The sequence below is a fragment of the Herpailurus yagouaroundi genome, unplaced genomic scaffold, assembly GCF_014898765.1.
Source record: "Herpailurus yagouaroundi ecotype Mexico unplaced genomic scaffold, PumYag 197, whole genome shotgun sequence".
Taxonomy (NCBI): domain Eukaryota; kingdom Metazoa; phylum Chordata; class Mammalia; order Carnivora; family Felidae; genus Herpailurus; species Herpailurus yagouaroundi.
The window spans coordinates 14934999-15079177 of record NW_024412428.1 but is presented as its reverse complement, the minus strand read 5'-3'; the positions used below and the strand labels follow the sequence as shown (position 1 = coordinate 15079177).

At 39.0% G+C, this 144179-nt stretch overlaps 2 protein-coding genes across 7 annotated transcripts in view; one reads left to right on the top strand and one right to left on the bottom strand.

Moving 5' to 3' along the window:
- Positions 1–27277, top strand: part of SMAD9 (SMAD family member 9) — a 74287-nt gene extending 47010 nt beyond the window's left edge. For 4 of the 6 annotated variants that reach the window (XM_040448229.1, XM_040448227.1, XM_040448228.1 and 1 more), the window contains 5 exons: positions 6541–6798; positions 10629–10739; positions 12245–12466; positions 19242–19498; positions 25124–27277. In XM_040448229.1, the coding sequence (XP_040304163.1) occupies positions 6541–6798; positions 10629–10739; positions 12245–12466; positions 19242–19498; positions 25124–25267 (992 nt within the window). In that variant the 3' untranslated portion in view covers positions 25268–27277. The remainder of the gene's footprint in view (positions 1–6540; positions 6799–10628; positions 10740–12244; positions 12467–19241; positions 19499–25123) is intronic. The other 2 variants (XR_005782364.1, XM_040448230.1) reach the window with 2 other exon arrangements.
- Positions 27278–39438: 12161 nt separating this feature from the next.
- Positions 39439–117846, bottom strand: RFXAP (regulatory factor X associated protein). Its single transcript, XM_040447942.1, has 6 exons — positions 117730–117846; positions 88622–88736; positions 48496–48725; positions 47721–48449; positions 43183–43290; positions 39439–40921 (listed from the first exon to the last, which is right to left on the bottom strand). The coding sequence occupies exons 1-6, from the start codon at positions 117844–117846 to the stop codon at positions 40811–40813; spliced, it is 1410 nt and encodes a 469-aa protein (XP_040303876.1). The 3' UTR covers positions 39439–40810.
- Between the last annotated feature and the right edge of the window lie 26333 nt (positions 117847–144179).

Sequence of the window (144179 nt, the reverse complement as noted above, 5' to 3'; positions counted from 1 at the left end):
TGGGGCACCCTGGTGTCTCAGTCAGTTAAGTGTCTGACTCTTGATTTTGGCTCAGGTCACAATTTCACAGTTCGTAAGATCGAGCCCCAAGTCAGGCTGTGCATTGGCAGTGTGGAGCCTGCTAGGGAATCTTTCTCTCTCTTTCTCTGCTTCACCTCTGTTCACTCACTCTCTCTCTCTCAAAATAAATAAACTTAAAAAAAAAAAAAAGGAACATCCTCCTTTCTATTCTCTCTCCCTCAATGAAACCGAACTAAACTAAAGGAGGTTTTTGCTGCCACTTTCCCCAAGCTCAGGTGCATGGAAGTATCTCATATCTGGGTCTGAAAACAGCCAGTGGAAGAATTGCTAGAAATCCTTTTAGGACTGAAAGCAACAGGGGCTGGGAAAGATTCGCAGTTGTTCTTAAATATGGCTTCAATACTGTTCTAAAACTCTTCATGTACCCATATGTGTGTGTGGGGGGGTACATATATTTCACCCCCTTTATGAAGTCTGATGTTTGCCCTTGTCCTTCACACTGGCTGTAGCAGTTTGACTACACTTCTCTTTGGATAGAGTGTTCCTTTGGCTATAGGGCTGCAGTTTTCATAGGAGCTTCCTCTCCCTGACTGGCCACCTGTCTCATTCCGGGAGACCAGAGGGCTGGCACATGAGCTCTGCCAAGTGGCCCATGTTCATTAAAAGATGGGTGTGTCTAGGGGGCACCTGGGTGGCTAGTCGGTTGAGTGTCCAACTTAAGCTCAGGTTGTGATCTCACGGTTCGTGAGTTCAAGCCCCAAGTTGGGCTCTCTGCTGTCAACATGGAGCCTGGAGCCTGCTTCACATCCCCTGTCCCTTTTTCTCTGCCTCTCGTCCCCTGTTGGTACTCTCTCTGTCTGTCTCTCTCTTTCAAAAATACATAAACAAAAAAAGAAAAAAGAGAGAGAGAGGTGGTTGTGTCTAAGTAGGCCTGGCGTTAACCTTACAGCAGTACTAGGAAGTGCCCAGCCTACAGTGGTTTGAGTTAGGCCACCTTTCAGGCTCCAAAATCTTGCCATCGTGTTGTATAACTATAGTCAGGGAAGTCACTGCCTGCGTGTGGATGCTTCTCACAGTTTCCTCATCCTGGGATTGAGTGAGTCTCTGTAGAAGACTGTTGAGAAAGCCCTGGAGAATCTGACATGTTTTCACTAGATCATATAAGTCTTAGCTTTCTTCCCTTCTTTCCTTCCTCTCTCTCTGGGCTCTTTCTGTATACCAAAAAAAAAAAAAAAAAAAAAAAAAGTCATTCAGGTCCAAGTTTATGACAATGACTTGATTCTTTTTTGCTTGTTTGTTTCAAAGATATGAGTTACAGTAAGCACTCAAAGTATACCTGATGAAAAAAATGTTCATTAAGAAATCATTTCTCTCTTCCTGAGTAATGGAGTTGTAAAATGTACATTGCAAGAAGTTATCTGGCTCATTGTCTCTGGTTTTCCTTTTGAATACTAGAAAACCTAAGTTTAAAGCCTTATTTGGTGTTTTAGTTTATGTAAGGTTCTTTTAGAAATATTAATGCAAGGGGCGCGTGGGTGGCTTCGTAGGCTTGGTCAGTTAAGCATCGGACTTCAGCTCAGGTCATAATCTCATGGTGCTTGAGTTCAAGCCCCGTATAGGGCTTTCTGCTGACAGCTTGGAGCCTGGAGCCTGCTTTGGATTCTGTGTCTCCCTCTCTCCGTGCCTCTCCCCTGATCATGCTCTGTTTCTCTCAGTCTTTCAAAACTAAACACTAAAAAAAAAAAATGTTAAATGTAAATATTTTTACATATGGCAGGTAGATTTCATATTATTATATTTTAGGTTTGACTTCCCAAAATGAAAGATGGGTAGATATAATATTAATTTTAAGGTAATATTTAAGCTACACAGGATTTTTTATTCCTAACTATGATGTTTTTTATTAGAAAAAGCAGATTTTACATCTAGCTTTCTGGTCGTGTTTAAAGTAAATATTTTGAGAACAGTGAGGATGCTAATGTTAAGCAAGTTTATTGGGTTCCTAATTATCATAAAGCTTAACTTTTTCATTTGAAATCTCATTTTCTTGACTCCCTCATTTTAGGAACATTGAGGGCTACACTCAGATTTTCTTTTTACTCACACAACCACTTAAATCATCTATTTAAATGCTTTTCAAACTACCTGTAGTGAAGGACCAGTTTTTAATTTTTAAATTTCCAACCCTTCAAATATCAATACTTCTGTAATACAAATGAATTGCCAGGCAAATGAACATTTAAGAAGACTTACCAAATGTGAGCTCAGTTTTGTTTTTGTTTTTGTTTTACTCTTCATTTCAACAGATATAAAATTGCTCTGTCAAATTGCTGTTCAAATTTTAAACCTTAACTCTCAGTTTCAATACTGCACCTTCATCGACTGGTACCCAGCAGTTAGTACGAGTGTCATTAGTACTCAAACCTCACTTTGCATGGCTGGAGTTTAGTAGAAGCCATGCGAAAAGTGTTTTTGCAGCATGTGGTGATTTTACTCCTTGCGACTGGAACTTATTTCAGGAGTACAATTTCTTCTTGACTGAAAGTACCCATATATCAAAACCACATGACTCTTGAAAAAGATACAAAAGCTTTTCTCAGCTCTGCTTTGTACATAACCCATATACACAGTAACTCCTGCCACTTTTGCCCCCTTGTAATGCTTAGTTGTTAAGACTTAGTTGTTAAGACAGTGTGGTATTTGGGGGTGCATCAGTGGCTCGGTTAAGCGTCAGACTTTGGTTCAGGTCATGATCTCACGGTTCTTGAGTTCAAGCCCTTTGTGGTGCTCTGTGCTGACAGCTCAGAACCTGGAGCCTGCTTCAAATCCTGTGTCTCCCTCTCTCTCTGCCCATCCTCTGCTCACATTCTGTCGCTGTCTGTCTCTTAAAAAAAATAAAAATAAAAAAATAAGACAGTGTGGTATTTAAAAGATGGCATAAAATTGAACCACTGTGTCATATTTGTAAGCAGCAGTTGTGATCTAGAAATAGAATTTAGTAATTAGGAATAACTATTACTATGGGTTGAATGTTTATGTACCCCTCCCCGCCAATTCACATGTTGAAAATCTAATGCCTAAGGTGATGATATCAGGAGATGGGAGCTTTAGGAGATGATTTGGTCACGAAGAAAGACCCTTATGAATGGGATTAGTGCTCTTCTAAAGGAGGCCTCAGAGAAATCCCTTATACCTTTCCACCTTATGAGGACCCAGATGATCAGAATATGTAGCTTGGGAGATAACTTTCCCCAGAATCTGACCATGCTACACCCTGATCTTGGACTTCCCAGCCTCTAGGACTGTGAAGAATAAATTTTTATTGTTTATAAGCTACCCAGTTTATGGTATTTCTGTTATAACAGTCCAAATGGACTAAGACAGCTATGTTTTGAGTGAAAGTGTTTAAAAATATGATCAGTGTAAATCTAAGGTAAACTAGCCAGTCAAACTGAATAACACCAGAATGATACCATCGGCTTTCTTTACAAAAGTTTTCATCCAGGTGGTGAAAACACATTATCAAGGCATTTGTCTCAGTAAAGGAGGACGGACCCCCCCCCCTTTTTTTTTCTTTTGGTGCTTCTGATCTGTGGCCTACGAAGAAATTGAATTCTGTGTATTCAGGGGGTATGAGTCCACTCAAAAAAGAAAAGTGAGTGTTTATTTGAACCTTGTTATCATTGTGATGAAGAAACGTCATCGCAAAAGAAGCCATATACCATTTACTCTGTCAGGCCCTCACTTTCAGACAACTCATGGAGAAAGTCATCTTTCTCCTGCGTATTCATGGAACACATAAAAGGAAGTTTAATGGCTTATCATCCAGTTCATTTTTTGAATAATGATGCCATTGGGTGCCCTATAATGTCATAAAACAGTATATGCACATATTGGCTTTTAAAGGGGGAAGAAATAATGTGTTTCTCTGCACCCTCGACTGTTGTGGTTTAGTTTAAGACTTTTCATTTACCTCTTAGGGTTTATTTTCTACATGTAGAACGAAAAAGTGTTGCTTGTTAAGAAAGACATAGATGTTTTATGGTGGATAAGTGGTAGGCTTTGTGATTGATGTTATTTTATTGCTATTGTTGTTGTTTGTTTATTCTGAAACATTTACCCTTTAAAAAATTGTTTTAGGGGCGCCTGGGTGGCTTGGTCGGTTAAGCGTCCGACTTCTGCTCAGGTCATGATCTCGCGGTCCGTGAGTTCGAGCCCCGCGTCAGGCTCTGGGCTGATGGCTCAGAGCCTGGAGCCTGTTTCCGATTCTGTGTCTCCCTCTCTCTCTGCCCCTCCCCCGTTCATGCTCTGTCTCTCTCTGTCCCAAAAAATAAATAAACGTTGGAAAAAAAAAAAAATTAAAAAAAAAAATGAATAAACGTTAAAAAAAATTTTTTTTAAATTGTTTTAATGTTTATTTTTTATTAAAAATTTTTTTAATGTTATTATTTATTTTTGAGACAGAGAGAGACAGAGCATGAACAGCAGAGGGGCAGAGAGAGGGAGAGACACAGAATCTGAAGCAGGCTCCAGGCTCTGAGCTGTCAGCACAGAGCCCGACGCAGGGCTCGAACTCACGGAGTGTGAGATCATGACCTAAGCTGAAGTCGGATGCTTAACCGATTGAGCCACCCAGCACCCCTGTTTATTTAGTTTTTAGAGAGAGCACAAGTGAGGGGAGGGCAGAGGGAGAGGGAGACACAGAACCTGAAGCAGGCTCCAGGGTTTGAGCCGTGAGCAAAGAGTCCGACACAGGGCTCAAACCCACAAACTGTGAGATCATGACCTGAGCCAAAGTTGGAAGGAAGCTTAACCAACTGAGCTACCCACGCGCCCCCAGAATATTTACTTGTTTATGAAAGTTTTTATCAATATTTGCGTATGGTAACAAATCAATAGTGTGATTAAAAACAAGAGCTGCCACATCCATCTCCAGAAACAACTTCTTTTAATCGTTATTGGTTAGTTCTTTTGCTAGTTCCTTCCATTATTACCAAAAATTATGGAGATAACTCTAGATAATATACACCTAGACAATGTTTACACATTGATTCCTAAAAATTATGGAGGTAACTCTATATGATATGCTTATAAATCTATTTCTGAATTTATCACCTTTAGATGATTTCATTGACTAATACAAAAGATGAGGATTTAGCTAATTTATATTAACTTCTCTCTTTTTTTCTTCTTTTTGAATCTTTGATATCTACATTTTAGTTTATGATTTATGTTATTTTTTGGCTACTGTATTGGTTTCCGTCGTGGGATCTTGTGTTAAGAATTATTTTCCCTTAGAAGACCCTTGGTCCATTGCTTTCTAGTGTCCAGCATTGGTGATGGGAAACCAATAGTCAGTTCAGTTCTCATGTCTTCATAGGTGGCTTTGAGGTGATCCTCTAGGAACCCTTAGAATATTCCATTTGCCCTTCGATGTTTGAAATTCAAGGTGGTATGACCAAGTCTGGATCTCTTTTCGTTAACTGGGTTGTGTATTCCATGGCTCTTTTCAATGTGATGACATAGATTCTTCTTTAGCTCTGGGAGATTTTCTTCTGTTATTTCTTTGATAACTTCCTCCCTCTGTTTTTTCTGCTTCTCTTTCTGGAACTTATGTTGGTCAGAGGCTGTACTCAACACCATTTACTGACAACTGCCAGGTGTTGTGACACTGCAGAAATCAATAGGAACTAGGAAAGCCTGGATAATGTTTGCCTTTGAGAACTGCATCCATTCTAGAATCAGGATCAAAAATACTTTTGTTTTTCAAGTATGGAATTCAGAAGAAACACACATGGGGCTTTATTTATAAGTTCTCTTATTTCTGCTTATCTCTTACTTCTATAACTCTCTGTTTATCTTTTACTTAATGATTTTTGGTTACCTTTAAATCTTTCTGGTAAAGACAAGTAGAATTTTTTTTTTCTTTTCTTTTCTTTTTTTTTTTTTTTTTTTTACTTTAGCAGTACCACTGAGCCTAAAATTTAGGCTGGCCATCTGAATAATTCAACATGGTATCTGAGGGAAAAAAAATTCTGAGGATCACTTAGAAACCAATTTTGCCTTAAAAAAATAACCACTTTATGGGCAAAATTAAAGGAAGACATAAGCAATTAGATCTGCAGATGGCCACATAATAGGGCAGCTCTGGTAATTTCTGTGGTAGGACTGAATAGACAGTCTCTTTAGAGTGCTGACATCAGAACGATTCTCCTCTAAACTGTTTTTTTGTTTGTTGTTGTTTTTTACTGTGATACTCTGTTTAATACTCAGTTTGCAATAAGAGCGTTTAAGCGTTAAACTTTGGTGTTCAGCTTGTTTCACAAGCTCACTTTCTGGGAAAAGATGGGACCTTAACTGACAGGTCTACAGCAAGCACAAAGAATGGTGGATGGATAGTTCCCAGAAAACAGAGTTGTCTCAGCAAAAATGGACAGACACAAACAGCAAGCGTCCACCGGGTTTTGTGCCGCGGAGCCAACGTTCGAGTCTAACCCGCTGGTTCCTTTCTCATCCTAGTGCTGCCTCCGGTGCTCGTGCCAAGACATAGTGAATACAACCCCCAGCTCAGCCTCCTGGCCAAGTTCCGCAGTGCCTCCCTCCACAGCGAGCCTCTCATGCCACACAATGCCACCTATCCCGACTCCTTCCAGCAGCCTCCGTGCCCTGCGTTCCCTCCCTCGCCTGGGCATGTGTTCTCACAGTCCCCGTGCACCGCCGGCTACCCTCACTCCCCAGGAAGCCCCTCCGAGCCAGAGAGCCCCTATCAACACTCAGGTCAGTAAAAGCTGCAGTTGGTCGGGGCGCCTGGGTAGCTCAGTCGGTTGAGCGTCTGACTTCAGCTCAGGGTTACGATCTCGCGGTCCGTGGGTTCGGGCCCTGCGTCGGGCTCCGGGCTGATGGCTCGGAACCTGGAGCCTGCTTCGGATTCTGCGTCTTCCTCTCTCTCTGCCCCTCCCCCGTTGATGCTCTGTCTCTCTCTGTCTCAAAGATGAATAAATGTTAAAAAAAATTTTTTTTAAAAATTAAAAAAAAAGCTGCAGTCGGTCTCCATAGAGCCTGACCCAACACAGTTATTCACGGTGGGGCCGTCATCATCATAATCACTGGCTACTGATGTTCATATGGAGCTTTACAGTTTGTGTGGCAATCTCCTGTGGGCCACTAGACCCTGCCCCTTCTAAGATCAGGGCCATTTGGGAGCATTTGTTCTGGAGCTACAACATCTCTTTGCTCTGATTTCTGGTTCTAATCCTCTGGGAACGCTCAGAAACGAAATGGCCTTTTTTTTAAAGGTCGCACAATTGACATAATAAAATACTTCGCTGACTGAAGCAGGAAGACTTGGCCTGAGGGCAAGAAACGTGAGGGGTCCACGCTTGGCCTTTTCTTTGCATAACTTCACCGGGGCAGTGTCAGGCCTCACCTCACTAGCGTGTCCTCCCTTTGTGTTGTGTGAAGCCAGCACAGCATCTTGAAGACAGACTTACTCAGTAAACATTTGCTGAACTGAAGAAGCCTACGTAAGGGAGAGGGAGTGTGCATGCCCTGGGCAAAAGAGAGAATCAAGCACGTTGTCATAATTGCACATGCTACCATGGCTATAAAGTGGGTCTAAGTTAGATTAATGATGAAGAGGTTTACATGCACCTCATGAGTGTGAGGTAGATCATATCCCGAGGAACAAGTTCCTAAAGGCATGAATAGATTCATTTGGTGCTAGATGTTATGATCTGCCTCATTCATTTGTTCATATATTCATTTATTTAAGAGAGATTTATTGAACTTTTATTACATAAAGCATTGCTTAGGGAGCCGAAAGGAGAATTAAAAGATCGGTAAAAATTGTCCCTATCCTCACAGAACTTATAAAATGTGGGAAGACAGGAAAGGAGTTGCCCTTCCTTTCTGAGTTATTCAGTTCTTCCTTTTGCCCCCTCAACAATACAGCTACTATTTTCATATATGTTTACTATTTCATTTAACACACTACATTGTATAATTCCTTCTGGGTCTATTTCCCCCATGACTGCCAGTCATCTTCTCTTTTATATGTGTAGCACAGGCGCTAAAACACAGTAGTCGCTCATTCGTTGGTTACAGAGTAAATGGACCACCACACAGGCATTTGGAACACAGGGCTGGTGCTCAGGGTTATAGATATAGATGTTATTGAGTCAGTAAGTAATTACTGAGTGCCTAAAAAGTGCCAGGCCCTGTGCTACTGCTACAGGTACGATGATGATTGATTATGACTGTAGTCTCTGATTTTTAAGAGGTAATGGCTGTTGAGAACAATCATGGTCTCAGTAATGCCTGGGCGAGTAACTATAAGGACTTGAACTAAGGGAGGTATATGGGGATGGAAAGAAGACAATGAATTTGAGGAGGTGGACTCAGTAGGGCTTGATGTGGAGTGAGACCCTGGGAGGAAGCTCAGGGGTCATCCACACAGACTGGAAGGAGATGGCTGCTGTCTTACAAGAGGCTGGATTCACAGAGAAAGAGACACAACAGGAAGAGAAGTCATTTGAGGACAGAGCCATGGTTAAGAGAAAGGAGGATAATTATGTCACCAACACGTATTTACATAAAATGTATCTGCACTGTAAAGCTTGCCTGCACTGACGTTGTCTTCCTGAATTGGTGGGACTAGCAGGTTGATATTTTCCTTCTTCCTACCCATGAAAGATGGACCTCAGCACCTTTGCAGAAGCTGCTTAGTTTTTAGGGAAGGAATGGCTCTTTTCATTTCGGAGAAAACAATTCTTTTCTGAATGATTAACAGCAAAATGCAACCTGAATACAGATCCACAGATAAGTGAGACTAAAAGGAAATCTTGAAATTCACTGGTTCAGCCCCTTAATTTTTTTTATACCAGCTTTATGGAGATATAGTTCATACATCGTAGAGTTCACACACTTAAAATGTGGCACTTAATGGTTTTTCATATCTTAATTTTTTAAAGCTGTGGTAAAATACATATCACATAAAATTTGCCATTTTAACCATTTTTAAGTGTGCGATATTGTGGCATTAAGTACATTCATAGTTGTGTGCTACCATTACCAGTGTCTATTTCCGTAATTTTTTCATCGACCTGACAGGAAATTTGTATCCATTAAGCAGTAGCTCCCGATTCTCTCCCTCTTCCTTCCTCCAGCCCCTGGTAACTTTCAACCCACTTCTTATCTTGATGAATTGGCTTATTCTAGGTACCTCACGGAAGTGGAATCATATGCTATCTGCCTTTTTTGTGTCTGCCTTATTTCAGTTAGCATAGTGTTTTCATAGTTTAGGTTGTATCCTGTGTCAGTTACTTCATTTTTGTGACAGCAGTATTCCATTGAATGGATATACCACATTAAAAAAAAATCCATTTGTTGGTTGATGGATGTTTGGGTTATTTCCACCTTTTGGCTAGTGTTAGTGCTGTTGTATACACTGGCATGCAAGCATCTGCTTGAGTCCCTGCTTTCAGCTCCTTTGGGCATATGCCTAGGAGTGGATATGGTGATAGGGTAACTATGTTCAACCTGTATTTATAGATAGACCCAGTCAAGGACCTACAAAAGGGCCACCTTGCTTTATGACTTTTCCTATAAACAGGGTCAGCGTTTATTTTCTCACAAGGAAATGATTTATCCACGGTTGGACAATGTGGCATGCACTGGGAACTGCCATCAGTGCCTGTAAACATACATGTCTTCATCTAGCCATTGACCTGCAGACTCAGAATTTCTGAGGAATCTGCATCTTTAACTAGAGTTTCACTGGCAATTTTATGCACACTTTAAGCGTGGGAACTACTGGAATGGACAAAATTCAATTCAACAAAGGCAGACTGAGTCAACTTTTCATGCCACTGCACTCCATCCACCCCTAACAAAACAAGACTATTCTGAACTGACACTAGGAATGTATACAGGAGGAATCAGTTATTCTGATGTTCTCACTGAAAGGTTCTTCCTCTGCTGCAGGAGTTTTTATTGTGTTGTGAATTAATTTCTGATAAGATATTATCTACTGAATGCACACCCATTTGCCTAACCCTGATCACTGTCCAATTATAGAACTGATATTTGGGGAGAAGAGCTCCTCTCAGCATGCCTTGGGGCACAGGTTATAATCAGGTTTCAACTGTTCTGCATTTGGGGGAGCAGATTTGGAACTATCTCAGAGAGAGACCATCTCTGTGGCCATTGTACAATCCATGGCAACAGAGGAATTGAAAATTAAGCTCACTTCAAAGAAGGTTTAGCTTTCTGCTTTGAAAGTCAGACAGCGGACTCTTCTGCCATTGCAAAAGCTAGGAGAATAGCTCCTAGCTTTGAAAATCTTATCCTACATTCGTCGGAACTTATAACTCATAGATAGCTCCTAAGTGAGAGGGAAAACTAATCAGCCGTTTTGTGAGGATGTCTGGACAACCGATTTCTTCTATGTGACACTCACAATGTCCTGCAGAATAGCCTTATTATATTACTGCCCGTCTTTAGCAATAACGCTATCCACCAAGCCCTGGAGTTTCACAGCAAGAAAGGTTGGATCTGTCTTTGTGCAGTTTATCAGTTTGACATTCCTCTGTTTTACTGCTTTCTTTTAGCTGACACACCACCCCCGCCTTATCATGCCACAGAAGCCCCAGGGACCCAGAATGGCCGACCTGTAGATGCCACAGCTGATAGTCATTTAGTGCTGTCAGTGCCTAATGGAGGTAAATTTGTAGATGAACAGCTAAATGTAGCTGTTTTCCAAGAGCATTTCCTATTACCCCACAACAAAACAAATCCAAAAACAAAATGAAATGTGCTAGCCTGCTATTTCACATGTGTTTTAAGGGGCAGAAACCATGGCTGTGCATTTTAACTTTGGCATTCCTCAATACCATAGAGTGAATGTTTGTTTATCAGCCCGGTTACTAGAGTAAGTTAATTTTTTATTTTAACCTAACATTTAGATGTTTGTAGTTCTGGATGTTGAGTACAGGAAGTGGTATTTAAGTTAGCAATTTTGCTCCAGTTGTGTTTATACTATAGTTTTGTCATGGGGTCTTTGATTTGGCTTAGAGGGGTGCCCTTACAAATATATGTAAATATGTAAATAGGGTTTTTGCAGGATTTTATCTGTTTCCTATAATGAGCTGGATAAACGTTGCTCAATTTTCACTTTCACATAAACCACATGGCGATCTTCTGTAAATGCAGGTTTTTATTCTGTAAATCCGGGGTGGCATCCAAGAACCGGCATTCCTAGCAAGCTCCCAGGCAATGCACAAGCTGTAGTTCCAGGAACCACACTGGGTGGAGAGGGTGTAAGGGAGCTTAGTGTTTAAAGTCGGCCAGGGTGAAGTCTTCTATAAGTAAAGGCCCTTTTGTAAATCAGATAATAACCCCCTAATGTATGTTTCAAAAATTTATGTTTTAGTGCATATAGGAACACACTGTAGATATAAGACTAACTAGGATATTCAAAGAGAAGAGAGCTAATATAATCACTAAAAAAGGTGGAGAAAGTGGCAAAGAATTAGCACTCTGAACTGTGGTTGGTTACTGGCAACTTAATTAGCTTTGAAAAGTTTGGCATAACATTCTTGGATTTCCTAATGAAACATACAGCTGTCTTTAAAATAGTTTATGCCATAAATAACTAAATACTCCATATGTACACATCAGAGAATGTGAGTCTATATAAGAAGTTTTTTTTTTTCTTTCTTCAGTAATTTAAATTCCTATCTGGAGTTTTGATTCAGCTTTTATTATATCCAAATTATTATTTTTCATTTTTAGTTTGTTAGGAAATGATACTCTTGTCACAGGGACTCAGTTTGGTACAGTGACAGTAATATGCTATCATTCACACATAAAGAGGAGGTGACCTGCCACCATCCTTGGAGCTGTCTCCTTTAGGGGCGATGGAATTGACATAGATCTGTTCATATTGTTGTTTGTCAGGCCCCCTCAATACTTATAAATATGATTACAAATGCTCTAACCATGGGAGAGTCACAAGGACTGTGGCCTCTGTGCCACATGTGTTAACTAGATGAGCTAACTACAATAGCTTCTGTCAAGTGACAGGTTTGTAAAGATCACAAAGAGCATCCTTGTCTCGCAGCCGCCTTTCTGGTTGACAGCATTAATGTAAGTTTCCAGGTGGAATCGTGAGATGGGAAGCCAGGCATGACAGTGGTGATGTGCTCTCTCGTTCTTTTTCTTGCAGACTTTCGACCAGTTTGCTACGAGGAACCACAGCACTGGTGCTCTGTTGCGTACTATGAACTGAACAACCGAGTTGGGGAGACGTTCCAGGCCTCCTCCCGAAGCGTGCTTATAGATGGATTCACAGACCCTTCAAATAACAGGAACAGATTCTGTCTTGGACTTCTTTCTAACGTAAACAGAAACTCAACAATAGAAAACACCAGGAGACACATAGGAAAGGGTAAAAGCAAATATGTAATTCCTATATTCTTCTGAGCTAAAACATGGGACAGGAACAAGCCACATACTGGCCACATAACCTAGCAGGTTGGTCCTAGGCTGTTGAGCTGGGAGAAAACAGCTAGGCTTTCAGGGTCTTAGTCTCTCTACATCTAGGGTCAGCACAGCATCTTTTGGAGAGTGGCATAGGTTAAATATTATGAAGACAAACAAGATGGTAAATATGAAGGCAGGATGAAATTATTGAAGGGAAGTATCATGAATTATTTTCAAATTGCCTAAAGATGCAAAATAAGAGGAATTCTGGCTTGGTGAGTTTATATATCAGGTAAAGTGACCTTTGGAGACTTAGAAGCGAGGTAGTGAAAATCACGACCTGTTTATGTTCGGGAACCTTTGGCAGCAATTGGTGGTCTCCTGTGGCCAGGCATTGTTATGAAGCAGATGGGCACAGGCTTCACTGGGGTCTGGCCAGTGGTGCTTTGAAGCCTGTCTCATAACCATGATCCACGGTAGCAAATCCTACCCGAGTGTGAGGCCTGGTTGCAGATCTTTAAATCATTTTCTTTATATTAGAATAGTTGGTAGCGTTTAATACCTGGTTGTCCACTGTCATGTTGGACTACTGTGGATTCACAGGCATACAGAACCTTTAGAGTCATTTTATCTTTTCTCTCTCCCTCCAGCCCTTAGACCACTTCAGCAAGGTAGCCACAAACCTTTTCTTTCAGATTTCCAGAGAAGATTGATTATTGTACTCGATGATCATTCTAAATATTCTTTATAACATACCCCCTAAATTTCTTCTGTCATAGGAAACCTACACGCCGTTGATTAGAAACAGGTTGAATTTATTCATTGATGTTGACTCTCATGGTGATATTTATGTTTGTTTATATCCTGTATTTTTCCATAGTGGCTTTGAGGTGGCATAAGGGAAAACTTCGCAGTGAAATGATAAATGAAAAATAGAAAATCAGAAACTGGGGGCTGAGGGTGGCAGGAAAGGAGAATATAGCTAAAGGTGACCACTGTAATTGTGATTAAAATTTTGCTCTAGGTTTCCTAACAGGGAGGTCAAAACAAGGAAACACAACTGTACTGTAATTTTTATCGTAAAGGAGGAAGCATAGCCATTCTTTCCCTTTGACTAAATTCTTAAATTTGTCGGGTACTGCGGTTTTACTTTCAAATGATTTTTATAAGAATCTCCAAGTGAAATCGAGAGGCAGAACATTAAAACATTGTGGAGCTGTGTGCTGAGGGGCTTTGCACATTGGTCTGTGTATTAGACTTCAGACTTATGCTGCTGCCACTTGATCCAAAGATAGACTTCAGATATTAAAGGAGTGTTGTATACCTTCTGGGAGCCCTTCCGAAAGTAGCTTGCTTAAGGTGCTGTTGCTGCAGACATGGAGGGTTGAGGTTCTGCATTATTGCCTGAGAGCTAATCCCCAGGTTAAGAAGCCATAGGAAAAAGAGCTAGGATGGATGGATGGCCTTTTACGGAAGCCAGAGAGTCTGTCTAAGTGCTGATTGGCTGGAAGGGCTAGGATGGATGGCCTTTTATGGAAGCCATAAAGTCTGTGTAAGTGCTGATTGGATGGAAGGGCACTCCACCCTCATGTGGTCTCCAATCAGAGTCAGAGTCTTCTCAGAAAGCTGTTTGGAAGTGCTTTAATGTGGAAAAAAACCCCACCTTTTTTTAGAGGAGTTAATAAGTCATATCATAAAGTATGGCACACACACAAAGTTGTCTTAGAATTTAGAAAAAAATTTTTTTAACATCTATTTATTTTTGAGAAAGAGAGAGAGAACCAGAGCGTGATTCAGGGAGGGGCTGAGAGGGAGACACAGAATCTGAAGCAGGCTGCAGGCTCCAGGCTCTGAGCTGTCAGCACAGAGCCTGACACGGGACTCAAGCCCACGAGCTATGAGATCATGACCCGAGCCAAAGTCGGACGCTTAACTGACTGAGCCACCCAGGTGCCCCAGAGTATTTTTAAAGGAAGAGCTATCAGTCTTCTATGAGGTCAAGGGACTGTTTCTCAGGTGCTCCCTTGGATTATTTGTTTCTAAGCAGCAGACTTCCTAGAGCACCAGCCCGAATAAATTTGGAGCAAAAGCCCACCTAGATTAGTGAATAAGTTAACTTTTTCTATGGAGTTAATTAATAGAGACACTTAGATTTCAGAGATAAGCATTCATCTTACAAATATTTGTTGAGCATCTGTTCTTAGCCAGATTATTCCATCATTAGGGATGTAACAGTTGTAAACAAAACAAAAACACAAAATCCTGCTTTCATGGGTTACCTATTATAACTAAGGAAAGACAGAGAAGAAATAATGGTATGTTTAATGATTAGAGAAAAACACAGGAGGGGAAGAAAATGGGGAGGGCATGTTTTAATGCAGAGTGGGGTAGCCAGGGAAGACTTTCCTAACAAGGTCACATTTGAACAGAAAGGGAAAGAGGGAATTAGCTACACGGAGGGGGAACTTTCGAAGCAGAGGGAACAGCAGGGGCAAAGGCCCTGAAGCCTACCTGGTATATTGTAAGGAACATCAGGGAAGCCACGGTGAGTGGGCCAAGATGAGTAGTAAGGGAATGGGGAAATCTTTGAAGAGGAGGAGGGGAAAGGACCAGGTCGCGGTGACCTTGAGGCCATTTTAAGTGCTTTAGCTTTGACTCTGCATAAAATAATAAGATAGATTTAAGTCGAGATCTGAATTTTCACCTGATCCCCTGGCTATTATAATAAAATTAAACTGTTAGTAGGGGAAGGGTGAAAGGTTTAAAGAACACACGTGAAAGAGAAGCCTGAAAGGTATATAGCAACTGTTAGCTTTGATTGTAGCTGAGTTTTAGTCTCTGCATCTCTGTGTTTTCTAAATTTTCTCTAGTGGGCTTTCCTGATCGTGGAAGGATGTGGCGGGAAGGGGGTGTGGGGGGAGGTGGGATGTGGCATGTAAGGGCACACCAGGATTGCTGCAGTAGTGTGGCCCAGCCCGGCAGAGTGGCTGAGTGTGAGTACTGACGTGGGCCATTCAGTGTCGGCCAAACAGGTGTGATGAACCTGTTTGTTCATCATATCGTCCAAAGAGACTTCCAGTCTTCAAATACGGATTTGGGGGACTGACGTCGCTACCAGCCCAGAGATGGCTTTGTGTGAATTAGAAGCCCCTTTCTCAAGAGAAGCTACTGCCATCTTCTGGAGTAGCTTTATCATGATTACCTAGATCTTAAAAGGCTATGAGGCACACCCTGGATTGTGGAGTGCACAGCTGCAGGCACAGTCCAATGGAGGGCCTATCCTCTGAACCAAAGCCCTAGCGTGGATCTGGAAATCTGTGTTCTTATATTATTATTTTCCGATCATACATTAAAACATTTTGTTTTATTTTGGAAAATTCCAAACATCTACAAAAGTGGACAGATCGTGTAGTGAATATTCATAGCACCATCTCTAGCTTCAATAATGATTCGCATTCTGTGCATTTTTTCTTCTATCCCTCCATGATAGTTTTGCAAGAGTATTCAAAAAAATTTTTAGTATTTATTCATTTTTGAGAAAGCATGAGCAGGGGGCGGGGTGCAGAGAGAGAGGGACAGAGGATCCAAAGAGGGCTCTGTGCTGACGACAGCAAGCCTGATGCAGGGCTCAGACTCAGGAACTGTGAGATCATGACCTGAGCCAAAGTCAGACACTCAATCTCCTGAACCACCCAGGCACCCCTTGCAAGAGTATTTTAAAATAAATCTCAGATTTCATATCCTTTCTCCACAGATTTGAGTATATATATGCATATATATGCATATATATAGATACATATATATGCATATATATATGTACGTATATACATATGTGTATGTATATACATATGTGTGTATACATGTGTATATGTATATACATATGTGTGTATACATGTGTATATGTATATACATATGTGTGTATACATGTGTGTATATACATATATATCTATATAAGGGGTTTCTAAAAGTACCATTATTACACCCAGAAATATGCACTTTCTTAAAGCTCCAGATGATTCTGATATTCAGCTAGGTTGCTAAAATGGTGTGCAGACGAGAGGGTAACAAAAGCAAGGGGATGATCAATTACAAAACCAAGGGAACCTTCTCACCAACCTACGCACCTTCCTCTCAGTCTTACCTGTTATTTCCCTGTCATTCAAGACTATGGAAGAAGACCAAAAGGGAACACTCTTGCAGTCTGACTTAGCAGACCCAAATCAAACCCAAGGTGTCTCTCTCTGGTCCTAAGTAACCACAACACAGGACTCCACACTCCCTCATCTCCTAAAATGTGGGCGGCAGTCACACAGAAGTGGAAAACTCAGATAAAGAGAGATGCAGCCCAAGAGAAAATGCTGGAAGAGCTTGCCTGGGGAGCACATTGCCTGGGTCCTCTTTGTCATCTCAGGATGCATTTTCTTTGGGCATTTATCCTTTTTGCTCGCTGTTCTCTGTGGAGATTTTGAATCTAATACATGTGGTTTAAAGCCCCTGTTTTGGCCTATCAGGTGGATGCAAATAAAATGACTTGCCTACTTGACTTTCCCTTGGATGCCCCTCTGTAACCAAAACCCAGCCTCCTTCACACTGGCATTGAAATCCACCCTTGCCTGCTGCTCAGAGCTGACTCAAGCCTCCACGTGCTAATTCCCTGGGCTCTGGCCCCTTTTTGCTCAGGATGCTAAACTACCACCTGCCTGCCCAGGCTCTTCTCTGCTTTCCTTACTCTGGCAACTGTGCTGTGGTTGCAGGTAATACTTTAACAGGATTGAAAATCATCCCCTAAATAAAGACCAGAGTCAGATAACAAAAAGTCCGATCTATTTTACTTAGTAGGTTCTGGGAAGATTATAAATTTGAAGGTCATTCAATTCAAATACATACTAAATACTTAGCAGTCTCCGCTGGCTCTTTCCCCACTGGTTCACCCTCTTCTGAGAAAACCACAACCACTCCAGAGGTAGGCCTTCCCCCCAGGGAGCTCACAGGGGCTGGTAAAGGAAGTCTGCTTGTATTTGCCCCTGCCTCACCCCCATGTCCATGCAGCCAGGTAACTGTGTCCCAGCCAGTTGGGACCTTCCTGCCTACTGTTCACGGCCTGGGCCATTGGTGCCAGATCCCAGGCTGTTCAGGGACTGTGAGAAGAGACATGAGAAAGAAAAGGGAGTGAGATCTGAGAAAAAAGGAGAGGGGCCAGCCCGAGATGGAGAGAAGGAGAACCCTGGCCTCAACATCAAATACTTTAGCTTTATGACTCCACATCCGTGTCTCCAGTGCTATAGCTGGAATGCGTAGTACTGAAACACATTCTTTTCTAAAATTGTATTAAGGGAAAGGAGATGGGAAAAGGAAACAGTAAATATGATGGAAGGCAGTCACAGCTAATGCACGGTCACCTCAAGTGCTGCTTAGAACCTGACAGGCACTGAGCAGCTCGCTGCCTCCGTGATGTTTCCTCGGTGCACAGCTGTGCAGACCCCCCCAGGGGTCTCTAGATTATATCATTTAAAAATCTGTATTTGCAGTTTGAAGAGATCCAAAGTATATCACTCTAGGTGTATTCTGGACCGTTTATATGAACACCTTGTGACTGCACAGCGATTGTGTTTACAATTACATTGACACCTAATGCTGGAGAATTGTGTTTCTGCTGAAAGGCTGGAAAAACCATTCTGGTATTTAACATTCACTATACTTGAACTTCTTCATTTCATCTAACCCCAGTCGCTTGCTATATATGCATTTATGTTAAGTCTTTAACCCAGATACTTGGAGGGAAAGAATCAGCTCAGCTTTAATTTGGAATAAAAATTAGCCTGGGAAGCACCAATCTCAGGATGCTGTCTTGCTTTGTTAAGTACAAGAACGTGAAGGAAAAAAAAAAAAGTACAAGAGTGTGAGATAGAGTAGCATAAGCTGCATTTTTATTGTGAGTCTTTATATCTGAAAAAGGTGGCAAGGATTTCCTTGTTCCCAAGTACAATATAGGCATTATTTCTGTGATCTATAATAGTAGGTGAAAAATTAAAAAAAATTAATATTTATTTTTATTTTTGAGAGAGAAAGAGAGAGCAGGGAGAAGGGCAGAGAGAGAGGGAGACACAGAATCTGAAGCAGATTCTAGGCTCTGAGCTGTCAGCACAGAGCCCAACGCGGGGCTTGAACTGACAAACCTGAGGCAAAGTCGGATGTTCAACCGACTGAGCCACCCAGCACCCTGAGAGCTTACTTTTAGAGTGAATAATGGGGCGCCTGGGTGTAAGCGTTCAACTTGGGCTCAGGTCATGATCTCACAGTTTGTGGTTTTGAGCCCCACCTCGGCCTCTGTGCTGACAGCTTAGAGCCTGGATCCTACTTCAGTTTCTGTGTCTCCCTCTGTCTCTGCCCCTCCCCTGCTCGTGCTCTGTCTCTCTCTCTCCCAAAAATGAGTAAACATTAAAAAATAAATAAAAAATAATAGAGTGGATAAGCATGAGCACGAGATCGAGAGTGACAGACGGAGGAGTACAGGAGAGTCTCCACAATCATTGTAAACATGGGTTGCCATCCACTTTTAAATGGACTTGTGGGAAAAAAAGCCACAAGCATGGAGGTCACGCTTCATACTGTGGTTGTGGTGATATTAAAATTAATTTCGCAACAGACCATCACACACCTTGACGTTGCAATGAGAAGGGGATGGTGTTAATCCTAAACTACTGGTACTGCTGCTTGAGGACGCCATTTTTACCTTGTAGGCGTGCATTTATACTATGTTGGGGGAGAGGTGTATGCCGAGTGTGTGAGTGACAGCAGCATCTTCGTGCAGAGCCGGAACTGCAACTATCAGCATGGCTTCCACCCGGCCACCGTCTGCAAGATCCCCAGTGGCTGCAGTCTCAAGATCTTCAACAACCAGCTCTTTGCTCAGCTGCTGGCTCAGTCAGTTCACCACGGATTTGAAGTCGTCTATGAGTTAACCAAGATGTGCACTATCCGGATGAGCTTTGTTAAGGTAAGGAGCGCTTGCTTTCACGTGTTAAGGTAGAAAGTGAAAAACTAAATAAAACAAGCCAAAATGCATTCTTTGGGTGATGTGGGTAGCTCTCCAGCCAGTTCAAGTAGACAACAGGGTTTTTTGGGGCGTTTTTTGGAACTCTGTTCAGTTGTTTTTAGGAAGAGATCCTCTATGAGTGTCAACTCTCTTGTTTAGCAGCTTCAAGAAAATTCTTAAACATGTTAGTTTTGGGGGCGCCTGGGTGTCTCAGTTGGTTGAGCGTCCCACTTTGGCTCAGGGCATGATCTCATCGTTCGTGGGTTTGAGCCCCGCGTCGGGCTCTGTGCTGACAGCTCAGGGCCTGGAGCCTGCTTTGGATTCTGTGTCTCCCTCTCTATCTCTGTCCCTACCCTGCTTGTGCTCTCTGTCTCTCAAAAAGTAAAAAAAAGTAAATAAATAAACATTTAAAAAATGATAGTTTTGAAAGAAGGACAAGTTAAGGTAGTTATCTGATTTTTTTTTCATCTCTCAAATTGCTGCGCACTATTGTCTCTCAATAAATGTTGAATTTATCTGAATTAAGTAAACTAACTCTTAGGCCAACAGGGGAGATAATATTTATAACTAAGCTACAAAATAGGCAGTACTGGTTCTAATACAAGCTAGTGTACAATAAGTTGCTATTATAAAAGCATAAACAAATTGGGATAGAAATATTATGGCGGGAATGATTAACTCAGAGATAAGTAGATGTTCTGTGTATGAGTATTCGTTGAATGTTTCTTGAATTAGGTCTTACTCATGTTGTTGTGAAGGTTGGAGAACTGAGGAAGTTACTTCGTGGGAAGGAAACACAGCTGGGTTTGCACCCTGATGCCAAACACTCCAGTGTCACCACCTGCTGTTTAATCTTGTGCAGAGTACTGGTGAATAATTCTAATATTTCAAAATATGAGTGTGTTTATCACACTAACTGGGTATATGTGACATAGTTTTCACATTGTTGCATACCCATCCAAGAAATCAGTATGGTTTTTTTCCAGGCTTTTTGGTGTGTTTTTTAAATGTTTATTTATTTTGAGAGAGAGGGAGGGGCAGGAAGAGAGGGAGAGAGAGAATCCCAAGCAGGATCCTCACTGTCAGAGGAGAGCCCGACTCGGTGCTTGAACCCACAAACTGTGAGATCATGACCTGAGCCGAAATCAAGAGTGGGACACTTGACCTACTGGGCCACCCAGGTGTCCCATTTCAGGTGTTTTCAAAGTAAGATTTGTTAATCCTTTAAAATTACCAGGAAAAATAGTTGTCCTATTTTTCTATAAATCTATTTTTATTGTATTTGTAATTTTAGTAATTATTTTAAAAAACAACAATCAAGAATATAGTTTGCAATGGAAAAAATGGATTTTTGAAATTATTTCTTTCATGATGACAAAGCAGTTTTATTCAAATTTACTGTTAAGTTTTAAAAGCATTTTTATACTGTAAAACAATTAGCAAATACCTGGAAATCTTTTCAGACGTTCTGATGCTTTAGAGCCAGCAGAGGGCATTAAATCGCCATGAACGTACAGTCCATTTTACTCTTAGTTGTTTTTTCCGGGTCCATGTTTTTAAAATTAGGATGAAATGCCAGTACATCAGAGGTAATTATTTCACTGTAGTATAGGTTTGCATAGAAATCTGATTGTCCTAAGATCAGCTAGATGTATCTCATAAAGCTATACAATTCACAGCAAACAGTTAAGTAATATTGCAAATATAACAACAGATGACTAGGTTAAAAGAAATTTAAATGTGTAAGGAAAAAATGTGTAAGTATGTGAGGTGATGGATGTTAACTAAGTTTGTTGTGGTGATCATCTCGCAATATATGCATATATCCAATCATCATGTTGTACAACTAAAACTAACACAGTGTATATCAATTGTATGTCAACAAAACTGTGGGGGGCAGATAATACAAATAAAAATAATGTAAAATACTTTGTTAGTAATTACATATTGATTATGTATTAATATGATAATATCAGATATATTGTGTTGAATAAAACACATTATTAAAATTTAAAAAATATAAGAAATTAAAGAGGACTGAACACTGGTAGCTACCAATGAGGGGTGACGGGCTAGATCATCTTTAGCTCTGATTTTTACTGATTCTAAGACTCATCCAGTCAGTCAGTGAGATATTATTGAGCTCCTACCTTGTGCTGCAGCAGGCACTATTCTAGGCATTGGGATACATCAGTGATTACTCAAAATCTCTGTCCTCATGGAATCAACATTCCAGTAGGGAGAGACAGGCAATAAACAACAGCTATAATAAAGAACTTGAATGGAAAGAGAAACATAGAGCAGGGTATGGAGAATTGGGAGTACTGGAGTACGGGGAGTTTGCAAATTTTGAAAAGGTGGGCAGAGTGGACCTCATTGGGGACTTAAAGGATGTAAAGGAGTTAAATCATGAGGGTATCTGGAGGGGATGCAGTAGACGCAGAGGGAAGGGCAAACCCTACAGCAAGAGCATGCCCTGACATTTGTAGGAACAAGGAGGCCAGGGTGCCTAGAGTGTGAGTGGGGAGCTGGGGGGTGAGATCAGAGCAGTGATAGGGAACCGGATCAGTGCTTTGGAAGCCACTGTAAGGATTTCACCTTTTACTCTAACAAGATCGGGAGCCCCTGAAGGGATTCGAGCAGAGGATTTCGTGATCTGACTTACATATTTAAAGGATCACTATAGTTGCCATGTGAATTGCAAATATCGTGTAAGCAAGAATGGAAGCAGAGAGACCAGCTAAGAGGCCATTGCACTGTTCAGTTGAGAGATGACCATCGCTCCCACTAGGAGTGTCATGGAAGAAGTTGTAAGAAGGGGAAGGATTCTGAGTTATGCAGGTGACTCTGTGTGAGTTTTGAGAAAGGAAGAGTTAGAAAGATGATCCCTCCACCCGGGACGGAGAAGATTTAGATACAAGATTAAGAGTTCAGTTTTAGTGAGAGAAACTTTGCACTGACACACATCCCGGTGGAAGTGCTGAACAGACAGTTAGAGGTATGAGTCAGGATTTAGGGAGAGAGGGCTGGGCTGCAGTGTCAATGTAGGAATTGTCAGCATATGCACGGTATCTGTCCATGAGCCCGAGTGGAATTGCCAGTTGTTTGAGTTTAGCCGAGAAGATCAGGGGTCCTAAGACAGGGCCCTGGGACACTTCCACCTTCAAAGAGGAAGAACCAGCAAAGAAAACTGAGAAAGATTAACCAATATAGAAGTAAAACCAAGAAAGTAAGGTGCTCTTTAAACCAAAAGAAGAAAGTATATTGAGGAGGAGAGAGGACAAACCAAATCACATGCTGCCCAAGTGACATGAAGACTGAGAGCTGGTCATTAATTTTAGCATGTAAAGGGTTTTTTTAATCTTTTTTTTTCATGTTTATTAATTTATTTTGAGAGAGAGAAAAAGAGTGAGCTGGGGAGGGGCAGAGAGGCTCCAAGCTGTCAGCACAGAGCCTGATGCAGGGCTTGATCCCACGACTGTGAGATCATGACCTGAGCCACAATCAAGAGTCAGACGCTTAACTGACTGAGCCAACCAGGTGCCCCATCTTTTTTTTTAATCTTAACAGGAACAGTTTTGTTGAAGGCTGGGGTTGAAGTGCTGATCAGAATGGAAGGAGAGGAATTGATACAGCCAGTTTGGACAGCTAGAAAGGGGGTCAAAGGTATAGGGCAGTAAGTGGTGGGAGTGGTTAGGGCCAAGAGAAGTATGTTGAAGACGGGCGATATTTCATCATATTCCTATGTTGATAGGAATGATCCAGCAGAAAACAAAATATAATACGAGAGAATGGGGAGATTTCCTGGAATGATGTCTTTGGGAAGGCATTTGAGTCTTCTGCACAACTGGATGGACTGGCTTATTTGGAAACACAGATAATCTGTGGTGAGAGGTAGAAAGGCTGAGTATGTTCGTGCAAGTGCTGTGGAAACCCTTCTGATTGCTTCATTCTGGTTAAAATAAGAAAGAAGATAGTCATTCTCAAGTAGACGGGGGAGTAGGTATTAGAGGTTGTAGGGAAAAGGACAAGAGTGAGCAGTCATTTGGGGTGTGGGAGGTAGTGGGAGAGCACAGGGACTGGGGGAGTGTCATTTGATTGCCAGGTGGCATCACAGGGGCACTTGAGGCTTGTGGTCTCGAATGTAAAGTGTGATCAGGCAGCATGGTTGTGTTGAAATCCAAGTTTTTTTTAACCTACAGATAATCACTGTTCCCAATAAGAGTAATTTGTGATCTCTCTTCATTTTTAAAAAAATAACTTTTTACTAGTATATAACATCTAGAGAAAAAATACACAAATTTATTTTTTCTTTATTTTTACTATCTTTCCTATGAATGGTAATAAGTGGGAAATTGCCAAAAAGTGAGCCAAAAAAGAGAGAGAGGAGAAACAGGCTTTTTAACCAACCCTTGAATCATCAAGAACACCCTCAGTTCTCTCTTCACAGTTTTCAGATCCAGTCAGTGGTCTGCAGTGAGCATCTGCTTTGTGCAAAACACTGTGTTCAGCAGTAAGGGGTGGAACATAAGGTCAGGCTCCTTCCCTTGTGGAAGAGAAAATGATTTGCTGGTGCTTCTGACGTGACTAGAGACCAGACCATCTCTAGGTCTGTGTATTTAGTTGTGAGCCTAGAGGCGATCTTTGATTTGGACTCATCTTAGGGTGTCTGGTTGATGCAGAAGTTGTTCTGTACTTACAGAAAGGTCGAGTGCACATTCTCTCAGGTGTCAGGAGCGGCTCTGGTGTGTGGGCTCTGCGTGCACTGAGGCCTGTCTGTCTCACACCTCTGCAGGCTGACCATAAAGTCTGGCACCGTTACTCTTGGCTCTTTTTTTTTTTTTTAATATAATTTATTGTCAAGTTGGCTAACATACAGTGTATAAAATGTGCTCTTGGCTTGGGGAATAGATTCCTGTGATTCATCACTTCCATGCAGCATCCAGTGCTCATCCCAGCAGGTGCCCTCCTCAATGCCCATCACCCATTTTCCCCTCTCCACAGCAAGCACCCCACAGTTTGTTCTCTGTATTTAACTGTCTCTTATGGTTTGTGTCCCTCACTCTCTGTAACTATTTTTTCCCCTTCCCTTCCCCCATGGTCTTCTGTTAAGTTTCTCAAGTTTCATATATGAGTGAAAACATACGATATGAAAACATATGTCTTTGTCTGACTGACTTATTTCACTTAGCATAATACCCTCCAGTTCCATCCACATTGCTGCAAATGGCAGGATTTCATTCTTTCTCATTGTCAAATAGTATTCCATTGTATATATAAACCACATCTTCTTTACCCATTCTTCAGTCGATGGATATTTGGGCTCTTTCCATAATTTGGCTATTGTTGAAAGTGCTGCTAAAACACTGGGGGTACAAGTGCCCCTATGAATCAGCACTCCTGTATCCTTTGGATAAATTCCTAGTAGTGCTATTGCTGGGTCATAGGGTAGATCTATTTTTAATTTTTTGAGGAACCTCCACACTGTTTTCCAGAGCGGCTGCACCAGTTTGCATTCCCACCAACAGTACATGAGGGTTCCCATTTCTCCACATCCTCACTCTTGGCTCTCTTCTTGCTTTACAGGGCTGGGGAGCTGAGTATCATCGCCAAGATGTCACGAGCACCCCCTGCTGGATTGAGATTCATCTTCATGGACCACTGCAGTGGTTGGACAAAGTTCTGACTCAGATGGGCTCTCCACATAACCCCATCTCTTCGGTGTCTTAACAGTCAGTCATGACTTCGTCGACATTTCTAGAGCATAGATGCTATTGCAGGCAGTGGCTTACATCATTTCAGATTTGCAACTAACTCAAGTTTCCAAGTACATATGTAAATACATATAATATATACTATTCATATTTTTTATCACCAATTGTTTTGTGCTTTCTAGTTAAACCTGATGCCAGTACAACATGATTAGAAAAGCAGGGTTTTCGTGCCTGTGCTATAATAATAGGAAGCAGCTTCTTTTGTGGGCTGGGCGGTAACAAATGAAGGCAATTGTCTCAATAGTATTTGAAAAGTGCTGGCAGAATAAAAGGCAGCTTTAGTCAGCCGTGTCATTATAAGGCATGTTGGGTGGCCTACCAGAAAAATATCAAAACTGTTTATATATTAAGAGTCAGGGTACTAGCAGCACTAAAGAAATAACACTTTCAGACAAAAGAAAGCAGTCAAACCCGTATAATTTAAACAATCTCACTTTTAGTGTTATCGGCAAGGAAAAAAAAAAAAAAAAACAGACCAAGCTGTAAATCAGTTATGTAAGATAAATCACATAAATTATTTTATCTCTCAAGTTGAAATACCTATAGCTGGATGATTGTGCTGATATTAATGGTACATTTGAAACAAATTTAAACTGTGATTGGAAAAGAAACTGTGAAGCTGGGAGCCACATTGCCTCATAATCTACCACTGAAAAAAATCCAGAATGAGTCTAATGCATGGAAAGGTTAATATGAAAATAGCAAGAATTGAGCATTATTCCCAAACTGCAAAACAAGACCAGAACTTAGTCCAAGAATCAGCCAGGGAGGCACTTGCTCTCCATGTAGGGAATCGGGTCCCTGAATTTTCCTGGTTTCTCAAGTCAGGCAGCCTGGCCGCCTTTGGAGTCCACACAGTGAGCTAGAGGACCATGTGTGCAAATCCTGAGTGGAGAAGAAGCAGTAAAATAAGAGGATCGGACAAAAGCATCCTCTGTTTACTTATACCTTCTCATATTCCCATTAAAAGGCTCATGGCGAGGGCAGTCCTTTTGCCGCATTTTCCCTACACATTGGCAGATACTATTTACAGATGACTAAAACAGTGGTGAAGCCTTTGAGAAAATCTGGACACATTGCTGGGATGAAGTTTATGAGTTATTTAACTTAGTGTCTCAATCTGCTGGTCACATCTGGTAGCCTCTTATAAAGCTGAAACCTCATACCTGGAAATAACTTCACAAATAGAATGATAACTTCATAATCCTTATAATCTCTGGGGAACAGCGGTACCGAAGAGTGGGACACTTAAAATATATATATGGTATTAAAAGCCCATTCTTAGTTACTCTTGGATGGTAAAGAGAGGAAAATTCCCCACATTTCTAGGTACTTTCATATATATATATATATATATATATATATATATATATATATATATATACAATTCCCACCCACTAAACACTGCACTGCTTCGAAAAATATTTCACACCCTCTTAAAAATGTATAATTTAAGAAGGTAATTATGCTTGTAACAGACGGTACTTCAGTAATCCAAGAGGCTTCTTCATTTATACATTCTATCTCAAGTCTTTTTAGCATTAGCACACAGTAGTTGCTTATCATTAAATTGTATTCAAGGTAGAAATGATCCTGTGAAAAAGATACGAGTGAGTTCCTACTGTCACCTCTTGTAAGCACTAGTGTTATCTAATAGAAACTTTCATATATGCAACAGAAAATAGTACATTCTACGTTAAAATTAGGTGGTCCATTTAGTGTTTAGAAAACCCTGTAGTTCATTGGTTCATCACCTATGTATTGTGCACCTGTATGTGCTGGGTACAGTGTTAGGTACTGTGGAATCCAGTGTAAACCAGAGACAGCCCCAGACTCTGGAGCTGAGAGTCTATTAGGAAACCTGTGTAGACATCTTCATGTATTTTCACTTTTAAAACAAAACAAAACCTGCGATCGTTTTTTTTTTCCTTTTTGCTTAAAAAAAATACGACTGATGATTTCTTAATTATCTCTATTTTGAAACTTACTTTCCTTCTCTTCTGGGCAATCAGGTAAGGGGTGAAGTCTTCCTGGGATGTATGCTACTTTTCTTCAGTGCTTCGAAGTTGTTTGTTTTCTCTTACTTCCCTATTTTCCAGTTTTCCCCCATTTCTTTCCTCAGAAGAGGCATTAATATGGTGAGTCTTCCTCATATGAGTACTGTGAGATTTTGGTACACATGGATTTTGCTCCAGACATTTAACATAACTTTGGTACATATGAGATTTTGGTACACATGGATTTTGCTCCAGACATTTAACATAACTTTCTTGATCTCTTCACAAGTGCTCAAACTCATCCTCTGGTAACCTTATACCTTTGCAGAATTAATCATAACCAGTTGCTTATAAGTTACATTTAAAAAAAATAAACAAACCTGGATTTTCATGCAGCTTTGGGAAACCAGGATGAAATACTCCACAGAGCCTGTGTTATTCCTTTGAAGAAAACACTTGATTAAAGTGGTACATTTGCATCATCACCAGTCATGTCTCACCAAAAGCCCATATTAGGATGCAAGTGAAATGCAGAAGAGTTAACCCTTCAGTCACTCTGACAGTCACATTCTCATTGGCCTTTTAATGTTTCTGTTGGCAACAGTTAGCCAAAGTTGTAATGCATCGTTTGCTTTCAGACTTCCACGTTTGCTATTTAGCATTTGTCCCTTGAGATGGACAATCCAGAAAAAACTTAAGAGCATTCTTTCAGAGGATAACTTGTAAAGTGGACATGCTAAGCCATTTTAAGACGTAGCAATGCCAAACATATTTAAGGTTGCCATGGACAAGGGTCGTGCAATAGAGAACAACAACGATGTGGCCTGTTCTTAAGACCCAGAACATTTGTTGTGTTGTTCAAGCCCATTGTTTCTGGGGTTTTTTTTTTCCTGTTAAAAAATTGAGATGTGAGAAGTTTGTTTTAGTTAGATGATATTTTACTATATGCCAGTGCTTTGGAAGTATAAAGATAACCACTTTTCAACATATTTACCTTTTTTTTTTTTTTAACACTCTGTGTAAATCAGGAAAAGTTGAACAACAACCTAGCACTGGCACTCAGAATCCCCTTTTCTTTGTCTTCTAAGGGATTAGGAGCAACAACAAAAGTTTCTTATAAATATCACCTGCTAGACTTTAAGCACCTGCTTAACTTTGAATGTGTCCCTGATACTTGGCATATATATTCAACAACTAAAGAAAAAAATAATATGCATTCCAAATTTGTCTTCCCCGTTATGATTTAGCAGTTGAACTGTATGACAAGACTAGGGGATCCTGGCATAATCTATATTAAGTTCAAATTAATGTAACACAAACCAACAAAGAAAGGAACTATTTCTATTTAAGTAATGCTTTTGATCATAATATCTAGGCTCCAGTTATCCTTCAAATGCACACTTATACTGTTACCTGATTGTTTATAATAAACACTACTGTACCTATATGTTTTTGGCTCGTTTTTCCCTACAAACATCACAAAAGGGTCACTGTGTGTGGATCCGTAAGATGATCTTAAGCCATCTTATTTTGAAAATGAGATGTTTTTAAAATACAACATGCTATAAGAGAAATTAGGTAATGGTTTTGAATTAAATATCTTCGGATAACTGGCATGAAATATAGAATCTTGAAGATACTTTGTAGTAACTTCAGAGAAGATATACATAATTGCTTTTTTTCTGGATCGTGGCAAATATTAAGTGATATTACGGTATATAGGAAATAACTTTATTATTGTAAACATCTGTTCATTGATCAAGAAGGTGCTAAAGATGGCTAGTGAGGAAAAACTAAGATAAAATCCAGGAGGAAATTCTCAACTCCCTCCATTTCCTTCTAGTCTTAAAATGGAAGGGCGGGGTGGTGGTGGGGGGGGCAGGGAAATATATAAATCTCTCAAGAAATTTCGCTTAGCCTTCTTATATCCTTGATCAAGGTTTTTTCCTTATTTTTTTAAGAAATGCCCTACTTATTCAAAAAGAGGTATTTGTGGACTTCCAAACTATAAACAGATGAAAGACAGACTATTCTGGGGATTATGAGACCTCCAGTTTAAGCTGTGAGTTTATGGAGGACAGTGATTGTATCATGTCTGCTTTTGCATCCTCATGGTTCTCGACCCTGTTCCTGTATCAGATATTTGGTATTGACATTTCAAACACTAACTAGTACAGATTTTTTTAAATATACCATGGCATAGACCTATCATACTGTCTGTAAACGTTAGCCTGTCTTAGAGGGGTGATATTTTCATCATCTGAGAAACCTCTGCATATTTATTTACCAGATCATTCTTATGTGTCAGCCACTGTAGATGCAACGACAAACAGCACAGTTTCTGCCTTTAAAGGAATTTACCAGTTTGTGGAGGAAGATGAACAAGTACACCAAATGAGGTCAGTGCACTATCAGTTGTGACAGGCTTCTGAGGAACCAAGCAATGACATCTCCATCAGGCCCTAGGTGGGTACCTGGGAAGGCTTCTGGGCCAATCCAACTTGACTTCCTTCCCATCAGTTCCCTTAGTAAGTCATCCAAGACCTTCCCAAGCCAGGTTGGATGTCTCTTCTCTGTGCCACCATCATAGTTGTGTTCACCAGTGGTCAGTTATTAATTCCTGCACCACACTGTTTACTTGGCCAACTTTCTGCTGGACTGGGAGCTCTTTAAGGGCAAGGATTGTATCTCTTCACGTTCATCATTATCTAGCTGTTGTTTAGAAAGGCCTTTCAAGTTTACATTGTAAAGGCAAAAATGTTTCCAGTTCTTTTTATTTGATTTTATTTTTTAATATTTATTTTTGAGAGCGAGAGAGCAAGTGAGCACAAGATGGGGAGGGGCAGAGAGAAAGAGAGACACAGAGGATCTGAAACGGGCTCTGTGTTGACATCTGCGAGCCCGACACAGGGCTTGAACTCATGAACTGCAAGATCATGACCTGAGCTGAAGTCGGATGCTTCACCCACTGAGCCACCCAGGCACCCCTCCAGTTCTTCCTTTTAAAAATCAGCAAGTATTTCATTTCTCCTCTTTGAAATAATTGCAAGCCTCCAATTGCATGTCCAGTGACCACATTGCCAGCTGGTGGGCATGCGAGGAGGCTCACGATTTGGTTTGGAAATAGATATTCAGCCACACTGCAGTAGCAAAGAAAGGTAGTTTTGACAGTTAAACAGTTATAATTGTTTTTATCCCAAGCATTTATTTTTAAGATGTGAATTTCAGTAAAATTTCAGTAAAGATTAGAAAGAAGCACAAGGAATTCTGATATTGCAGCCAAGAGTTGCAACTGCTTAACTCTGCCATTGGAGGGCAAAGGCAGCTATAATATTATGTCAATGATGAGCATGGCTGGGCTCCAATAAAATTTTATGGACACTGAAATTTGAATTTCAGTACTTCCACATGTCATGAAACTTTTTCCTTTTGATCTTTCAACTATTTAAAAATGTGAAAACTACTCTTTGCCTGCTGCGGTACAAAAACAGGCTGTGGGTTGGTTTTGGCTCAGGGCAGGATGTCAGTTTGCTCAGTGCTCCTTGGATTGTGAGACCACGCTGAGTGTTGCAGTCACAGCCTTGCTGCCATCTGAATGCAGTCCCATGAGATACCCCAGACCCGACCAGCAGAACCCCTCAGCTGAGCTCAGCCAACCCACCACATGCGAGCAATGACAACAAAAAGGTGGTTAATTTAAGCCATTATGCGTTGGGGGTGGTATGTTGGATAACTGAAGCAGTGGTCATGACCATCATTCTTAGGTTCGCAATGTTGATGAAACTTTGTCTTGGATTCATCAGGAGGCTTCAGGTGAAAGCGGCTTCTTCTCACAAAGTGCAGGCATGCCTGTTTGAAAGCACCTGTAATTTATTACTGAGTAGTTGCTACTTTGGTTCTGATCAGTATCCTGGCTCGAGTTGCTTTGACAGTAAATCAGCTGTTCAAAGAGATCTCTGTTCAAAGTCCTCGCTTCTCTCCTAGACTACGTGGGAAGACTTGCTGTTTTGGTTGCTAGAAGTAGAACAATCAATTCCTGCCTCCAATTATTAATAGCAGAGGTGAGCTATGACATTTCCCTGCAAGGGTACAGTGTAGACAGGCAGGGCTGGCTTCTGAGGACACTGCTGTTCCTGCTGCTGCTGCGATGGCATAGTCACTGTGCTGATCCCAGCATCTGACCTTCACTTTGCATCGAGAAGAGTTCAGGTAGGGCCTGGTGCTTGCTGGTCAGAAGGCACCTGCCTTCCTCTCCACAGTGAGCACCTGAGTGTTTGCTCCTTGTGTGTCAGTTCTAAGTTCTCATACTCGTTCAGAATGGGCGATGCCTGGCCTGGGGCAGGGGCTGTAGTCATCTTCCAGTTGCAAACAAAGCCGGAAGTGTTCAAGAAATGAGATACTGGATGGACTTTATGCCCTATTTACAGGTAGCAAGTATCTGGGACTAATGAGCCAAGGGAAATTTTGATTGTTGCCGGCACAAAAGAGGTAAACGAGAAATGGAAGAGACCTAGGAAACGTAGCAAAATATCATTTCGATGTAAGGATGAGAAAACGGTACCTCAATATGAATGGAATGCTTGGCTTTTCTCATTCAGGCACACAGTTGGATACAAGGGCCCAAGCATTAGCACAAAAGGCAGAGTGTCCATGCCATGAAGTCTCTTTTAGAAAGAAAAGGCCAGCTTTGCAAGTGTAGTCCAGGAGCCTGGAAACAAAGGTCTCTGAGCACTGCCCTACTAGAAGCAAACTTAAGTTTTCACAGTGGCAGACAACTTTTGGTCATCTTAGAAAGATACTGATTTCTCAAGACTCAGGTTCCCTCACTTTCTGAAGGAAATAATGCTGTCACAGTTATACTCACAATCCCCCCTCAGATGATTTTTTTTTAATGTTTATTATGAAAGGGGGGGTCAGAGAGAGGGAGAGAGAGAATCCCAAGCAGGTTCCACGCTGTCAGTGCAGAGCCTGATGCGGGCTCAATCCCACAAACTGTGAGATCATGACCTGAGCCAAAATCAAGAGTCTGAGCCACCCAGGTGCCCCAACCACCTCAGATGATTCTAATCAACATCATGGGAAAGTTCAGGTATGTATGTGTATTTTTATATAATTATAATAAGTAGTAATACATTTTTGTGCAAATGTTTAATATCAATGTAATATTATTAATGTACCCTGTTTGTTATTAGATTTTCAAAGGCAACTGATATAAAATCTTTTTAGTGTTGACTTTGGTCTCCAACTTGAGGACAGTAAATGATATAAGGTGCAATTGTAAGAGAGGAAAACAGAAAATCTCACTAGTCATAACTTCTTTTGTGGTTTTTCAACCAGAAAAGGTTGCATGTGATTCTGTATCATTAGGGTAAACTTACGAAGAGGAAGGATTTATTTGCTGCAGTATATGATAACAAAAACTGTTCGTCTCTAGTGCTTACAAATGGTTATGTGGAGGGGAAGTAATATATGTGAGGATAATAGAGGAAAGGAGCCTGTGTCCTGAATAGGAGATGAGATCAACTCATCTAATTACAAACAGTTCAAATACCTTCACTGAAATAGTTTTTAAAAAACATTTGTTAACTTTCAACTCAACGAAAGCAATATTTTAATCAGACTTTTTTTCTGTAATGAGGCAGTTCAGCCCATTAAAATAAATTGCTGTCTGAACACAGGCAAATGTATGTGTCATTCAGCAGCGTCTGTTGTCATGCTAATATTCATTTTCAAAGCTAAAGAAAATGAGAAGTTGAAGGAGTCACAATGATAAAAAAGAATACTAAATTGTCCGTGTCAATTAGTTACACAAAATAAATTAGGACTATTTGACAAAACTTGTATTAATTATGTTTTCTAATTCTAGGAAAAGAAATAGGATATTATAAATCAACAGTCATTTTAAAGATCCCAAATTGGATCTTTTAAACCAACATTAGAAACCCAAAAGCCAGGGGCGCCTGGGTGGCGCAGTCGGTTGAGCGTCCGACTTCAGCCAGGTCACGATCTCGCGGTCCGTGAGTTCGAGCCCCACGTCGGGCTCTGGGCTGATGGCTCAGAGCCTGGAGCCTGTTTCCGATTCTGTGTCTCCCTCTCTCTCTACCCCTCCCCCGTTCATGCTCTGTCTCTTTCTGTCCCAAAAATAAAATAAAAACGTGGAAAAAAAAAATTAAAAAAAAAAAAAAAAAAAAAAAAAAAAGAAACCCAAAAGCCACGGAAGAAATGTCAGATCTGTTGAAATATACAAAAATGGAAAGTTTGTGTGGCAAAAATTACCATTAAAGGAATAAATAGGCATATTTTAGTTTTGCAAAAAAAAAAAAAAAAAAAGAATAAAAATGACAGGGTTAATTTTTATAATATTCACCAGACTTTTTACACATTGAATAGAAAAAGGAAGCCTAATGAAAAAACAGACAAAGGACATCACTAGGCAATTCATGGAGAAGCAAGTCTAAATAACCAGCAAGCATATATGAAAAGGTACTCAAATTTTCTACTATTCAGGGAAATGCTAGTACATGTAACAATTACCAGTACATATCTTTTCAGAAAGAGTTAAAAAAGAATAATAATTCCTGCTGGCAAATACAAGAAAAGAAATTCTCCTTTATTTCTGGTAGACATTTGCAGTTAGTAGAGTGTTTTTTTTGGGGGGGGGGTGGAATATAATAATATCTAGAGAAAACATATCTATATATTTCCCTCCATCCAATAATCCCATTTATGAGAATCTATTCCAAGGCCATTGAACCACCGGTACATACCAGTATGTAAGGATACATGCCAGGGATGCAACATTGTCCATAAGGATAGGAAACTGGACACCAGGTGAATGCCATCAGCAGTGGAATGATAGAATGTGATGATACATTGCTGTCATGAGATGCCCTGCAGCTATCTAAAGCAATGAATCAGAGCTATAGAAGTGACTCGGGGGACTTCTATCTACATGGTTCTAGAGCATAAAAAAGTAATATATGATGTGAATTATATGCCTACATTTTTATGTAACTGATGGTTGCTATAGGTGTACATATGTGTGTTTAAAATTTATAAAACAGAAAAAAATAAAGACCACATGCTAGGTTGTTGACTTAGTTTATGTGGAAGTTGGGCAGTGCATGGAAGACTGAGGGTGGGGAACCAAAAAATGGAACAAGAGAGAAAACCTAAGCCCCAAATCCTCAGTATACATAATATGATTACATTGATGTATTTATATAAAATTATGTATGTGTGTGCATACAGAAATGTAAAAATTAGCATGTATTGAAGTGCCTATCTTGTTTGAAACCGACATTTAAAAGTGTTAGCTTCTACTTCAGCAACAACATGCTACTGTGGACAGAGCATCATTTTTGGAGACAAGATTTAAGTTCACATCTTGGCTCTGCGTCCAACAGTTGGACTTGTTTTATAAGTCACTTCTCTTGAGTTTCTTTCCTTATCCAAAAACAGAGACAATACTTGCCATGTTCTGAGGTTCCAATGAATTAACACATGGAAGTACTTTTTAAAAGTAATATAATTAGGGTGTAAATAATTTTTTTAAGCTTCTAAAACTCAAGGGGTTACTGTACAAAGGCTCTATTTATTTATGATAGCACATCCATTGTCAAATGTAAAGTCTGTGTTCCAACAGCACTGGCCTCACCATGATTACGTACGTGGCTCACACTACTTACAATAGCGTGCAGTAAGTAACTTGGAATCAGAAGGCCTGGATTTAAATCCTGCTAGTTGTGCAATCTTGAGCAAGGGACAACCTCTGCAAGCTTGCTTCCTCATCTATAAAATAACCATTGTGAGGGGTGCCTGGGTGGCCTAGTCGGTTGAGTGTGGGACTTCGGCTCGGGTCATGATCTCGCGGTTTGTGGGTTTCAGCCCCACATTGGGCTCTGTGCTGATGGCTCGGGGCCTGGAGCCTGGAGCCTGCTTCTGAGTCTCCCTCCCCTCCCCCTCGTACTCTCTCTCTCTCTCTCAAAAATAAAGATTAAAAACATTTTTTTAAATAACCGTTGTGAGCACACTACAGTATTGTTGTAAGGATCAAGTAAGTAGACAGAGTTGTTTTTGAAACTTAGAAAATGCTAGAGAATTGGTATCATTCTGACATGCTGTCTTCAGATTATAATCTACTTTCTTTATGCACCTCCAGGAGGGAAGTTTACATCTGGACTTCAGAATGGATGTTAGGAACTGCACTATAAGTGCTACGTATATGGAAATACAGATTAGTAAAAATATTCTCCCTATAAATTGAAATAGGATGCAAAGGAAAAAGCATTTTCATTTCAGTTTGTAATAAAAACATTTTTGGGGCACCTGAGTGGCTTAGTCCATTTGAGCGTCCAACTCTTGATTTTGGCTCAGTTCATGATCTCACTGTTGTGGGATTGAGCCCCACATTGGGCTCTGTGCTAAGCATGGAGCCTGCTTAAGATTCTCTCTCTCTCTCTCTCTCTCTCTCTCTCTGCCCCATGCCCTGCTTGCACTATCTCTCTTAAAAAAAAAAAAAAAAAAGTAAAACATTTTTGAAAATGTCATACATGCACTAGTAAAAATTCAAGCAGTACAAATGATTATTTTGATGAAAGATGGTCTCCTAACCACTGAACCCCCCATTCTGCTACTCCACACCATCAGTGCCCCAGTTTTCCTTTATGGAAGTAACTCCCAGTTTTGTATACAAGCTTGTATGTGTGTATAAATATATATAATATTTGGTAAGATTAGTTAGAACCCTTTTGTATTTGCCTATTCATAATAAAGTCTTTGACTATAGATGACTTATAATTAAAAAAACATTTTTTTTTAATGTATGTTTATTTGTGAGAGAGAGAGAGTGCAAGCAGGGCACTAAGAGGCAGATAGAGAAGAGACACACAATCCAAGCAGGTTCAGGCTCCAAGCTGCCAGCACAGAGCCCGACATGGGGCTTGAACTCATAGACCGCAAGATCATGACCTGAGATGAAGTTGGATGCTTAACCAACTGAGCCACCCAGGCGCCCATGATAATTTTTGACCAATATGACCTTTGACTGGTCTTTTGAGGGCTATCTGGTTGGTTGTCTTCTTTTTCTCCACAGTTCGGGTTAACTACTTTGGAAGCAAGATATCTATTTTACAGTTGTCTTTCTTTTTTCTTTTATGATCACTTTCTTAGCAAGTTTTTGCAATACTCCAGAGCTGCTGGTTGATGAGCTGAAGTAAATCACTCTGTTTCTCCCTGGAGTGAGCCCTCCTGGAGTGACATTTGTCATTAAATCTTACAGGCTTGTTTATCCATCCCTCTGAATCACACTCCTAGTGGAAGCCTGGGAATGGTCTTACAGCTAATGATTTCAAAGAGCTTGATTCACGGAAACATATGTTGTTATAGAGCATAACAGCACTGGGGCTGTCACTAATCCATCGTGATGCACACCACTAGTTTCCTAGCTTACGTATCTTGTGCTCTCTCATTCTTCTGACATTTGTCTCACAGAAAACCCCATTCCTTGTTGCCCTCATTTCTCCTCTGCTCAGCCTGAACTCTATCTTGTTACTGAAAGCACTCTCAAAAGTATCCTAACTTCCTTGTCCTCCTCTTCCACTAAATCAATCTGAGATCAAGCCTGTAATATGTATGTTTCCTACCATGACAGCTGGACTGCAGAACGCCATTCCAGATTCCTGGCTTCCAGTATTCCAAATCTTTATTCAGCAATCCTTTTACCCATAGTATTATTTAGGATATGGTTTGGCTGGATGTAACAGAGACATCATCATAATCATGGCAGACACAGGATATTCCATTTCTTTCATGTAGTCGTCCAAAAACAAGGGGTTTCAGGCTAGGGTGGTGGCTCTGCTCCTCCACATGGATGGAGGCCATCTAAGGAGGGTCCTTCTATCTTGTTCCTTTATCCCCAGTGAATTAACCTCATTTGGCCTACAGGTGATCTGCTGCTTTGTCCACATTTAACGCAAGATGGAGGAAGGAAAGTGGGCTGTCTGCTTTCTTTCAGGTCACTAACTGGACATTGCATACATCATTCTGCTTCTACTTTCTTGGCCAGAATTTACTCACATGCAAGAGCAGCTGATAAATAGTCTTAAAAAGGAAAAACTTAAAAATATTGAAATACAATATACTGAAAAACATAAAAATCATGTGAATATGATGTATATGTATATAAAACGTATTAGCTTGCTGAACTTTCATTAACAGAACACACTTGCATGCCCGGCCTCTAGGGCATAATACCAGAACCCCAGCAGCCTCTTCATGCCTCTTCCTGGGTTCTACCCCCTCCCAGGTCTAACCACGCCTGAACTCTAACAGCAAGCTTCACCTGTGTTTGTACTTTATATAAATGGAATCATCCACACATCATTTATGTTTGGTTTCTTTAGCATGGTATCATGTGAAAATCAGCTATCTTGTTGTGTGGCGATGTTCCCAACACAAAATTCTATTACTGTGAAAGAAGGGAAAAACAGATTATCAGGGGATTATTAGCAAGCGACTACTATTAGCCATCTCTCATTGACTTCAATGTATCTTTCCAACTTTTGCCTTTTTCCTAAAGTTTCTTATCAACTCCCCCACTCTATCTTGGCAGTTGATCTCCGACTTTGTTGGAAGACAGAAGCTGGAAGTTTATTTATATTTATATAAATAAATGTATTTATTGTGTCCTCTTTCCTCCAGTCTCAATTGAACTAGCATAGCATTACATCTGCCATATTCTGTTAAAGTGGGAATAGGGCCTGCCCAGATTCAAGGGGGTAGCAAAATAAAATCCAATTCTTTTTTTTTTTTAATATTTATTTTGAGAGAGAGTGTGTCCATGCTGTGCGTGTGTGTGCATGCAAGCAGTATAGTGGCAGAGACAGAGGGCAGGGGGAGAGAGAATCCCAAGCAGGTTCCACACTGTCAGTGCAGAGCCCGACACGGGCTCAATCTTAGGAACCATGAGATCATGACCTGAGCCAATATCAGGAGTTGGACACTTAACTGATAACAGCCACCCAGATGCCCCTAAAATCCAGTCCTTAATGGGCCACATCACATAAGAGCATGTGGAATGGGAGACTTTGTTGTGGCCATCTTTGGAAAGTACAGCCTGCCACACCTAGCTTCAAAGTATTTATACAACTATTTAAAACTATAGCAATCCTATACAGAACTATGAGAGATAATAAATTGTTGTTTTACACCACTAGATTTTGGGGTGGTTTGTTAAGCAGCAATAACTATATAGCTAGGTGTATCAGTTACCTACTCTCAAGAATGCTGTGTAACAAACCGCCCCAAAACATTGTGGCTTACAGTCATAAACATTTATTATTGCTCACAACTCTACAGGTCAGCTGGGTGGTTCTGTAGTTCTGGGCTAGGTTTGGCTGATTTGGGTTGGGATTTCAAATGCATCTACAGTCAGCTGGCAGGTCGCCTGGGGGATAGCTAGTCTAGCATAGCCTCACTCACATGCCTGGCTGTTACAGGCTGTTGGAAACTAAGGTGCCTGGGCTATGTGTTTCCTTGTCCAGCAAAGTAGGCTGGGCTAGGCTAGTAGGCAGCTGAGTAGGGTTCTAAAAGAGCAAGGGCAACTATTCAAAATCTTTGGAAATCTACTCAAAGTTGGCATATTATTTCTTACGCATTCTATTGGCTAAAACAAGTCACAGGCCAGTCGTTCAGATTTAAGGGGTAGGTAAATAAAGTCAATTTCCTGGTGGGAGGAGCTGTAAAGCCATAAGGTAAAAGTTATGAGCACATGGAAGGATAAACTAGTAGTGACACATGCAATAAATCTACCCCCAAATAAGTAAAAACCTTATTGTTTTAGTGATTTATCTGCAAGTATATGTTGAGATAGATACTTACATATACATAAATTCAATCTCTTTTATTTTAATTCAGTACTCCCTGGCCTATTACTTTCCCTTTCATATGCCTCCTATCCTATTTAAAGGATAAGCTGATTTTTTTTCACCGTAAAAGTTTATTTACACTGTAGGAATTAAGTAAAGCTCCAATACCGTAAGTAAGAGAACTAACAGTTAATAACAAATGTAAATGAATTCCTCTGCATCCAGAGTGAAAAAACTGAAGATAGAACAAGTGAATCAGACAATGCAAAGGTCAACAACTGGGCTTTAATGAATAATTTTGGTGAAATCTGTTATTTTTGCACAGATAGGCAGGTATAAACCACACATAAAAAATAAACAAAATATTCTTTCTCTCCTTAAGTACTTCTTAGAACAGCCATGACTAAGTTTAACTGGATACATATTTCAGGGCTTAAAACCCAAGAAACAAACACATTTTTGCAGTTAAACTTAAGAGACATACATTTATTATCTAACATTGGAAATCCTCTCTTGACATTTGATTGGTTACTCTTATTGGTAGGATTGACTTTTAAAACTTTTCCTAGGAGAAGATACAAGGAAAAAGTTATCTATCCAGTTACCCATCATTCTGTGAACTTTACGAATAATACGATCTTAAATTAGCTGTTTTGGAAAACATTGACAAAATGGTGGAGTGTTATTTTTACTTTCAGAATCTCTTTTTGAAAAGGAAAATGAGTATCAAAAAAAAATTTTTTGTCCTTACATTGGTGGAATGAGATACATCTATACCGTTCACAGATTTAACACACAAGTCTGCTTTAAAAGAGATCAATACTAATAGGTAACATGAAGTGAGAAGCCAACATGAAGAGATGCTTTCATTCCAGTGTACTTAGATAACCCCTCTCCTAGGTTTTAGCAGCACATGCCTGAAAAGAAATGCACATCCTAATTTCACAGATAGTAACAATGATCACTTTCCTTACACATTTAAAATATGCTTACCTCTTTGACAGCTCCAGTCTTAACTGTAAAGAAAAGGTTATTACAAGAATCCAATTCTAGGTGCCCTGACTACATTTTATCATCACAAGTAGTATCACAACTATCGGTGTATCTTAAGAGAAGGATTACTGGCATTGTGGGTACGATAATTATTAGTTGTGAAGGGCCATGCCAGACACCATACAACACTTAGCATTCCTGACCCATTCACTAAAAAACTAGGAGTTTTCAAGGTCACTGTGACAACAAAAACATATCCATACATTTGCAGATGACCCTTGATAAGAAGCACTGAATTAAATGACCAAAGATTAGTATCTATTAACTTTTTGACTTCCACAGAAAGTAACTGCTCCATTACCTTCAGTAACTATGACTGAAGAGGAACACTTTGTTTAAAAAAACAACTGTAATTAAATGTTATTTTGGAAAGATAAGCTGTTTCTTCAAATTCACAGTAACCTGAAAGGATTAGATGCACAAAGTGCAATACTTATTTATCCCCAAATGCACACATACATTTACAGGAAAATGACTGCTTATGTTTCACTGGCATGTCTTACCCCATTTATCTTTAGTATAAAAATAAGTCCATCTACTACAACAAAATAAAAACCATGTAGATCTTCTTGATAGATTCTTTCACACTGATGTTCCTGGAAACTGCTGCTGTCTTTGCTCCAAAACTTGCTGATTTAATAGTTGTTGCTGTTTCTGTAAAAATTGCACCACTTCTGGACTTCTTAGTAATGACTTAAAAAGAAAAAATGTATTTGTTAACATTATTCTTATGTGATTATCTTCACATGCTATAAAATTACTGTTATGTCCCTGCACAAGGCACAATATGCTTATAAAACATGCCTCTGAATTCACCCTTGCATCTGATGCATTGCAATTAAACTGCAAACTAATAATAATAAAATTTGATGTCATACATCAAAATACTAAAACCTAAAAATAGTGAGTGAAGCCTGATCTTATTGGTGACTTTGAACACAAAGGAAATGCTTTATTGATGTGCCAGCATATATATGTCTATGAAACATAAGAGCAAACAGCCAAGAATAGCACTGGCCCAAGATTATAGCAAGAAAAACAAGAACATGAAAAGGGGCCACATGTGAAAATGGCCGTTAGATGCTAGTGTGGAAATCCACTTAAGGATCCAATTTCTCCCACTAGCCTATTAAGTCTTTCTGAAGAAATTAAAGCGTCTCTGTGTGTGCGTGTGTGTGTATGTGTGTGTGTGTGTGTGTGTGTGTGTATGGGTATATAGGTATTAATAAAAGTAATATTAGCACATTACCAAAAGTTCAGAAAAGACAGAATATGACTGATCAAAAAAAATATATACAGTTTTGTACAACTGTCATTTTAGAATATAAAGTCATATAACAACTATAACAGACTCTGGTTAGTATGATTTTACTATAATAAAATACTTATAGAAATTGATGAGGAGAAAAAATACTTTGGTTCCAAAAAACTGAAAAAGATAAACTGAACAAGGTGGAAATACTATCATTAAATACTGATGTTAAAACTTAACATTAGAGGGGCACCTGGGTGGCTCAGTTGGTTAAGCATCTGACTTCGGCTCAGGTTATGATTTTGTGGTTTGTGGGTTCGAGGCCCATGTCAGGTTCTCTGCTGTCAGCACAGAGACTGCTTCAAATCCTCTGTCCTACCACCCCCTCTGCCCCTCCCCTGACTGTTCTGTCTCTCTCAATACAATAAACTTAAAAAAAAAAAAAAAAACAAAACCTTAACATTAGAGCAAAGTACATTTTCTAGTTACTTGTTTTAAAACTTAGTTGTAGTCAACCATACTTCAATAAAAACATGTATTTGTAAAGATAGTCCCAAATTCTATTAAGTAAATGCACAATAGTCTACTCAGTTATTATGACACTGAGCATTTAAGCTGTTTAAACTACAATTTTACTAACTGTGATAATTACATTTCTGGCAACATCTTTATGCTTAACTTTATCCATATAGAGAATTTCTTTCCTGCAAAGATCTCCACAGTAAGTATGACTGCTGAGCTAAATGAATGATTAGTTTGGAGACTTCTGATACATAGTGCCAAACTGCTTTGCAGAAGTCTTATTATACCAACATATGATACCATCAAAAGAATGAGTATCTAGTTCATGGAACCCTCAACGTCACTGTTTGTTATCATTTAAATAACTTTCATCTGTTGTACTGTTTATTGTGATTTTTACTGACATTGAATACCTTTTCATATCATTAAATGGTGGCATTTCTGCTTTTTTTCCCTGTTCATATTTTTTGCAATGTATTAAATCAAAACTTTTTCCTCATCAACTTATATAAATATTTTGTAAACTAAAAATGTCAACCATATTAACCACAGTCTCTTATATTTGTTGCAAAGATTTTTCCTGTATCTTATTTTGAAGTTTGCATTTTTACCACCATTTTTGACTATTCATTTCTTTGTAATTTTGTCTATTTCTTTTCAGCCAGAAAAATATTTTTGAGATAAAGTTTCAATGCCATTTTTTAAAAATCTTTATCAGGAATTTATTTTGACGTACAGTGAGATGATTAGTTAAATTCTTTTTTGTCCTCAAATTATTAACCAGTTATTTCAGTATTTATTGAATAATCTCTCTTTTTCTGATTGAATTCTGATGCCTTCTACCAAGTTTATAATAGAGATCTTTCTTAAATGGTAGCCTAATTATACTTCCATACCACTAAAGCATTATCCCATAAATCGCAGAATTCAGTACCAAGAAAGTCTCTTTTAAAACCCTATCTTGCTCAGATATTCAAGGTTTAGTCAGTGAAGATATAGGAATAAAGGTGTTTCAGCTCATCCAGTTTTGGGAGAGCATTATGACATTCTAGTATGTGGTGGAAGAACAATTCGATCCTGGTAACCGTTTAACAAGTTTTAAAATCACAAAAGCTACATAATTCTATTTACAAAAACTTTTGTTCACAAATTTGTAAGTACTTTACAAACAGATATTTACCAGTCTTTTCTGATTTAACACTTGTTCTAAAAGAGTGGGTCTTGCAGGACGATCCCCAAAGGTTCCTGTTCTTTGTTTAACAATGGAGAGTATGTTATCTGTACTTTCCTGGGATAAATGATAAAAATACAAATAGGATTAAGTTAAGTAATAATCCATGATTGTAAGCTTTCAATGATGTAAGGAATGGGTCTCAGCTTCTCTTCCTTCTTGCCTAGTCCCTGTGAAACATTGGGAAAATCCCTGTTTAAGTCATAGGTAAAGTGATGGCAGTTAATTTTATAGAACATTCTTCACTCCCTCACCTTCTACGATTTCCAACCTGGGATTTCCAGTCTCTTGAAGGTCTCAAAATCAATAGTGGGGCAGAGGTGGAAGAAGCAAAGACTTACTTGTTAGCTATTTTCAATATTACAAAAAATGCCAAGTGGAAATTAAACATTCTCTTCAGATAAAGCCACCCAGGCCAAAACAAAGTTTGTCTGCCTTTGGATGGAATACATAAACTCAAAGGCAATTTACATATTGCTAATGAGACACCCTGATAGTTTCTTGCCCATTTAACAACAACAGTTAAATGCGGGGAGGGGGAGCAGTAAAATATTAAAGAAGCAACTGATAGACGAAGCTTTCAAACTTTGGAAGTCACTAGGAAAAAAATGACAAACTGGCTTTGAAAAGACTAGAAAGCACTGGTATAAATAATCTCCTGCTATTGGTATAGCCAAAATAGTTAAGTTCTAAAATGAAAACCATAGTCTGAGACATCCTTAACTAAACAAAATCAGCAGCAATAACTACCAAATATGTGTCCCATTACCTGACAGAATCTTAAAATACTCACAATTTTCCTGGCATAACTAAATATTGTTGTAGTTAACTAAGATATTCTGACTCTTAGAAAACCTGATACAATACTGACCACACCCAGAAATTCTAACTAAGCAAATATAAAACTGTAAGTGTTTTACCATGAAGCCATATGTAAATTTACTCTCCTCTCTTTGCTCTTTATTTAGGCGGTAACTGAAGCTGTTTTCCTCTCCTGACCTCTTTCCCCACTGGCTCTGAGTTCTCTGTTAGAATATCCACTTTCTCTCTTTCATTATGAGAAGTTTATCAACTGGATGTGACAAAAATGTTCAATCCCTAAACACTTTAGGCCGCAAAATGTAAAGGAAAAAAAAAAAAAACTGTAAAAAGAGCATTCTGATACCAGAGAAAACAAAAATAATTTCTTCCTCCCTCGCTCCCCACAGGATTAACTACATGTCATTTTTGTGTGCACGGAAATGAAATAATGAAACTGACTTGATGGTGTTATTCTTACAACCCCAGAAAAGCACTATGTAGATTCACAATGTTAATGTCACAAAAACACAGAAGCTTGTAGTAGAAATAACCTTGAGTCAGCTAGTCCAAACTTCTACAGTGTTCAAATTCCTTTTTCAAAAATTTTCAACACCTTTTGCCCTAAGGAGTTTACCAACTTTTGAGGCATCCCATTTAGTTTTAAGTAACTCCAACATCTAGGTAGCTTTTATTTAGGTCGAGCTGAAAGACATATGTCTTGTGATTTTCACCTAAGGTTCCTAGTTACTTAAACTACGCAAAATAAACCTACTGCTTCTTCTAAACGATAGCCTTTTAGATATTTAAGGATAATGATCAACCCCGTAAGTCAATTATTTTAACCCTAGTTCCTTTTATGTGTTCTCTCATATAATACACTTTTAGATGCATAGACTAAATATTATATATATTTGTTCCTTATTTGATTTATGTAAATGATTTTAAAAACCTTAATTTCTAATTTGCTTTTCACACTACAGAAGACCCCTACCACTGCCCATCAGTCCTACTATAATAATGTCCTAAAGTCTCTAAGTCTACAGGCCTTGACTTTAAACCATCCCATTAGAGTAGAGCCCTGTTACTTCCTAATTAGAAGCTTCATTTAAAGACTCCAAACCTAAATCCCATAACCTGCCATTCAATACCATACATAAACTGGCTTCCAATTCTCTTTCCAAATTTATTTTTCATGAATTTTCCACATAAATATTCCACTCTAGCTAGAGTGGTCCTCCTGTTTCTTCCCAAAAGTGTCTTCTGTATTCCCACTTCCCTTTTTTTACTAAGATGAGCTTCATTTTCTTTCACCTACCCAAATTCGAGGGAAACAGTATTGTGTGAGGATACACTATGTGAGTGAAGGCTCTAGAATCAGACTACTTGGGTTTGAATATTTGCTGGCTATAAGACCTAGACCAAGTTACTTCACCTTTCTGTGCCTTAGTTTCCATGTATGTGAAATACAGCACCTATCTAGCATTGCTAAAGGATGTGACACTCCATTTACAGCTTTGCAGTGTCTGGCACATCAGACACTTAGCTGATTAAGCATAAACTATTAGCCACCCTTTCTGGCTTATACTGAGTTATATTTTCTCTGCAAAGCCTTTCCAGAGTATCTCAGCCTATAATGATCTGTCCTCCTTTCCACTACTAAAGAAGTGCTATACAGTTGCTCCTTATATCCTGATGGTCACTGTTGGTTTTCTTCACACTCAGTTCAACAAAGATAAAGACTTACAGCTCTTGAAGTCTCAGAACTGGTAAAGTGTCCCGTAATATAAGACAAATGGTACAGCAGGGTATTAATTCTTGCTTATAGCAATTACTTCTCTTTCCTAAAAAATCATGCAAATTATTTTAGAATAGGAAAATTATTAAGATTCTTCTTTGTGGGACGTCAAGGGGGAGACTTAATTCAGTATCTATTTGCCTTTTATACATTTTCCTCAAACTGTAGATGTAAAAGCTGGACAGTTAAAAAAAAAAAAGTAACTATAGGTAAAATACCTCTTTCTTGAAAAGAAGTATATTCTCTCTCTGAAGAATTCTGAAGTGAATTTGAAACACAGGAGTAACTTTGGAACATACAGGGGGCAAAAAATCAACGTTACTTTCATTCTGTAATAAGTGAAATGCTTATTTCCATAATTCCTTGTAATCTAAGATTACAAGGACACAGGTTCAGGTCCACAGGGCTTTTGAACTCTATAATGTGTATGCAAATTAAATACCTACATGTATATATTTTTTCTGGGAAAAGGGTTCATTAGGTTTTATCAGATTCTCAAATAAATCCTTTTACCCTAAACAGATTAAGACTCAATGAGATAAAAGGGAAAGAGAAGTCACTCAGGCCCTAATTAGTGTAAATTAAGTGTGAGATGTTGAGGGCTATAAGTTTTAAAAATAGTTATAACATTACATTTATAAACAATCCCAAAGTCTAAAATTTTGGCAATGAGGAGGTTGTTCAAGTCCAGCAAAAACTAAGAAATTTAAAGACTTTCAGAATACATTCTAGGACAGCTTTCAGTTTAAAATTTTTTCTGGATCATTTTTAACAAAATTCAATTTTTCAATGTACTGAGGGACTATAGCTTTTATTAAAAGGAGGAAAATATACAGATGAAATATCTGCTTATCTGTAACAACTTCCAAGTATACTACGAATAATGACAATAATAGTGGCTAAGGTGTTTTGGCTTTTAGTATCTGCTAGATAGTGTGAACACTGTGTGAACACTCAGTATGGACTATTTCACATGTTCACTGCAAATTACAAACCAGGTACCATTTTAAAATCCACTTTACAGATGAAGACGCTGAAGCTTCTAAGAGTTTAACAACCAACCTATTCAAGAAGGCCACACCACCAGCAAATGATGATGGAATGGAGATTTGTAGCCCAAAGTCCAACACCAGAGCACTGGCTTTAACCTTCAAAACAATTCAAATTAAACACTCCAAAAATCTTCTGAGACCTACACCCCATTATTATTCCATTTCCCTTTCTAGGGGCACTAAGAAAAGGGATAGTTAGAACAAGGTACTAAGAAAAGGGATACTGAGAGCAAGGTTAAGTACAGGGTACTAAGCATGGGAGTACTGAGGACAGTATAAGCCTACGGAGAATAGAGTTACTGAAAACAGAGTACAAAAGAGTAAGATTAAGGGAGACCAGGGCACTAAGAACAGAGTACTTAGCAATGGGGTACTAAGAGTTGGGTACTAAAATAGGGATACTGGTAACAGTACGCTGTGAATAGGGTAATGCAATCAGGAAGAGATTACCTTCTCTAAAGTATAATTTCATCTAGTTTCCTAAGGTCTCTTTGCCTGCTCCTTTAGCGATGAACCACATCATTCACTTACTACCTGTCCTTCCAGCCCATATTGCAGATCTTTGAAATAACAGGTCTGCTGATATGTCACAACATTTCCACTGACACATTCATCTCTCACAAGGATGTACCCGAACGGTTAAGGCTTTGCACGTGTGTGTATAAACTCTAATTTAGGGCAAGCACTCATTCACTCTCTGCCACAAGTCGAGCCATAGCAACCTGGCCCATCTGGGAGCCGGCGGGCAGCGCTGGAAACGAAACGCGGTTTGCGCTAAGAGTGTTGTTTCCCCCCCTAACCACCTCCCACTCCCCAAGACCCTAGCTAAGGTCTGATACCTCCAGTCTGACGTTTCCCGCGCTGCCAGGCTGGGCGGCCCCACTGCAGTTCAGGGCCTGATCACTTTTCTTCTTTTTGTACTTGTCCTTGTACATCTTGTTGCGGTGTTTTTTGCACATCCAAGGCTTGCGCTGCTTGGCCACCTGGCTCGTGGTCTCGCTGCAGCCCTCGAAGGTGCAGGTCTTGCTCATGCTGCCCCCGCCGCCACCCCGTCTCCGGGCTCCCCCGCTGCCACCCTCGCCCCCCGAGTGTGTCTCCTCGTCCTCCAGATCCTCCAAACTAGCCGTGCTCTCGCCTCCCCCCGGGGCGTCTGAAGTGTCCAGCAGGTCGGCTTCGTCCTCCCCTGCCTCCTCCTCGCCAGCCCCCGCCACTTCGCACAGGTACCTAATGGACTTGCCCGTCCCGGCGCCGTCCCCCAGGGCCGGAGGCTGCCTGAGGACGCCCTCCGCCGCAGACTCGTCCTGCCCTCCGCAGGGGTGCATCACCAGCAGGGTGAACTGCGAAGCCGGGGCCGGGACGGAGGCTGGAGCCAGGGCCTGGCCCAGAGCAGTGGCGGGGGCCCCGGGGCGGAGCGCGCCACCGGCGGCGCCCGGCCCCGCACCCTCGACGACGCCCTGCACCTCCGTGCTGCTGACACCTTGCGGGGGTCCACGACCCCAGCCTTCCAACAAATGCGAAGCCCAGCGGCACTTCGCAAGCCAAAGACCACGGAGGGGAAAAGGCTCCGGCTAGGTGAGGGGGCCCTGACTGCGCCTGCGCGGCCGCGTCTCGCGCGTGAGCGTTTCTCTGCCTGGCGCCTTTCTGGGAACTTCGCATCTCTGAGGGGCGGGGCTGAGCAGCCCGCGAAGGAGCTGACTGCGCAAGTGCGGCTGCGGCGCTGGCTGGAAGCGCTGCGTTGCGTTTCGCTGCGCTGGCGCCGCCGCTGCTGTGGAGGCTCTGTGTGCAGTTGAAGTCTCTCTCTGCGCGCTCGGTAAGACCGCGCTTTTTGCTGAAACCTACTATGTCTAAAAAGTTTCAAACACTTTTGTACTGAAACTCCACAGTGTAAATTAAGATGGCTCCTGAGAGATTTTATGACTTACGGCGTTTTAATGCTAATTATCATAATATTTTGTCCCAAAATGCCTTGAAATGGGAGATGTGAAGCTGGCATGTGCCACAACCTGGCACCACTAGTTGGCAGTCAAGGAGGGCAGAGGCGGCCTATTTGAAAATATGGTGGAGAAGGAGTGGGCCAGACTTGGGGCCAAGTTTGTGTTAAAAGCTGAGTGATTTGTTCCAATACATTTCTTTTTCCCTCTTGGAAATTTATTTTATTTTAATATTTGTCCTTTGCTGTGACCTCTAAGATGAGTCTTTAATAACGTTTTCATTAAATACAGTGAAAACGGGTAAAATGCAACCCTGAATGACAAACGTTAAAAAAAAAAACACAATAAACGATCTATTATTTTTACCAGTTGTTGCACAAGTGCTGGTTGCTAAATCTTAATTTAGCCATATCTCAGGAGGGAATCGACCCTGCCGCCTCTTGAACGAAAGTGCCAGGTAGTTGTTCTCTTTCCATTTGTTCCTTCCTCCTTGCCTGCTTGGGTTTTGCATTCCACCTATTGGGAAGGAGAGCAATGACTACCCCAACAAATGATAAGTCCACTCACATTAAGGTGTTTGGGTGTTGATGTGTGAGTAGGTCACCAGCTACCTACGTTTCAAAGAGAGGCACAAAGAGGTTTGAATATAGACAGACCTGGCTGGCACTGTCCTGTGTGACCAAGCCTCATTAGTGACAGCCTCTGGGACATTCAGCTTCCTCCATAGTAAAAGGAAGGGTCAGTGGTGTGCTAGATGAGGTTGATGAGTGCCATTGTTGAAATACCAGGTATTTAATGAGCTGGAAGTTAAACACTGTTATTATTAAAAATTAAATTACATAAACTTCCAATTAAATTATTTTATTTAAAAAAATTTTTTTTAACGTTTATTTATTTTTGAGACAGAGACAGAGCATGAACAGGGGAGGGGCAGAGAGAGAGGGAGACACAGAATCTGAAACAGGCCCCAGGCTCTGAGGTGTCAGCACAGAGCCCCACGCAAGGTTCAAACTCAGGGACCGTGAGATTGTGACCTGAGCTGAGTCGGACGCTTAACCGACTGAGCCACCCAGGCGCCCCACCCATTAAATTATTTTAAAAACAAAAGTTAAAAACCTCAAAACTCATCCCTTTCTAATCGTTTTTCAGTGTTTTACTATTAGCAATGCTTATAAGATACGTATGTGGAAATACTAGTTAGTAGTGTGAAACTGCACGTCTCTTCTCAGCTCTGCATTCAGTGATGTCACGTTGGTTGCTTGAAACTAGCCATGGTGAGCGTGTTTACACTATGGGGATTGTCAAGTGATACAAAGCAGAGCTTGACTTGCTGTCGATTGTCTTCAGACTCAAGGTGATAGTAAAAATGTTAATGAAGATTAAACTTAACACATTTGATGGCTGTGGCTGTCACGTTGTCAGTAGCCTCCCAAAATTGAAATATTCTCTCAGTATTTGAAAATTATCATGATTTCAGCAAAGAAGTTGCTCCCATCATTGAACAATAAGTGAAGTTCTGGCATACATCTTCATTGTTTCCCTTTTGTCTTACTCATCAATAGAAACAAAAATGTCAGCCAACATTCAGAGCAGAACTGCACTCTGTCACTAATGTGAGCAACTTCTTTGCTGAATCGGATAAAAATCAAGCATTTATTTATAGTTTGAATTCTTGACACTTGTTGGTGAAATAATTATAAAAAGTGATAGTGGATTTTGCAAGAAATAGCAGGTTACACTGAAGTGTATGGAATTACAATAAGGAGTCTTGTGATTTTTATTATTTGTAAATCATGTGCTAAAACATTCTTTCTACCAGTCAACTGGTGTTTAAAAATTTATCAGCATATCACTGAAGGCAGTGCTATTTAAACCCTAGTGCAAATTCCTGTTATGGTATTCAATAAATGACAGCAGGGTTTTGTTTTTTGTTTGTTTGTTTTGTTTTGTTTTTTAATTTTTTTTGACATTTATTTATTTTTGAGACAGAGAGAGACAGAGCATGAATGGGGGAGGGTCAGAGAGAGGGAGACACAGAATCTGAAACAGGCTCCAGGCTCTGAGCTGTCAGCACAGAGCCCGACGCGGGACTCGAACTCACGGACCGCGAGATCATGACCTGAGCCAAAGTCGGCCGCTTAGCTGACTGAGCCACCCAGGCACCCCGTTGTTTTTTTTTTGTTTGTTTGTTTGTTTTGTTTTTTTTTTTTGAGATATAATTTGCATGCTATAAAACCCACCCATGGTAAGTATACAACTTAATGATATAGGCCAGCAGGGGCCAATAGACTCTTGTAGTACTGCTTTAATTGTCCATTCTCAGTGTATTTTAACTCTGACTTAGGCTTCTTCCTTTGCTTAAGAAAATGATATATGGTTAATTTTTATGTAGTTATTAATTCAAATAAAATTGTTTTAAACCTAGAACAAGAGTTCCACACCTGTTTTCCTCTATTTCAAACTCTGTAGATTAGTTTACTTTCTCTAGTTTAGTTTTTTTCTTCCTTTCTGGCTTCTAGACAATAGTTTTACGCTTCCCCGAGAAGTAATATATGCTGTGTGTTGGGAGCTGAGGAAAGGAACCATTCTTATTTCCTTTTATCAGTCTTCTTACGTGTTCTTTCAAACTATGAAGCTTGATGTTAACAAAGTACCAATTTTCACCAGAACAGAATTTTACCCCTGTGATTACAGCATAGTAGAGTTGTCTTAAAACCAATTACAGCCCTCATTTTTATCTAGGAAAACTTGTATGAAAATAAATCTATAGGTCTTGGATTTTATTTTATTATTTCAGAAGAAAATAAAGTATTCTATATATCGTTTGTGATACTGATTGAATGAATATTATGATTATTGCAAAATGACAATTTTCAACTCTTATCACTTTCTCTGTATTTATGAGTTGGCATTTTACTGTTGGGAAGAGCCATCCCTTCTACTCTCTGTATTTATTTCTTTATTGTTTATATACGATCAGTATGGACTCATGAATTTCTGTTTTATTTAACGGATTGCAGTCTCTTACTTACCTTATCAATGCTCAGATTGTTCTGGATTTGGCTGGACTTCCTAGATTCAGCTGGTGGTAGTCCTTCAAGCAGGCTCCTGTATCCTTTTGGGCACTCCCTTGCTTTCTGGCATAAGAAGATATTCCAGACTTGTCTTGTACTGTCCTAGCTACAGTCCATTTCTCCTTTCTCCTAGGAGATTTCCTAGGATCTCTGGTTCCTTTTCATGGAGGATGATACCTAGAAACCAAGATCTGGGTGCTAGATGTGCTCTATGCTACTAGGCACTTTTAACAGATAAAAGGAAAAAGTCCAAACATGTATGTATCTATACTTAATCATGATTTCATACTGATTACTTCTGTTCTGATCCTACCCCCAGTAGCGTTTCTTGACTTCCTTCATTCCACATTAGTATCTTCTTTCTTCTCAATGATAACTCTGGTTATGATATGAGAAATTTATTCATGGCAATCTATATTACATGTTATGTTGTATATCAATATTTTATTTGATTGGTATTTTATTTTAAAAAAATTTAAAAATTTTTATTTATTTATTTTGAGAGAGGGAGGGAGAGAATCCCAAGCAGGCTCCATGCTCAGCCCAGAACTGACACAGAGCTCAATCCTATCACCAGGAGATTGCTACCTAAGCCAATATCAAAAGTTGGCCACTCAGTCAGTTCAGCCATCCAGGCTCCCCTTAATCAGTTTTTTTTTAATTTATTCTCTACTTCCAGAAAAATAAAAGGCCTGTTAAGAAAATAAAAATTAGCACAGTTCATTTTGAGCCCATATTTGTATTTCTTGTCTTCATCCGTCAATAGATAAATGCATGACTGTAGCAAAAGACAGACTATGCTCAGACTTTCAGATATATTGTTAGCATTTTGTTTAGGAGAGCCAGGAGATAACCTCCTTTGAAAGAGGGTTTCACAGAGTTGCTGGGTACATGATACTTTGATATTTATGTTATCAGTGTAAGAATAGAGAACTTTTAGGGGAGGAAATATTCCTGGGTATTAGTGACAGACGTTTTGACTTTAGTCACAGGTTAAGTGCCTGTGTATTTGATCTTTCATATCCCAAATCATCCTTGAATTTAGCTTAACACAAATGTCACAAAATGTATTGCCAAAATGCCAATAAAGAAAAGCAAAGAAATATCTGTAAGATGACCTCCTCTGGTTCTTTTACAAGGAGAGTTCTTCTATCCCATGTGATATGTATTCATAACACTCATGATATCTGATATCGCCACTACCAGTCTGAGTCCTCATTTGAACATAAGCAGGAAAAAGTTTTTAAAACTATTTCTAAGTAATTCAGATGAGTTTGGTTCCAGGCAAATAGTGTGATTGGAAGAACATTGAGAAGCAGGTTTCGATCTATATGAAGTGAGAACTGGCAACTGGATCCATCTGCTATGGCAATAAAATTCTGGGTTCCACTGAGAAACAGGTTATCATCTCATCCTTCTTGAGCTATGTGTGGATATAGGGAGGACATGAAAAACTCCTGGAGGCTTCATGATTTAGTTTAAGTTATACAACTAAGTTGTTTTTCTAATTAGGATTTTTTGTTTTAAGATTTAACTGAGTGAAATAAGGTGTTATACCCCACCAATTTATAGCAACATTACTTTTTTTCCAGAGATGACAGGATCTTCAGAAGTGTGGGTAGGTTACTTTACCAAAGATCCATTCTACTAGATTATTATTAGACAAAACAAACAACATTCTAATGACAGATTAAAGAGGCTAACTCTGGTAGCATGATGAGTGAAGTAATGTTTCTGAACTGATCAAGAGTTGGACACTCGGGGTGCCTGGGTGGCTCAGTCGGTTAAGCTCCAGACTTCAGCTCAGGTCATGATCTCACGGTTTGTGAGTTTGAGCCCCACGTCGGGCTCTGTGCTGACAGCTCAGAGCCTGGAGCCTGCTTCAGATTCTGTGTCTCCTCTCTCTGCACCTCTCCTGCTTGCGCTCTGCCTCTCTCTCTCTCTCTCTCTCAAAAATAAATAAACATTAAAAATTAAAAAACACACACACACACAAAGAGTTGGACGCTCAACCAACTGAGCCACCCGGGTACCCCAGAGATGATTTTAAACAACACATGATATGGAATAGGGAACTGAGGAAAGACACACAATCATATGATATATAAAACCCTGCATTTTGGGGTACCTGGATAGCTCAGTTGGTTAAGCATCCAACTCTTGATTTTGTCTCAGGTCATGATCTCATAGTAGGTGAGATTGAGCCCCATGTCTGCGCTGACAATGTGGAGTCTGTTTGGGATTCTCTCTCTCCCTCTCCATCTCTGCCCCACCCCTGCCCACACTTTCTCTCTCTCTCTCTCTCTCTCTCTCTCTCTCTCTCTCTCTCCCTCTCTCTCTCAGAATAAACAAACTTAAACACACACACACACACACACACACACACACACACACACACGCAGGGGCACCTGGGTGTCTCAGTTGGTTAAGCATCCGACTTTGGCTCAGGTCATGATCTCACGGTTTGTGGGTTCAAGCCCTATGTTGGGCTCTGTGCTGACAGCTCAGAGCCTGGAGCCTGCTTCAGATTCTGTGCCTCCCTCTCTCTCTGCCCCTCCCCTGCTCGTGCTCTGTCTCACTCTGTCTCTCAAAAAATGAATAAACATTAAAAAAAAAAAACGTGCATTTCACCTGTTGATGTACTTACTGTTGGTAGTACTACTAGATTTATATTTATGCTGCCTAAAAACATATCATTCTGGTAAATTCTATTTTGCACAATTCCCATAAAAATACATGGTATGTTTATAATTGCGTATGCCATATTCATAACAGGAGAGAACTTCTGATTGACTAGCTGTTGATGAAAACCAAATCTTATGATTTTACACATTTGATGACTAGAGTAATTTTCCACAGATTGGTTTCTGGCTCCATACATTTCAAACCCTTTTTGTCCTCCACTGTTTCATGTTAAGAGCAATCGGACACTTTTGTCACATTCATATTGTGATCCGACCCCTGATCCTCTATATACTCTCTTGTCTTCATGCCCAATGAATCAGTAGAGTATAGGCAGTAGGAACATTCCTGAAAGCTGTTGCTACATGGGAGAGTGGGAGAGTGAGTTGGCAATCCCTTGGCTATGAACCACATAAATATATCCCACTAAACCCAAACTAATTGTATCACAACTCAGCTTCCTCCAACCAGATCCCCGCATGTCTAGAGCCTCTTCAATACCACCCAGCACAAGAAGAAATGTGACAGAAGGGAAGTCCTGAGTGGAAAGAGACAGGGGTCTCAATCAATTGAGATTAAATTGCTTGCTTTCTTTTGCAAATTTTACATAAATATATGCCCATATGAACGCATTGTTGGCCCCCTCCCAGCCTTGGACAGGAAGAAGGGGAAAGACTTGGAACTTAAGCATCATCATCTGTGTGTAAATCCATCTTGATTCATAAGTACTTTGTCCAGATAAGTGGTAAACTGGATGGAGGCTGTGCCTTTCAGAGAAGAACTTTCACTTGAGTTTAAGGGTCCACTTAGGAGGATTGGGTTTGGAATTATTTTAGGGAAAGGATTACCTAGGGGATTTCCAAGCCTTTGAAAACATGATTGTGCTGTGCTGTCTTCTCATAATTAGAGCTCATCGTTACATTTTCTTTCTTTTTCCTTAGGAAATCCCTTTAAAGTTTCTTTTAAATAAACTGCAAAGGAATATTACTCCTAAATTAGCAGGAGACTGTGAGGACTGGCCTTCTCATAGATTTACTGTAAGTACTAAATGACATAAGATTCTAGCATTTAATAAGTGCTCAATTAAGGATAACAGCAGGATAAACAGTTTGTTAAATGAGCTGAATTGGGGGGGCGCCTGGGTGGCTCAGTCAGTTGAGCATACGACTTTGGCTCAGGTCGTGATTTTGAGGTTCGTGAGTTCCGGCCCAGCGTCAGACTCTGTGCTAACAGCTTGGAGCCTGGAGCCTGCTTCAGATTCTGTGACTCCCCCTCTCTCTCTGCCCCTCCCCTGCTCATGCTGTGTCTCTGTCTCTCAAACAATAAACGTTGGAAAAAAATTAAAAAAAAATAAAAAAAAGTTGTGTCCTTTAAAAAAAAAATGAGCTGAATTGTAGGGTTTGGAAAGTAACTTAGACTTTCTCCTACTGCTGTCTTTAAGCTTAATGTATGTGCTCTTTCTTTCCCACCTCTGGACGACGTTCGGGGAATATCCTATTGTTTTTCTGTTCACTTTCATAGATTAATAAACAGTCTCATTTTCAGATTTTAACAAGCTCAGGAAAGTATAATATCAAAACTTTATTTTTCCCCCCATTTGCTTTAAAGCTTCTCTCTTCCTCAATAACTCAAGGTTGACTGAAGTTTGAAACCGACTGGGGGATGGTGGGCAGGAGTGTACTTGGTTTCTTTATTCTCCTATCCTTCACTTTCTCCCTTACTCACAATTGCTCTTTCTGACCCCTCCAAGTCAGAAATAAGAGATAAGGGGAACTTTTTTTTTTTTTTTTTTTAAAAAGCACTAGGGGAAATCATTTTTAATAGGCTACACAAGAAAGGCTTCACTGAGGTGACATCTGAGCTTAGACCTGAACCATGAGAAGGGATGGGGGGAGGTTGGTGGGGAGAAGATAAGTAGGTGCCAATAGGCCACTGTACAGAGTTTGGATACAGTGGGAATCCACTGGAGAGTTTTAAGCAGAAGGGTGACATGATCTGTTTCACTGCATCAAAAGGGCTCTGGATTCTAGTCCTGTAGCATCTATCTGTTCCTCCTTTCTTGGATAACCTCTCTTTGGTTTACTAAACTTGAGATTCTCTCTAATCCAATGTCTGGCCCCAAACTCTCTGCCATCCATAGTGAGAGATTAAAGTGAGCCTTGTTAATGAGCAAATCACCCCCTTTCATCATTTAAATACCTTCCTCCCCAATGAGCATGATCTGTGTGCTCTTTAACTGCGACCAGTAAGGAGAACTTTTGAAGAACACAAACTTATATGGCAAGTGTTATTATAATCCACAGTTATAGCCCTTCATGTGGCAGATGCCCTAATGCTGGCTTTATTGCTGGTGGGTGTTTCAGTGAGTTCTGCTCTCCTGATTTTGGTGATACCATTTCCATAGCATCTTTCTGCTGCTGGATCAATGTATCTCAGCACACAGGACAGAGTCCTTTCAGGATAACTCAAGGCCAGCTACCTTGCTCCATCATGGATGGGAGACTGGCTTGTTCCTGTTGCTCCCACCTTTCTTCGTGTTATGGAGACTGCTTCAGCCATTTTTAAGGAAGGTTCAGGCAACAGTCCCTGTCATCCCCTGAACTCTAGTGTATACGTGTGCAGTTTCTCTGAAATGTTCTTTCTAAGCTCAGCATATTTATCTTAAAAGATACAAGGAGGGAAACAGTTCAACTCCAACTCCCTTCAAAGTAAAAAAAAAGAAAAAGAAAAAGAAAAAAATCTCTTCAATCTTTTTCATTCTTGTCACATTCTCAGCTTGTCTTATATTTAAAGTGGGGGGTGGGAGTTATAATGGGGAATGGATTTCAAGTTACAGAGCCAGTTTGGAACCACATTGTTGTTCTGTCGCCTATGTGTGGGCACTTAAAACCTGTTTTTCTCATCTTTGGGGGCTCACTGAGAACTGTGAGGTAACAGGAAGGAAAGTAGTTGTAATTTGGAAGTTGTAGCTGTGCCACTTAGATTATCCATATATATATATATATATATATATATTTTTTTTTTTTTTTTTCCCTTGGTGTACTGTTATTTTCTCATTCATCCCTGCCATTTTTAGTTCAGGTGGGCTCTAATGCTGTCACTCCCCCATCAACACAGTATGTGTACCATTCACCACCACCAGTCCGACATTCCCTTCGGTTTATGTTACTGTCATTGTTATCACCAAATTTGTGCAGAGAGCTTTGCATGATTTGCACTAAAGGAGGGAGGTAATAGTTTGAGGCAGTACTGAATTTGAAAATAATAAAAATATTCTAGATTCCTCATTGCCATCAGAGTCTTTACTTGCTGAGCCCAAAAACCATCCATAAGAACACTAATTTCTCCATTAGTTATATATTTAGAGGACTTTAGGAAAAAGACCTTCCTCTATGAGGGAGAAGATACTGCCTTTTAGGAAGATCTACTATGACACAAAAGCAGCAAGCGATGAATACAACGATTCCAAGAGGAAAGCTGAGAATATGAAGCTAGATTGGAGACACAGATAGAACAAATTAAACTGGGAATAGGGACCTTCTGACCAAAAATAACGGACTCCATATGGAGGTCGCATGGCCAAGGAGAAGTTTGAAATGCAATATTCTGAAGGCTCCCAGGAGGTCTGAGCACTAGAGGATGATCTTGTATAGATGAAAGTGATCAAAGATCAATTGCAGAAATATGTCAGAGAGCTGAAAACAAATGGCGACTTGGAAAATATGCAACACACGTAATTGTTACTCTGGAAGACAGAGCAGTGTACAATCAACCATTGAAAGAAATGCCTTTCTGGAGAGTGAATTGAAGAGGAGAGTCTCCTGGAATCCATCTAATACATCAAAGGAATTGGTCCTGCAACACCCAAGCCAAAACACTGACTTCATGTCACCCATGGACCTGGTTCCAGTCTGAATACAACTCAGATGTCCTGTGAGGTATGGGAAACTCCTTTATCTTGTGGATCAGAGGGTCTGCCTTCAAAATTATAGGGGACTTGCTGTGAAAAGTAGGGCACTAGAAACCAATCTTGCATTCTTTTGAAAATTTGTATGGGGTCAGTCTTCAAGCTAAGCAAATGTCACAACCTTCTGGTGAGGGAGCAAGGACAGATGACAGAGACAAAAAGCTAGGCAGTGCTAGTATGGTGTGGGGTGATGAATGGTTGGTAAGTGTCTAAATTTGGGAAACTATATTTTATTTATTTTTATTTTTTTAAATTTTGATTCCAGTATAATTAACATTCAGTGTTATATTACTTTCAGGTGTACAATATTACTCATTCAACAATTCTATACATTACTGAGTGCTTAGAATGATAAGCATACTCTTAATCCCCTTCACCTATTTCATCCATTCCCCTCGCCTCCCAGTAACCATAAGTTTGTTCTTTGTATTTAAGAGTATGGTTTTTTGGTTTGAATCTTTTTTATTTTGCATTATTTTTATTTTGTTCTTTTGTTTATTAAATTCCACATATGAATGAAGTCATATGATACTTGTCTTTCTCTGTCTCATTTCACTTAGCATTATACCCTCTTGATCCATCCATGTTGCTGCAAATGGCAAGATTCTATTCTTTTTATGACTCAGTAATATTCCATGATAGATAGATAGATAGATAGATAGATAGATAGATAGATAGATCTTCTTTATCCATTCCTCTATTGCTTTCATAATTTGGCTATTGTAAATAATGCTGCAATAAACATAAGATACATATATCTTTTCTAATTAGTGTTTTCATATTCTTTGGGTAAATACCCAGGAGGAGAATTAACAGGATCATATGATAGTTGTATTTTTAATTTTTGAAGAGCCTTCATACTGTTTTCCATAGTGGCTACACAAGTTTGCATTCCCACCAAAGTGTACGAGTGTTCTTTTTTTCTCCACATCCTCGACAACACTTATTATTTCTTGTGGTTTTGATTTTATCCATTCTAACTGTGTGAGGTGGTATCTCACTGTGGGTTTTTTTTTCATTTTTAAGTTTGTTTATTTATTTATTTTGAGAGAGAGCACACATGCACACAGAAGTGAGGGAGGGGCAGAGAGAGAGAGAGACAGAGAATCCCAAGCAGGCTCTGTGCTGACACAGGACTTGATCCCATGAACTGAACCATGAGATCGTGAGTTGAGCCAAAATCAAGAGTTGGGATGCTTAACCAACAGAGCCTGCCAGGCACCCCATCACTGTAGTTTTGATTTGTATTTCCCTGATGATGAGTGATATTGAGCGTCTTTTCTGTTGGCCATCTGTATGTCTTCTTTGGAGAAATGTCTATTCATGTCTTCTGCCCAGTTTTTAATGGGATTATTTAGTTTTTGGTGTTGAGTTGTAAAATTTCTTTATGTATTTTGGATACCAACCTTTTTCAGGTACTCATTTGCAGATATCTTTTCCTATTCAATAGGTTGTCTTTTAGCTTTATTGATTGTTTCCTTTGTTGTGCAGAAGATGTTTATTTTGATGTAGTCCCAATAGTTTATTTTTGCTTTTGTTTTCCTTGCCTCAGGAGACATATCTAGAAAAATGTTGCTGTGGCCAATGTCAGAGAAATGACTACCCATGTTTTTTTTTTTCTATAAACATAACCTATGAACATGAAACCTATGGTTTCAGGTCTTAATATTTAAATTTTTAATCCACTTTGAGTCTGTTTTTGTGTATGGTGTAAGACAGTGGTCCACTTTCATTCTTTGTGGGTAGCTGTCCAGTTTTCCCAATACTATGCATTGAAGAGACCATCTTTTTCCCATTGCATATTCTTGACTCCTTTGTCACAGGTAAATTGACCATATAATTGTGGGTTTATTTAAGGGCTTTCTGTTCTGTTCTATTGATCCGTATGTCTGTTTTTGTGCTGGTACCATATTGTTTTGCATACTACAGCTTTATATTATATCTTGAAACTGGGGATTGTGCTGCCTCCAGTTTAGTTCCTTTTCAACATTTCTTTGACTATTTTGGGGGGTGCCTGGGTGGCTTAGTTGGTTGGGCATCCAACGTTGGATCAGGTCATTATCTCCCAGCTTGTGAGTTCAAGCCCTGAATTAGGCTCTGTGCTGCCATCTCAGAGCCTGCAGCCTGCTTTGAATTCTGTGTCTCCCCATCTCTCTCTGCCCTTCCCCCACTTGTACTCTATCTCTCTCTCTCAAAAATAAATAAACATTAAAAATTTTTAAAAAATATTGCTTTGATTATTTGGGATCTTTTGTGGTTCCATTCAAATTTTAGGATTATTCATGTTCTGTGAAAATGCTGTTGGTATTTTGATTGCATTAAATCTGTAGATTGCTTTGGGTAGTTATGGACATTTTAACAGTATTTGTTCTTGTAGTCCATAGCATGGGATATCTTTCTATTTGTTTGTGTTGACTTCAATTGCTTCCATCAGTGTTTTATTGTTTTCAGAGCACAGGTCTTTCACCTGCTTGGTTAAGTTTATTTCTAGATACTTTGTTATTTTTGGTGCAATTGTAAATGGAACTATTTTCTTAGTTTCTCTTTCTTCTACTTCATTATTACTGTATAGAAATAGAATAGATTTCTGTATATTGATTTTGTATCCTGTGGCCTTACTAAACTCATTTATCATTTCTAGTAGTTTTTTTGATGGAGTCTTTAGGGTTTTCTGTATATAGTATCGTATCATCTGCAAATAATGAAAGTTTGACTTCTTTCTTACCAATTTGGATGTCTTTTATTTATTTTTGTTAGTTGCTGTAGCCAGGACTTCCAGTACCGTGCTGAATAGTAGTGGGGAGAGTGTATATCCTTGTCTTATTCCTGATCTTAAAGAAAAAGCTTGAAGTTTTTTTCACCATTGAATATGATGTTAGCTGTGGGGTTTTCGTATATGGCCTTTATTATGTTGGGATATGTTCCCTCTAAACCTACTTTGTTTTTTGTTGTTGTTGTTGTTGTTTGTTTGTTTTTATTTTTTTAATTTTTTTTCGAGTTTTTGCCTTTTTTTTTTTCAATATATGAAGTTTATTGTCAAATTGGTTTCCATACAACACCCAGTGCTCATCCCAAAAGGTGCCCTCCTCTATACCCATCACCCACCCTCCCCTCCCTCCCACCCCCCATCAACCCTCAGTTTGTTCTCAGTTTTTAAGATCCTCTTATGCTTTGGCTCTCTTCCACTCTAACCTCATTTTTTTTCCTTCCCCTCCCCCATGGGTTTCTGTTAAGTTTCTCAGGATCCACATAAGAGTGAAACCATATGGTATGTGTCTTTCTCTGTATGGCTTATTTCACTTAGCATAACACTCTCCAGTTCCATCCATGTTGCTACAAAGGGCCATATTTCATTCTTTCTCATTGTCACGTAGTACTCCATTGTGTATATAAACCACAATTTTTTTATCCATTCATCAGTTGATGGACATTTAGGCTCTTTCCATAATTTGGCTATTGTTGAGAGTGCTGCTATAAACATTGGGGCACAAGTGCCCCTATGCATCAGTACTCCTGTATCCCTTGGGTAAATTCCTAGCAGTGCTATTGCTGGGTCATAGGGTAGGTCTATTTTTAATTTTTTGAGGAACCTCCACACTGTTTTCCAGAGTGGCTGCACCAATTTGCATTCCCACCAACAGTGCAAGAGGGTTCCCGTTTCTCAACATCCTCTCCAGCATCTATAGCCTCCTGATTTGTTCATTTTGGCCACTCTGACTGGCGTGAGGTGATATCTGAGTGTGGTTTTCATTTGTATTTCCCTGATGAGGAACGACGTTGAGCATCTTTTCATGTGCCTGTTGGCCATCCGGATGTCTTTAGAGGTCTGTAGAGAAGACCTCTAAACCTACTTTGTGAGAGTTTTTATCATGCATGGATGTTGTACTTTGTCAAATGCTTTTTTTTTTCTTTTAATTTAAACTCAAGTTAGTTAACATACAGTGTAGTATGTAGCTATGAGACTTTAAATTGCAAGCATTGGGCACCAGCATGGTATGGTCAGGAACTAAGATCCAGTGGTTGTGTGACTCAGCAGAACCTTGACTCCAGCTCAGCTAGGGATGCACTGCTTCTCCTGAGGTGATATAGAGGTGAGAATCGAATCGTTGTAACTGGACAGGGTTTATTCCTTATGCAGTTGGCTGTAACAGGTTTCCATGGAGCTCTGCCTGCAAGGTATCTACCTTGGACAAGTTATTCCTTACTTCTTAAGTATAATTTTCTTGTTTGAACTTCATGTAAGTTATTGATATTGGAGGAAATTACTCCATATTTCCCTTCTCTTGAATTTACACCATGCTGATGAATTGGTGCATTGAATAAAGTTTGTTCTGAATGGTTAAGTAAAATAAAATTGGAATTTATATTTTGCTTTGGATATAAAATGCATTTGTGTATCTGATAATCTGAAAATACCTAGCATTTCAAATGAAATTATAAAACCATAATTGGTCAGACTTTTGATAGTTCTAGATGACTTGTCAAGGATGGGAACTACACGTCGTACAATTTATTCATTCAGTCACTAATTCTTTTTGAAAAAAATTTTGAGATACAATTCACATACCATGAAGTTCACCCACTTTAAGTATACATTTCAACCTTTTAAAAATATATTTAGAGTTGTGTAATCGTCACCATAATCTTATTTTAGAACATTTTTATCAATTTGAAAATAAACCTCATATCTACTAGCAGTCACTACCTATTCTTTTTCTCCTCTCTTCTCTTCCCCAGCCCTAGGTAACCACTAATCTACTTCTTTATTGATTTTCATGTTCTAGACATTTAATTACATGGTATCATACAAAGTGTGGTATTTTGTGACTGATTCCTTTCACTAAGTATATCAATAATTCATTTTTTCAATAAATACTGTTAGTTCAGCTGAATAAATTTTTAATATATAATTGGTTTTATTACTTTGGCCATGAATCAGGCAGCATCCCCTCTAGCAAGTAGAGGGCAGCTCCAAAGGGCTACAGAAAAGGAAAGGTTTTTAATGGTAGAGAGGGAACGGAAAAAAGCAATTACAGTAAAACCTTAGATTGCAAGTAACTTGTTCTGTGAGTGTTCTGCAAGACGAGCAAACATTTCTAATAAATTTTAACTTGATAAATGAGCAATGTCTTGCAATATGAGTAGCATGTGACGCTGAACATCACATGATCACAACTGGGCCAATGGTTCTTGACACTTGCTTTGATATACAAGTGCTTTGGATTACAAGCATGTTTCCGGAATGAATTATGCTCACAAACCAAGATTTTACTGTATTAGCAAGATGCCATTGTTTTAGGCAAAGTCACCTTCCTAAGGGGAGTGGAGGGGGTCTATCTGTAAATTTCCTAGCGCTGACCAGGAAATCCCTATGTTGACTGGTTAAAGGTTATATTTCCGGTGGGCTGAAACTGCAGTTAGGTTAGATATTAAGTCTTGGTTTTCTGACTTGGGACCTTAATCTAAGTGAAGCTGTTTGGGGGTGTGTGTTTGTTTTTAACAATATTCATTGAGCTTCTATTATTTACACAGTGCTATAAGCCTTGGAAATACCAAGATAAATAAGACACTCTTCCCTCAAGTAGTTTAGAGTAGTGGTCCTTGACCCTGTGTATTAGTCAGAGTTCTTCCAAGAAATAGAACCAATAGGACATGTAATATGGTATGTATTTTTATATATAATACTGTATATTTATTATAGAAATGGCTCACACAGTTATGGAGGCTGAGAAGTCCCATGATCTACTGTCTGCCAGCTAGAGAACCAGGAGAGCTGGTGCTATAATTCCATCTAGGTTACAAGATCAGAGAATGAGGAGCATCAGTGACCTAGAGCAGGAAAAATGGGTGTCCCAAGTCAATAGAGAGTGCAAACTGACCCTTTCTTGGCCTCTTTTCTGTTCAGGCCTTCAGTGTATTGGCTAGTGCCTGCTCACATTGGTAAGGGCAATATTCTTTACCCAATCTACTGATTCAAATGTTAACTCTTCCAGAAACACCTTCACGTACATATGCACAAATGATGTTTTACCAGCTATCTGGGTATCCCTTAGCCCAGTCAACTTGATACATAAAATTAACCATCACACAGTGTTAGACCCAAGGTCTCTTTTTCTTTCTTTTTTGTTCCCTCCTCTTTCTTTCTTTTTCTTTTTCTCTTTCTTTCTTTCTTTCTTTCTCCCTTCCTTTCTTCCTTTCTCCCTTCCTTTCTTTCCTTCTTTCTTCTTTCTTTCTACAAATAGTTTGTAAAATTTCTTCTCTATCCCAAATGAAATTTTAATTAACACTTAATGTAATTTACTTATGCATATAATTTTAAAAACATTGTCCTCAGGGGCTGGGGCAGGGAGGAATGGGGAGATGTTTAATGGGTATTGAGTTTCAGTTTTGCAAAACCAATGTTCTGAAGGTTGGTTGGACAACAATGTGAATATATTTAACACTAACAGTTAAGATGGGAAATTTTATGTTATATATATTTTACCACAATTAAGGAAAATCAACATTGTCCTAAATGTGATATAAAAGGGACATAAAAAGAATAATATATTATCAAATAATGTGTGTATCCAGCATTTAAATTTTCAGACACAATTAGGTTGGAAAATACAATGATGTAGTCAATGCTTTAATTTACTGAAATGAATAAGAGAGGTGCCTGGGTGGCTCAGTTGGTTAAGCATCTGACTTCGGCTCAGGTTATGATCTCATAGTTTGTGGGTTCAAGCCCTGCATCGGGTTCTGAGCTGACAGTTCAGAGCCTGGAGCCTGCTTCAGATTCTATGTGAATGTGTGTCTCTCTCTGCCCCTCCCCTGCTTGTGCTTTCCCTCTCTCTAAAAAATTAATAAGCAAACATTAAAAATAAATAATGAATGAATAAGAAGGTTAGAAGTTTTTCCTTACAAAGGAACAAAAAAAGAGCACAGGCATGTGTGGATCCCAGAATAGAAATAGTTAGGATAAGCTAAAACAAACCAGACTAGTTTGTATATGATAGAAAAGAGGGAGAAACATTTAATTTTAGTAGGGAAAACATGCGAAGAGAAATTATGGGCTGTCAAAGGAAAATGACAAAGAATGATTTGGCCATTAACTTATAAATGAAGGGTGAAATAGTTTTCTGTATTATGACATGGAGTGCTAGTAAGAGTATCTCAGAAAACATTTATTCTATCTAAAAATTCCAGAATTTATTGAGTTATACATCCAGCTTCCAGAAATTAAAAATATGTCAAAGTCTATTCTCTAATAAGCAACAATGAATACAAAATAGACTAGTAAAGGAAATAGTCATACAAGAAGCTATGGAGGGACTATACCTCTCTCTGGGGACTCCCTATTAGAGTTACATAGAAAACATAAGCAAACAAACAAAAAAACCCAACAAGTAACCCAAAAATAAACACATAATTTCAATAAACAATAAACTTACAAAATAAATGTAGGTTTATAACATATATCTTATAAGAGTATGTAAAATTTTTTAACATATAAGAATATGAAATATTTGAGAACTGTCTTTCATTGAAATTCAGTGAGATATCTGTGTTTTAATATTTTTTACTAAGCCTATTAAAGTTAGCTTAAAATGTTCTGTTTCATCTTTGTAATTGGTTTTCATGACTTGCAGTAAGCACACTGACTAAACCCACTCTCAACTATATAGATAGCAGGAAATGCTGCCATAATTTAGCTTGTTTTCAGACATGTAGATGTGAAAGTTTTGGCTGGATTCTAAACGTTTTTAATTAGATTGATTAAATCATGGTTTGTCCTCAGGTCCTTTTGAAGATCAATTAATTTCTTTTGAAAACGCTGGCTGACATATTCAACATCTGTTTAAAACCACCCAATCTGCTATTGTAAAATGTTAACTGTCTTTAAGTCTAATTATCATTGCATCCAAATGAGAGCAGTATATTTCAGAGTCAAGTATCTTTTAATCTGTCCTCATGTTAGATAGATTACACTACAAAGCTAAAAACTATAAAAGTCCCAAGTGAGCAAGGTTATTTTTAACTATTTCATTTGTTGAAAGAGCCATGAGAATTCCCTTCAACTTGAATAAGATTGGTCCCTTTTCCTTAAAGTTTAAGAAGGAGCTCATTGATGCTATAAATGTACCTTTGCAATGGAAAGATCTGACTATCTCTCCTTACCCATGTGATAGCATTAGTTTAATAGAGGAAGACTTGCTCTTTCCCATCTCCTATGTGAGTGAAAATGAAGGATAAACATCAAAACATCATATATGATGTATTCTGCCCAAAATGTTGAGCATGAGTCTAATTAAACCTATAGAAAAAATTTCCCATTTACAGGGGAGAGAGGGAGGAATAAGTTAAACCGCACCCTGAGGAGACAAACTGGAAACATCCAGAATGTGGAATTGTAAAACACAAGTGGCCTAGTGGAAGAAAGTCAATTTTGTAATTTTTTTTTCTTTAAAAGTAGGTTTAAGAAATTTTCTAGATTGAAGGAGACTGGAAGAGTTATATAACAAATGCAAAGTATGAACTTTGATTAGATTCCCATTAAAAACAACCAACAAAAAAAACAATTATAAAAGGTATTTTTTGGGGGACAACTGGAGACATTTGAAAATGACGTTAGACAATTATTCCAAATTTTGGGGATGTGATAATGCTGTTGTGGCTATGTAAGAGAATATCCTTATATGTAAGAGATTTATGCTTGAGAATTTAGGGGTAAAGTGGCATGATATCTGCATTTTTACTTTGAAATGTTTTAGCCAAAAAATATATATAGGAACCAGTTATGGCAAAATACTTAACGATTATTGAATCTGGGTAGTGGGGATATGGATGTTTATTGCCCTGGACTTTTAGTTTTTCTGTATATTTAAAAATATACATATTAATATATAAAATATAAATTAAAATAATTATAAATTGAATAAAGAGAAAGGCCTTTTCAGATATGACTTGGAAGATACACCTCACTCTTTTGCATTATTTCAAATTTGATATTTATCTTTTCATTGGTTATATCAGAAATTCCACAGAAGTCCATAATGTGAGCCAAATCTTTTTAAAAATTTGTTGGACAACCATCTTATTTGGATAAGACATTCAAACTCTTCATGGACATTTGATAGATTATGGGTAATCTATTATTGAAAGGATTTGAACATTCATTGATTCATGGAATTTATTTCAATAATTATTAGTAATTAAGTATTGCTGATGAATAATGAAATGACTTTTTAAAAACATTTGGTGCAGGGTGCCTGGGTGGCTCAGCTGGTTAAGCATCCAACTCTTGATTTCAGCTCAGGTCATGATCTCATGGTTCATGAGATCAAGCCCCATGTTCGGCTCTGTGCTGACAGCGTTAACCCTGCTTGGGATTCTCTCTCCCTCTCTCTCTGCCCCTCCCTGGCTCTCTCTCTTTCTCGAAATAAATAAATAAACATTAAAAAATTTAAACATTTGGTGTTTCGCTTTTTCTAATTTTCTTTAATATTCATGTTTGCAGGTATAGTTACCATTTAGTATAAGGTATACAAAATACATACCTTATGTCTTCTATTTAGAACATATATTTTATGAAAAATCAATACTTCAATTTAAGTATTAGGTATATATAATGCACCCCAGTTACTGTATGCAAACTGATATTTACCGGGGATACTAATGATACATAGTAAATCAGAACACATTAGAAAGTAGAAATGTGTAGGGGTGCCTGGGTGGCTCAGTTGTTTAAGCTTCTGACTTCAGCTCAGGTCATGATAATCATAGTCCATGAGTTCAAGCCCCATGTTGGGCTCTGTGTTGACAACTCAGAGCCTGGAGCCTGCTTCAGATTCTGTGTCTCCCTCTCTCTCTGCTTCCTCCCTGCTCACACTTTATCTCTCTCTCTCTCTCTCTCTCTCTCTCTCTCTCTCTCAAAAGTAAACATTTAAAAAAATCAAAAATAGAAAGTATAAATGTATTTATGAAATAAATTATTTTTACATGCATCTGTGATATTATATATTATATAATTATATATAATTTAAAAATCTGATCTCACAATTACCCAACTAAATTAAGAATTTAAGTGTAGTTATATGAGCATAATTAATTTCCAAGAAAAATTTTATTTAGTTATGTGGACAGCCATATTTCCATAGTTTGACTTTTTAATTTTGCTAATACTGGCATACAGAATTGGCATTTATTGTAATGTGAATTTACTAGAAAAATGAACAAACATAAAACTGTAATTACCCAAAATAATATCTATCATTTATCACTTCAGTCAGTTGTTTTTTTAAATAAAACCTATATATATATATTTTTTACTTTAATACTAATGTTTCTATTTTTTTAATTATTTTTTAATCTTTATTTTGTTTTTGAGACAGAGAGAGAGAGAGAGCGCAAGCATGGGAGGAACAGAGAGAGAGGGAGAAACAGAATCTGAGGCAGGCTCTGAATCTGAGCTGTCAGCACAGAGCCTGATGTGGGGCTTGAACTCACGAACTGCTAGTCCATGACCTGAGCCAAAGTCAGACACTTAACCAACTGAGCCACCCAGGCGCCCCGATACTGATGTTTTTATTTTGGTGAGTAGTATAAGTTTAGCACATCAAACTCATGATCTAATGACCATTACAGTTTAACATAAATTGTGAGTTAAGCATGAGTTGAATTGAAAAATACTTCCAGGTGGTAGCCCAACAAGGTATACATTGTGGCAGTGAAGGAGAGTGACTGCAGATGAGGAAATGCCTCACATATTGTCGGTAGTATTCCTGACATACAGGCAAAGCTCAGCACTATATTGAGGAAATTAAGAGTAACAACACATTCTTTCATGTATCATTGGATTTACTCCTGAAGAAAGCATGTAGCTTTGTGTTCTGAAGCTCATTTTCTGAACTCCTCTACAGATACAGGTTTCATATAATTGTACTTTTTGTTCAGTGTTAAATGTGTGGAGATGGAAAGAAGTACTATTTTCCAATGAACTAAATACAGTTTTAAGACTAATAGCATAATAAAGTTTTAGAAGCAAAAGGAAACTTAGAAGTGTTTCTGCTACATATTTTTTTCCAATTTTATTGAGAAGGGATTGGCACACATCACTGTATAACTTTAAGGCATATAGCATAATGGCTTGATTTGCTTTTATTGTCAAATGATTATGATTACCACAAGAGGTTCAGCTAGCATCCGTCTTCTCATGTAGATACAATAAAAGGGAAAGAAAGAAGAAAAGAATAAAGGAAAAAAATTTTTCCTTGTAACAAGAACTTTTATAATTTACTCTCTTAACTGCTTTCCTATATATCATACAGCAGCGTTAGCTATAGTCGCATGTTGTACTTACCATCCTTAGTACTATTTTTTTTTATTTATTACTGAAGTATAGTTGACATTCAATGTTATATTAGTTTCAGATGTACACCATAGTAATTCAACATTTCTATGCATTACTTGATGCTCACCGTAAGTGTAGTCACCATCTGTCACCATGCAACATATTACAGGATTATTGCTTATATTCCCTATGCTGTAATTTTGATCTCTGTAATTTATTTATTTTATAACTGGAAGTTTGTATTTCTTAATCCCTTTCACTTATTTTGCCCATCCTCCCACCTACCTCCCCTCTGGCAACCGCCAGTTTGTGCTCTGTATTTAAGAGTCTGTTTCTTAAGAGTCTTGTTTTTTTGTTTTTTAGATTCTACCTATAAATGAAATAATATGGTATTTGTCTTTCTCTGACTTATTTCATTTAGGATAATACCTTCTAGGTCCATCCATGTTGTTGCAAATGGACAGATTTCATTTACTTATAGCTAAGTAATATTTTGTAATATTCCACTGTGTGTGTGTGTGTGTGTGTGTGTGTGTGTCGATTTAGATAGGTATATTGACTGATAGGTAGGTAGATATACTGTCTCTTCTTTCCATTCATCTATTGATAGACACTTCAGTTGCTTCAACATCTTGGCTATTATAAATAATGCCATAATAAAGAGGTGCGTATATTTTTTGGAGTTAATGTTTTTTTTCTTTGGGTAAATACCTAGTAGTGGAATTACTGGATCATATGGTATTTCTATTTTTAATTTTCTGAGGAACCTCCATACTGTTTTCCACAGTGGTTGCACCATTTTATATTCCCACCAACAGTGCACAAGGATTCCCTTTTTGCCACATCCTTGCCAACACTTGTTATTTCTTGTCTTTGTGAACCTAGCCATACTGACTGGTGTGAGGTGATACTTCACTGTGATTTTGATTTGCCTTTTCCTGATGATGAACGATGTTCAGCATCATTTCATGTGTCTGTTGGCCATCTGTGTATCTTCTTTAGAAAAATGTCTATTCAGGTCTGCCCACTTTTAAATTTGATTATTTGTTTTGTTTGTTTGTTTGGTGTTGAGTTGTATAAATTCCTTATATATTTTGGATACTAACTCCTTATTGGAATGCCATGTGCAAATATCTTCTCCCATTCAGTAGGTTGCTGTTTTGTTTTGTTGATCATTTCCTTTGCCATGCAAAAGCTTTTTATTTTGGTGTAGTCCCAATAGTTTATTTTTGCTTTTGTTTCTTTTGCCTGAGGAGACATATCTATAAATACATTGCTAAGGCCCATGTCCAAGAGATTGTTTTCTTTTAGATCCCTACTATACATTTATCTTATAACTGGAAGTTTGTATCTTTTGACCACCTTCCTCCAGTTCCCCCTCTTCTCATCTCCTGCCTCTGGTACCCACAAGTCCTGATATTTTTTTTATGAAGTTTTTGTGTGTATGTGTGTGCGTCTTTTTAAAATTGGCTCTAGGGGCACCTGGGTGGCTCAGTTGGTTAAGTATCCAACTGTTAGTTTCGGCTCAGGTCATGATCTCACGGTTTCATGAGTTTAAGCCCCACATCAGGATTCTCTGTCTCCCTCTCTCCTCTGCCCCTTCCCCATTTGCACTCTGTCTCTCTCAAAATTTAAAAAAAAAAAAAACAAACTTTAAAATTGGCTCTAGACTATCATTACTAATGCTCTATTTGTTAATAAGCAACAATGTTGGAAAAATGTTTTTTAAGTAATTTTGAGGATTTCAAAATTGACAATTCTTTTTTATTCACTGTCAGCAATTTGAAAATAACATTTTCTCTGCAACTTTTTCTGTCTTTGCAAACTTGACATATGCGAATGGTGAAGGCTCTCTGTGAGACAGGATGCATTCACCTACTTGTAATAAAGATTTATTTATATTATGCAGTTGGTTTCACCTTTTGTAACCTTCTTAAGGCAACAATGCAGTGGAATAGAGGCAATCATTTAATATGATTTCTTTTTATCATCTTCAGAGTAGTCTTTTATACAGCTATTAAGATTAATTGTTCTTGAATGTTGTGTAGCATGCCATACACTGCTCTGAAGGAAACAAGGAGACCTATCTTTTTTTTGCACAGAACATTATCAAACATTCCAGTGATGGTATTGTAGTTTTCAGTAGTTTTCAATATATATATGTATGAAACATATATGTGTCTTTCCAGTTGTATTAACATATTCCTTTGTAAAATATTCACTTAATCTTGATGGGTTTATTGCCTTGATTAGAAAAATGAGTTGGCAGGGGCACCTGGCTGGTTCAGTTGGTTGAGTGTCTGACTCTTGAGTTTCCTTGGGTCATAATCCCAGGGTTGTGGGATCAAGCCCAGCATTGGGCTCTGCACTGAGCATGGAGCCTGCTTGGGATTCTCTCCCTCTCCCTCTGCCCCTCTCCCCTACTTGCACTCTCTCTCTCTCTCTTTAAAAGAAAAAAAAGAAAGAAAGGAAAAACGAGTTGGCAGAGTAGGCATTGGTGACTGTTCATTTGTACAAAAAGCTGTACAACCCAATTTCAAATATTTAGCTGAATGTTTGCCCACATTTTAAATTTATGTTTGACATTTGAAATAAGATCCAAATAAGGAAATTGGTACATTTACTTAGAATCACCATGATTCTACAGCTACAAATGCAGAATAATCCAGTTGTGTTGTTTTGGTGACTAAAATACAGTGCTTCCTTTGGTGACCTGACTTTCTGAAATGGGAACAACTTGGTAAAGTTCTGAACAAACACCAAGTACATTCTTTCCTCAATTTATATGATAGTTATATTACTGTGAACTCAGTATATAACAGCATACAATCATAGTTTTGGTGATCTATAAGCCAGAGTTTGATTCTCAACTCAGATAGTTCTAAGTAAGTTTTTCACCTACATGAAAGTCTAATGGAACATTCAAAAGGTGGACATGATGCCTTTTTTCTTTTCTTTTTTCTTTTCTTTTTCTCTCTTTCTTTCTCTTTCTTTCTTTCTTTCTTTCTTTCTTTCTTTCTTTCTTTCTTTCTTTCAGAGGCCTGTCTGCATGTTGAAAGGTGTTTAGCATCCCTGATCCAGTCCACTGTATGTTTATAGTGCTCTTCCAATCCTCAGTCTTGCAATAACCAAAAATGCCTCTTATATTTTCAGAATGCCTCCTAGGGGGCTATATCACAACTTTTGAGAGCCACTGGCTTAAAATGCAAGGTGGCAAATATTTAAGAAAAATAAAATGTTATAGGTGGTATGAATGCACGAGTATTTCTATCTGAATGAGTAAAGAAGAGCTTTATAGAAGTGTTAAGCTGAATCTTGCAGGATCCACACAGACTAGGATAAATGGGCCTATCAGGCAGAAGGACCACATGATAAATTTAATAATGCTCAGAGGCCTGCAAATAGTTTGGTACAACTGGAACTCAAGATGCAGGGTTGGGATCTATGAAGAAACAATTCAGGAAGGTACATAGAAACCAGGTATTGGAAAAGCTTATCTTCCAAGCTAATTAGTTTCAGCTTTTGTGTGTGTGTGTGTGTGTGTGTATGGAGTTTGGAGAAAGGACTGACACTATCAGATTTTCTTCTTAGAAATAAATGTATTAGAGGGATATAGTTTGGGAGGCAAGAAAATCAATTCCTTTTATTATAGACTCTCTATTAGCAATTTTAAGAGTCTACCTTTTAAGGAGCACCTGGGTGGCTCAGTTGGTTAAGCATCTGATTCTTGATTTCAGGTCAGGTCATGATCTCACAGTTGTGAGATTGAGCCCCGTGTTGGACTCTGTGCTGAGCATGGAGCCTGCTTGGGATTCTCTCTCTGCCCCTCCTGTGCACTTTCTCTCTCTCTCTCTCTCTCTCTCTCTCTCTCTCTCTCTCTCTCCCTTAAAAATAAATAAATAAATACATAGATTGAAAAATGGAATCTACCTTTTAGTATTTTCCTGGACCCTAGCTCTCTCAAGAGTGTTATTTTTGGTGTACTTTATTTCTCTCTCAGATTTTGTTTTTAGTCTGCTAGAGCTACCGTAACAAAATATCACGGATTGGGTGGATTTACAAGAGAAATTTGTTTTTTAAAGTTTTGGAGACTGAGAAGTCCAAGACCAAAGTGCCAGCAAGGTAGATTTCATTCTAAGGCCTTTTCCCTTGGCTTGTAGGCAGCCATCATCTTGCTCTTTGCTCACATAGGCTGTTCTTTGTGCTCACACGGATAGAGAGAACAGGAGCCCATGAGTTCTCAGGTGTCTCTTCTCACTGTGTCTTCACATGGCCTTCTCTGTGCCCATATCCCTGATATCTTTTCCTCCTCTTATAAGGACACTAGTCCTGTTGGATCAGTGACCCTACCTTATAACCTCCTCGAACCTTAATTATCGCTTTAAAGACCTTTTCTCTCAGTATAGTCACATTGAAGGTTTGGGCTTTAACATTCACATTTTAGGGGGACACAGTTCTGTATGTTACAGATTTTTTTAGGATAATTTTGAAACTTTTGGACTCATTGTTTCTGATACAGTAATAACCAAACATTTTCCCTATATCTGATATCCTCTTTAATACCAGTTAGATCTTACTGCATTTTCCTTTCTCTTTTGTATCTGAAGGCTATTGAAATCTCCTTTTCAGTTTAATTTCTCTTTAATATGTTCCCTAAGATTCAACCTTACTCTAAGGAAATATTTTCTCTCTAGCTTAACTTGTGTCTTCCTTTTCTTTCTTTAAGATTTTTAAAAATACTTATTTTTGAGAGAGAGAGAGAGAGAGAGAGAGAGCGAGCGAGCAGGGGAAGGGCAGAGAGAGAGGGAGACACATTATCCAAAGCAGGCTCCAGGCTCTGAGCTGTCAGTGCAGAGCCTGACCTGTGCCACAAACTGCAAGATCATGACCTAAAGTGAAGTTGGACACTTAACCGACCCAGCCACCCAGGCGTCCTGCTTCCTTTTCTTTATTTTAATTTCTCCTCTGCTTTCTTGTGGTATTTTGACCAATCATATTCCCTAGAGACAGTATTAAAATTATCAGCATTTTTAATTTTCTTTGGGTCAGCAATAATTTCAGGTTTTTTTTCCTCTAATGTAATCTAAGAAGATGACATAGTTTTCAATAATGCCCATTTTTTTCTTATTGTTTTATTAATAAAAATATCATCCTTTAATGTTTGAGTCTGTAATTTTAGTGTTAAATCTAAAGCCTGAGTTTGAACTCATGGAATGAACAAATTTGGGGTCAACTTGAGTTGGCATAGTTGGGGTGACTCAAGATTGTTGAAAAGCCACATGAATTTAATCTCTCTAAAGTATCCTCCTTTGCTCTGAATGTAGAATAGAATTGGTAAGTAGGATCTGGTCCTACGTATTTGAGCCTGACATTAACAATTTAAGGCTGGAACCTCATCTACCATTGCTTTGTGAACATGGAATTTGACTATCTTTGCTGACTTAGGTGAAAACTATAGTAGAAGCAGAGAAATAATGCAGCCGGAACTCTGACTCTTTCAAGGAAAGACTTTCCTGGCACTCTAAAGGTTCTCTTCTGGTAATAAATAATATTCCCTCTGGTTTTGCTTGTTTGATTATACTGTGACTGATACAGGAGATATAATAACTCTAATATGCTTTTAAAAAAAGCAGTCAATTTTGAAAAATGGTTCATTATAGTCCAAGCAAATTCTAAATTAATTCTAAATATCCAAAGTAGACATGCCTTGTCAAAAAAAAATGAAAAATTTAAGAGTATTTATAAAATCCTGCAAATATCCAGTCAGGAAGGAGGAAAAGCAGCTTTCCTTAAAAGAGACCAAAATTTAGTTGTTTTATTCAGACTTCTTTGCAATACTGAATTCCTAAAAATAATGGAAAATTTGTAAATATTTTAAGAGGAGGAAATGTAATTAAGAATTCCATTCTCAGCTGAAGTATGTTGTTGTGCAAAGGCAAAGACCTAGAAAATAAACTGCTTGCAGATACCTTGCTGACTGGGGGATTCAGAATTAAGAACCAAAGAGTAGAAAAATGAAATCAATGAAGTACAGGGACTTAGGCATAAATAACTGCTGTGAATATAATCACAAAATTCAATATAAAACAAAGCTATTGAAAATAGGGAAATACAGGGTTATAAGAATGAATCATTAAATATAAGAAAAACGGGTCTACTCCTCTCATTAACCATTTGAAACCTGGCAAGTAGGGGAATAAAGGAATGGAAGTACAGGCAGATGAAATTCAGCTTTTTGTACCAGGCAGGATACAAATTCCAGCATCTACACTGAGACCTGAAAGAATAGTAGGAGTTGGCCAGGTGAATGGTAGCTTCTCTGGTGACAACAGCAGAAGTCCATTCTGGCTGAGATGACAAGAAACAGTTTATGGGAAGGATGTTGGGATTTCATAGAAGCAGTCAAAAGGCAGGAGTGCCAGATTCAGAAAGAGAAAGAAACAGGCAGCACTTTCCCCACCTGCACTCACCTGCTGAGATCAGAGCCCCAAAGCAGTAGTGTATACCAGACTCAGGTTGTAAGAAGGTCCTCAGAACCTTGAAAGAGTCATATTATTTCTCCTCCAACAAGTGTTCTCTTGGAAGGACCAGAAGGTATCAACAATCAAGGCAAGAGATAAAATGAATTGTCAAGTAACTAGAAGCATCTCTACCTCTCAAAAAAATTAAGATGGCATATTGCAAGTTCTTGATTTTTAAAATTATTTCATATTTAGAACATGTAGATGCCTTAAATTATTGTGACAGTTTGCTTCCTGTAATGCAAACCCATTATTTTATTGAGTATGACTGACATACAAAAAGCTGTATATACATTTAATACACACAACTTGATGAGTTTGGACATAAGTATACACCCTTGAAATCATTACCACAACCTATGCCTTAAACATCCATCACTGCTAAAAATTTTCTTGCGCCCTTGCTATTTACTGTTAATATGTTTCGTATGTGTGTATAAGAACAGTTAACATAAGATCTACCCTCTTAGCAAATTCTAAGTGTACGATACAGTATTGTTAACTATAGGCACTATGTCGTATCGTAGATCTCTGGGACTTACTCATCTTGTATAACTGAAATTTTGTACCCTTTGAGTAATACATCCCTAAGTCTTTCCCGTTCCTTAACCTTTGGCATCCACCATCCTATTCTCTGCTTCTGTGAATTTGACAATTACATATATGCCTTCTGAGTTAATTTTTCAACTTAAAACATGTAACTACAAAGATTTGGAGACCTTTAATCAAGTGCTATGTTAATACTGTAATATCAAAATACTATGTTGCATTATTTAAAATGTTCAAACTAAATACTTTAAAAGGGAGTGAAAAGAAAATGATGTGGCCACTGTGGAGAACAGGTTGGTGGTTCCTCAAACCCAGAAGGTTGCTGAGGATTAAGTGAATTGATAAAAGTATAATGGCTATGGTAACAACCTCCTATGAAGCAAATATTCAATACATGTCAGCAATCATTTGAATTTAAATAAATGCAAATCCTATGTAAGTTGCTTCAAGAGTAATGTCTGCTTATGCTGTTATCTGTGCAGTTCATTTTTCCTTCATGCCTCACCATTTTATATTAATGATTTCTCACATAAAGGTGTTTTTAAAGACATTTACATTTTCTGACTTTTTTTTTTTTGGTCTGTGTTTTTACACCCATGACTCACAAGTATGAATAAGGAGTGCTCTAAGCAATTCAGATAAAATGCCTTTCTTGGACTGGAATTGGTATTCCTTTTCAATTTTTTAATGAGGTTGGCTTTTACTCACAAGTGTGAAAACTTGCTGCAATTCAAAAATTATTCATGTATTCAGATTTTGGAGTTGGAAGGGACTTTACAATGGTATAAGGGGCTTTAGAATAGCAATACATGAAAAAGTTCATCTCTCCCAATGACATTTATATGGTTACCATCAAAAGTTCTTTGAGGCTAAGGATATTTGAGTTTCTTATCTCTATGGGAAATTTTCTATTTATTTCATGATTCAGTAAATAAAGTTATTTATTTGAATCTTGCCTGATTTAGGCCCTTTACTAGGAAAAAATAATATGTATTTGTGACTTATAATTTTAGCTTGCAAAATACTACTGAGAAGACTGTTGGCCTACTTTACCTGAGGAGAAATTCTGAGCTTGTTTACATGGAGCTGTGATTTTAGGTCTTTCTATATCTGTTATAATTAGTAAAAGCATAAGGAAAGTATCAGCTTTAACATGTGGTAGGGAGTATGCTGTCTTCTGTGAATATCCAAACAATTCTGTTTAGACCTTTTTTCCTCCACTTACCATAGTCCATTGTAGGGGTTTTATAATTTCCAAAGCACTTTGACACATGTCATTTAATTGTCATAAAATCCTGCTGAAGTACATATTATTATCTCCATTGGATAAATGAGAAAGTAGAAGTAATCACATTAGGTATCTTGCCCCAAACCACAAAATTACTAAATGAAATAGCTAGGGCTCACACCCAGGCTTTCTTACTCCAGGGCTCTATTTCCCCATTGCCTCTCAGCTGCCTTTGCCCCTTTACACTAAGGACATTTTGATATATGTTCCCTTCAGCATTGAGCTCAGTGCAGTGCCCAGGCAAAAATAACCATATGAAAGTATGCGTGAAGGAAGGGGTATGGTGGATGACTGTTAAGAACTATGGAAGAAAGGGGCTTGATGAGAAAAAGAACATGGGACTCTTAAGAGTAGCGAGAACTCTTTCTTGAATCTTGTTGCACTAAACTATGAACAGTTTGGAATGAAGGAAAAAAGCTTGTACCTCCTCTAATGATGACATCTCCCCATCTAGACCATCCCCTAGGAATCCACTGACCTCCCCCTCTCCCTCTCCACCCCTGTTGATTACTGTTTCTTGGATTTTGGGCCTCAAGATAGATGGATACCTGATACATCTATGGATTTCAAAGAAGCCATGTTGGCAAATGAAAACCAGTTTTATGAAAAAGTGTCATGATAGTGATTCAAGGAGGAAAAAAGTACCCTGAGGGAATAGAAAGGATGTGCAAGTGCTGAGATGAACTTTTGGTCTCTATGTATACTATTCTTGACTTACCTATCATAGGGACAAAACTCTCAGTTGCTAAATCTCACTTCTTCTGACCATTTACTTTCAGGATTAGAAGCCAGGCCACTAGGAGGGGCACACCATCCCTCCCACCCCATCCAAGTCCAGTAATCATGAGGGATGGACACACAAACAGCCTGTGTTGAGAGGTTGAAGCTAGCCAGTTCCATCCCTCCTTCCTGTCAGGTTCTTCCACGTCTCATCCCCGTCACCTATCATATCTTGTATACGTGCCCACCACTCTTCAGCTCAACACCACATCCCTCTGACTCTTATACTTTAATGGATCACAGTCTTCTAACTAGGTACTGGCGAATCATGTTCTGTTACAAGGAAGACTCTCTGTTTCTTTGACATCTTCATAGAACATTCTTCTCACCATATCTTGTTCACTTCCAGTGGGAAAGCTTATTATTCTCCAAGAATCATAAGACATTTCAGGCTTTCTGCTAATGGTGGAGGGTAGGATTGTTCAGCACTAACTGGGCTCCCCATTTGCCGATTCCCATTATTTTTCCTCTCCTCTCCTGTCAGTGCCTATCCTCTTTTAACACTTAGGTAATGTGACCACACTACTCCCTGTCCCTTCCTCTTTATTCTTTTAGTAGGTGGCCCAGTTATCTGCAGCATCCACTGGAGACTATAGCACTTTGTTTATCCACTCCCAACTACACAAACAGCCATCTTGGTATATTTCAACAGCACATTTGGTTGTTTGTTCTATTGTCTTAACTCTGTTGATTTTACTTTCTTTTCATTCTGGTGCCCTACTCCTTAGGCACCCCTCTCCCCACTGGATTTTATCATCATTTGAATTTTCCATTTCAGATTTCTTAAACTCTTAACATTCTGGACACTCAATTTGCCCTCAGTAAGTTTCTCAACAACTTCTTAATTACTGAATTCAAAGGATTGTTTTCAGTGCATAGCAGTCCTTTATGCTGAATGTGAATTTCTTCTTCTCAAAACTCCCTTTTTCCTTATACCACTTAGTTGCTTTTTTTCCATCTCTTTGGCCTCCCTTTATCATTTCTGCTATGGGCCCTTCCGTAGTATTCCCTGTCTTCCACTGTGACCTTCCTCTTTTCTCACATTGTGTACTCTCTGGCTGCTCTTCTCCGCTCTCATAGGTCTAATAGACATGTGGATGCTGATGACTCCTAAATATCTCCAGCTCAGGTAGAACTTTCCTTTAGATATCCCCTCACACACCCTACCATCAGATCTGTGTCTTTCCATGGATATCCTACACTAAATTCTTAAGTATATCCCACACTAAATTCTTCCTCTTCCCTCCCCAGACTCACTTCTACTTGCTATTTTGAGTCTTAGTTGTCAGGATATACCCAGTCTATGGAACTGAGAACTTGGAAATTGTTCTTTTCCATTCCTTTCTTTCTCCTTCCCATAAACAATGAGTCATAAAGTTATCCTGTTTTCTTCCTCATATATTTTTCTGTTTTTCTTTTCTTCATTTCTCCTCCATTTCATCAGTTCTCTACACTGTTTTCCCCCACTACTCTACCCTCCCAACCTCAGCCTAAGTTTATTCCTTGTACTTCTGCTTCTTTTCTAACCCTTTGTTCAGTTTTGGTTCAGTCCTGCCTTCTGTAAGCTTGGTCTGCTCTGTCCAGGAAAGAGAGCTGAGCTCTTGTTCAAGACCTAGCCCATTACTTCATCACCACTATTCCCAGAGGCCAGGATCAGTCCTTGGATGTTTCATTTCATCTTATTCATTCCTACTAAGTTCAGGAATCTTATTAAGGAAGGGGGGGTCTAGCTTCTTCTCTTTTTTTTCAAATTTTTTAATGTGTATTTAATTTTGAGAGAGAGAGAGAGACACAGAGTATGAGCAGGGGAAGTGCAGGGAGAGAGGGAGACAGAATCCGAAGCAGGCTCCAAGCTCTGTGCTGACAGCTCAGAGCCCAACAAGGGGGCTCGGACCCACTATCTGTGAGATCCTGACCTGAGCTGAAGTCGGATGCTCAACTGACTGAGCCACCCAGGTGCCCCAAGGGTCTAGCTTCTTTTAAAGTTTATTTATTTTGAGAGAGAGAGAGAAAGAGAGAATGCACGCAAGTGGGAGAGGGGCAAAGAGAGAGGGAGAAAGAGAGAATACGAAGCAGGCTCTTCACTGTCATGAACTGTGAGGTCATGACCTGAGCCAAAATCAGGAATGGGATGACGCTTAGCCAGCTGAGCTACCCAAGCACCCCTAGCTTCTTTTAATCTAGGTTTCTATGATGAAACGTTATATAGTTTTTATATCATAAGTTTGATACTTTACCCAAGTGTTTACATTTTTCACATTATAATAATGATATATTTTACAGTAAATAATAAATACTATAGTGAATAAAGAAGAGATAAGTACATTAAGAAATAGTTAATTTAACCAAATAAATTTAGCTCTTTATTCAAATACTAACATAGAAATCCAACATGTAAAACCAAGAAACAAGTAGCTATCCTGGGTAAAACCCAAACACTCAGTTTCCCCACCTTCATTGGTTCCCAAAGGGGTACTCAGAGGGCAGTTTGAAAGCTGATCTAGTGGGAAGAGAGCTAAGCCAGAGAGCAAAAGTTTCAGTCTTAATCTCTGAAACTTAACTCCATGATTTCTGTTGCCTAATCTATGAAGTATAAGTAACACTGCTTTCCCCACCTGCTTTTTAGGGTATTGGAAGAATTTAAAAAGCATATTTGAATAAGTATTTTATAAAGAAAAATAACTAGGTAGATGTAAGGCTTAAAATGATGCTTTATTAAACAGGTGAAATTATATGGCAGGTGAAGGATTCATGGCCATTAAAACCTTAAGAACCACTTTCTTAGAAACAGAAACCCTCCCTCTCTCTCCCCGCATTCTTACCCTCTTTGAGTTTGATGGGCATCTTCTGCTTCTAGTCTACACTCTCATAACACTCTGTGTAATACCCATCATGGGTACCATCTCCTACTTTTCCTAGGAACTATCCAGTCCTGTCATAGAGCAGTTTTAACACGCCATACATAGTAAGGTAGGAAAACAACTAATACAGTGTAGAAATATAATTTGCTAGAAAATACCATAACCCAGATAATTCATCACCTAAGTGTTTTTTTTTTTTAATTTTCTCTATTAGGTCATAACACATTTTGCATTTGATTCTGCTGAAAGGTACATGATGTAATCTCTGATTTTGACTTAGAAACATAAATCTTTATACAGTTTTGGCAAACAGCATTAATTTTTTAAAGATAAAGGATGAACCAGTATTAAGCATGATGTCTGTTCCTTCTGTGTGTGTGTGTGTGTGTGTGTGTGTGTGTGTGTGTGTGCGTTTGTGGGAAGAAGACACCATATGAAAGTGAGGATCAGGTTTACACTTGCCATAGCCCTTTCACTCATTTACTATAGGGCTGCACACACCCAATCCCGGAGCTGCCAAGGAAATTTGCAGTTAACACATAAGTCTGTGATTCTCAGGGAGCCTGGTGGCTCAGTTGGTTAAGCGTCCGACTTCAGCTCAGGTCATGATCTGGCAGTCCGTGAGTTCGAGCCCTGCGTCGGGCTCTGTGCTAACAGCTCAGAGCCTGGAGCCTGCTTCGGATTCTGTGTCTCCCTCTCTCTCTGCCTCTCCCCTGCTCATGCTCTGTCTTTCTCTGTCTCAAAAATAAATTTAAAAAAATTTAAAAAAAATTCTTAAAAAAAAAAAGTCTGTGATTCTCATGCATTCTCCCAGCACACCCCACCCCTTAGAGGAACAGCCCAAGGCTTTGTGGTCCTCAGGGCAGCATCACATGAAAGCGGGCAATGGAAGTATGTAGTCTTTTTTTTTTTTTTTTTTTTTTTTTTTTTTTTTTGCATTTTATTGGGGCAGGGAATGTGGTATGGAGGATACTTTTTTTTTTTTCCTTGAGAGAGAGAGGGAGAGGGAGAGAGTGAGTGAGCGAGCTCTGGGGAGGGGGAGAGGGACAGAGAGAGAGAGAATCTTAAGCAGACCCCATGCTCAGCACAGAGTCCGACAAGGGGCTCAGTCTCACAACTGCTAGATCATGACCTGAGCCAAAATCAGGAATTGGATGCTGAACCAACTGAGCCACCCAGGCACACCTGGAAGATGCATTTCTTGTAAGTTCTTTGACAAAATGAGAAACTCATACATTTTCACTCTTGAATGTCTTTAATAACCACCACAATGGCAAAAATGGCACAACACACATGTTCCACTGCATTGCGGTGGATCCCATGTGTTTGGTGACTGGTTATAACGAAAATCAATATTGATATCCCATTGACCCATTAATGTTTCAAGAATTGGTTGTGACTCCTAACCCTCACTCTGAGTCTATGAATGTGTGAGTAAGAACTCGAGAGTTGATCTCAGCACTCTGTTGCTTTAAAAAATGAATATAGCAAAAAAAAAAAAAAAAAAGAATATAGCACATACAGGTTGTTGATTATCTTTCTTTTTCCCCTAAAGGGTAAAGTTTTACCTGCTTTTCAGTGCCAGTCGGTAAATGAGGTATGCTTGAAGTTATGTTTTTCAGGGTGTGATCTCATCAGGTAACGTGCTGTTTGGTCTCTCCTGACCTGAGTGCAGGAGAAAATGGATCATTATTTTGTGAAAGATATGTAATGGGGTATAAGGCTGTACTGTCTTTCACTTCAATGTTTGCTCAGAGCTTGTTTTGTGATTATACTTAAAATATTATGGGAAGGGCTAGGAACTGGACTCTTGGCCTCTTTAGTGGTCATTCTATTCCTCATCAGGCTTTATACTCTGTTCTCTCTCTGTTCAGTGTGATAATATTAAAGTCTGCTCTCTAGCAATAGCATAATAAAGGAGTTCTCTCAATCACAGCCTTCAGATTTTTAAAGAAATTTTGCTCTGTGGGAAGAACACTGAAGTCTCTATTCCATGATTGCTGTGTTTCCTTCCTACACTAGATCTTACTGAGAAAGGAATGCACAATCTATATAACATATCTGGCTAATTTCTAAAGCAATTGTTGCCAAATTACATTCCCACCTAACTCCTGAGCCCACAATTACATGGCTACTTGTGACTTGCTACGATTCTCAACAATGGTAAAAGTTCTAGGAATGGAATAAGAGAACAATCTGTTTTGAAATGTAAAATTGATACCTTCTTTAGAGCATATCCAGAGAAGAGATAAAGACAAGATAATTTCTAGTTCTTAATCATAATGAATTCCATTTTAGTATATTTCCTTAGAATCTGGAATCAACACTTCCATATGTGCTTGAGAGGAAGTATAATCAAGTGCTTGTAAATCTATATTAGGTGTGACAATTTGCTTAAACTTTTTTTGTTGTGTTGTTAGCAAGAGCAGAGGGGGTGTGACGCAGTGGAAAGAACAGTGGGCCAAAGTTATGAGCTCAAGTCTGATCTTCCTAGCTATTAAAGCTTGGGCAGGTCACTTAAAATCAATCAGTTGATCAGTTGATTGATTCATTCATTCAGATATCTATTTTGCACCAGCATTGTGCTATGACATGGAATCTGTATCTGCAAGATAGGGACAGTAATTTGAGATTAAAATGAGGTAATACATGTGACAATACTGTTTATGATAGAATGCCATTTATTTTGAATCACATGGTAAAAATGAAATTGAGAAAAATAAAAATACTTTTTAAAAGAAGTAATTGGATCCTTTAATGTGGTATCATAAAATGTCTCGTATTATTTATAAAAGATTAATATAGAATAGTTTTTAAAAAAACATTAATTTTTGAGGAGATAGGTCTTTCTTTGGAAGTTAGACATACTCAGAGCAATTCACACTGATGATACTGGGTGTTATTTTCTGAAGTTACAGTGGCTCAGCTTTTACTTCAGGAATAGATAAACAGTCATAACTGATCTCGACTAACAGGAAATGTGTCTATCCCTAGAATCCTGATTTGACTAAGGGGATAAATATGTGGGTTCAGAATATTTGAAAATGGACTTCAGGAGTTTTAATTAAAACTCATTAGTTTATATAGAGGTAATAGAAGTGACTTTTGGTGGAAAAAATTCCAGTAGTCTGTCATTCTCTGCTGGGTTTGGCCTCATATCAGATTCCAAGATGGGACGGAGTTGTGCAGTGACTTGAACAGAAACAGTGGCTGCATTTTGGTCACTTTAAATGTCATATTTTTGTTTGATGTGAACACCAATGATTCCTTGTTTAATAGTGTTTTTTGTTATATAGAAGATAAAAATCTGTTTAAAGTAACTACTGTTCTGGGTACCTGGGTGGCTCAGTTGGTTAAGCGTCTGACTTCAGCTCAGATCATGATCTCTCAGTTAGTGAGGTGTTTTTTTTTTTTTTGTATTTTTTTTTATGTTTATTTTTTTTTTAATATATGAAATGTATTGTCAAATTGGTTTCCATACAACACCCAGTGCTCATCCCAAAAGATGCCCTCTTCAATGCCCATCACCTACCCTAACCTCCCTCCCACCCCCCATCAACGCTTAGTTTGTTCTCAGTTTTTAAGAGTCTCTTATGCTTTGGCTCTCTCCCACTCTAACCTCATTTTTTTTTCCTTCCCCTCCCCCATGGGTTTCTGTTAAGTTTCTCAGGATCCACATAAGAGTGAAACCATATGGTATCTGTCTTTCTCTGTATGGCTTATTTCACGTAGCATCACACTCTCCAGTTCCATCCACGTTGCTACAAAGGGCCCTATTTCATTCTTTCTCATTGCCATGTAGTACTCCATTGTGTATATAAACCACAATTTCTTTATCCATTCATCAGTTGATGGACATTTAGGCTTTTTCCACAATTTGGCTATTGTTGAGAGTGCTGCTATAAACATTGGGGTACAAGTGCCCCTATGCATCAATTCAGTTAGTGAGTTTGAGCCCCACATCACACTATGCTGACAGCTCAGAGCCTGGAGCCCACTTCAGATTCTGTGTTTTCCTCTCTCTCTGCTCCCTGTCCCCCATTCTCTCTCAAAAATAAAAAAATAAACATTTAAACATAAAATAAAATAAAAATAAAAAAATAAAATAGCTACTGTTCTGGGGTACCTGGGTGGCTCAGTCAGTTGACTGCCTAAGTCTGGATTTTTGGCTCGGGTCATGATCCAGAGTCATAAGATTGAGGCCCGTGTTAGACTCCACACTGAGCATGGAGCCTACTTAAGATTCTCTCTCTCTCTCTCTCTCTCTCTCTCTCTCTCTCTCTCTCTCTTTCTCTCTCTCCCTCTGCCCCTCCCCTGGACTCATGCTCATGCTCTCTCTCTCAACAATAAAGTGAAATGAAATGGAAATGAAATGAAATGAAATAATAAAATAAAATACTACTGTCTGACTTCCCATAATTCTGGGAAAAAAGCTTCAGAACAGAGATTTGAAATTACCAAAAACAAACAAGCAAGCAAGCAAAGAAACAAAAACCAGTCCCAGTGCCCCACCCTGAGACACCAGAATGTAAGGACAGGCCTGTAGGAAGCAGGGCTGGCCCCTGCATCCGTATTCCTTCAAGGGGTGGTCCCATGTGGTCTTGCTCAAAGGAAGAAGCAGTCCAGGCAAAAGGAAAGGTCTTGCCTGCTTTGGGGAGAAAATCAGTGCTCAGGTTGCTTGCCTTTGCTGTCCCACCATAGCAAGTCAAGTCATAAGAATGGGTTAAAAAATTTTCTATGTCATCTATTTCCTTTTCTTCTTCACAGCAGCCTCATGTTGTAGGTCAGGTGGGTATTATTAATCTTTCTTTTACAGAGGAATAAATTGAACATCTGGTTAAGTAACTGCTAAACATTACACAGCAAATAAGTAGCAGGAGAAGCGCTTGCAGTCAGGTCTTCTTAACTCTCAATTCTGCAGTCACTTGGCTGCCCACTGCCTTTCATTCAACACAATCATATGTTGGAAGTAAAACAAGGAAGCAACCCCATCCCTTTAGGAGAACCTCAGAGATGTTTGACATAGAAGCAGGGGCTTTGGGAGGAGGGGAGGTAAGTGATCATAAACTAATTTGCCACAACAGAGAATTAGTTACCAATGATGGGTGATTTGCACATCTTGATAACGATGGGTTGGAATGGTACAGACACACCTCTGGAATAATCTGTACTTCTTCTAACATAGCCTTTCTTCTGCAAAGAGCTTGGTAGCACTTTGAATCCAATCTGAGCTATACTAAGGATTCTTTTTGGGAAAAGGAGGTCAGCCTAGACATCTTTATATTCAAAAGGAGTGACAAGATACCAAAGACTTGGAACTGAACAAATTAGCCACGTGAGCATTCTTTATGAAGATTAAAGCAATAGAAATGTCCTCCTCCTCATACTGCAGCATTTTAGAGTATGGGAAGATGCTTGTCAATGTTTCTAAGTTCTGTGGTGGGAGGTGCAAAATCAATGTACAAATAGACAGCTAGAAATTCCGAATAGGATAGAACAAAAGAATGCATTATAATGAACATGTTGATGGGAAGATGTGTGAGATAACATCATACATCTTTTTTTTTATATCACATTTCGACAGTCTTCATTATGTGTGCCTGTATTTTCTGTTCCTTTAGCTCAGAAGTTGGCAGAATCTATTTTGTCTTAAAAAATATAACATGTGCAGTCACAACTTTCCATTTAGTGTGTTGTGCTAAACATCCAAGGGACAGATTCAGATAAAACTCACAGTATTCAAATTAATGCCAAATTTTCTCACTTATTAAAGGACCCCTAAATCTGTGACTCATTCATTTCTCAGGTTTATCATGTTGAGGAATAACTTTATTAGGTAGCTAAAGGTCTTGAGATTTTTCAGTCCAAGTTTGATAGTATTTTTAAAAATCATACTAGAAATTGGTTATATTTTTCCCCTTAAAATATAAATTTCAGTGCTTTTCCCCCTAACAGCTGACCTTGACCTGAGAAGGAGCACTTCCTGGAACAAGATGACTTATTGTTAGTAGTGATTGCTTTTGGAGGCAGTGATGCCGTTGAGGGCCCAATCCCTGTTGCATCTTGTTGGATCTTTGTATTTCATATTTGGCCAGGCCTGTGCCTTGTATAGAGCAGACAAATATTATAAGTGTTGGACATGGATGAAGTCATCATTTCTTCCAACTCTTCCATTTTGAGGAAATAAGTCCCCAAAAGGTGCCTTCACTTAGGAAGAACTAATTGAGTGAAAAGCTAAATCTAAAATCCAGGACTCTCATTTCAGGACCTCCAGTCTTGTGCCCCATTCACTAGTATGATAAATACCTGTTGGTTCAATAAAGCACTAAAACTGTCTCTGCAAAGGTCATAAATGACCTTTGTCAAACCCTTAAAAAAATGTTTTTAAGTTTATTTATTAGAGAGAGACAGCGCAATTGGGGAGGGGCAGAGAGAGAGAGAATCTGAAGCAGGCACCACACCAACCAGTGCAGAGCCTGATGTGGGGTTTGAATCCACAAAGCCAAGAGATCACGACCTGAGCCAAAACCAAGAGTCGGACACTTAACCTACTGAGCCACCCAGGCACCCTGCCAAACCCATTGTTTTTTCCATTTCTAATATGCCTCAGTCTGTATCCCTGGAAAACAGAGAAAAGAGAGCTCCCAGACACAGCCACCTCAGCTTCCTAATTTCTGATTGAGGAAACGATTTGTGCCATCCTTGCCTGCCTTCTCTTGAGCCAGTGTACATCTATCCAAGATCCATCCTTTTACCTGGGCTCAATCTCATCCCTTCAGCTTCTTCAGGAGCTTTCTCTGTCAAGGGTATGCCTTCCTCTGCAGTTGCAAATATCTCCTCTTTAAACTTGCCTCTGGGCTGCCGATTTACCTTTGAGGTAGAAACACACGCAAGTCTGACATCCCCTGATCCTTGCTCCCCTCCACTTCCACTACTTTTCTCACAATAACCTTCTTAAAAGAGCAGTTTATTTATTTCTGTCCACACCATTCCCCCACCTCCACCCCAGCTCCCTATTGTGTGGCCTTTCCTTGCCTGTCCTGTAATGGATGCTGCTAGCATTTCTAGTGCTTCCTAATTATCAAATCCCATGGATATTTTTTCATCTTTATTGCACTTTTCTGTGACATTTGGCGTTGCCGACCTGTTTGGGACAAGTATTATCTATTTTGGTGGCCCAGCATCTAAATCCATTTCCTTTGGGGAAATTTTCCACCTTTTGAGGCAGGACTTGTCTCCCAAATGCCAGATACTTACCCTCTCTGTGTCTTTTCTTCACCGCCCTCTCTCCTGTAATGGAGATATTTCACAAGGATCTGATTTGATACCCCTTGTCTCTCTATATCAGTGCTTTTCAATCTTTTTTATATCATGACACACACAGTAAAATAATAATATTTCACACTGAGGGTAAACAGGAGGGGATTTGGAGGTGGCTGTATGGGAAGTTTGGCAGACAACAGCTTGTATTTTCTTTATATTACATACATATGATAAGAAAAATAGAATTAAAACCTTCCAAAAGAAACTTTTTTTTTCAAACTTTTTCTTGAGACATTGGAGTTTGCTTCTGTGACTATAACCTCTTTATAATAGGTTTTATGCTTGAATAGCTTGGAATTCCTTTTTTTTTTCAAGGTTTTATTTAAATTCCAGTTAGTTAACATGCAGTGTAATATTAGGTTTAAGTGTAGAATTTAGTGATTAAGCACAGACAATATCCAGTGCTCATCACAAGTGCTCTACTTAATCCCTATTTCCTATTTAACCTATCCCACCACCCACCTCCCCTCTGGTAACCATCAGTTTGTTCTCTATAGTTAAGGGTCTATTTCTTGGTTTTCCTCTCTTTTTCTCCCTTATGTATATTTGTTTTGTTTCTTAAATACCACATACAAGTGAAATAATATGGTACTGTCTTTCTATGACTGACTTATTTTCATAGCATAATACTCTTGAGCTGCATCTACATTGCTGCAAATGGCAAGATATCATTCTTTTTTATAGCTGAGTAATATTCTGTGTGTGTGTGTGTGTGTGTGTGTGTGTGTCTGTGTGTGTGTGTGTGTCTGTGTGTCTGTGTGTGTCTGTGTGTGTCTGTGTATACCACATCCTCTTTATCCATTCATCAGTCAATGGACATTTGGGTGCTTTCCATAATTTGGCTATTGTTAATTATGCTGCTATAAACATTGGGGTGCATGTATCCCTTCAAATTATTATTTTTGTATCCTTTGGGTAAATAGTACAATTGCTGGATTGTAGAGTAGTTCTATTTTTAACATTTTAGGAACCTTTATACTGTCTTCCAGAGTAGCTGCAGCAGTTTGCATTCCTGCCAACAGTATAAGAGAGTTCCCCTTTTTCCACATCCTTGCCAACACCTGTTGTTTCCTGTGTTATTAATTTTAGCCATTCTGACTGGTGTGAGGTAATATCTCATTGTAGTTTTGATCTGTATTTCCCTGATGATGAGTGATGTTGAACATCTTTTCATATGTCTGTTGGCCATCTGTATGTCTTCTTCGGAAAAATGTCTATTCATGTCTTCTGCCTATTTTTTAAACTGGATTATTTGTTTTTATGGGTGTTGACTTTTATAAGTTCTTTTTATATTTGGATACTAACCCTTTATCAGATATTTTATTTGCAAATATCTTCTCCCATTCCATAGGTTGCCTATTAATTTTGTTGATTGTTTCCTTTGTTGTGCAGAAGCTTTTTATTTTGATGTAGTTTCAATAGTTTATTTATTTTTTAATGTTTTTATTTATTTTTGAGACAGGAGAGACAGAGCATGAGCAGGGGAGGGGCAGAGAGAGAGAGGGAGACACAGAATCCGATGCAGGCTCCAGGCTCTGAGCTGTCAGCACAAGCCTGAGGCGGGGCTTAAACTCACAGACTGTGAGATCATGACCTGAGCTGAAGTCAGACGCTTAACTGACTGAGCCACCCAGGCACCCCCCCAATAGTCTATTTTTGCTTTTGTTTCCCTTGCCTTAGGAGGCATATCTAGTAAGAAGTTGGTACACCCAATGTCAAAGAGGTTCCAGGGGTGCCTGGGTGGCTCAGTTGGTTAAGTGTCTGACTTTGGCTCAGGTCATGATCTTGCGGTTCATGAGTTCAAGCCCCACATTGGGCTGTCTGCTGTCAGCACCTGTGACAGCACACCTTTCCCACTTCAGATCCTCTGTCCCCCTCTTTTCCTGTCCCTCCCCTGCTTGCATGTGCTCTCTCTCAAAAATAAATAAACATTAAAAAAAAGAGGTTACTGTTTGTGCTCTCTAGGATTTTAATGGTTTCCTATCTCACATTTAGGTCTTTAATCCATTTTGAATTTATATTTGTTTATGGTGTAAAAAGTGGTCCAGTTTCATTCTTTTGCGTGTTGCTGTCCAATTTTTCCAGCACCATTTATTGAAGACACATCTTTTTTCCATTGGATATATCCTTTTCTGCTTTGTTGAAGATGAATTGACCATATAGTTTTGGGTTCATATCTGGGTTTTCTGTTCTTTTCTATTGATCTATGTGTCTGTTTTTATGCCAGTTACCATACTGTCTTGATCACTACAGCTTTGTAATATAACTTGAAGTCTGGAATTGTGATGCCTCCAGCTTTGCTTTTCTTTTTCTGGATTGCTTTGGCTATTCAGGGTCTTTTGTAATTTCATATACATTTTAGGATTGTTTTAGCTCTGTGAAAAAAGCTGGTGGTATTTTGATAGGGATTGCATTAAATATGTAGATTGCTCTGAGGGCTACAGACATTTTAACAATATTTATTCTACCATGGAATGTTTTTCCATTTCTTTGTGTCCTCTTCAGTTTCTTTCATCAGTGTTTTATAGTTTTCAGAGTACAGATCTTTTACCTTTTTGGTTAGGTTTATTCCTAGGTAATTTATGGTTTTTGATGCAGTTGTAAATGGGATTTTTTTCCTTGATTTCTCTTTCTACTGTTTTGTTGTTGGTGTCTAGAAATGCAACAGATTTCTGTGTGTTGATTTTATATCCTGCAACTTTACTGAATTCGTGTATCAGTTCCAACAGTTTTTTGATGGCATCTTTGGGTCTTCTATATAGAGTATCATGTCATAGTTAAAATATTTAATTTTTTTAATGTTTATTTTTTTTTTAATTTTTTTTCAACGTTTATTTATTTTTGGGACAGAGAGAGACAGAGCCTGAACGGGGGAGGGGCAGAGAGAGAGGGAGACACAGAATCAGAAACAGGCTCCAGGCTCCGAGCCATCAGCCCAGAGCCTGACGCGGGGCTCGAACTCACGGACGCGAGATCATGACCTGGCTGAAGTCGGACGCTTAACCGACTGCGCCACCCAGGCGCCCCTTAATGTTTATTTTTGAGAGAGAGAGAGAGAGACAGTGTGTGAGCAGGGAGGGACAGAGAGAGGGAGACACAGAATCCCAAGCAGGCTCCAGGCCGTGAGCTGTCAGCACAGAGCCCAATGTGGGGCTCGAACTCACGAGCTGTGAGATCATGACATGAGCCGACTGAGCCACCCAGGTGCCCCTTTAGTTAAAATATTTAAAATCTGGCTTCTTCCTTGCTTATTTGGATGCACTTTATTTCTTTGTGTTGTTTGATTCCTCCAATAGGACTTCCAGTAATATGTTAAATAACAGTAGTAAGAGTGGACATCCCTGTGTTGTTCCTGACCTTAGAGGAAAAGCTGTCCATTGTTCCCCATTGAGGATAATATTAGTTGTGGGTTTTTGTATATGGCCTTTATTATGTTGAGGTATGTTGCCTCTATCCCTACTTTTTGAGTTTTTTTAAATTTTTTTATTTTTATCATGAATCAGTGTTGCACTTTGTCAAATGCTTTTTCTACATCAGCTGAAAGGAAAATATGGTTCTTAGGTGGTGTATCACATTGATTGGCAAACATTGAACCACATTTGCAGTCTAAGAATAAATCCAACTTGATTGTAATGAATGATTCTTTTAATATACTGTTGGATTTGATCTACTAGTATTTTATTGAGAATTTTTGCATCCATGTTCATCAGGGATATTGGCCTGTAGTTCTCTTTTTAGTGAAGTCTTTATCTGGTTTTGGTATCAGGGTGATGCTGACCTCATAGAATGAATTTGATTGGCTTGCAATTCCTAACCAAGACTTTGATTTTATGTTAAAAGTCTATTTATTTATTTTGAGAGAGAAAGAGAGCACGATCAGGGGAAGGGCAGAGAGAGATGGGGAGAGAGAGAGAATCCTAAGCAGGCTCCACACTGTCAGCGCAGAGCCCAACATGGGGCTTGAACTCACAAACGGTGAGATCATGACCTGAGCCGATACCAAGAGTCATATGCTCAATTGACCGATCCACCCAGATGCCCCACCTAACCAAGACTTTTAAAATGATAATCTCTTCAAATTCTTGGCCACCACGAAACAGTGAGGTTTCCACAGGGCACATCATCAGATCCTGCTCTGATTTGGCCACTCTTCATGGAGCTTCACATTGAAGCTGTTCATGGCTGAAGGAGACTGGAGAACTCTGACCCCTCAAGAATCTATCAGCCAAAACAAACAAACAAACAAAAAGAATCTACTAGCCATACTGAGGCTTGTAGGGATCAATTTCTTGCAGCAGACCTGCAACCCATTGAAGACACAGTGTCATGGGCATGCTGATTGGGAAGCTCTGTCTATACCATTTCCTCTCAGCCTTGTTTCTTCTCAACATATGTGAGGGACTCACAATGGCATATTTTTTAAAACTCCTGGATATTCTGTTACATTCCTCATAGAGACATTCTCCATACTTCCCACTCTACTTAAGAATGAGTATTCCAGGGGTGTCTGGGTGGCTTGGTTCGTTAACCGTCTGACTCTTGATTTTGGCTCAGGTCATGATCTCATGATGAGGGATCAAGCCCTGCATCAGGCTCTGAGCTGACAGCACAGAGTCTGCTTGGGATTCTCTCTCTCCCTCTTGCTCTGCCGCTCCTCTGCTCATGCTCTCTCTCTCTCTCTCTCAATAAATAAATAAACTTTAAAAAAATATTGCAAATAATGGGTATTCTACACCCTATCTCATATAAATTTTACCCAATATCTTGGCTATAACTATCATACGTATGGATGATACCTACACCTTCCTCTATGTTCAGCCTCAACCTCTCTCTTGGGGCCATTCCACATTTCCTGCTTCCTGAATTTCGTTATCATGTACACATCTTGCCAATAATTTGCAGTTAGTGTATTTAAAACTGAACTCATCCACCTTTCCTAAATCTGTTCTTCTTCCTGTGTTCTTTATCTCTATTTTAACAACTACCACCTTTCCTGATACAGATTTCCAGCCCTCTTTGACTTCTTCCTTTGCCAGCTGATTATTTGCCAAATCTGGTCAAGTTCATCTCACTGTGAGCTCTTGACATCTGCCCTGTCCTCTTCATTTGTAATTTATATCTAGTATGTTGCAGTAAAACCATACTTTTCATATTGCCAGTTAGGTTTAGTGGGTTCCCCCCGCCATATTATATATTTCTACAAGAGTAACTTCCAAGAATAGCCCTCTGCATTTTTTGGGGGTACTTGTGATTTGACACCTCATACTGTTGTTACCTGTGAACCTGTTTTATTGCCCTTCCTAATCTGTAATTTCTTAAAGGGGAAATGACACTACAGTTTTCTGTGCCTGCTGCAACAAATTGTCAGAAAGTTGGTGGCTTAAAACAACACAAATTTATTTTCTAACAGCGCTAGAGCCTCAAAGTCTGAAATCAAAGTGTTAACAAGACCACATCCCCTCTGGCAGCTCTAGGGAAGAACCCTCCCTTGGCTCTTCTGACTTCCGGTGGCAGCTGGCATTCCTTGGCTCATGGCCGCATCACTCCAGGCTCTGCCCTATCGTCACATCACTTTCTCCTCCCTGTGTCTGTCTCTCATCCCTTTCTTGTGAGGGTACATGTGATGGCATTCAGTGCCCACCCAGATGTAACCTCCTCATCTCAGGGTATGCGTCTCATCAGCAAAGACCCTCTTCCCAAATAAGGTAGCATTCACAGGTTCCAGGAATTAGAACATGGACGTCTTTTGGAGAGCCATTTTTCAATCTACCACCTCTCTGAGTAAGTGTTCTTAAAAGCCATGCGTAATATTTTCAACGTGAAATATTTTGGTTTTCCTCAGGATTAGTAAAATAGAGAGAACTAGTGTTAAATCAAGGTATACAAAGCAAAGATGATACCAAATTCAACATTCTGTTCAATAGCTAGCAGAGAGATACTGTGTCAGACAAACCAGCCAGGTGCTACCGACATGTTCAGAGCAGAATCAAAGCAGAACTGCTTCTTTCAGTGCAGTGGGTCTGTATTATCCCAGCATTAGGACATGCTCATTCTGTAACTCCAGGGGCCATCCTTATAAGTTATAGTGAATCAAAAGTTCTGACACACTAAAGAATAATAACTTCTACCATTTTTGCAGAAAAATGTTATGATTTTGCTTCATTTTGTTTTTAAAACATTTTTTTAAAGTTTAATTTTTTAAAATGCTTATTTATTTTAGAGAGAGAGAGAGAAATACAAGTGGAGGAGGGACAGAGAGAAAGGGAGACACAGAATCCGAAGCAGGTTCCAGGCTCTGAGCTGTCAGCACAGAGCCTGATGCGGGGCTCCAACCCACAGACTGCAATGCAAGATCATGACCTGAGACAAAGTTGAATGCCTAACTGACCCAGGTGCCCCAAAAGTTTATTTGTTTATTTTGAGAGAGAGAGAGAGAGAGAGAGAGAGAGAGAGCAAGCGAGCACGAGTGGGAGAGGGGCAGAGAGAGAGGGAGAGAGAGAATCCCAAGCAGGCCGTGCGCTGTTAGCTTACAGCGTGATGTGGGGCTTAATCCCACGATCTGTGAGATCATGATGTGAGATGAAATCAAGAGTCAGATGCTCAACCAACTGAGCTTTTAAATATTTTTAATCCTGTCATTGTACAAAACATTGATTTCACCACATATTTATGGAGTGTTTAGCACTATGATAGATTAAATGGGGAAATAGATTAAATGTATATATGTAATTTAAACTAATTCTATCACTAAGCAAAAGTATGAAGTAGATGAAGTCTTTAGGGGTATGGTTGTATTTCAAAAACAATTTGACCTTCTGGGATCTAGTGCCTTCATATTTGTGCATGTATGTTTATACATAAAGGAGCGTCAAACATAACGTTAATATAAAGCATTATATTGCATAGGCCAAATCCGACAGACTTCTCCAAGAAGACAGGCCTTTATTGTCTTGTATTCTAGCTTCCGTTTTTCAGGCTTTCAGAAAAGGTGTAAATGGTATTATTTTTGAAAAGGAAAGCACACCATCTAGGTGGCCGCCTGGAATAGATGGCTACTTTCTCCCTGCATCCATGGAGTCCTGATTCCGATTACTATAATCCATATAAACAATAAGTTAGGACATCTTACATTTGACTTCAGGACTCATTTAAACTGAAGAGGAAAAAAAAAGCAACGAGATGAGGAAGTAAAAAATAAATCTCCTAATTTATGATTTCAGAAAATTATCGCAGTTCTTTTTTCTTCCCTCTTACTAGTTGGAAGTTTTAGCACACAACCTTTCTGTTGTACTTGAGCAGAGAGGCAGGAAAACCCATTAGCAGTTCAGCAGTGCTGCTGGCAGACCTGTCAGACTGCGGCCCTTGGCCACAGTGATGGAGCTCGTTAGGATTTGGAGGCTTCATGCAAGCATGCAGTTGTGGACTTTGGCAATGTTCGTTCATCTGCATAGGACAGAATCCCAGCTTCTACCTCCGGGACACATTCGAACCGATATGTCCTGCTTCATAAGGCATAAATGGGGCTGATATTTATTTGGAATCATTAATTTCTCCTTTCCCTTAAAAAATATTTTTATAATACTGAAAGAAAAAGCAGCTTCTTGCTAATTAGAGTCCTCAAATGTCAAGAAAGAGAATCTGGTAGTAATGGAAAAATAGAATCATAGATGAATGATTCACCAGTGGATGGAAGAATATATGTGTGTAGATTTTATGCTGCAGGATGTTTATATGTCCAACATGGTCAAAAATAAAAGCGAAATTTTCTCTTTACCATAAATGGTAGGGTTTCGGCCAGTTCCTTGGTGATTTAAATAGGCTGCACAATGTGTCACATGGAAAACCAAGAGTTTAGTATAAAGCAGAGTGTTCTTTCACAGTCTGTTGACATTAAATCCCCGCCTTCCCCATCCTCATCACTTCTGTTAGGTGAGAACTCTTCATTCATCCATCCATTTCAACAAACATTTAAACAGTACCTATTACGCAGAAGGAGTGGGAAAGACAAGTGAACGGTCACTGGAGCTGTGGCACGGCGGAGGAGGTACAGGCATGGAGGAACCCAGACCAGACTGAGTGGGGTGATATCTGCCAGGCCAGAGCGCCAGGAAGGGGCCATTCTCCAGCAAGCAGCTCTTGCAGTCTATGGAATGGCGGTGCACAAAAGCCCAGGGACGGGCGGGCACCTTCTTTTTTTTTTTTTTTTTTTTTTTTTAATTTTTTTTAACGTTTACTTATTTTTGAGACAGAGAGAGACAGAGAGAGACAGAACATGAACAGGGGAGGGGCAGAGAGAGAGGGAGACACAGAATCGGAAGCAGGCTCCAAGCTGTCAGCACAGAGCCGACGCGGGGCTCGAACTCACGAACCGTGAGATCATGACCTGAGCTGAAGTCGGTCGCTTAACCAACCGGGCCACCCAGGCGCCCCGGGAGGGCACCTTCTAAGGGCTTAACTGGGACAAGTTAAGGGATGAAGCTGCAGATTCAGGTAGGGGTCAGAATTACAAGCCAAAATCAGGATTTTATGTTCTTTTCTTTTCTTTTTTTTTTTTTTTTAAGAAAATTTTTTTAATGTTTATTTATTTTTGAGAGATAGAGCACAAGTGGTGGAGGGGCAGAGAGAGAGAGGGAGACACAGAATCCAAAGCAGGCCCCAGGCTCCAAGCTGTCAGCACAGAGACCGACGCGGGGCTCGAACCCATGAACCGTGAGATCATGACCTGAGAGAAGTCGGACGCTTAACCGACTGAGCCACCCAGGCACCCCAGGATTTTATATTCTTAAAATATTCTGAAGTATTTTAAACTGCTGACAGATTTTAAATAGGGAAGTGATATGAGAATTGATTTCCACTCAGAAACTAGAGCTAAGCATGGCTGAAGGTGCCTTTTCTGACACAGGTAAAGAGAAAAAGACATTTTCTCCCCAAGATGCTTTGAGAAAAAAAAAGGTGCCAAAAAAGTTTGGAAAACAGTTCATATTAATCCCTTTTTTGGAGATTCTCTATTCACATTAGCATATTAAGGGAGTGTGAAAAACTGGTAGCAAACAAATCATTCTAATCATTTTCTTTAAGCCAGGGTCTTTTTGAACTTTTTGGTTAATTACAGATTTTGTTTCTCTTGTAGCATTTACTAACATTCTTTGTAATTCTCAAGGGGTAGAATTTAGAAACAATTGGCTAGTATAACAGGCTCTGCTGTGTAGAAAGGGAATGAGAACCATCTACCCCAGGTAAGGAAAATATCAGCCAGCGCTTGTTGAATATATGTTGGGAGGAGGGTACTTCATTTTATATTGAGTGTGGTGTAAAGCCTTTATTTCATTGGAAACAAATTTCATTTTCACTTATACCACTTCTTCCCCGGTACCTAAACTCTATGCTTATATTCATGACTGAATTAGGAAATCCTACAGACAGGATTGGGTAATGACTGATAATAGGTGTCAGCATTGGCTCTAGTAAAACTGAAGAGATGGCAGGACAGAGGATAGATACTGCTTTTTTACCATATACACTGACCAGTGCTTTCTAACTAGATCATCTCTTTTTTTTTTTTTTAATGTTTATTTATTTTTGAGACAGAGAGAGAGCATGAATGGGGGAGGGGCAGAGAGAGAGGGAGACACAGAATCGGAAGCAGGCTCCAGGCTCTGAGCCATCAGCCCAGAGCCTGACGCGGGGCTCGAAGTCACAAACCGTGAGATTGTGACCTGAGCCGAAGTCGGACGCTCAACCGACTGAGCCGCCCAGGCGCCCCTAGAATATCTTTTTTTATAATTTGTTTAAAAACAGGGACGCCTGGGCAGTTCAGTTGGTTAGGTGTCTGACTTGGGCTCAGGTCATGATCTTGATGTTTGTGGGTTCAAGCCTCCTGTTGGGCTCTGTGCTGACAGCTCAGAGCCTGATGCCTTCTTCAGATTCTGTGTCTCCCTCTCTCTCTGTCCCTCTCCCCCTTGCACTCTATTTCTCTCTCTCTCGAATAAATAAACATTAAAAAAAAATTAAAGGAAATACAATGTTCCTCTTTTCTTTGGAATCTAAATATTGTCTGTATTTTACAATTGTTTCTCTTTCCCCTGATGTGTTTTTTAATAAAAATGGAAACTTCTATATTTTTCAGTAAAGTAGAAATTAAGTCTTTGTAGTAAGCCTTGGGATGTAACTACATGTTACCCAAAAAGTATGTAGTTGGAAAAATAAATACTAATTATATGAAACATTATTTTTTATTTGGTATATAGTGGTACATCTCCTTTAAACTCAATAAAATGGTACACATTTAGTATAGGAAAAAACATTTAACATTGTAATCATTTCTTTGATGTTGAAGGCTCATACTGAGAAGGACCCAGAGAACATTCATTAGTTCAGAGCAAATGAAGGGAGTTGTGAAAATAATGCTAAATCTTCAAATCTAGTAAGGATGACTCTTTCTGGCCCTCTCCTCTTTTCCCTTGTTTGTTCAAGATCTGCTCCCATTCCTGTTGGCATTTTGCTCTCTGTCTTTATTCTTAGTGGTTGAAGAAAGCTGGATGCTCATCCTTCCTTGTCTCATTTCCAGTTAGGGAATAACTGGAGAAGAGCTTGATGTAGCAACATAGAATCTTCACTCTGCTCCTTTAAACGGAAACATGAATTTCTGGGGAAGTGAGGACACTGGTCTCTGTTGGAACTCTGCCACTAGCTAGTCATGTGGCAGTCACGTCACCCTAGTGAGATGAGGTTTCAGTTCTGTAACTGATTTGGGGGGCCTGTTTTTGGCAATTTTCCTTTGAAATACATTAAGTGAATACCTAACTTTTTGCACTTTTATGTATCCACTTAACAAATACTTATGAAATACCTATTATGTGCTAGCATTGTTGGGAGAATATAGAAATGAGCAAAATAATATGGTTTCTGCCTTCATAGAATTACATACTTTCTAATGAAGAGATTTAAAAATAATGGTAAAATAAGGGTTCTTCCATCCCATAGTCCTATTATATGTTCTCCCTTTGCTGTAAAACATTGTATCCTGAGCTGCCGACACCAATTTTGTTTGTAAAATAATATGCATTAATATTAATATCAGAAGTTACTGTCAGAATATCGGTTTTTTTAAAGGAAAAAAGAATTCCTATAACTTCTCTATCTGGAGATTAGCATGCTTACTTTAAATGTGAAATGACATTTTATTGGTTTTTCAGTGTTTAAACACTGGCATACCATAGAGTCTAACAGCAGCCTTTTGACGTTTCCTTTTCTTTGCAGATTTATCCTCACACATATTAAATATTATCTGTCTTCTAGGTGATCTGTAATAAAAGGAAACTGTTGTCTTTGACGTTTTCCCTAAACATAGAATGATATTTTAAGTTGAAAGCATTGCAGGGTTTTAAACTTTACTGATCTTTTAGAAGAATTACCCCGTATTGTATGTGTCAATGTTAGTAGTATTTAATTCCAAAGATTTCAATTAAAATAAGGTGCCAAACATAGACTTCAGGAGAAGAGAAATGAGCAAAGTTTGCTTATTTTAATTCATCATAATTAGGCTCTAGGTCATGGCCCAGCAACTTGAAGACACTTATTACACTGAGCCTGACTGTCATTTGGGAGTGGTGTTAGGCCTGTGGGTAGACTTTCCTTTTCTCCTATACATGATATCAAATGGAGGCTTTTGCCTGAATGCAGTTCTGTTTGCATGCTTAGGAAAGGTGGTATGGATTTTCCTACTAATTTCACTGAGGACTTATCAGAAGTTCCCCTTAACATTTGCAAATTTGGCAGCCGTTGTGAGGTTGAAAACACTGTGGGGTCAGAATTTGGGAAGATGGAGGAGGGCAGGTTAGATGTTGAGAAAAGTCTCCATGTTCTGGGAGAACATATTGCTGGTATCTCTCAGGGTGCCAAATATTTGTATCCTTCAAAGACATACACAGGAAAATAATGTCTCCCTGTCATAATTCCAAGATGGATGTCCTTTCCTCCCTCCTTTCTTCCTTTCCCAAGCATTAATTGGACATGTGCCATTGTGCAGAGGACGAAGAATGCTCTGCCATTCAGATGTACATACATTTAAGTCATGTTCCTTTTATTATTATTTTTATTGTGGTAAAGTAGACACAACATAAAAGTTAACCGTTTTAATGTACACAGTTCAGTGACATAAAGTGCATCTACACTGTTGTACAGCCATCTCCAAAACTTTTCATCTTCCAAACTGAAACTCCATACCCATTCAGCAATAACTTCTCATCCTCTCTTAGCCCCCAGCCCCTGGTGACCACCATTCTATTGTTAGTTTCTATGAATTTGACTAATCTAGATACTTCAAATAACTGGAATGATATACTGTTTGTCCTTCTGTGTCTGGCTTATCTCACACATCACATAATGTCATTTATTTATTTACTTATTTATTGATAATTTACATCCAGGTTAGTTAGCATATAGTGCTATAATGTTTTCAGAAGATTCCAGTGATCATCCCCTTTGTACAACACCCAGTGCTCATCCCAACAAGTGTCCTCAATGCCCCTCACCCATTTAGCCCATCCCTCCCCCCACAGCCCTTCCAGCAACCCTTAGTTTGTTTTCTGTATGAAAGAGTCTCTTATGTTTTGTCCCCTCCCTGTTTTTGTGTTATTTTTGCTTCCCTTCCCTTATGTTCATTCATCTGTTTTGTATCTTAAATTCCACACATGAGTGAAGTCGTATGATATTTGTCTTTCTCTGACTGACTTATTTTGCTTAGCATAATACCCTGTATTTCCATTCACATTGTTGCAAATGGCAAGATTTCATTGTTTTTGATTGCTGAGTAATACTCCCATTTGTGTGTATGTGTGTGTGCGTGTGTGTGTGTGTGTGTGTGTGTGTGTGTGTATACTGTATCTTCTTTATCCATTCATCTGTTGATGGACATTTGGGCTATTTCCATACTTTGGCTATTGTCAATAGCGCTTCTATAAACATTGGGGTGCATGTGCCCCTTCAAAACAGCGTACCTGTATCCCTTGGATAGATACCTAATAGTGCAATTGCTGGGTCATAGGGTAGTTCTATTTTTAATTTTTTGAGGAACCTCCATATTGTTTTCCAGAGTGGCTGCACCAGTTTGCATTCCCACCAGCAGTGCAAAAGAGATCCTCTTTCTCCGCATCCTTGCCAACATCTGTTGTTGCCTGAATTGTTAGTTCTAGCCATTCTGACTGGTGTGAGGTGGTATCTCATTGTGGTTTTAATTTGTGTTTCCATGATGATGAGGGATGTTGACCATTTTTTCATGTGTCTGTTAGACATATGGATGTCTTCTTTGGAGAAGTGTCTACTCATGTCTTATGCCCATTTCTTCATTGGATTATTTGTTTTTTGGGTGTTGAGTTTGATAAATTCTTTATCAATTTTGGATACTAACCCTTTATCTGATATGTCATTTGCAAATATCTTCTCCCATTCCATTGGTTGCCTTTTAGTTTTGCTGATTGTTTCCTTCACTGTGCAGAAAGAAGCTTTTATTCTTGATGAGGTTCCAACAGTGCATTTTTGCTTTTGTTTCCCTTGCCTCCAGAGACGTGTTGAGTAAGAAGTTGCTGCGGCCAAGGCCAAAGAGATTTTTGCCTGCTTTCTCCTCTAGGATTTTGATGGCTTTCTGTATTATGTTTAGGTCTTTCATCCATTTTGAGTTTATTTTTGTGTATGGTGTAAGAAAGTGGTCCAGGTTCATTTTTCTGCATGTCACTGTCCAGTTTTCGCAGCACCATTTGCTGAAGAGACTGTCTTTATTCCATAGGAGACCACAATGCTATGAAACTCAAAATCAACCACAAGAAAAAATTGGGGAAGACAATGAATACTTGGAAACTAAAGAACATCCTCCTAAAGAATGAATGGGCTAGCCAAGAAATTAAAGAGGAAATTAAAAAGTACATGGAAGCCAATGAAAATTATAACACCACAGCCCAAAACCTCTGGGACGCAGAGGGAAGTATATAGCAATCCAGGCCTTCCTAAAGAAGGAATAAAGGTCTCAAATACACAACCTAACCTTACCCCTTAAAGAGCTGGAAAAAGAACAGCAAATAAAACCCAAAACCAGCAGAAAACAGGAAATAATAAAGATTAGAGCAGAAGTCAATGATAGTGAAATTAAAAAAAAAAAAAAAAAAACAGAGCAGATCAGTGAAACTGGGAGCTGGTTCTTTGAAAGAATTAACAAAATTGATAAACCCCTGGCCAGTTTGATCAAAAAGAAAAAGGAAAGGACCCAAATAAATCAAATCAAGAATGAAAGAGGAGAGATCACAACCAACACAACAGAAATAAAAACAGTAATAAGAGAATATTATGAACAATTATATGCCAATAAAATGGGTAATCTGGAAGAAATGGACAAATTCCTAGGAACATTATAAACTGCTGAAACTGAAACAAGAAGAAAGAAAATTTGAACAGACCCATAACCAGTAAAGAAATTGAATTAGTAATCAAAAATCTCCCAAAAAATAAGAGCCCAGGGCCAGATGGCTTTCCAGGGGAATTCTACATAATGTCTTTAAGGTTCATTCATATTATGTACCTTGTTCAGAATTTCCTTCCTTTTTAAGGTTAAACAATGCTCCATTGTGTATATGTATACAAAATGTATACAAAAATATAACAGTATATAATAACAATTATTACTAATGTTATATGTCAGTAATATAAATATAATAACAAATATATATTTGGCTATTGTAAATAATGCTGACATGAATATTAGTGTACAGGTGTCTGTTCAAGTCCCTATTTTCAATTTCATCAGGTATATATCTAGAAGTGGACTTGCTGGATCATATGGTAATTCTGTATTTAATTTTCTGAGGAACTGCCATACTGTTTTCCATCATGGCTGCACCTCGTTACAATCCCACTCGCAGTGTATGAGGGTTCCAGTGTCTCCACATCCTCATCAACACCTGTTATTTTCTGGTTTTGTTTTTGTTTTTAGTAACAGTCATTATAATGGATATGAAATGGTATCTCTTTGTGGTTTGGATTTGTATTCCCCTAATGACTAGTGATTTGTGCTTACTGGTCATTTGTGCATTTTCTTTGGAGAAATGTTTATCCAAGTCCTTTTCCCATTTTTAAGGTGGGTTGTTTATTTTCTGTTGTTTTTGAGTTGCAGGTGTTTAAAAATGTATTCTAGATATTAATCCCTTATCAAATACATGATTTGCAAATATCTTTCCCATTCTGTAGGTTGCCTTTTCACTCTGTTGATAGTGTCCTTTGATGCACAAAAGTTTGTAGTTTTAGTAAGTTTAATTTATCTACTTTTTTCTTTTGTTGCCTACACTTTTGATGTCATATCCAAGAAATCATTGCCAAATGGTCATGTACTCTTAATTGATGTATATTTATTATATACATGAATCATATACCAAACAAAAGCAAATTGAACTTTAAAAAAGGGATGAGACAAAGATGAGATAAGCAGTTACATTTTTTAAAACATCATTGAAAACATGTCATTGGATATGCTATATTATCTTTGAAAAGATTTGGTTTTAAGTTCTGGTTCTAAACTCAGTTTCTTTCTATAGTTGTTTCTAAAGGTGGTCATAGTAGAAAAATACCTCACAAAGATACATGTATACAAATTGAAGATGTGCATTGTTGGTTGTGCCTGCTAGATCATGATGCTGTTTTTTTCAATTCCATTCACCAATTATGCAAAGATTTTAGTTGAAAATCACTCACCAGATGTTCATCTTCCGTGATATCAATCAGTTGTTTATGCAGACTCATCAAAAAGTCCTGCATTTTATGTATTTTTGTAAGTGGGTATAGGTCCAATGAAATTCCACATGTGGATGATTTGAAAACAGGTTTGAAAATGTATTGTCAACTTTTAAAATGTGAGCACAGGAAGGAGTTGTTACAGGTGGCATACATTATTGTCAGTTGTATGATCATATGCTAATGGAAATAATATCAAACAGTCATTGTTCAAAATACTCTCCCCAGAGTAATTTTTTTGTTTTCAATAAGCAGTTGTTTTCTCATTCATTATCAGAATCAAAATTATCAAAATGGTAGCTTCATCTTGAAGGTGGTGATAAAGGGTATTTAATCTATGAAAATATCTTCCCAACAGCAAATCCTGACAACCATTGTCATACCAGAAAAAATCAGCAAATCTGGAGCATGGTGTTTTATATAATAAAGATGTATAATACCTTTATATTCAACAAACCTTTTATGTATTTTGCCACAAGTAGAAAAAAACAAACCTTGTGTCATTCAAAAGATTACCACGATTATTCCTCATGTCATTACAAAGTATTGTACAAGAGTCTGTATTTTAAAGATCTTGTCTTCTTGGAAAGGAACTACATTTTTGACATCTCTAACACTTGGCACACTCCTGGCTTCAACTGCTTTGCTGTAACATCTTGACTATGAATGATGCAGTGCAGGATTTTATATGTGGAAATGTTTCTATGATGTTATCCCAGAATATTTTTTAGTCCACTTTAAGTAACCATTCAATTAAGCAAATTTTTTCATAAATAATTGTTTTCAGGGGCGCCTGGGTGGCGCAGTTGGTTAAGCGTCCGACTTCAGCCAGGTTACGATCTTGCGGTCCGTGAGTTCGAGCCCCGCGTCAGGCTCTGGGCTGATGGCTCAGAGCCTGGAGCCTGTTTCTGATTCTGTGTCTTCCTCTGTCTCTGCCCCTCCCCCGTTCATGCTCTGTCTCTCTCTGTCCCAAAAATAAATAAACGTTGAAAAAAAAAATAAAAAAAAAATAATTGTTTTCATTAAAGAATTTACCATTGAGAATATAGCTTCTTGGTACATGTTTTCCTTTAGTTGTTCATAAGAAAAGGAGTTATTTTTTATTTCTTTTTTGAACCAGACTAGTAATATCATAAATTGATTTTTTAGCAATATCTTTACTTTTTTCTATCTATACAGAAAACCTGTATTATTATATACTTATTTTAATATTTATTTCTTTACATCTTCAGACATTCAGCAGTTTTGCTGAGAATCTTTCAATTACATTTGCTGATAAAGGAATGCATTTCAGCTTGTCTCCATAGTGATTTTCTTGTATTTCAAGTATTTTTTTTACCATAAGAGGAAGAATAAGTGTTTATCTATTCATACGTGGCTTTTCTTTTCTTTTTCTTTTCTTTTTCTTTTAATATTTTGGTATTAAGCAAGGATACTGAAAGAGGCTTCTAAACATTTCAATTGTAGTGAAGTTTCGTGAGGTACTGGATTCATTGTTGTCTGACTTTACCCCTGGCACTGTGGGGAGTTCACCAGAGGGAGTGGGTGGGAGAGTATTCTCCAGGCACAGTAAAGAGCAGATACAGATGTATGATGCTGTGAAAAAGGTGGGCAGCTTGGAAACCTGTGAGGAGCTCTGCTTGATCACCAAAAGATGAACGTAGGGGACCACAGGTGATGAGAGTGAAAATGACATCGGGAACTGGAACCGAGGTTTTCTTTGGAGGGAGTGAGCAGTGAAGTGAAACTTAGCCCAGGTTCTTTATCAAACAGAACCAGAGGTAAGGATTAAATGCTAATGCTTTCCCGGAAAGGTAATCTGGGGGCAGTGAGACAGGAAAAGTGCAATAAGTCAGGCAAGGATGGGAGGTACACAAGGTCTTCATTACGAAGCTGGTCATCACTTCACGAAGAAACAGAGCCAGTTTCTCAGCCACTTGAAACAGCTCCAAAGACGCTGTACAAAAAAGACGTGCCTCAGAGCATTCCATCAGCGTGTGTAGGGGAAGGGAATCCATCTGATAGCATCTTACCTTCTCTTGTCTCCCATTAAACAGAGCTCACTGTTGAGGTATTAACTCCCTTCTACTTTTGAACTGCATCACTGGGCACCTTCTAGAGAGCCAGATCCATGCCTTGCAGTGTGGTGCTTCATCTGAGTCTGGAACCAGTCATTGTGGCAGTGGTTGAGGCAGAACAGATAGCCAAGGGCTGATTGACAGGTGAGGCTGGGGGAATCTGAAGCAGTGCATAAGATGTACCCAGTACAGATGACCTCTTATGATCCTCAGATATGCTTGTGACCTTCCATTATATATGGTTTCTGTGATACAATATTGGGCTTTTATTATTATGAAAACAAATTGCTCTTACTGCTTCCCCACAGAGAGGAGGAACAAGTCGGTCAATCACAGAATTCCCCTCAGGAAGGAGACTTGTTGTGATTTCCAGAAAGAAGGCAAGTAGGCTAGTGAAATAATAAGTTACAATCTTTTGGCTGGGGCTGGTCCTGAGGCTCTAATTGATATTTATCATCTCTGTCCTCACATACATTCTATATACTTCCCTCATCCTGGGCCAGCTTTTGCTGGTCTATATTGGTTTCTTGGTGAGGTGACCTAGAACTTCAAGTGGTCTCACCCTTTGCTTTCCCTGTACATTTTAGGTCATGGCTGCTGCATTTTTCCATTAACCATTACCAATGGGCATGTGAGTACTGAGAGATACCCAGTGGATCCCCTGGGTTTCAGACACTATCTCCTTTGAAGCCATCCTGTGATGGTAACACCAGCTCTTTAATTAAATCAATAAGACAGGAAACCATTTCCTTACCTTTTGGACTGTTGGCATGAAAGCTCAAAATATTGTCATTAAAGCTCAAAATGGTCCAGGGGTAATCAGTGGGACTCTTACATACAGTAGCAGATGTGCCCCTTCTCCGGGAACTAGGGCCTCCGATTGGGAAGGACCTCGGATTGCAAGGAGTAGAAGCACAAATCCTGTCAATGGACCCCTGTGTTTGATGATGAGGGGACAACTTGTGTGTCTCTTGCTTCCTGGACCCATAAACCCTTACTGTTGGAAGCATATTACTATATGTCACCTGTCAATTTGGCCCATATATCACTTCTTGGAAGACAGTACCCAAACCCCACAAGATATTGCATCCATAGTTGAGCCCTCAACAGGCTGTTTGTCATTTTGTTGGTCTGGTGGGGTATGTAGTATAATCATTGAGTCCCCTGGTAACAAGTCCACTTTTGTACCTCTTTTGCTGTAGAAAACAATCCCACGTGGGAGCTAACATTGTGTGGAAAGCATGTTGAAGGATAAAGCATTCTGCAAGCCCTTTGATAGTGGTGTCAATAGAGGCTTTGCAGGTAGGAAAGGCAACCCTCTATCCAGAGTATGTGTCAATGTTGTATGGATTAATAATTAATGTCCCTTCCAGCATGGAAAAATTAACTTGCCACTAGATAGTTGTTGGATGACACCTAAAGGGATGGCGATACATTGAGGGCACATCTTTAGTCTCTGATGCTGGCACATTGGCCACTCATAAGTGGCTGTAGCCAGATTGGTGAAGATGACAAGAAGCCATTGTTATTAGGCCCATGCATAGTCTTCATCTTTGTTACCCTGTCTACTCTGTAGCTTATTGCACAAGCACTGGGCTGGTCAAGGAGACTATTCAGGGTCATTATGTCAGACCATCTTTCAGAGTCACCCACATTTGGGGCTAATGTGGTAACTGTTCATTTCCAGCTACACCAACATACTATGAGCCAGTCTTGTGTCTTTTTCCTCTGAGACTTGGTCAGCACAGGAATTAATGGGTTGAAAGAGAGGCACTGGTGTTGTAGAAGTAGATGGCAGGCAGTCTGGACCAGCAGTTGATAGTAATTTACTCATAATTTTGGACCTGCTCCAGCCTCATCATAAATGTGCCACTTCCGTCATATAGTAGACTGCTGCTGTGTCTGTCCAGCAGTATGATTTGGTGGATCTGTGTACACGCTAAGTGTACAGAGGCCACACTTCCTCTGTCTGCCCCAGTGATTGATCATAGCAGGCTGATCATAGCATAGTAAGGTAGGTCTATTCCTAGGAGACAGGGACTCCTCTAACAGGAGGTTTTAGCTTGTGGATGTCTCAGCATTCCTGCCAAGATTTCCTTAGAACTGCACTGGAGTCTAGGACTCTTCTATATAACCTTCCTAACTTCTTTCTCTCCTTCAATAGTGATCAGATCTGTAGCACATGTTTAATTGAATCTTGGTATTTGCTTCTTGGAGAACCAGGACTAACATGTGGTGCTTCATCTGAGCATGGGAGTGGTGGAGGGGAGCTAGAAGCTCCAGGCCTTGGGATCAGGCAGATGATTTCTGTAGGCAGGCATTTTAGATGTGTGAAGTAGCTGTAGTTAGGGCAGAGCAAGTGACAGAGGCCTGGGAGACAGGGAGGCTGAAGGATCTGAAGGGGTGCGTAAGAGATGTCCAATGTGGAGGGTTTTCAACAACAGAGTGAGGTTTATAATTATAGGCACATCGCTTCAGCAGTGAATTGAATGGCTGGAGAGCAGCAAATATCACAACAGGGAGACTGTTTAGGAGACAGTGTTATAGGCAGGGGATAATGAGTGTAAACTACAATAGTGTCATTGAGAAGGAAGACAACGGGATAGGTAAGACACTGAGAATGGTGAGAAGGGGATAAGGAAAACTAACAAGTCTTAGTGATATTGAGGTCAGACAAAGGGGAAAGAGAAGCGGCAAAGCTGGTTCTTTGGTTACTGGTTGAAGAACTGAGAGGATAAAGAATATAGTAGGAAAAACTTTTCTTCTTTCAAAATAAAGCCTCTCTGGTTACATTGAGTTGCGGTGTCTATTTAACATCCATATGAGCTGTGGGATGTATAGATTTGGAGCTCAGGAGCTGAGGAGAGGGTTTGCACAGCAGATGCAGATGTTGGAATTCTCAACTTAAGGAGAAGCTGTGAGCAACGATGCAATTGCCCAGGCAGAATGTGAAGAGAAGGGGCCTCATGATGCAGGTCTGGGGCTCACCACTGTTTAGTAGGAGGATTGATGATGAGGAGCCCATGGAAGAGTAGAACTGAGAATTAGAAGAAAAACTGGAGTCCTAGACACCCACTGTGTAAAGAACCTCACAAAGAGGAGTCATCAATAGTGTTGGGTCCCTGGAGTTGTCAAACAAGGTAGGGGCTGAAAAATAGACACCTTGTTGTTATTACAGTTGTTAACAAGATTTATTTTTTTGTTTGTTTGGTTTTATTTATTAATTTTGAGAGATAGTGTGTGAGTTTTCATGAGTAGGGGAGGCGCAGAAAGAAAGAGAGAGAATCCCAAGCAGGGTCTTTGCTCTCATTGCAGAGCCCAATGCTGAGCTGGATCTTACGAACCTTGAGATTATGACTTGAGCCAAGATCAAGAGTTGGACACTTAACTGACTGAGCCACCCAGGCATCCCAACAATATTTCTAATCTGGGAAGAAGCCAGATGACAATGGGGTCTGAATGAAAGGGAAGTAATAAAAGTGAAGATGGAGAAATGCACTATTCTTTCAGTGAGTCAAGTGTGAATTAAATTGGCAGAATTCAAAGAGGACTTTCTTGTTTCTGTTATTTTATTTTTTTAAGATGACAGAGACATGTGCACATTTCTAGGCTAATGGGAAAGAACCAGGAGAAAGGGAGAGGTGGAGGTTACAGGTGAGAGAAGAGAGTGAGACGAGGTAAGCCTCAGATCATGGTAGTTTCTGTTTGTTTTATGATGGTCTCTAGATGAAGAGAGAGAGAGAGAGAGAGAGAGAAAAGAATTTCTTCTGAATGAGCTTCTTGATGTAAACAAGCCCATACATTAATGTCAGGTACCAGACTTCAGCTCCCAGAGGATCCTGTGCCTTTCTGAAGAACATGGCAATGGCTGACTGAGAGGGAGCAATCATTGCCTCTGCTGAGCACAAATGAACTAATCAGATCAAATCTGCATAACTCATCCACAAAAATTCCTATAATAATCCAATCCTATTTCCATCCACATCTTACTGCAAGTGTCTCAAACAATGGGACATTTTATTAATCAGAGAAAAAGTTTGTCTAAAAGCTCACTGTAAGGAAAGCTTTAGTCTAATCTCTCCTGTGTCACATTTCATTATGACAGATGTGTCTCATTGTAGGTTCTTATTTACATAGCACACAGACATATTGTCATTACAGATAATTAGTCTCGAAAGCATTAGCTTTTAAAACAAATCAAGTTTTAAATTTCCTATTTATCCATCAGCATGTTAAAGAAGAATATGCCCCCTCCCCCATTAGGTTCTATGCCTGGTTTTATTTCTGCTCGAGCTCTTTGTCCTCATGTTTTCGAGTGGAGGGGAAGCACTGAGAGGTTCAGATGAAGCTATTGTTCTGGCATTCTAAAACTGCTGACATTCTTTTCTGTGAAAGTCATTGAATCACCAAATTTGATGAAAGGTCCCTGAAATATCAGGAAACAGATTTTCTGTGGAGTCTGTGAATACAACTATTAATGAAATGAATTTTAAAGTCACAGGAAAATATCTTGGATTTTTTTTTTCTTAGCTTGGCTGTTTTCTTCACTGAGAAGTATTTTGAAAATAATTTACTGCAAGGGTGCCTGGGTGGTGTAGTCAGTTGGGCATCTGGCTCTTGATCTCAGCTCAAGTGTTGGTCTCTCTGGGTCATGAGTTCAAACCCTGCATTGGGCTCCACACTGGATGTGAAGCCTACTTAAAAAAAAAAAAATAAGTTACTCCTTTTTGACAAAGATATGATACGTGGGTACCTTTTTGTAAAAGAACACACTGTGATATGAAAATGAAGTATCAACTTGTCTTGAATGTTTTCTGAGAGATTTTACTTCATAAACAAACAACAGAAGGGTCTCAGTCGTTCCATTTTACAGTGTAGTTTTGGTGGTGCTGTTTTGATTAAGCTTTAAGGTACTGCAGTAATTGTAAAATGCTATACTATTTTAGTGGAAAGTTATTTCCCAACTCGGAGATTAGAAGTGTGTGTGTGGGTCACTCAGCATCCGTTGTGTAAGTTGTTGAATTAAATTTCTGCAGATGTAGTCATTTACAGATACCCCTATTCAGAAATTGTTTTCCTATGAAAAATTAGAGATATTAATATGTAGAGATCTACATTAAAAACTATAGGAAAGTAAAAATGAAAATGTTTAAAACACACGTTATTGGAGTTACAGAAGGAGAAAATATTTGGTGAGATAATGGCTGATGATTTCCCAGAATTATTGAAAGATGTGAATCTTTAGATGCAAGAAGTAAAAATTCCCAGGCATAATAAATAAAATAAATCTACGTCTAGATATATCATAATGTCTTGAAGATCTTAAAAGTAGGAAGAGATCAAGTTGCCTATACACAAATTACTCTTAGGTTCTCAACCTCTAATGAGCCCCCGAATCACCTGTAAATTTAGTAAGTAAGCATGGAGAAGTGTCTCCACCATTTCAGAGTTCTGATTCAATTGGTCTAGGATGGGATCTGAGATCCACACATCTGACAAGCTCCGTAGACCATACTTTTGGGCGGCAGCAGTAATGCGAGGGCTGACTTTTCAACATCAACAATGGAGAGAGGCCCTAAATGGATAATATTTTCAAAATGCTGAAAGAAAAGAACTGTCAATACGGTAACACATACCTAGTTAAAACTTCAGGCAAGCATAAGGGCAAAATAAAGACATTTTCAGCTAAGAAATATTGAGAGTGTATTACCAGTAGGCACTCTTCAAAGGAGCTTCTAAAGGACTCACTTGAGGAAGAAGAAAAAAGGAAGATGTGTGTGCAACACAAGAAGGAATGATGAGCAAATTAACATATGGGTAAATATAAATTGTTTCATGACAGTTTCAAGCTGTTTGTAAATGTTTTTATTAAAAGTTATCACAGTAAATGAAAAATACCTAAAATGTATTTACCAAAAACTTACAGCAAATATCATCCTTACTGGTACATCATTAGAAACATCATCTCCTTTAAAATTGGCATGACACGAGGATGCCTGCTATATCATTTCAACATTGAATTGGAGGTCCCAGTTGAAAAATAAGAAAAAACGTATTAAAGATATATGAATAAAGTTGTAATTACTCATAGATAATGATTTAAAAAAGAGAAAATAACGGCATATAAGTCAGCCGAAGCTATTGTTATGCCCTCTCTTCCTGCTGGGAAATGGAGGAAGATGCTCCCTGGTTTCCAGTATGTATTTGGTAAACCTGACTCTGGGATACCCTTTTTTTGTTACTATTTTCCAAACACTGTATTATTGTCACCTTGACATACAGGTTTCAATAAAGCTTTATAAAGATAATGGGAAAAATTAATAAGGGACATCAACAAGTGTACTAGATACATATTCTATAAAAAATAAATTTAAAGACATATGGTTAAATAAAACATGCCATTTAAAAAAGAAAAACATATAAAGAATTAGAAGTAAATCCAAGAAAATCTGACAGTGACCTTAAATGTTCATATTAAGTCATAATATACTTGCTTATGTTAAGACTTACGTAATTCATAATTGTGAAATTATCTCCTAATTGTTTCCTTTGTTCAAGACTGGTTGCCTATCCAAGTAAAACTTTCTTCACATCAGGAGTTGTGCCTTCTAGTTGTCATACTATTCTATTCTGTAATGTGCAATGCTAAGATATTTTAAAAAATGAATTACTATTATGAGAAGTTTCAAGTATGTTAATCCAATTGAGTTTGGCATATATGGGGGAAATAATGGAACAAAAATAAATGATCCAATGTTTTGGGCACAGTTCTTCTGTTACACAAAAATCATTTGGAAAGATACTTCTTTATAACCCTCAAAGCTATCTGGACAAAATGATTAATACAAAGATAGTGGTTATCATAGAGTGTGCATGATCACCAAGCAGATTGAACACTTACACAAACATGTAGTAAAATGCTGGTTGGTACCACTCTGGAGTGCACGAGACCCCCACCCTCCAATTTTCCCATGCATGACCCTTAATAATAGGCCTTTCTGATTATCTCTAGATTTTTCATAGTGTCTGAAACCCACGAGAATTGGCATAATACTTTAGTTTCTTCATTAAATAGAATTTGGGGAATAAAGGTTATATGAAAAATGAAGCTCCTTAAACTAATACTGGGCAGTTAGTATTTTTGGTTTTTGTTTATTTTTGCGAAGCTGTTTTCCATTCATTTCAAGTAGAACTTAAATATTATGAAGGTGACAAATAAGATAAATTAATCACTTTAGTTTAGTGTGAATGTTTTGAATTGTAATTGGAAATGTAAACATTATTAACCTAGAAAAAAGAAGTGAGATTTTCTTTCATCTTTTGGTCCTCTCCTGTTTGTTTCCATGAGATTTTGAGACTTTCTTAGAGAGGATGGTTCATGTGTTTTGGGATTCTCTCCCAGACCTGCAGCATTCAGTGCTTCTCATCTGTTGTTGGGGCTGAACTAACAGCCACCATGACGTTGAACATACTTGACTGTCACACCACGTGAGTAGATACAGGGCATCTTTGAAGCTAGTTCTGTCTGCAACCCTCAACTGGAAGAGGCCATCCTGGAGGACTGCAGCAGCCCCTGGGTGGTCAGCAGTCCCTTGCCAGCCATGGAGGTTAAGAGGCAGATAGGCTTTAAGGAACAGCAACTTTAAAACTGTGCAGTGACCTTTCCTGGCTGGGGTTCTCCCCGGAAGAGGCTATTGTGGGGAGGGAGCAGAGGGGCTTTGCCAGGTACTCCTGATCAACACATCTTTGCTCTTTTTTTTTTTCATCTTTTTCAACCTCCACTGCAACCTGAATTTTCAATTGTGTTTCATTCCTAGTTCTGTTATAGAACCAAAATAACATAGCTTACATTTTGTTTATTCAAAATCAGAGGTTATTTGGAAAGCAAATAGCTTGAGTAGCCTCCTGGGTAATTTTAATAAAACTTAGTACCTGAGAGATTCTGTTAAATGGAAATGGAAATTCACTCCTGATCAGTTTCCATTTTCATTTTTTTCATTTTCACTTTAATTACTGAGCCTCCTTTCTCTGAAATCAAGTCTCTAAAACAGACCTTAATTATCCGTGTTTAACTGTAGGAAGATTTATTATTCAGAGAGCAGCTAGCAATTCAGAATAGATGCTGTTTTGTTCATATTTTAAAGGGTTAGTCAGAAATATTTCTTCTAATGGGAATATTTTGTACAAAAGGCCACTAGACCAAAAGGTAGACAGCTGAAAACAAAAGGGTTTAAAATAAATCTGTAACAGAAGAAGATGACTAAATCTTTTGAACTCTTTAGTGGCATAATCCCCATGGAGTAAATGAATTAAATTAACATAATTTCAATAGAACCAATCTTTGCATTCATATAGCATCTTATTTTTTCTAAGATCTCTTTTTGCCTTATATCTTAAATAAATGATTCCTCTAAGGTAAGTACTCCTGAGCCTCTCTAGTCTTTTAGGAATCCATCTAACTCTCTTTATGTGCTTCCCTAGAAGTGATTTTCTTTGTAAAATGAGACATTTTTTATCTTAAATTGCAGAATTGTATCTACCTTGAGGTGTAAAAACATCATTTCCTCTTTAGTTCTCTGTAGCCTGGTTTATAAAGTTTGTTTGCCAAAGAAGTTTTAGGATATTATAATTTCTCAAAGCCTTTAAAAGTAAAAGAGACATTTTATCTCTTATTTATGGTTTTAATGTGGTTCTGCTGGAAGGGAAATGTAAGAGATAGACATAAAGGTATGTTTGGAAAAGAAGAGGTGATGAAAATTAGTTGCAAGGATACTGTTTCAGGTGTTGGTGGTATCTGTAGGGGGTCACATCCCATATGCAGACAGAAATCAGAGCCAGAATGTGTTAGAGAGGTCAAGGCTTATATATAGGACTAGTCCAGGCAGGAATGGTGGTTGAAGTTGTGAAAGTGAAATATCTAATGAAAGAGAAGAGAATCAATGACATATCTAGGATGAAGGAGGAAGGAAGGGAGGAACGCCTGTGAACAGAGTCTGAAAAGGTATGCTTAGAAGGATAGGAGGAAAGCAATGGAGTTATGTCCCAAAAGACTAGGAGGAGATCATTTCAAGAACTAGGATAGATCACCTATATTCAATGGAAACTGAAAATAAGGCACTGCATTTGGTATCTGGATTTTTTGTTGTTGTCATCAGATAACCTGAGGTAATAGTGAAGAAGATGAAGAAAGAAGTTAAAAGGGGCAGTAGATGCCTTATAACAAAATGGAGGCAATAATAATATATTGTCCACTGGAATTGCTGGGTGTGGAAGGTTAGAAATATGATATTAGCTGGAAGGGCACTAAAGTTAAGTGATTTAGGGTACAGGCATCTGTGCATATTTGTGGATAGACTGGAAGACTCCAATAAAAAGGGAAAGGATAGATATAATGTTGCAAGAAGGACTCAGAGAACAGTCTGGAAGGAATGGGATTTTTATTATTTTTTTAATGTTTATTTTGAGAAAGTGAGAGAGAGCATGGTCATGGGCATGAGCAGGGGAGGGGAGGGGCAGAGAGAGAGAAGGTGAAAGAGAATCCCTAGAGGCTCCATTCTCAGTGCAGAGCCTGATGTGGGACTTGATCTCACAACCATGAAATCATGCCCTGAACCGATATCAAGAGTTGGACACTTAACTGACTGAGCCACCCAGATGCCCCAGGAGTGGGATTTACTAAGGTTTACTTAGAAATGAAGAAACTTTATTTTCTTCATTAGAAGCTTAGAAATGAAGGAACTCATAAATGCTTTTCTCATTAAAATAGAGGGAAAATAATTCTAGCCGAAGACCTTTTCTCGGGAGGTGGGTAGTGAGGCTAGGGAAAGCAATGGAGAAGAGGTGACATTTGGGTCATGCCTCTTCAGTAGCATCATATGTGTACCTATTTCACAACCAAGATCATCACTGATTTGCTCCATCAATAAGTAATAACATGCTGCTAACTCTTTATTATTGAGACCTTTCTCCCATAGCCCCTTCTGACTTTTCTTTGACACTGTTACACCAATTACCTCAAGATTATCTATCATTTGTCAGGTAGACCAGGATCATAGAAAGAACATTCAAGAAAAGGAAACAGTATTCACTAAAACAGAGTTAATAAAAATGCAGCAAAAAGGCCAGTATGGCTGACGTATAGGATATTGGGTTGTATGAATGGTTAGAGTGCGGCACAGAAAAGTAATCTGAGAGCTTAATAAGGAAGCAAAATGCCATACTAAAAAGCTTAGGTGTGATTCTTAATGGGGAACTGGTAGATTTTCCTTCTCTGGGCACAGTGTATAATATTGATTGTGCTGATCATATGTGACAAGGTATATATATATGGCAGGGTTCTTCAGGGGCTTGGAATGGGAACTGTGAAGGGTTGGGAGTTTCTCAGTGGATTGGGGATTGGATGTGAGTCAAGGACTTCCCAGCAGCTGAGAGTCGCTCTCTACCTCAGGACTATTTGGCTTGTTGCCCAGGGGATTCTTACTCTGTGGAACCTAATGGACCATGAGTGGTCTACCACCTCGTTGCTGTAGTCAAATTCATACCTAAAAATAAGCTTACCAAAGTGGTCATTGAGGGCAATGCCCTGCATCAAGGTGGAGGAGTGGGTGACTCTGTTAATCATGAGAGACAATCTAGTCTTCAGTATTGCTCAGGACTTTCTTCAGAGGGCCCCCCAACTCCTGCTCTACCACATTCTTGACGTTGAACTTAGAAGCTTTCTTCACATGGCAGGTCGGATCCATGACATACTCTTGGAAGTGCCACTGGTTACGGGGATGATACTCTGGGAAGCACCATGACATCATGGTTCACCACAGGGGACACCCACAGTGTCTTCGTGGCATTGATGGCATAGACTGTGATTATGAGTTTCTCCATGATTTGAAATTTTTATGGATGATGTTGGCCAGGAGAGCCATACAATTAGGGTTCAGATGGCATTGCTTACAATCTTGAGAGAGTTCTCATGTTTCTCCTTGCGCATGAAAATTCCCATTGCACACATGAGGGATCAACACAAGGTACAAAGATGAGGGCTTTTGTGGCTTCACCTTCAGGTGAACCTTAGCCTTCTCAAAAACAGTAAAGATACCAGGGGACGCTTCACCAACATCACCCCATTTCATGTTGGTGAGGGTAAGGCCTAATAGAGATTTTTAATCTTGTATGCATAGGACATAATTCACGAGTTACTCACAATGATTTCGTTGGTATGTGATGGATGAGGTGGAGTTTCTCTAGAGGAACAAATATGGAGGTGAGGATATGGCTGAGGCATAGGAGCACAAGGTTATTACTTGGGAAGATTTGGCTGGCCAGGTTTCTTCTAAGTGTTCTTGTATAGTTAAGGGCCTAACAAGCTCAAGTTCCCATCAGGATAGGCTTATAGAAATTTTGAGAACTAACTGGAACCAGGTCACCATTCCAACTCTACCAACTTGCAACACTTTCTCCTGCCTGCTCCCATTCCTTTCTAAACCTGCTCATCCCCAACCAAAATGCCTGACTTCATATCAAGTGAACATATCAAGAGGTTCACTGCCTCCCTCTTCTGTCTTATGCACTTGGAATTGTAGCTATATGCCTTGATCGTTCCTGGTCATTGTTTAGGTGAGAACAAACAGTTCTCAATAGTAACCTGATTATTATTTAGACAAGTCAAGCAATATTCTTGAGAACTTAAAAGAGCATAAATGATGGGGGTGATAACCCTCTCCATGGTCTCTCTTACAAAATAGAGATTACTTACAATGAGGCTCTAACCAATAGATTGTACTTCCTCATTTATTTGATGAAGAGATAAAGATTTATGCCTAGCATTTAATATTATCACTTTGAGTTCCCATACTATCATTTTAACTTAAGTTTAAAAAACTTAGTATGATATTTTCTCAGATTTTAAATAAGACTGATTCTCAAGGAGCTTTGCTATGTGGCAATAAGGTTTGTACTTTATATCCTAAGTTGGGTGAGAAGTGTACAGAAAGAGAACATCCTCATGTCTAATCATTTAAAAATTTAATTTTGGGCTTAATCATTGTAAACAGGTTTCCCAGTAGAATACTTAAATGCTACCTGTATCATAGATAAAACAGAATATGATTTTGATCAGGTATAATGCATTAATAAAATGTTAGTTTGTGTGATTATTTATTATTATTATTATTATTATTATTATTATTATTTATTTTAGCGAGAGAGCATGAGTTGGGGAGAGGGACAGAGGGAGAGAGGGAATCCCAAGCAGCTCCAAGCTCAGTGTAAAGCATGATGCAGGACTTGATCCCATGACCCTGGGATCATGACCTGAGCTGAAATCAAGAGTTGGACCCTCAACTGACTAAGCCACCCAGGCGCCCCTAGTTTTTTGTGATTTTTAAATGAGATAGGAAATGCATCATGACTGGTAAATTGTCTCTCAATTAAAAAAAAAATCACAGAATAAAACTGTAGGTCCTTTCCAAGTATTTGCACCTAAATTTGTATACTTTTCAAATACATATCAACCACATTCGCGTTTTCTGATTTGCTAAATAAGTAAGGAAAGCAGCTTCATAGAATGAAAAAAACTATAAACCAATGAGACTTCACTAGCAGGCAGAATTCCCTTTTGCATTTTTCTGATGACTCTTCTTTGAGTTTTGTACCATGTAGTTCTACCACTCTTCCCATCCCATAAGCCTTCATTTATTGAAGATTTTGGCACCAACTCATAGGAGTCATGACTTCTAGAACCCCTGCTATAATCACAGATAACATTAACATTCTGGTGAGCAGTCTCTCAAGGTTCAACTTGACCTCCTTAACTGAACAAAGCTTAACTTCCATTCTACGTCAGCAACCCATCCACAAACTCATCCTCACTAATCATTCCTGAAGTTGGAAACTCCAATATAAACATTGTCGCTAGGGGCGCCTGGGTGGCTCAGTCAGTTAAGCATCTGGCTTCAGCTCAGGTCATAATCTCACGGTTTCTGAGTCCTAGCCTTGTGTCAGGTTCTGTGCTGACAGCTCTGAGCCTGCTTCAGATTCTGTGTCTCCCTCTCTCTCTCTCTGCCCCTTCCCTGCTCGCTCTCTATCTCTTTCAAAAATAAATAAACATTAAAAAAAAATTTTAAACTCTGTCTCTGACTGCAGCTTCTTAGTCATCCAACTTTCACCTACCATGCCCTGTTGAGTTCCCTGGTTCCTCAAGCTTGTGTTCATTGCTTCCCCCTCTTCCTTGGCTAGAAACATCTCTCCAACTATTCTCTTGCCTGGGCCTTATTTCCCTCCAATGGTATCAGCCTCCCAAGTCCTGACCTTGTCTAAAAGGCAAAATGGACGTTTTCTGCCCTACACCTAGGTACTGAATATTGCTGGAGGAAATCACAGGTTGTTACTGCATAGTTTTGGTCCCCAAATCTGAGTGAGATGCTCAAAGTGATTCTAGGAGGCAGTCTCTCACTTTCTTCATAGGCGTATTCACTTTTTCGTAAATACTGACCTCCTTTCTTAGCAGGTGACATTGCCTCATGTGTTACAGTGAGAAGTTGCAGTTTTTCAGGGACTTCCTCTCCCCCACTATACCATTTGGTTCACACACAAAGTAAGATCTCAACTAGACATAAGATTATGTTACACTGAGGCAGAAAAACTTTGATCATCATATCAGAACACTGGGAAACATCTTTTTGCAGTTACTTTTTTGTTGTTGTTGCTGTTTTATAGCAACAAGCCTTCCATGTCATAGATGATGTATAATAGCCCCGTACTAGATGCAGTGAACCCAATGACATCATCAATAGTGTCTCATTCATGTTTCATAGATATGTATTATTCAAATGAGTGAATTATGTGATGAATGAACGAATGGCATAATTCCTGAAGTGAATGAATAAATGTAGAAGTGTAAGAAAAGTTTTCTACACAATAGCTTATAATTTAATTTAGAAACATCTGAACACAACATTGTATAATAAAGTTTTGAATTGTATGGGTAAAAAATTGAAGATAAGGTGATATATAAGAAGGTGCTAATTATATAGTCTGGGTAGGGTAATTCATACAGAAGGGTGTTTTTTTTGTTTGTTTGTTTTTTGTTTTTTGTTTTTTGTTTTTTGTTTTTGTTTTTGAATACAAGAGAGATAACAGCCCCCAGCATTACATGTTCTAGGTTTTCAATATTCAGAAAAGACAGAATGGCTATTCATATTGCCAGAGGGTAAGAGTGTTAGACCGTGAGAGTTAACAATATGGAAAGAAAAAAAGAATCCCTTTCTAGGTGGTAAGGCCAAAGGATAACTACAAGTTAAAGGCAGTTGTGTGTGTGTGGGGGGGGGGGGGGGTGGTGGGAGGGGGTTGGTCAGTGAAAATTGCATCTGGGGAATTACAGGAGAACCAGTTTAACTAAAACATTAATTTGACAGGTAGGGTGTGTGTTTGTGTTTGGTGGTGGGGTGGCACTTAAAAAAGCTGGGCACAGAAGTTTCAACTTAGCAACTAGTTTGTTAGAAATTTATTGATACTAGTATGAACTACTTTAAAACAATTCCTATGGTAGTGTCCTAATATTGTAAGAAAAATAATTTTGCTTATGATTCTGTGCTAAGAGCTTGTAAAAATAAGTCATTCACTCTTGTCTGATGTTTAGTGGAAAATCAGTATCTTTAATAATTAATTCAGCAAACTTTCAGATTGTCTGCCATACACAAGATAATGCCCTACAAGTTTTGGGAGATATAAAGGTGTATTTAAAAATCCCATGGTGGGGGAGAAAAGGAATACATAAACAGTTTGTAATATATAAACACTGATTTATGAATATTTCATGCATGTATGTGATCACCACCAGGGGGCAAATTCCCTTCCTTTTGCAAAACTAGCTGCCAAAGGAGAGAAAGTTCTTCCACCAGAGCCAGTCAAAAGAAAAATTCCTGATCTGTTTTTTCCAGAGTCGTAGAAGGTATTAAAAGTCTCTACTTTTTCCAATCATAGGTTTAAATAGGTTTCTAACATTAATTGTCTTTCTCATGGAACTAGTGCCATAAATAATGGTTAGATTATTTGCAGGTTGATTCCAAAAACATGTATTTTAGCTAATTTTGATGTAGTTAGAAAAACAAATATAATCCATTATTAATGTAATTATGTATATAATTACAATAATATATAATTATAATAGGATATATATTATTATAATGGCATTTATAATTTTTATGGAAAATTTTCTATAGTACAAACTTGCAGAACTCAATCCATTTATATCAGTGATTGCCTGTTATTTCAAGGCATTAAATAAATGCCAAATGAACAGAGGTATATATTCACCCTTAAGATTTTCCTATCTTCTGAAATGTAGAATTACTTATTAAAGAAACAATAAGGATTTATCAGTATAACAGTCAAGATAGCCCACTTTCCCTTTTATGAAAGAATAAATTTTTCGCTTTATTTTTGCAGGTTAATAAAAGACCATCCTCCCCCCCTTCACCATTTCCAAGTACTTGATCACCATTGTCTGTAAATAAATTATAAAAGTTCCATGTCAGGTTAAAAACGAGCTGTATTGTGCTTATCAAAGAGCCTCAGACTCTGCAAATACCTTCTGCACCCCAAACAACAAAGACATGTTCATTGTACATCCATTTTTTCAGGCTAATTTGCTCCCAAAGCCAACACAAGTAGAAATTCCTGTCATTAACTTTATCTTTCAAGTGGAAAACACAGACATTATTAGTAAGTTTTTTTTTTTTTTTTACTTGTTTTGTAGCAGTGCTTTGACATTACAGCCAAATGCAACCAAGCCACTGGCCCTCCTTCTCCCTTAAGACCCTGCCCTTTTCAGATTTCAGGATCATTTCAATGCTTGCTACTCCCTCTGCTAAAAGGCAGTTGGGATTATAAACCACAAATGAACATTTTGTTCCTAGTTAAGCCAATGGAGGAAATACAGGTCACAATCTGTCACCATACAAAGTAATTACAATATTATTGACTACATTCTCTATACTGTACTTTTCATTCTCTGTATTTAAGTCTGTTTGTTCATCTTTTTTTTTTTAATTCCACATATAAGTGAAATCATATGCTATTTGTTTTTCTCTGTTCTTATTTCACTTAACATAATACCCTCTAGGTTCATCCATGTTGTCACAGATGGTAAGATTTTATTATTTATGGCTGAGAAATAGTCCATTGTGTGTGTGTGTGTGTGTGTGTCTGTGTGTGCGTGTGCGCGCGCACGTGCATGTGTGTGTGTGTGTGTGTGTGTGTGGTTTGTGTGTATCACCTCTTTTTTATCCATTCGTCTATTGATGGACGCTTGAGTTGCTTCCATATTTTGGCTATTGTAAATAATGCCACAATAAACATAGGGTACTTGTAACTTTTCAAATGAGTGTTTTTGTTTCCTTTCGGTAAATACCCAGTAGTGGAATTATTGGATCATATGGTATTTCTGTCTTTTAATTTTTTGAAAAACCTCCATGCTGTTTTCTACAGGGGTTGCGCCCATTTGTACTCCCACCAACAGTGCACGAGTGTCCTTTTCTCTACATTCTCACCCATACTTTTTGTTTCTTGTGTTTTTGGTTTTAGCCATTCATTCTGATGGGTGTGAGGTGATACCTCATTATGGTTTGATTTGCATTTCCCTGATAATGAGTCACGTTGAGTATCTTTTCATGGGTCTGTTGGCCATCTGTATGTCTTCTTTGGAAAAATGTCTATTGAGTTCACCTTCCCATTTTTTAAAATTGGAATGTTTGTTTTTTGGTATTCAGTTGTATAAGTTCTTTATATATTTTGGTTATTAATCCTTTATCAGATATATCATTTGCACATATCTTCTTTCATTCGCTAGGTTGCCTTTCATTTTACTGATAGTTCCACTTGCTCTGCAAAAGCTTTTTATTTCGGTGTAGCCCCAATAGTTATTTTTGCTTTTGTTTCTTTTGCCTGAGGAGACAGATCTGTATATTTGTTGTTAAGGCTGATGTCCAAGTGATTACTGCCTATGTTAAAAGAAACACACAGTCCTTATTCATCCAACACCTAAGACCAAATTTTCTCTTCAATGTATCTAGTAGGAAACATTATATATATAAAACCCTCTTCCTATAAAGGGAGACTAGTTTACTATGAATAATGACTCATCATCCTATTTGGGGCTCTAGATGAGGGGTTATAAAATTAGATGCAGGCCAAGCACTCAAGGGTCAAGTAGCCTCCTGAAATTTATATCAGTGTTGTGCAAAAGTGCATTTTTGTTGAAGACAGACCAGAATTTCACCAGATTCTTAGGTTGATTACTCCAAAAAGTTTAACCACAACTGATCTAGCTTCCTTGTTTCTCCTCCTCCTCTTCTTCTTCTCCCTTCTCCTCCCCCTCCCTCTCTTCTTCCTCTTTTTCCTCGTACTTTCCTTCTCCTTCTCCTTCTCCTCACTGATTTGACAAAAAACATCCACTCTAGGATTAGAAACACAGGAATTGAAAGGCTGATTTTTTTTTTGCCACTTAATAGTTACATTAACTGGGGTATGTTTCTCAAATTCTTTTTCACACAGTTTCCTCACTTGGTAAATGGGATGGTAACTATTTCCAACCCCTCAGAGTAGGTGGGATATTAAATGAGATATAACAGTGATTCTAAATTTGAGAGTGCATCAGAATCACCTGGGAGGGCTTGTTAAAAACAGAGATTACTAGAACCCACGTCCAGAGTTTGATTCAGTTGGTCAAGGATGGGTCTGAGGAATTGCTATCTGTCAGGTTCCAAGGTGATACTGATGCTGCTAGTCTAAGGACCACAATTTGAGAACCACAGCTTCCCTTCTGAAACAGTCATAGAAACCTGGCCCTTGTGATCTATTGCCCATCATGTTGCTTACTAGGATAAATTCTTCTGCACTGTTGTATAAGCCTTCATTTCAGCATCTAGCATCACAAGTACAGCTCGGGTTTTCAAAGCTGGCATGCCTGCTGGGCTCCATCCAACCCTAGTAGTTAAGAAGAGGATGGGTTTTCCCAGTTTTCAAGGACCACTGTCTACTAGAAATATAATGCATGATACATACATAATTTTAGATTTCCTAGTAGCAACATTTTTTAAAAGGTAAAACTATAGTAACGTATTTAACCTAAAATATTATCATATGATAGGATATTGTCATATTAACATGTGATCAATGTAAAAAGTTATTGAGATTATATATATATATATATATATATATATATATATATATATATAATTGCTCTACTGGACAGCACTATTTTAGAGTATTTTGAATGGAAGAGATCTGGATTGCCCTGTATGTGTTCTTAGAGTGTACTGGGCTCTTTGTGCTACAAATTCTTCTGTCATAAGAGTAGCACAATCTCTCGAAAGGCCACATGCCCTTTTGTGAGACAATGGAAGGCCCAGGTCTGGGATACTGTAATAGAAAGTCGCATGTTTCACCAGGCAAAGAAAACATCCTTAGATATCTGTTATGATGCTCCTAAAATATTCGCGTTTCCAAAATTAGGCTTTTCTTCCTTGAAGTTAAATTCATAGCATACACATCGATCTGCTATTCCAGTCAACTCTAGGAGTGGTGAATTAATTAGCTGCTTTTCCTTTTTCCTAGGAGAGACTCTGGGAGACCATTTTGAATAGAAATCTCCAGGCAAATTGCCATATATGTAGATCAGAGTCACTGTCTTCCAATTCAGCTTTTTCCCATATGGCGGCCTCTAGTGCTCATACCTAGGAAGGCAGTGCCTGGGATGAGAAAGCCTACCAACCCTAGAGATTTCCGTATCGGATGTGGTTGAGTACTAAATTCATGGAAATGCTCAGTCTAAATTTACAATTTGCATTCAGACAACACTGAAACTTATTTTAGTCAATTATATTCATTTCTGCTCAAGTAGTCCTTAATCCATGATACATTACCTTTGTAAACATCCCAGCTTGAAAATAATTTTCATTTTCTCTCTCCACAGCCAAGTTTTTTAGGTTCCATGACAGAATAGTTGTACTTTTTAAGTTTTTCAGTCATGCTGTGAAATTCCTTTTGAAGAGGTGACTATATTTCAGTGGTGTATTTCATAGAGTATATTTCAATGTCAGATGCTTTGGATTTGCTGTGGGATCACTGAAGTCTTATCATTAGTTGAGAATAAGACATGACATGTAATGTATCTCTGAATTTCTCTATTGGAACTGCTGACCACATGTAGGCATTTTTCAGACACATGGATTATCAAGGAAAGATGATATTAGGTTGAGCCGTATGAAATGATTCTTCTCCAGTGGTGAGTGGTGACATGTTCTGTGTAGTTTAGAAGGGGGAACGGCACCTGAGTTCGAGCCCCATATCAGGCTTGTTTCTATCAGTCTGTCAGTGCAGAGCCTACTTCGGATCTTCTGTCTGCCTCTCTCTGCCCCTCCCCTGCTTGCAGTCTCTTAAAAATAAATATTAAAAAAAAAAAAAAAGAAGAAGGGGAACTGCACTTTAGGGGGCATTAGTCTAAGAATCAAGAGTTTGGGTGGATGTTGATCATTTCCTTTGCATAGTTTCACTTATTTTATATTGATAAGTCCCTAAGAAGAGTTGGCCACATGTTCTGCATTTGGGGAAATGTAGTATTTTTAAAAATAGACAGCTTATTGTCAGACAATAACACTCTTGATAGACACTCAAGAGAGAAGTCACTAGGCAGAAGCCATCTCCTGTCATCCTCAGGGAAACTGAGAGGAAGCCAGGTATTTTACTGTCAATTTTATTTGAAGGCAAGGTACCTCAGCTGGCATCTGAGCTGCAGTTCTATTTTTCTACAATTAGCAGAGTAATTAATTGTGTTTCTGAAAATATTCTGGAATATTCTTCAGCAAGTGGTATTTTAGAATCTGAAAGATACTTTGCCAAATGTGGTAGATGTGATTTTGAAAAGTTTTACATAAATTAAAATTTTGTAAATCAAATCACAAATGTCAGTTTTCATGATTAGAATTGAAGTGTTACCCTACTTTTTAAATGGTCTTTAATTAACTTAGCCACTCGGCTCATTAATTATTAATCTCTCACAACTCTAGCTCTGTTTTAGTTGTAAACAAATATTTTAATCTTTCCAAAGTGATGTTGTCTAAAATAATCCTTCCATCATCTTTTAGTAAAGCCAAGAGATCTTTATAGTGGAAATTAAACCCTTTATTTTAACTGCTTTGTAGTTTAGATGTCAAAATATTAGGTTTGTATAGTAATCACTTTGCTCAAAACGTTTAATGGGACTATCATTGCCTAGATTTGCCTAAATGTAACTGACTTCTTACTCCCACCACTTTCTTATAGACCCTCCTATTTAACCATACAAGTGTTCTCATGTCCCCTCCCATTTGCCATACACACTATTCTGTTCCTCCAGTCACAGACACTTTTCTATATCTTTTCTGGAATAAATCCTATTCTTTCTTCTAGATCCATCTCCCTCTAGGCTCTTCTTTTGATAGTGACCATTTCAGCTTCAGGTTGGATATTCCCTCCTTTAATCTCACAAGGTAGCTATTATGGTAGTTATCCTACCATGAAGTGCTTTTTGACAATTTGTATTCATGTCATTAATAAATCTATTCACCCCACAAATACTTACTGAGACCCCACTATGTGCCATGCAGTGTGTTAAGGCTGAGGGTAGAGTGGTGCACAAGGTCATTCGTCTCCATGGACTTTGCAGTCTATCTGAGGAGATAATCATTAAATGACATGAGTCAAAAAAAAAACCTCACAAATATCTGTATGATAACAACCATGACAGATGCAATGAAGGAATGCACAGGATACTAGAAACAAAGGATCTTGTCTTAGAGATACAGGAAATAACCCCAAACCCCCTTACTCTGATAAAGTGGTGTTTAAGCTGAGAATCAATGACACTGTTGGAGTTTTGCCAAGTCAGAGGTCTGGGGAAGCTATTGAATGTAAAAGCAATGGCCAGGACAAGGGTCCAGAGGCAGGAAGGAGCTAGGCTGACTGCAGTGATAGGAAGAAATTGTAAACTCCCTGAGGGCATTACCCATCCCTTAAGTCTCTTTGCATCCCACCACCTTGCCCTTCTCTGCTCTTGGTGGGTTCTTACTTGCTACTAACGTAGTGATATTGATTACACTGGCATTCCTGGATCTGGGAATCAGGATATGATTTTCTATTGTCATTTTTTTAATGGTAGAAATAAGGAGATATGACAGTTTTTAAAACCTACCCCTTTATTTCTTGACCAGCCACTATTCAGCACAGCAGTGGAATTTCTTGAGGATCCAAGCCCAAAGTAATCACTTGATGTGTGAAAGACTAATTATTGGATATAAATAGAGTTCATACAATAGTTTTGAAGGAAGAAAGCACACTATTTGCAAGTGGTTACCAAATAGGATATATTTTCTTTATTCACCAAACTTTAGCAACAGCATTATTTTAAAAGGAAGTGGGGAAAAATACTGGGATTACTTTTAGAGATGCACCATATGTCCCACTGATAGTGATTATGCTAGAAAAGAGAGTCCATATTTATTTGTGAATATTTCCTAAGGCCATCTATAGGAAGAGATCATGTTCAACTAAACACACACACACACACACACACACACACACACACACACACACACACACACAAAGTGCCAAATACTACTATATGCTTACTGCTCTTACAATTTATTTATTCCATTATATTCTTTGAAGAGATTACTTAAATACTTCTATATTTTGTGGCTTATCAGGAAAAGAAATTATGCCCACTTTTAGAATCAGAGTTCTCACCCAGTCTCCCAGATTCCACTGAACTTCTTGACATGTTTCTTAAACCCTTTGATAACTACTCCGAGCAATTAAATAAGAATCTTTCACAATCTCAAAGCAAGGCATCATTTTATTTTGCCAATTTCAATAAGATTCACACAGGTAAGAATTTTATTTTTTTAATTTCTTTGTGCCTTCTCAGAATTCCTAATTCATGTTGAAAACTTTACATGGATGGATCTCTTAGGTGGTTTTGCTCATGGAGAAGGAAGCCTTTGATGGATACAAACAAGAGCTTTTTCTCAAGACCTGTAAATTCTGAGAAACTCAAGAAGGCTTCAGGAGTCACAGCCAAGGCTGAAAATGAATGGGCTGTGACATTCCCTTGTTCCCTTTGACGTGTTGAAGTCATCTTTGATTCTTTCCCCTCCCTCAACTCATATATACCTTTTATCAGCAGATCCTATTGATTTTTTCTCTAAAATATATTTCACATCTTTTTTTCCCTAAGTTTACTTATTTATTTTGAGAATGAGAGAGCATGAGTTAGGGAGGGGCAGGGACAGAGAGAGAGAATCCCACTGACAGTGTGGAACCCCATGTGGGGCTACTCTGACTCACGGACCCTGAGATCATGACCTGAGCCCAAGTTGGACCCTCAACTGACTGAGTCACCCAGGCACCCCAGAATACATTTCACATCTATCAACTGCTTTCAGATAAGTCCAGACCACCATCATCTCCCTCCTGGGCAAATATAACAGATGCTCAGCTTGTTTCTCCCTGGCCTCTCTTGTCTACCTACAATCTATTTTCCAGAGTAGCAAGAGTTTTCTAAATGCATACCAAAGCATAATCCCTTAGTTAATACCTTTGATGTGTTTTCATTTCACTTTGAATAAACCCCAAGCCTATAAGTTCTGATAAAACTTACTGTCAACTTTCTGTAGCTCCTACCTCGGTGTCTAACCTCATTTGTGTCACTCTCGCCTTGCCAGCAATCTCCAACCTCTTTGTCTTCCTTCTGTTTTTTGAGTATGCTAAGCTCTTTCAGTATTCACCACACATTGTTTCCTTTGCCTGGAGCACTGGTCCCCTTCTCTCTGCCTGGCTGGCTCCTTTCATTTTTGAGACTGCCTAAATGTCTCCTCCTTAAAGAAGACTTCCTGGACATTCTCTGTTTAAAATACAACGCCAACCGATTTACAGATTTTGGTCTGCTTACATTTATTTTTGGTTTGTCTTCCCATTAGACTATGAGCTCCCTGTGGGTAAAGACATATCTCTTTTGTTTACTTTTATATTTCTGTGGCACAGGACCTCACATAGTAGGCCTTTCATTACTATTGTTAAATGACTGTGTGAATAAATAAATGAACAGCTCAGAATTCCTCTGTCAGGTTTCCACACATAGTCAGGACAGCAGATGCAGAGCTTACTTCTGAGGAGCTCTACAAGGACCTGCCTGCCCCAAAGTATCTGGCCCATTATCTTTTTATTTTATTAAAAACTTTCTTTTAATGTGTATTTATTTTTGAGAGAGAGACGGAGAGAGAGTGAGCACAAGCAGGGGAGGGTCAGAGTGGGGTGGGAGACACAAAATCCAAAGCAGGCTCCAGGCTCCAAGCTGTCAGCACAGAGCCCCACATGGGGCTCGAACTCACCAGTCGTGAGATCATGACCTGAGCTGAAGTTGGACACCCAGCTGACTGAGCCACCCAGGCGCCCCGGTCCCATTATCTTTTATGGCTCCGGTGTCCCTTTCTACACAACTAGAAGTACTTTGCCATCAGAATTGCTTCTCTTCTAAGTCATTGCCTCTAGGAGGTCATTGTTAACAAAGCAAAATGATTTCCAGAGAGGCCTGGTCTTACAGGGGTTCTTTTAGCTTCCTCCATTTGTCTATTAGCAGAGGGCAAGTTAATTTACTGAGTTAGCTAACTCTTCTCCTTGGAAAGCCCAGCATGTCCAGGAAAAGTATGTACCTGCAGGGCAGATAAGATCTGTGAGAGGGGGTAGAAGAAGGGCTGGGCCTGGGTGGCATGAGAAACCTGCCCAGGGAAAGTTTGGTAAGGATTCACATTCTCAAAAGGAATCATAAACTTCTCCAGAATCACATTTTGATCTGAGACAGTCCTATTCACCAGTCCACCCATCTGTGATTGGAGTGTGACTAGGAAACTCCCTTTGGTAGTTCAGAAATGACTTCAGCTTTAATCTGCCTCTACTGAAGTGAATCCCAAGACCAAGGAATCCTCGAGTTCTTTCCCCTGGGGAGGCAAAGAACCAATACATGCTTAGCTTTACTGGCTGTCCTCCAGGATCCTCTCTCAATGACTGGCCATACCAAAAAAGATGATACAGGGGAATTTTAACCTAGGATTATGATTTTCCTGCTTTGGACTGGAAATGAGATTTCAAAAGTCTTGCTTCATTACTTTTGGCTTTTAAGTATTTATTGACCTCAGCCATTTTTATTAGTGCTGAACTTTTCTACTCTTACTTAGATACACCCTTTCCTTCTACTGCCCTTCATCTCAGGATAATAAGAAAAAATAATCTTGGGGTACCTGGGTGGCTCAGTTGGTTAAGCATCCCACTCTTGATTTCAGCTCAGGTCATGATCTCATACTTCTGTGAGATTGATCCCCACATCGGACTCCATGCTGACAGTGGGGAGCCTGCTTGGAATTCTCTCCCTCTCTCCATGCCTCTCCCCTGTTTTTTCTCCCTCTCTCTCAAAATAAGTAAATAAACTTAAGAAAAATTAAAAAAGGAAAAAAAATCTCATAAGAACCAAGTTAAAGGAGTTAGAAGTGGGAAGAAGGTTATAGTAGAGGGACTCAAGGAAGAAGGTTGGGCATGGGAAATTTGCACATATGGAACTTAAGTGGTTTAAAGCTTCATTAGAATATATTCCCTGAGAGGTATAATTTTGCAGGTGACCACGGTGAGCTTGGCTGAAGAGTTGGAAGTCAAGGGCCTCAGACTTGGCACTCTTAATGGGGACATTCTGGTAGACATCTCAGCCTTGAGGTCTCCTACAAGTGAAGCTGCCTTTGAGGAATTGTTGTACTGGTACAATACATTTCAGGTATATGGGTCATTTGAGATCCACCCTTCTGTGTGTTAGATTGGTGTAATGCCTTTAAGGAGTCTCACCCTTATTATCATCAAGATGATGCCTGTAGGACAGGTACATACAAGGTAACTCCTGGCACATAAGGACTGGTACAGAGCCTTAAGGTCTTCCACTCTCCAACTTATGCCATTGGGGCCTGCTGAAAACCGGAGGATGGATTCACAGGCTCATCGCAGGGCTGCTGTTTCCTGTTTCCCTCATCTGTAAAACTCTATCTATGTGGCATTTTGTTTCTCCTTGCTAATCCTGGAACACCTGAAACCCTCCCTGGACCATAGGTTCTCCAGACCTGAGCAGTAGTCAAGGAGGTGGAGCTCCGTGGGGGCCTGGAAGCCCAGCCGTACAGGGGTCTGCCCCCCTGTGCTGTGGCCTGAAGTGCAAGCGTGTGTCCCACCTGTAGCACACCCACAAACTTTCCACAAAGTTCTACCAATGAAACCTAGGGAAACCCTAGCTTTTCCCTGACTAGCATGCTACCCTGAGTACACAGAGAGTGAGAAATCTGGTATGGTGCCTTTGAAGGAATGTACTTAGACAGGAACCTGGAACGTGAAACATTTACGGCTGAATTTCCTGAACAGCCAAGTCTCTCCTACTCTACTCTGTGCTTTGTTTTCTTGGTGCTCTAAGCCACCATCCTCATTACCCATCACTGCCCTTGTCTTACCTTTTTGCCCTAATGCTCCATGCTGTGTCTTCTGCCTTCCGCCTTCCAATCTCTGTTTCCCTCCTGAATATCATTTTGTCTTTTTCCTTGACTTTATATTTATAATCTATAAATACAGATTAATACCAAATCTAACATTGCCTTGTTTGCTTAATATTATCAATTCCCTTTTGGTAAATTATCATAAATGCCAATTGTATTTTTCATTTTGCTTTTTAAGCAGGAAGAAGAGTTAATAACCATTTCAGAGACTGCCAAAAGTATAACTTAAGTCATAAACTAAGACTGGGATGGATTAGTTTGTGAGAAAAGGCTGAGAGGCTTTTAAAAATTGCTAAGCCTGCCTTCCTATAATTTAGAAAACGCCCATGCTCAAATCCTCACCCTGCCCTTCAGTGTAACAGTGAGCCCAGGAGAATTGTCAGAGCACTGATGTCATGGGTTTCCAGATAGGTTTCATAAAGACTCAAGAATTGACTAATTGCCACAAAGTACAAAGCACTTTGATGTTTAGCTTAGTGTGTGAGTCTTTCTAGTTTAAAAAAATATACAAATATAGATATAGTCCAGTTACTGGATGCCGTCCATGGAGTGAAGCTCTGGGTATACGAAGGTGTATGAGACAGAATCCTGGGAGGAAGACAGACACATGATAAAATGATGACAGTTTACAGGGTGATGGGTGCTTTGGGAGGCATAGGAAGGAGCAACAGTTTTGGGGGTTAAAGGGGACTTCAAAGAAGAAGCCACATTAAGTTAAATTTTGGAAGATAAAGTTCATCAGGTGTGCAAAATAGATGAGGGCTGCTCCAAGCAAAGAGAACAGAGGCACAGCAACGTGGAAAAAAAAATGTGTAAAGAATTGGAATAGTTGGGAAAGGCAGGAGTGCAGAACACACGTGGGTAAGGGTAGAGCTGGGTAGAAGGTGAGGATGGGAAGGAGCCAAGTCATGAAGGGCCTCATTCTTGCAAAAGAATCTACACTTGATCCCTCAGATAATGGAGTTCATCAGTCAGGGGAGTGATGCTCCTGGACACATTTTAGAAACGGCACTTAGAATAGGATCGACTAGAGGAGAACAAGACTGAAGACATGGAAACTAACTAGCAGAATATTTTCATAGTCCAAAATGGAGGTGGAGGGACATGAATTAATTAATGAAGGTGACAGAAAGTATTAGGAAGGCTTTTAAGAAGTGAATCACAGTGTGGCAATTGATTTGATACAGAACATGGGAAAGAAGGAGAAATTTAGCATGGCATTTTTATCCTCTGTCTTTGATGTGATTCTGCATCCCTGTTCCTTCTAATCTGCCATTATTTATTCAGTTAACATGTATTAAGGGTCTATTATGTCCAGGTGTCTTACTAGATACAAATTCATTTCTTTAACAAATATTTCATGGACACCTGCTCTTATGCTAAGCACTGTTCTAGACTCTCAGAATCTAGCAATGAAAGAAACTGACAAAATCTTTTGAGACAAGCAAAAAACAAACACACGAGCAAAATGGAGGAATCAAAGGTTAAAGGTTTCTCTTTATGAACTTGGCTGGCAGCAGAGGAGACACCTTCTAAAGTAGCTGCTTTGAAGTGATTAAGTAGGGACAAAATTTTATAGTGTTGTAAGTCTATGTAAGTCAGTCTATGAACAGGTAACCGAAATTTTGACAATAAACCAGAGCGAAGTTTCAAGTATCCTGGCATTCACATGTTAGCAAAATAAGATATTGGTGATATAGGTAGGCATGTGCAAGAAGAAAAGGACTCCAGCAGTTTCCCTCAGAAAAGTGCAAGTGGTTATTTCTTAGTAATGTAACTATAACTTAGAGCCAGGTAGAAGGGAAAAACCATCATGAGACCAGGGAAATTCAAGATGGTTTTGAAAAATACAGAGTTTCAAATTCTTGCTCTCATGCAATTAATCTCTAGTGCATAAATAGATAATAAACAAAATAAATTAGTACATTGTATAGTTTGTTAGAAGTGTTGAAGAGCAGGGAATGCAAATAGGAAACTGTGTGTGTGTGTGTGTGTGTGTGTGTGTGTGTGTGTGTGTGTGTTACGTTAAGTGGGCTGATCAGGGAAGAACCCACTGAGACAGTGACAGATGCAAATAAGAAAGTGTGCTAATCTTTAAGAAGCTCAGTGTCCTGGACAAGTCAGACAAGTGTTGTAGCACTGTGAGATATTCTGTGTTAGGGGAATGCGCAGGTGGTATGAGAGTTCATGCATTGGGCACCTAATCCAGTTGGGATGTGGGGGGAAGGTTAAGGAAAGCATCTCAGGTAAGGTACCACCTTAGATATAACCTGAAAGAGTGAATTGAGTAAGATAAAGGATATGAAAGATTTCAATCCAGGAAAAAGAAGCATCATATGCCAAGACATAAAAGCAAGATGGTTTAGAACTTTCAGAGAGCTTCCAGTAGTTTAGTGTAATTGGAGAAAAGGGTGTGTGTGGAGGAGTAACCGTGATGAAAAACAAGTACTTGTTTTTTGAAAGATCAGGCTAAGGGTTATGTTAAAGATGGATTCGAAGAGATGAGGGAGGAAAAGAATACTGTGGAGTTAGAGGGACCGATTGAGAGGTCATCAGTAAATTCAGACAGGAAGTTAGGAATGCCTGAAAAAGTCAGAGGCTGTGGTAATAGAAAGGTAGTAGGAGGCAAATTCAGGAGCTATTTAGATGATTTCTGTTGACAGGTCAAACTTTCAGGCCTAAACCCCATCTTCCCATCCTTTCCCTCTGGTGCCTAAGGCTAGAAGCCCAAACACTGGCTTCTACTTCACAACCTCAGATCTGATGACTTGGTCTGCCTGTCTTTAATGTTACTCATGGGCTGCTCAGGAACCACTCCCTCCTGTAGTTTATGATGTAAATCACCCCATTGAGCATATACTGTGTGCAAGCATTGTGCAGAGGGTAGGAAAATGAGTAAAACATAGTACTCACCCTCTGGAAGTTGAGTGGGAGGGGGAGACAGATGGGCGAACTGATAAACTCCATAAAGTACATGATGGCAAGGGTATAAGAGACTGAGTAATAGAAAGTAGGTGCTCAGTAAATATTTGTGACTTCAAGGAATAAAAAAAAAAGTGCTGTTGGAATATGAAGGAGAGATGCCAGACTCTGCTTGGGGAAGCTAGAGAAGGCTTCACAGAGTGAAAGACATTTTGAACTGGGTCCTGAAGAATGCATATGTAGTTGCCAGTGAGTGTAGGATGGCATTCAACTAAGACATGCATAGTCAGCTATGAAATTATTTTTCTTTTTAGAAATCTAGCTTAGGTCCACAGCTATACTCTGTTACCTAAATTCAGCCTTCTGATTAGTCAGGAAGGAAATGATTTCATTCTGAAGGCAGAGACATAAATAATCACAGAAAACCAAAAATATGAACGCTATTTATTCTGGTTCTTCTGTTAATATATAATTAACATTTAAAATAACAATCCAGGGGGAAACTAATTCTAATATTTGAAATGATTGAGGAAACAGATTGAGGAGAGTCTAGGAAAGGCCTCTGGCTTCTTTAAGGATCTGATGAACAGGACTTTAAGGGTTCAACCAAGAATCCCAAGTTTCATTTCATTCCACATCAGCCATAACTTTCCTAAGTGAGTCAAAAGTATTAAAACAGGCACTAAACATCAGTAGCCCTGAAATGGTGCCATTCAAAGTCATGGAAATGGTTTGTAGGCAACATGGCCACATGAACTGAGCCCAGGCTAGCAGATGACATAAAAGAGTTAGGGACGACCAAAGCTCAGTGGTTCCACAGCCATGAGCTCCCACATTATTTTTCTTTAGCTTCTTATCGCACTTAACATAGAGCTCAGATTCCAAACCAACTGCATCTCTCTGAGAAAGTGGTAAAAGCCAGCCAGAGGCAAACATTTCATTTTGGTTGACATTGAATGAAGTTATAGAAGCTTCTCTCTGACTCATCCAGCTATAGACTTGCGTTTACTAAAGATGTAATGTGAGAACTGGGTTTGTAGTAAGAATGTTAGTAACTAGTCCTCCAGCTGCTGACATTTAACCAGAGGTAAACCATTGTGGCCTCAGAGCTGAAGGACAGGTACACACTCTACAGTCAAGGCCTAGTAAGTATTTAGGTCTACTACTTGCTTTGCCCTTTCCTAGATTATGTAGGGAATACAGAAAGAAGTGTAAGATATATTTCCAAAGAGGCCCCAGCAAAGAACAGTTAAGTGTGCCATCTCCTTTCCAAATATTACCTAGTTTTGACTTTGTCTGCCACTGGCAGGAAGAGTGTCCAACTGGAAGAGCTGGAGAACTTTCTGGAAGGTGTAGAGCTTACCCTGGTCTTGGAGGGATGGAGAAGGAGTTGGGAGGGGGATGGAGGGGGAAGGAAAGCATTCCAACTGGTAAGGAAATGGGGACAGGACAGGGTAGGCATGGGTCAGAGATGAGAATGGCGCTGAACGGGAAGAAGATGGTTCTGTTCAAGAGGAGGGTGCCTTGGAGTGCAGGAGTATAAGTAGTATAAGTAGGAGTGGAGCCACATTCTGAAGATCTTAAAAACTGCACAAAGGAATTAAGACTTAACGTGGCAGACAATAGGAGCCATTGTAGGTTCTTCAACAGGGCCTCAACATGGCAAATTATGCTTGTGTCTGGAAGATTGATCTGGCAGCATAGTAGAGAATAAACAACACCTGGGAGAAAGCAGTCTGCAGACTGTAGTTGGGTTTTGAAGTTATTGCAGTTATTCAATTCCAGTTGACCACATGGTAACAATGGGAATGGGGAGGAAAGGAGATTAGTTTACGACCTTTCATTATCCAGATATTACTTCTTGCAAACATTAGTAGTGGTTGGGGGGCATTGGAGAAAATTGGTGTCTCATTAGGAATCTTGGAGAATAACTAAACAAGTTTATCCACTGAACAGTTTGGGAAGATAACACGATTCTCCAGTGTTCTATAACCTGCATCGTTCGAAAATGGTTGGCTTGCATTCCTGTCAGTGGAAACCTAGAAGGGAGCATAGAAGTCAATATGAGTGGAAGTGCAGACTTTCCAAGGTAGAGAACAAAATTCAAATCCAAAGGGAAAGGAGGTGGCTGGCATTTTTGTGACAGAAAACCACGGGTCACAGAATCTGCTCTTACCTGGGGGCCATGGTCCGAGTGCTGTCTCAGATGGTATTTGAAGGATATGAATAGAAAAGATAAACCCTGCTAAGCAGTATCTAAATTCTCTATACATTTACATTTCTACTGACATAGCCATAGGATTGCAGGCCTGTATGGTTATACTTTTTAGAGTTTCTTAACACCTTTTCTTCCTATGGCCTCTGTCCTTACTCACTGGATAAACACCAACTTAGAAGAGCAGATGTCCACATTTCATTCTTGTTTTTATGCATCCCAACTTTTTTTTCTTTTTATCCATGAACATACCCTATAGTATAGAAGCATGAGAATATTCATATTTAAAAATAACTTAATTTCTACAATGCTCAATAACCTATTTCCTTTTTCAAGCATAGTATTAAACTATCAACAGTGAAAGGCTTATGTCACTCTTGGTGAAAAATCAAGAGAAGGCCATTTTAGAATGCCTACTACAAAATTGCTGTAGATTACCAAAATTCGACTTGATCAATAGACTTTTTTTAAGTAGAATTTTCTAACTGAAATTAAGGAACACTGATGAACTCTATTTTGATAGCACCCTTAATATAACTTCCTTCCTTTTTCCCACAAACATTTGAGTGTCTCCTCTATTCAAGCACCATGCTTATCATTGGTGATGCCAGTTTGAAAGGAAGATGTGATGTCTCTCATGTCCAGGGCTGATCTCAATCATCTGCACTCTGGATCTCATTTTGCCCCATCTTCTCTGGGGTCCTTCAAGTATTAATTAATTAAATACTTCAGTCATTAAAAAACATTTCTGAGACTTTGTACACAGTCCTCTGCTAGGTCTGGAGTGTGCCACCCAGTGGGAGAAACCTGTGTTGGAGGAGGTCATCATAAGGAGGGTATGACCTTTGGTTGACCTGAGAGTTGGACCCACGTAATCAGAGGACCCTAACTTCTTTGTCTGTCCATGGAGTATGCATTCCACTTGACTTCCCTGTACTAGAAGCTGCCTAAAGGACACAGCCTTGAGATAATAAGGTGTTGTTGAGACCATCTGGATGGTATATGTGACTGAACCCAGCTAAGGCTTCTGTATAAACTTTTAAGATTCTGGTAGGCAGGTGTGGAGATCTACTCATCTGTAGCCTCTACAACAAGCTTCATAAGTTCCCTTACTTGCTTCTTATTGCTTATGAAAACAGCTACCTACCAATCTGGAATGGTCTGCCTCTTTCTTTGGTCTTTTCTTGTCCTTCCTGTATGGGGGCCAGTTTGCAAATCAACAGATTACCTCCTTTCTGGTCCATCTTCCCTGTCTCCACCTCAGCAGGCTCCTCCTCAGCCCATAACTCAACCAGTCCCCCCTCCCCCCCATATGAGACGTAAATATCTATGTAGCCCTCTTTTAACATCTGCTTCTACTTTGTAGTCCTTATTTCATAACACAGTGTTCTCCTGTTCCTGTTTTTGCACTTCATACAATTCCATCATAGCCTTTTTGGTGAATTCTTCTTCATAGGCAGTGTTTTTGTTGTTGTTTTGTTTTGTTTTTAAGCCCAAATTTCAGTCCCCAGCCTTTTCTCTACTGGATTTGTACCTAATCCCTAAGGATCTCATTCATGGCTTTAGCCCTGAATTCCCCTGAACTCCAGATCCATATTTCTAGCTGTCATCTCAGGAGCAGAGACATCAAAATGGGGATCTCCAAATTCCTTATGTCTAACCATGCAAATCTTCCCATACTCTTATTTCTTATGTCAGTTAATAATATTATCCACTCAGTTACATGGGCCTGCCTCCTTCTCTGGCTTCTCTTGCTCTTACCACATTGCTTTGCACTAAGTTCCCAGCAGGATAATCTTGGAAAGAAGATCTCTCTGAACATCTCTTTCTGTGACAGACAGAGCTAATAATCCCAACCGCATGCAGTTACCATGAAGACTAATTGAAATGGTATATAACATTTTATATACTACCTGACCTATAGCAGACACTCAACATATATTTGTTCTTTCTTTTTCTTTTTTCCTCTCCTTCTCTTCTCCTCATCAGACCACGAGCAACCTGAGGACAGGGTCTGTACCTTCCTTATTTCTGATGAGGAGTAATTGATTAGTGAATCACAGAACCTATATAACAAGGACCTAAAAAAATGGACCCTCTAATTCTGTGTTTAAAAATCTTTGAGGCTGCCAGCCTTTCAACCTTCTGTATTCCTGCTGTTGGAAGTACAAAGAAGTTCAAATTTAGAATAAACTCTGTATGGTCATTGCAGTAAACATTCCTTAAAGGTTTTACTTAGGGTATGTTTTCACATGGATTGGGAACAGACCTGTACAACCTATATAAATGCACCCAGAACACAATGTGCAACCCACATTTCTAACATTCACCAAAGTTCTCAAATCTACATATTGTGTGAGCCAAGGGATTTCATATCCTTAATTTTAACAGTCTCATATTTTCATCAATTTGCATTACTTCGGATGCCAAGGTATAAATTATTTTTGGTAAAATATCATTTTCCTGTGGGGAAAAATCATAGCACTGAGCACTAAGAACATATTTCCCCCACAAGGAATTATTTATTGTATTTTAGCATTCAGTATGACAATGTGGAAAAGTGTGGCTGAATTGTGACTTTGTGCTGAAAAAAAAATGATTCTAGATACCTGCAGCTTATAAGCAGATATTTTCTGATTATGTAGAGATCTGTCTATTCAGTGTTCTCCTAACTCAGTTGTTGTGTGGTATGTAGTGCCTCATTGTGTTCAATTGCTTTGAGCAAAAAGGTCCACTTGTTTAAGAAGTCAGGTTGAAAGCTGGTGAGTCATAGAGATTCCTTTGATAAAGAGCAAGTAGGTCCAAGAGAATTAGTGACAGTTGGGGGCACACACAGTCTACAGCAAGGGCATGGAGAGGAGTGTATAATAGTTCTCTAGTCTCAAAAGAAGCTAAAAGGAATAGGTCCTGCCTTGGGCAGCTCACAGGTCAGGAAAGTGCAAACACTGAAAAGCCCTGAGCTTTATGCAGTTAAATGACTTGGAAAATCCATTTAAACTTAAATTTTTTTTCTCTGAGAGAGAGAGAGAGTGTGTGAGCAGGAAAGAGGGGCAGAAGTAGAGAGAGCGTAAGAGAATCTTAAGCAGGCTCCATGTTTAGCTCAGAGCCTGATATGGGGCTCAATCTCACAACCATGAGATCATGACCTGAGCTGAAATCAGGAGTCTGACACTTCACTGAATGAGCCACCCAGGCACCCCTAAAAAACATTTAAAAGGGAATTTTATTTGGTTTGTTACTCTCAGTGAATTCTGTATGGAAATATTAATGTGTGTGAGGAAAATGTAATTCTGTTTTCTTAGATTATCACTCATTTATTTGTGGACCCTTTATTGAAGGTATCTTATGTGCCAGGCCCAGGGCTGTGAGGATAACTTGCAGCTTTGCCTGCAAGGAGCTCTGTGTATCGTGTGTGAGGGGAGACACATGAAACAGCACAGTGATGGGTGCTGTGTATTCCACCAACACAGGAACAGGGGCAGTATGAAACCCATAGGGAATGACTGACCCCTCCTGGGAGGGTCACAGAAGTCCCCTGGAGGACCTGACATCTAAGTGAAAAGGTATATATGTATAAGTATATATTTATGTATATATTTTGGCCAGACATCTGTGCAAAGGTCTGGGGAAGAGACAGAGAGAAAGAGAGAGACAGAGATTGACTGAGACTATAAGTCTTTCTTTCCATATTGATGTGGGTAGAGCATGTGGGCAGGACTGAGTGGGAGGACCCAGAGAGAAGGCTGGGATAGTAAGAAATAAGGAACTGAAGGGCCATGCCTGAAGGCCTTATAACCAATAGAGAAAATTTATCTTTATTCTGCATTTAGTGGAGAGTCACTGAAGGATGGTAAATGATGGATCAGATTCTCATTTTCTTAGGATGACTTTGGCTGCAGATTGTAGGATAGATTGGAGGAGAGTGAGAGAGAAAGCTGGAAGGCCAGTGAAGGATTGGAGAAAAGTGGCCTGAAAGACAACAGTGGATAAAGGGAGATGTGGCTGAATTCAAGATCTTAGTAGGTCTGATGGTCAGGATTCTGTGAGTGTTAGAGTGCCAGTGAGGCCTTAGGAGGAGTCAGCACAGCAGATACAAGAGAGAGGGCAGGTTGAGGGGGGGGGGGGGCATTGGCAGGAAAATGAGAAATTTAGTTTTAGATATGCTGAGTTTGGGTCAGGAGGCAGTTGGATTATGGGTTGGCTGAGAGTTGTCAGGAGGAAAACGGAAATGAATTCCATGAGAATGGATGTGATTGTGTAGAATGAAAAGAAGAAAATACCAATGGCAAGTAGCTGGTGGACACTAACATTTAAAAGACGAGTCAAGACAAGAGATGCAGAGAAAGGTATTGGAAAGCAGTGGCCAGAGGAATGCCTGGGGAACATGGGGTAATAAAGCATGGGGAAGAGAGAGTTTTGAGGTAGGGACGCTCCACAGTGTGTCAGTGTTGCAGGCAATTCAGACAAGGGAGCAACTGAGATGTGTCCACTGGATTTAATGACAAAAAAAGCTGGTGACTGTCAAAGAGCACAATGATTTCAGTCAAAGATTTTCAGTCAAAGCCTACCTACAGGCTGCAGTAGGTAGAGAAGTGAATGAAGCTGAGGAAGTAAGTGCAGGAAACCCTTTCAATAAAGTCTAGATCACAAGAGGAAGAGAGTAAGAGCCAAGATCCCATTGCTGCCTTGGACAATTTGCATTCACTCACTCAAGTGCCCTCCTAAGGACCAGCCTTTATCGACCGGATACTTTCTCTCCACAATTGCTTTGCCTGTTCCTGGCAGCCTTCGCCTCCCCTGACTTCCTGAGCTATTCTCCTAAGGTCTTGTCATTTTTCTTACTTGCCCTCTCCCTCCCAAGTCAAGTTAGGACAAGGGAGGCCCATCCAGAGAACAACAGGGTGTATTATAAGGAAATGAGGACTTTTAAAAACGCTACTCTTCATATATGATGACATTCTTTGACTAAATTACTGTGTTGAATTTGAGATACTGAATGTGGCATTAATGTAGGAAGAAAAGAGTGCTATTAAAATTAGAGTGAAATATTCTTACATATTTTAGTTATACTTTAGAACAGAAGTAGTACTAAAAGTAAGAAAAAGCAATTTTGTCACCAAAGCAAATATGCTCATTCTAAATATTATTATTATTATTATTATTTTATGATGAGACGGTGAGCTGTGTCACAAATGATTGGAACATGAGTACTGATTTCATAAATCAGTTTCCTTCAGTGCTTTCTTATCATGGCAGTGTAATTGTAAATCAGATCTTATGGAGAAGCTTTTTGTAGATTGGAGCATAAATGTGCCCTGGACCTTAGTTTTGCTGGGATTACAAGTCAGGACAGTTTTAAGCAGCCCAGGTGCAGAAAAACAAACTAGCAGATGTTGCTAATTCTGAGCACAAGGTAGACAAGTCCCTAAATGAGAGAGCTGCTCGTTCCTGGGGAAAGGTGAAGAAGTCAGTGGAATCTCTGGAGAAGAGGAAACTTTGGAGTTAATGAAGGATGGCATCAGAAGGAAGGGGGAGAGAGGAAGGGGGAGAAAACACATTATTCTCGCAGGTTGGAGAGGACCCAAACTAGGAGGCAGCAAAATCTCTAAAGGGAGAAAGGAGTTCAGGCAGAACTGTGGATTTCATTCAGCCTTGGAAACAGTGTAAGATAAATTGCCTGTATGGTCACTGAAGCAAAGAGTACAAATAAGCTAGAAATATTTTGCTATTTATATGGAACGGCTGATTGAGAGCTGCAGTAGGACAGACAGAAAAGTTTAAAGTCTCATAAATGTTGGGTTTACTGAACCGAATAGGATCCTTTTTCCTGTTCAGCCATTTATTCGATTCTTTGGCTTAATCCTACTTTCCTCGTGTCCTCATGAACATGTTCATGGCATATGGTATGCCCTGCTTTATCAAAAGTTCTCAATTCAAAAACTCAGTGATCCAAGCTGTGGTTACATATCTTCCAGTCTGACTTCTTTCCGCTCACTTTTCTAAGCAAGTGAATATTTGTTATAGCTTCTATGATGAAATAGAACATTGGAAAGCCTTCCAATTCAAGTAGTTTCCATCGAGTTTTTAGATGGTGCCTGTGAAATCACTGGGGATCAGTTCTCCTCACAGGCTTAAGGGCTCTAAAGGTGTCCTTCTGGGAGCAGAGGGAATTTGTTTCTGCACGGTTGGTCTGTCTTTCACTCCCTCATTCATTCTACAAATGTTACTAAGTCATCCAAGAACTGGGGGGAAAATAAAACTTTAAGGTTTGCAAAGCACTTTCAAATGTATTATTATTCCAACTTTAAAATAAACGTGTGAAGCATATGATCATGTCATTCCCCTGGTTAGGAGCGCCCAGCAGCAATCCCCTGCTGTAGAATAATGCCTGAAC

What these genes read in the sequence shown, in the direction of transcription:
- RFXAP (XM_040447942.1), bottom strand. Translation starts at nt 117,846, where the DNA reads ATGATGTCATGGTGCTTCCCAGAGTATCATCCCCGTAACCAGTGGCAC. An exon ending in AGTTCAACGTCAAGAATGTG is followed by an intron (nt 88,737 to 117,729) that starts GTAGAGCAGGAG and finishes TCTACCTCAAAG; the next exon opens with GTAAATCGGCAGCCCAGAGG. An exon ending in TGTTAAATCAGAAAAGACTG is followed by an intron (nt 40,922 to 43,182) that starts GTAAATATCTGT and finishes TTTCTTTTTAAG; the next exon opens with TCATTACTAAGAAGTCCAGA.